The 144,179-nt window shown below is 39.6% G+C and overlaps 3 protein-coding genes across 3 annotated transcripts; 2 read left to right on the forward strand and 1 right to left on the reverse strand.

The window, feature by feature from the left end:
- Positions 1-49,714: 49,714 nt before the first annotated feature.
- Positions 49,715-66,419, reverse strand: LOC113834341 (serine protease inhibitor Kazal-type 10-like). The gene is made up of 6 exons (XM_027402847.1): positions 66,356-66,419; positions 65,507-65,544; positions 63,270-63,385; positions 52,736-52,812; positions 51,722-51,759; positions 49,715-49,834 (listed from the first exon to the last, which is right to left on the reverse strand). The coding sequence occupies exons 1-6, from the start codon at positions 66,417-66,419 to the stop codon at positions 49,715-49,717; spliced, it is 453 nt and encodes a 150-aa protein (XP_027258648.1).
- A 16,263-nt stretch (positions 66,420-82,682) lies between these two features.
- Spink13 (serine peptidase inhibitor Kazal type 13) lies at positions 82,683-89,520 on the forward strand. Its single transcript, XM_027402848.1, has 4 exons — positions 82,683-82,761; positions 88,368-88,405; positions 89,066-89,193; positions 89,472-89,520. The coding sequence occupies exons 1-4, from the start codon at positions 82,683-82,685 to the stop codon at positions 89,518-89,520; spliced, it is 294 nt and encodes a 97-aa protein (XP_027258649.1).
- Positions 89,521-107,350: 17,830 nt separating this feature from the next.
- On the forward strand, positions 107,351-110,291 carry Spink7 (serine peptidase inhibitor Kazal type 7). The gene is made up of 4 exons (XM_027402629.1): positions 107,351-107,411; positions 108,328-108,353; positions 108,815-108,939; positions 110,246-110,291. Exons 1-4 carry the CDS (start codon positions 107,351-107,353, stop codon positions 110,289-110,291), a joined length of 258 nt encoding a protein of 85 aa, XP_027258430.1.
- Positions 110,292-144,179: the final 33,888 nt, after the last annotated feature.

Genomic DNA, 144,179 nt, shown 5'->3' on the forward strand with positions numbered 1-144,179 from the left:
TTTAAGCATACAGAATATTTTAAAATATTTTATTATCGGTGCCTTCATTTTTTCATTATTGTTTGTGTTGTGACATTATCCCTACTGTTGAGCACCTATCCCAACCCACTGTGTGTAAAGATGGCAGACCCACTCCATATGCTACACACCTAACAGTGCTATTCATGGACCTCGACAAATTATTTGTCTCTCATAGTTGTTCATGCCTCACTTTCCTAGGTTCCTAGATGCAAGATTAAATTGAAATTAGTTAAGAAATTTCCACAATCCAGAGTCACAGGAGAATGGAGACATAAATTGCTTTGTTGTGACATGCCTTTTGCATTCATGTATTCTGCATCCTGCCTCCTGGCCTTGGGTGAGATCTATCAGGCTGGAGTGCCCCTGTAATAATCCATTTTCTGTTGTAACAGAGTAGCCATAAGCTTGGTACTTTATAAAGCCTACAGGTTTGTTTAGCTCTTAGTGTTGGAAACTGAAAGTCCATGCTCAAGTGCCCCTTCAGATCCACTTCCAGGAAGGAATCCCTGGCTGTGCCACAAATGGGAGAAAAGGAAACTGACTTACAGAAGGTGCCACACACTTAGAGGTGGCTTCATGTTATAACAATCCACTCTCAAAAGATCTCCATTCCAGGAGAAAAATATTAAACCTTTCTCATTCTGCACACGAAGCATGCTAGCCTTCCCCAGACTGCACAACTAAGTATGCTAACCTTCCCCAGACTGCACAACTAAATATGCTAACCTTCCCCAGACTGCACAATTAAGGATGCTAGCCTTCCCCATGTTGCACATCTAAGGATATTAGCCTTCCCTAGATTGCACATCTAAGAACACAAGCCTCCATCTCTTAAAGTCCCCCCTACTTTTAAAATGGCTACCAAACTTCCAGCACAGAAACTCTTGGGGGACACACTCAATCCTACCTAAACTATAGGCCCAAGGAGGCCATTCTGATATAGACTGGTTGCAGTCACCAGTGTGGATAAACTCTGGGGCAGGAGCTCTTGCTAGGCTTTTTGGAATTGCCATTCAGGGTTAAGCCTGGAGCTAAAGTTTTGGTCACGTTTCTGGGCTGTATTTTATAGGAAATTGAAGCTGTAGGGAAGAGAAAAGGCAGATCCCATCTTCTGAAGTAGCAGCTAAGGCACACAGCATGGAAGTACACGATTAGCAGCAAGAATGCGATTTGAATCTGCACACTCTCAACTCCCTTCTCTCCACAGAAAGAAGCAAATAGAAGCGCTGGCCAGGTTTTGTGAAATACAGCACGCACGCAGAGATGTCAGGGCGGATCTTACTGGAGATGAATATCTAAGCAACAGTTCAAACACGATTGACTTAACAGGAACCAACTGTGCCTTTTATGAACAAACCTAAATCAGAACAGAAACTTCAGGGCTGACTTTGAAAAGAGGCCCCCAGACCTCTCTCTGTGACTGAACCCCCACTCTCCTGCATGTACTGGGGCAGAAGTGCAGCCCGTCTGAGCAGTTCCTGTCTGTGGTGTCTGTTTGTCCCACAGCAACAGCATTAGGCTGCAAGTTTGATTCAGGGGAGTCCCAATGTGCATTGGTGACCCATTTTCCTCCTTGTTCCCACAGGGAAAACTTATCTTTACTTCTACAGTTACCTCCACTGGCTGGGTGGGGCTGAGCTTCAGGCACTGTCCACATTAGTGTTGATATGATGATGTGCCCTCCAACAGGCAAAGCCTGTGGGAGACCACACTCGTGTACTCTGATCCCCCAGAATCACTGTCTGGGTCCAGTAAAGCAAATGAAGATAGTGAACATAAGGGATGTGACCCTGGCATGGCTTTGGAGAATGACTACTTAGGATGGGGGCAGGGAGAGAGTGGCAAGGGAGCAGGTTCCTCTCAGAAAGTCCACAGCCCCAAGAGAGGATCTTATTACCTTTGGGATTGTCTGGAAGACCTGGGGAAAATTCGATTGCAGGGTCAGGCAGGAGGGAGCCTGGGTTTGAGACTATCCTGGAGTAAAGGAGAATACAAACCACACGCCCCAAGATGGCCTAGGAGACCAGGTCGACCAGGTCTCTGCTACCAGGTTCCCATGTGGTGCCAGGGCCCCAGGGCCCTACAGACTGGACCCAGCTCTGCCTGCTGTGGGGGCGGGGGAGTCTGCTTCTCACCAAACAATCTGACTGTTGCCAGATGTGGGCTCCTGGCCAGCTTTTACATAATTCAGGCTTTTCTTCTCTCCACACGGTCCAACTTAAAGGAGCCTTAGAAGCTGTGCTTTAATCTTCATTCCTAGCCCTCCTCCCCACCTCCTTTCATGCTCTTCCTTATTGTGGCCACAAACCCTCTCACCCAGATGCGCGGTGGATCTTTATTGTGTGTGGTGCGCATATGGCTGGAAACAAAAGCCACACATTTCCTTTATGTTTGCTACAACCTCAAATAAAAATAACCCCAAGCATCTGCCCTCAGCCCCTGGATACCAGAGACTTCTCTTCCAAGGATCCCATCTCTAAACACCCCCTTGGGAGCACCGGATGCGAGAAGGAGGGCGGTTGCCCAGCATGGGCGAAGCAGATCACATTTGGTCCTGTCAGCAAGAGTCTTTTTCTAATTTAAAGTTGTTCTTGTCTCATGAGGAGAGCCTAGTACGGCAGAGGTGCTGAAGGGGACTCTGATCAAGCATGTCCTAAATTCATTTCGTTTTTCTGTTCATGGGAACTGGTCGTGTTGCTTTTTTCATCAAGGCTCAAGCCAATCTTGCTTTGTCATCTGGATCTCATCCGAAAGGGCACAGAAGGAGCCTCTCTTGGCTTTGGGACGCTCATATTTGCAAAGCACAAATGCTGAGAGACCGCTATCGTCCCTCTCAAGTCCAGCCTTCTCATTGAGGAAAGTCTTTTATATGCACACACTGTTGGTCTCAGAACATGCTCCACCCACTTGGGGTGTATAAAAAAGGAGAAACTAAGTTCAGACTTAATCTAGATAAACTTCCACTGTGTTTTCTTTCACACATTGCATATACAACACACACAGGGACCTCTCACACTTGAGCAAACAGACAGGCATATTCAATCATGGGACTCCTCCCTGACCACTCTAATCCTAACCAGCCCCACTTCTACATGCCACACTTGGGTGCAGCCTTTGCCTTTTTGGTGTATCATAGCTGAGGTTGAGCTGCAATGTAAGTTTCAAGGGAACCAATTATATTTAAACTCCAGCATTCTCCACCACAGGTGTCTTAACTTGACTTCACAGACCAGTTCGTAGCTGGTATACATATTTATATCCAAAATGAATCCATCATTACCATCAATAAAACACAGAAAACAAAACTAAATGGAAAATGACTTTATGATTTTGTCCAGAGCCTATGCACAGGCCTCCATGCTGACATGATAATTCCTCAGCCACATTTGTGTAGGTGGAGTTTTTTGTCAAGACCGTGATCAGCTCTGTTCCTCCAGCTGCTTCCCAAATAACCACTCAAAAATATAAATGCTTGGCTGATAGCTCAGGCTTATTACTAACTAGCACTTACAACTTAAATTAGCCCATTTATATCAATCTACATTTTTCCACATAGCATTACCTCTCTTTTGTCTTGTACCTCCTGTTTCCTTCCCATGTCTGGTTTGCGATTCCTCTCTTTCCTCACTCTGCTTATTCCCAATGTCCTTAGTCTGGTTCTCCTACCTAACCTTATCTTTTCCAGCTTTTGGACAGTAGATTCTTTATTGAGCAATCACAGAAACATATATTCACACAGTATTCCATACATTTGAGCCGTTTACAGGTCCAAATGCAGCTCAGATAGAATAAATGGGGTGAACAAGCCCTATGGTAGACTATTTCCCATGCTTTCACTGAGTCATGGGGTAGCCCAAGGAGAAAGAAGCAGCTATTTCCTATCTATGGATGGATGAGAGAACGCTAGGGCCATGGTTAGTCCTTGTCATACTTGTCTCTTGTCCCTGTGACACTCTGACCTGCGTTTCTGAACCACAGAGACACAGCATCAGTCATTGAACATAACCAAACTCTTTCCCAACTTCAAAGTGGTTGAAAAAATGGTGACTTTTTAATCCTCTTGGAGGTAGAGGAATGTTATGACCCTAAATGAAACGAGGGTCATAATTAAGCTTGTTTTAGCCAGAAAACTAGTTATTTCTATCCACCATGTAAAAGATTTCCCTAAAACATGTGTGCATTTATTTTTCCTTCACAAAACAAAGCAGAGCAGATTAGTAGATCTGTGTGTGCATGAATGCATGCATGCCTGCGTGCGTGCATGTGTTGCCTGAAGCAGCCACACTGCAGTGAGGCTTCTCACAGCTTGCTGAGCACTGGGAAGCACATGTGAGAAGTTATGTAGAACCAAGGGCAGGCAGCTCCCCTTAAAAGTCCGTAGTTTTTAGAAAAATAAATCTGATATCAGAGTGCTTCGTTGGCACTTGACCATTGCCTGTCAGAGAGGACTGGAGGGGGTTGGCTGTGTTCCTGATTGAGGGCTAGTTCTGGGCCATTGGTGACATGTTTATTCCTCATGCATGGTGTATATTCATCCACTCAAGTGGAAGGAAAGATGCTAATGGCAGAATCCTAGTTCCTGCTGAATCTAAGACCAGGCTGGACCTTGATAACCAGGCTGAAACTGGAACTCCTGAGGGTCCTCGGTCACCTGAGATTTCTTATGACCCTGAGCCATTGATTTTTCTAAAGGAAAGAGGAGATGGTAGGAGATGGGAACAAGGGAAGCAGAGACTTGTGTGGTTTGCTCTGGGATGATTGCTTCTGGGTTTCGATAGCAGGAGAGGCAGCTTGTATGACTTTGGTTGGGCCAGCCCTGTGTGCCTCAAGCCTGTGGCACCTCCTCAGGTCCCCCAGAGCATCAGAAGCCTTCACTCATCAGTGCTTGAAGAATGACATGTGACTGAGTCAGACACAGAAGGTTTACATTTCCCTGAGAAAACAGGCCCTTGAGAAAGGACGGGACAAGGTACACAGGAAAACACGTTACAGATTCTGTCAAGGCTTGGGAGGGTTGAAGAACTCCAGCTACCGTATGTCATAAGAGTGCCTGACTGAAGTCAATGGGACAGACCTGTCAGTAATGAAGGTATGGGTTACTCCTCCAGGAAAAGAGCCAAGACCTGGTGAGGTTTGTGCCGAGGGTGGAGGACATATAGAATGGATAGCAGAGGAAGGTCATCATAAATACCAGATATGGCCATGTGAACAGTTACAGAAATGAGGATTATAGATGACATGAGTGTTTTTGTTGTATTTTGTTAAGAATGCATTTGTACAGATATTTATGTTTCCTTTCATTATTTTATCATGGGTTGTAACATTGATTAAAAGAATAACAATGGTTATCATATTTAAGTTTGAGATATTAAAGGAATGTGCCCCAAGGGACATTGACACCTATTCAAAATTTAAAATGTGGGTTGTACAAGGGCTAGCGATACCATGTTAGGCATAAGTATGACCTGGTTAAATATATAATGTGTTTTCAATTGCACATGGGATAGCTATATTATGTTTAGGCATTCTTATAACTTGGTATTGTTTTCATTTAGAAATAAGTCATGACGTAAGGAGGTATGATTGTGTGACAAGTGGATGGGCATGGACTTGTGATGACTATTCTTGGTTGTCAACTTGACTACACCTGGAATGAACTACAATCCAGAAACAGAGGCCACACCTGTGAGATTTTTGCTTGGTTTGAAGTGGGTGAATACACTTCTAGTCAGGACCCTTGAGATAGGAAGTCTTGTTTTTGATCTGGGTCTTGAAGAAAGAAGACACACTTTGAATCTGGGCTACACCTTCTGCTGGAAGCCCATATAAGGACACAAGGACAAGGAAGAAGGTCTTTTGCCTACCTGCTCTTGCCTTGATAGCAAGACCATTCCTTCACTGGCATTAAAACTTACTTCTTCAGGACTCCAGTGTATACTGAAGACTTCTAGATTCTTGGACTTCTGTTAGAAGCCAGGTGTTGCTAGATTATGTGGACCACAGCCTGTAAGTCATTCTAATATATGTATGTGTCAAATACTCGAAGTCAGGTATTCAGTGTGTAGGGCATAATTGAGCAAACCTGAAAATAGGAATCCTCCAAAATCAATGGCCATTGTGTATCTCTTAGGCCCTTATAATGGATTCTGCATAGGAAAAATGGAATTGAATGCAGTGTCCTTTGTAGTAAACTCATTCCCCCTCTGTTTCTCGTTTTTAACATTCAGAGTTTAAGAACATAAGAATACCAAATGAATCAAAATCACATTGCATAAATACATGAAATTTTCAAAGAATAAATAAAAATATGTAAAGAGAGAAACAGCAATGCAAAAGGATTTTTATGTGCTTAGGATGATTCAAACACACTTAAGGGACTTGGGAAATAGCTCAGTCAGTAAAGCATTTGCCTTGCAAGTGTGGAGTGAGTGCAGACATTTCCAATGCAATCAAAAAGCTGGGCGTATTGGAACAAGCTTGCAATCCTAGCATCTGAGAGAAGGGAGAGGGTGATAGGTGAATCCCTAGAGACTGCTGGTCAGCAGGCTCAGCTTGAGAAAGGTCCAAGCCAATGAAAGTCTCTGTCTCAAACAAAAGATGGAAAGCATTTGAGGAATGACAGCTGAAGTTGTTCTCTGAGCGCCACAGGCAGGTGCACACATATATGTACATAACAAACCTTTGCCTGCATACACAAGGTACTTAAAAATGCATGTCTATCTGCAGATTCTGGTTTAACTAAACCAAATGCTACCTAACTTACTAAAACGGTTGAAAAAAAACAAAAAAGAAAGGGAAAAACTCAAAAACTAAATTTGCTGAGGGTTGGAGCCACAGACTAACCAGGAGGTTTTTCTCTCCCCACTGGGTCTCTCCAGACCAGCTCCAGGGAGCAAGAATGTCTAGGCACAGGCTCCTGGTCACCATATAGACAGTGAAGTCCCTACTTGGAAGTTGGTAGAGCACTATGGGGAGACCCTGTAGGACAGCCTGGATATGCAGGCAAGCCACAGGACCCTTGGATTGCCTTTCTTAAGTACTTGAGGCTTCCTAGCTCAACAGAACATATTCACTTACAGTCATTATTGTGGCTCCGCAAAAGCCTAAAGTCTCTCTAGCTCTCTTGCTCTCCTTTGCAAGTCCCTCTGCTTCTCCACGTTTCCCATTTCTTGGAGTGTTTCTGCTCATGTGTCCCTGCTATCTCAATCTACCATATTTGTCTCCAGTACTTCCACCACCCCCTTTCTCCATCTTGGCTCCTCTGTTCGTGGGACATAAGGTCATGCTCTCATCCCTGGTCACAATAGGAGCTGGCAGCACCATCCACACATTTCTACCAGGTACCAGGGATGCTTCTTGGGCCCATGACACTTTCACCTTTAGCAAAGACCTCCATGAGGATAGCATCCACAGGAAAGGAGTAGCCTCAGAGAGTTCTTTAGGGATAGCCAGTGACTACTTATGCAATGACCCCAGTAGGGTCTCAGAATAGCTTGAGGTACCTGCAGAGCCCACTTTGTCTCTAGCACAGATCTTTCATCAGCATGTCTCACTTTTTATTTGGGGAAGAAAGTGAGTGGCCACAGGGTGGTTAAAAGGACTCTAGTCTTCACTCAAAATTCTCTACTCAAGGCCCTGCCCACAGGGCCTCCACTCAGATTTCCGGTTTCATAACCTCAAGTTTCTTCCCTTTCTCTACTGATTTCCAGTCCCCCTCCACTCTCAGTGTGGTGAAGATTTTGCTTCCTCACACATTGTCTGAGCCCATGTTCTGATGCCATAACAGAATGCCTGAAACTGACTAATTTATAAACAATGGAAGTTTTCTTGTCTCATGGCACTGGAATCTGATGAGACATCATCCCACAACAAAGATGGAAGAACACAGAAGCACAGGGATCCACCAAAGCTGGTCTTGCTTCCGTAACAAAGCAGTAATTAATCCACTTCCACAATAACAGTAGTCCTAATCACTGATTAGGTTGTTGCACTACCTGGGGAGACACTATTGCCCTGGGAATTAAGTTTCCAGTCCAGGAAGCTTGGAGAGTATATTAAAACCACAGCTGAATCTCTCGTTGTCTAATGAAATATGGGGTGGGGTGGGGGGCAATGCCAGTCACCTCTCAGTGAGAGATTTGGCCACAAGTACTGTACTCCCTCCCCATTTTTGTTATGTGAGTGTGTGTATGTGTGTGTGTGTGTCTATGCGAGTGTATGTCACATGTGTGCAGGTGCCTGTGGAAGACAGAGTGAGCCACAGTAGGCTCTTTGTCAACATAGCATGATCTAGCCTGTGCTGACTGATGTAGGCTCCTTATCTTGTCCCATACAATTCTAAATATCTGTGGCTTAATGTTGGTGACCTTTTTCATTACCATGAGTCAATTGCACACTAATGAGGTTCAATCAAATCCAGCCTCTGTTTGGCCAACCCCTCCATTGAACCCAAACTCTAGTATTTGCTATTTTATGTCCAGCTTACCCACCCCCTCTCTCTCTTACTCTCTCTCCCTCCTGATGTAAGAAAGATATTTTATGTACATCAGGGTGACGAATGGTTAATGCACACATATTTACAATTGGCCCACGGAAGGCAGAGGCAGGCAAATCTCTGTGAATTTGAGGCTAGCACCGTCTACATAATCATTTCTGAGATTTTGACTTTGTCAAAAAAAAAAAAACTTTAAAAAAAGTATTACAACCATAAAAACTGCCCAAAACAATTTGGATTCTCATCACCAAAAAGGATAACTATGTGAAATACTACATATGATTGATGTGGCCAATCCACAATGTATACATATTCCAGAACCTTGTGCTTAATAAAAAACATCCAAGTTTATCTGTGTTTATACAGATCATTGCTAGATATATCCATGCAGACAGATATACTTAAGTCAATATTTTAAAAACACTTCAAGTCTGGGATAAAGATAGGAGAAGAATGAGTTGTTTACTCATCTCAACATTCAGAATGAAAAGGTGGATTTCAAAGTCTGAAAGTGAAGGTAAGGACATGGCTCAGAGGCAGTCTTCACCCAGCTGTATGAAACCCTCTGCTCCATCATTACCCTCCCTAACACCCCACTTCCCAAAAAACCAATTCTCTGTGAAACAAGGGTTAGCAGAACCCTGGAAACATCAAACTACTTACAGCCTAAACACCTTGAGCCCCTTGATTTGCAAAAAAACGGGACTAAATCAATGTGTCATTTTGGAAGCCACTTCTTCCTGCTGAAGACATCACAGAGGCAGCAAGTAAGAAATTTCAGGAGGGGAAAAAATTCTCCTCCTTCCTCTCATTGCAATAACCTTAAATTCCCAGAAGGACATAAACCATATGCTGGTGTTATGAATAAATTGCGGAAAGCGTCTGAGGGTAAGTGTTTAATTACGCTTGGCGTGGCTACACCTTTTTGCTCTTAAGACAGGAAATCCCCAACTATTAACAGGATTCAACCTTGGCAGACCAAATACAGCCTTCCTGACGGCCTCTCCCAGACAGTTAGCGCCAATGGTCTCTCTGGGACAACAGTAGCATCCGAGGCCAGACTTATTGTTTAGGTCCCCCACAATTGGAGGACAAGTGGACACCCCCAGAGTCTCAATGAAGAAAAAAAGGAAGATCAAATGTGCTTTAAGGCAAGTCCCACAACATCCACCTAAGAGTGTCAGTCAGTTTTCTGTTTCTGTAACTCATACTTGAGATCATATATACAAAGAAAGTGTTTCTTATGACTCAAGGTTTTAGAGGATTATGTTGTGGTCAGGTGGCCCCATTGCTTTTGGGCTTAGGGTAAGGCAGCACCGTGAGAATACAGGGCAAGGGAAACCCATTCACCTCATCACCAGAACAAAAGAGAAGACAAGGAACAGACCACCTTCTCTGTAAACTCCATCAAGGGAATACTTCTATTACTGGACCTCATCTCAGAATGGATCTATAGCTTCCTAATGGTGCCACCACCTAGAGGCCAAGACTTCAACATCTGACCATCTTGGGGTCATGGTGGGTAAGTGGTGACATTGAACCCTGCCCCCAAAATGCATTCTTAGGTTTCGTTAGACACAAGTGTCTCTAAGCTTTCGCCTAGAGGTGGGTATCAGAGACAAAAAAACAACCCGAGGAAGGACAAGACGCCTGATAGCAATGGACGACAGAAACCACTGCATTGTTTAGTAAGTGAGGACATAGGTGTGGAAGGCCTGCTGAAATCACTATTTGAGAAAGCAGTCTCACCAGGCCATTCCTCCCATTAAATAAGCAGCAAGGACTGCTAAGGAGAGGAGACACTCCTATTTATTGAGCTGCCTTTAAGTCACACAGTGTGCTCTAGGTTTTCAGCTTTACATACATCTGCGTTTGAGATGCTCATTCTCCAATAAACTCAAGGGTGTACACACACACACACACACACACACACACACACACACACAGAAAAAGAAAGCAACCTAACGCATTTTATGGAGAAAAGAGAAGAAAAAAATAATCGCTTCTCTTATCTTCAGGAGACTAAACGTCTTTTGCTGTCTCATGTACATTTCCTGCAAGGGAGCCATGAGCTAATTCCTAAGGTGTGTTTATTTGAACAGACCCAAGAAATACCCTTGCACTGTAAACACTGGAGATTGGGCTCAGTCCCTAATGATCCATCTTTATTTCAAAGGTCATTAGGAGACCCAGACTCACCAGGAAAACACTCTAAAAGAGAGCGAAAGGAGAGAAAGTGATTTCCTTTACCCTCCCAGTGAATGCCTTGCTTTCTGCTTGGGGCTATTCCAAATAAAGCTTCTAAGAAACAATCACACCCAACAGTGTCTGGCTCCATGTATCTGTCTGTTGCTAAAATTCCTTCCCTGGGGTAAATCTAAAGCAAGGTCTACACCTACCCCTCCTCCTCCTCCACAAACTGAGGCAGGATTCCACCCAAGTTCACTCTGGTGAAACAGTGAGTTGATTGGGTTTCCTTACAGAGCACAGGTGAGGGGTCCCAGTGGTATGGGTACTCCTTCCCCAACTGGCCATACCTGAAAAGCCTTTACTCAGCAGAGCTGAGGGCTTCCTTATGGCCTGTGGATGGAGCCTCCCTCCCAGCCTTCCCAGCCTATATACTCTGCCCTCTCCCTAGGCCTTGTGCAAGTTAGGCAACATTGTGTACAACAGGTAGGGAGCAGCTAGATATGCAAGTGAGGTCTCATGGCCTTCTCACCCCTCTACAACGGAATACAAACAAAAAGCAACCCTTTAGATCAAGAGGTGCAGCTGAACTCCTCAAACAGCAGTTGCTTGGCTAGGAGGACAATCAATGGTGACACTCTTCCTGAAGACCTAAGAGAGGAAAGGTTGGGCTGAGTCACCAAGATACATGTTCAGTTCTAAAGAAATCACCAAAATGTTTTTCTCAGTGGCTTTGCCATGCTGCATTTCTACCATCGATTATGTATGGTGGTTGCGATTGCACCACACTCTTGCCAGCACAAGGCTTGCTCACTGGTTTATTTTGTTAAGGATCAAATTTAAGATCTTGTAAAGACTAAGCAACACTCTGTCACTGGGTTACACTCCACTTCTGGAAAAAGTACCCAATTTTGATGAAGTCCAACTAGTAAAAACTAAAACTGATCAGGCAACCCTGGGCTCTAGGCATAAAAGGAATGGATATGCTATTCCAAGCCACCAAACTTCATGTCAACATGTGATTTGGATACTCCTGTTTCCTTGGTCAAAGTAGTTCTTGCATTGGTGCATCAGGAGTTAGGCCAAGAACTGTGAGCTGAAATAAGCCCTTTTCTCCCTCAAGTTGCTTTTAGTCACAGTGTTTATCTCAGCAATGAAAAGCAAACTAGACAAGGATAAGCGTGATTTCTGGTAAGTTCCATGTGTTAGTGTGTTTTATGTGAGTCATGATCTCATAATGCAGTGCAGGTGACCTCAAGTTTGTGATCCTCCTGCCTCAGCCTCCCAAGTGGTGTGATTGATTACAGGCAACACATCACCATGCTCTGCTCTGTCATAGACACATAGTAGACAGCAGTTTTCTGGATCTAGTTTTGGCCCCAAGTTTCCAAATCATTTTAATTACTGTTTTAGGTTTCCACAATTACTTATTTTTAATATATATATATATATATATATATATATATATATATTATATCAGAGTCTCCTTATGTAGCACTGGCTGTCCTGGAACTTGATATGGAGACCAGGCTGGCCTTGAACTCACGAAATATGTTTGCCTCTGTCTTCCAAGTAACTTGAGAAGACTATTACTCTGGACTATGTCCTGGATTCTCTGAGGACCCTAAAGATGAAAAGGTATGCTTGAATGGACTCAGTGTGACAGCCCACATGTTTACATATGAAGACGGAGCCTGACTGTAGTCAGCCATGCATTAAATGATGTTGAACATTTCCAAATTGGCTTCCACAGGAAAACATCAAAACTGAGTTCTCAAAAGTGTGAAATTTAAGTTTTAATTGTACATTCTTATCCCTGCAGATGCTCTTATTTTATTAAATCACATTACATATATTACTTAGCTTCCTGTCACTGGATAAAACACCTAAGATAATCAAGAGAAGGTTTGCTTTTGGTTCATGGTTTCAGATATTCCAGTCCTAGGTTGCTTGGGGCCCCTGGTAGTACCAGTAATCATGGTGGGAGCCAATGTTAAAGGAAGCTGCTGGTCTCATGGCAGCCAAGAGGTAGAAAGAGAAGTAGAAAGGGGTCAGGGTCCCAGTGTCCTTTTAAAGGGCTGGACCCCAATGACCTAGGTTCATCCGTGAGGCTCTACCTCCCTAAGACTCCCCCAGTGCCCAATCACCTTGGACAGGCTTTATACTCCCTAACCACCAGAGCAATTTATTCTTTATAACCATAACATTAAGGCAGTATTCAAAGGGGTTTCTTTGTTTTCTTTTTAATGAAAATAAAAATTTTATGCAGTATATTTTGTTCACAGTTCCTTCTTCCCCTTCTCTTCCCAGATCCTCCCCAGTTTCCTAGTCATCCAACTCCATGTGACCAAGACCTGAGAAGAAAGCCACAGTCTTAGCCCCTGTGTTTAGGAAGATGAGATACCTGCTCCTTCCTCTCTTCACATTCAGTGTTTAGTTTTGTCTAGGTGCTTGGAAAATTCCAGGCTAATATGAACTCCACTACAAAATAACATAGAACTGAATGATATCCAAACTTCAGAATAAGCCCCAGGTTAGAAGATATTTGAAAATGTTTCATTGGCACCACAGAGTTGTTAAAGCTCAAGAGATGAACACAGGAGAAGACAGACAAGCAACACAGTGTGCTTCCATCTAGAAAGTTCCCACACCCTCCGCCTATTTAGCTTTCATATTGCTCAATTAATAACAATAATAATTAATGAAAATGTATTTTGTTCTTTGCTAAAAAAAAAAAAAAAAAAAGCAACATGACTGCTGACATACGACTGTAGAACCGGAAGGATTTTTCTCAGACTGGATCTTTCTAAACCAAATACATGTAAAAGGAAATCTGCTTTCTGTATCTGTTTGAAGTGTGTGCACACATGTACTTCCTACAGGATGCTGTTTATTTTGCTATAGCTGTTGTTTGATTGCTTGTTGTTCCAAAGCCTACTTGGAGCCCTGGATTGTAATTGTAATCTATGGCAATCAATGGATGAGTAAGGAAAATTCCAGAACAGTTGTACCTCACTGAAGCCTTGTCATGAACTGAGAGTTAGATTGTAGGCTAAAGTCTTTGTGGCTGTTCTTAATGGTTTATGGAAGCTTGAAATAACAGGGAAGACCCTGGAATGTCTATGTCATTTGGGGGGATGCTGTCCCATCTGCTACATTTTCTGTCCCTTCAGAATGTGTGCACAATGCAACTGGAATTCGAAGGGTTTGGAACTGTGATGGCTCAAATGTTGCTCACCTGACCCAACTCTCAGGTACCCTGTGCAGGCAACATTTATGCAAAGCCCAGTATAGTACTCAGGGAGTTTTTGTTTGTGAGTGATTGTAGTCCACAAAAATTTTCTAAGTATAGTTCATACTGTTCTAATTCTTTGAAAATTAGTCAAATTCTCCCTTTGCATGACACTGCTAAATAACTAAGAATTGGCACTGCTTTGATCTCTGCGATCTTATTTTAAGCAGATTGAACCGTTTGGCCGAGGACTCTTTTATTTCCCTGTAAAAACTAAGAACTTAGTCTCAGGGAGTATCTGCAGGTTTTTCTCCATCGGCAACCTACCTACTAACCTATCTACCTACCTATCACCAGTTGTGATCAGATTGCACAAAGCCAGGGAAACAGTTTTGGCCCTCCACAACAAGATTTGCTCAATCCTTTTGCCACGGTTAATTTTATGCAGCCCGCAAAGCATGCATCTGAGGCCAGAATCAGGAAGAAACAGTGCACACGTCCCTGCTAGTCTTTGATGTGCACTCTTGGCTCCGTCCCATCTCTACCCCAGGCAGGAGCCACAGCTGGCCACCATGTGCAAAAGGAGAGGTGGGGGAGGGAACTGCTCTTCTTCTGAGCCAAATGTGGATTCCACAGCTGAAGTGGAAAATCCACTTGCTTAGTGTGATGGGCTCACTGTCTACATCACTGCAGCAAGTCAAGTTACCCCCACCCCTAACTCTGGGGAAATTCTGATCTTAGATCCTGGCCTTCAGGTCCTTGATATTTCACCTACTGGCTGCTGTCCTCAGCCAACTTTCTCCAGAGGCCTGAAAATGGAGCTGCTTTTCTCTGCATTGGGTGCTGCTCTAAATCTATATAATGTGATCACATGGAAAGTCCCTGTAATACAGAAGTCACAGCAGGACCCTCGTGGGTGTTCCTATCATTTATGGCTTTTCCCTTTCAATAGAAATAATGGATGGAAAAATTGAACCAGTTAGCAAGGGCCTCTTTTACCCTAGCATGCCCAGCAAGAACATCCAGTCTTAGCCAATCCCATCTATGCCCTTGACCCTGAGAATGATAATGTGCTCCCTGGGGTGGGGAAAATGCCAAACTCTCCCCTCTGGTTTTTGCTAGTGATGAAGATTCCCTGTAAGAAAATCAGTCATGCAGGACGTTGGTGGCTCACATCCTTACTCCCAGTACTCTGGAGACAGAGGCAGGTGGATCTCTGTGAGTTCGAGGCCAGTCTGGTCTCCAGAGCAAGTGTCAGGGTAGGGTCCAAAGCTACACAGAGAAACCTTGTCCTGAAAAACAAAAAAGAAAAAGAAAGAAAGACAGCCATGACCTTCCCCTCATCTCCATTTTGCACATCTCATTCACATGTCCCAGGCAACGTGAGAGTTACAGGTCTTTTGACAAGTCCATATTTCATTCCCATGTACATGTGAAATGGCTTGCTCCAAACTTCAGCCAAGAGACAGGGAGCCCAAGGAATTCTCTATAAGCCAGCCTCCTGACATCTCAGCAACAAATGAGGAGAGAGACCCATCTCAGGACTTTGACCAGCTGACTTATTATGCCACCCTATCAAAGTTGAAGCCATGGAGAGCATGATGGCTGGTTCTCCCTGCTGGATTGTCTCCTCAGAATGAATTAAGAGCAAGGTGGTAGTTCTGAAAGAGAGCAGAACAAACAGAACAAACCAGAGCTGAAGGGTGGCTTCTCATTCCCCCTGGCTGGCTCTCAACAACAGGGACCTATAAGGCCTCCACTGCAGAAGTTTTGAAAGCACTGGTCCTTGTAAATGTTTAAGGTCTCAGGAGAGAGTAGAATCCAGGCCTTTCAACACAGGATACTCAAGTTAATCTCCCAGCCTAATCCACTTAGAGCCTTGCTTTTAACTCCCATTTGAAGTGGCAGAGAGTCTGTGCTAAGACAGATAAGCCCTTCCCACTTGGTAGGGGTTCAGCCACACTCACACCTAACAGTTGACCTTCCCAAACCTTGTACCAGCACATTGTACTGGGGGTTATACTTTAGCTTCAGGGGAGGACAAAATACAGAGCACTGTATTCCATCTATAAGTTTGGGCCCTTTAGCCTTCCCTCCATCACTGGCAACCAAGGTGGCACTCTCCCACTACCATATGCCCTTGTCCCAACAGTGCATCTCAGAGGCCCCAGGCCCAGCAAAACAACCACTGTTAGGCCTGTGCTAGATTACAGTCTATAGATGAGGAGATCCAACAGTCTCTCAGGTTGTTATTGACAGCACTGTCAGAAAAATAATGATCCATCTCAAAACATATAGAGGGATCCAGGGCTGTGGGTCTCTGTCAGATGTTCATTCATATGCAGAAAACAAACATGGCTCTTTCTCCCTGCCACAGCCCCTCCTAACAGTGTCTCCCCCTCTTCTTAGCCAAGCAGGAACAGCCTAAGGATAAATTGATAAATTGTGGTGGTATGGATGAGGATGGCCCCTGTAGGCTCATATGATTGACTGTCTGGTTTCCATTTGTGGAACTGTTTGAGAAGGATTAAGAGGTATAGCCTTATTGGAGGTGTGTCACTGGGGCCCCGCTTTGAGGTTTCAAAAAACCTGATCCAGCGTGTGTGTGTGTGTGTGTGTGTGTGTGTGTGTGTGTGTGTGTGTGTGCCTTGTAGCAGTGTTTCAGGACATAAGCTCTCAGCTACTGTTCAGCACCATGCCTGCTTCCATGTTCCCTGCCATGATGGTCATGGACTCTGACCTTCTGAAATTGTAAACCCAAAATTATATGCTTTCTTTTAGAAGTAGCCTTTGTCATAGTGTTTTATCACAGAAATAGAAAAGTAACTAAGTCACACTGACATGTGATGATTGCACTCATAAACTGCACATATGTGAACATGTGCATATGCACCAACATGTGACCACCTTCAGAACTTGCATGCGTGAACACATGCATATACACCAACATGTGACTTGCATTTGTACTGACAAGAGAGGCCTAGAAATTTTCATATGTGTGAACAAGTGTGATGTGCCAATACATGACCACAATCAGAATTTGCACACGTGTCAATTTGTACATATGTGCTGACATGTGACCAGACTTGGTACTTGCACAAGTATTAATTCAAAGATATGCAGTAACATGTTATACCTAGAAGTTGCACACATGTCAAAACGCATATATACTCCAATCTGTAATCAAGCTCAGAACTTGCGCATGTGTGAGCAAATACATCTGTGTCAAACTGTAACCCTGTAGCCAAGCTGGAACTTGACCATGTGTGAACACACGCATAAATGCTGACATGTGACTGTGCTCAGAACTTCACGCATGTAAATAAGTGCATTTGCAGACCTATAACCATGCTTAGGATTTCCTATGTGTGAATATATGCATGTGTGCCAATATGAGAATGTTGTTAAAATATGCAAATGCATCAAGATGCACATATGTAACAACATGTGACCTTGCCTAGAATTTTCACACATTTACACTACCATAAAAGTGAACATGTATGAACAAGTGCATTTTCATGAATATCTGATTATGTTCAGAATTGCATGAATATAAAAGCATACATATAACCCAATGTGGGACTACTAAGAGAACTTGTACATGTGTCGACATGTGCATAAGTGTTGAAATGTGACCATGCTCAGAATTTGCATGTGTGTTAACACATATGCATAGACAGGTGACCTTGTTTGGAACTTGCACCTTTGCCAATATGAGAATCTGTGCCAAAATATAACAACTCATGGTGTATACATGCTACATATGACAGCACTTGGAAACTGAAAGTGCATGAAGTTGTACATGAATATTGATGTGACAGTATTTGGAAATCCCATGTGTGAAATGTACCTGAACTCCTGCAATGGTCAGTGGTCAGAAATTGCATGGGTGGGAACAAGTGTGTACATATCTATGTATGGTAGTGCTCAGAAGTCGTATGCCTGTAAACATGCATGAAAACTACATGCATTTTAACCTGCACATCCATGCCTAGATGTCACAGTGCTCAAAAATCAATGTTCTATGAGGTTGGCAATTAAATTTGTGTTGTGACTCCGTTAACCAGGCTCGGGTTTGCTTTTCTACAGCTTGAGGTCTGTGGCGGCAGAAAAGAGGATTCCCTCCCAGTGCACACTCAGCAACCTCTAGACTGTTTATGTGCATCTGGAGCCAGTCAGTTTTATTACTGAGCTCTTGCTGTTCTGTGATGTTGTTTCAGAGATGCTAAAAGAAACCAACCATTGTTATTTTCCTAGCAATGTTCAAAGGTTTCAGAAAGTCACTGAATTCCTTATACAAAAGGGGAATCTGGATCATCAAATGTCTCTATCTTAGTAATCTCTTTAAACAGCACACAGGATGGATTTTCAGAGCTCTGCAGGCTATCTGAAGTATCTTTAATGACTATAGGTTCCATGCAGCCAAGGAACCGGTTCCAGATTCCACAGAGCCGGCTAGAGAATTGCTCCTTGCAACCTGTCTCTCCAGAGCCACTCCTAGTACCACAACTTGTTTTAGTCAGATTCTCTAGAGGAACAGAGGGAAAGGAGATTCAGTACATGAGCTTTAAAACAATGACAGCCCAAACACATCTGGGACACTGTGAACCTGGCATTCCATCTCTGAGGCTGGGTGGCTGCCTCTGCAGTTGGAGCAATCCCAGAATAGCTGAGCCTCACTGGATGTGTGGCCCATAGTCAGGAAAGCCTTCCAACAACTGTAAAGATAATCAGGACACTTCTTCAGGTGAGGCTCCCTACTCAGGTGACCCTAACTTGTAGCCAGTTGACATCCAAACCAACCGTAATAGTCACCTTCAGCTTCATAGCAACTTAGAAGCCAGGTTAAGCTACATGATCCAGATCACAAAAAGGGACAAATATTTGTTTTTGGAGACTTATTTTCACCAGGGAAAGAAGTTACTCAGTCTCCATGCCTTTTGTGTAAAGGTCCACCTAATACCTTTAAACTGGTCACCAGAACACAGAGCTGAATGGAACATCTCTTTCTTCCTCTTAGTCAGCAAATATCCATTGCCCAACTACAGCAGCAGCATCCTGTGGACTCCAGTGTATGCTCAGACAGGAAAATGATCCCCTTGGACAGGTCAGGATTGTTCATTGTTGTCCAGCTATGAGGGACTGGGGCATTTTAGAAGCTAAAGTGGCAGAAGTCTGTGGAGGCTGCTTGGTGACCAGTTCTGTGTCACTGCATAGATAGCAAAATATCTGTCCTTCCATGTACAGCTTGCCAGCAGGCTAAGAAAACAGACTTTCAGACTAAGCAACTAGTATGCAATACCCAAAGAACTCCAGTAAAGGTCTAAAATGAAATCCCAGCACTCAGAGAATTTGGTACGCATGCATAATGGAATTTTATTCATCCACAAACCAAATTGAGAGTATTTGCACAATAATGCATGGAAAGAGAAAATATATGAGATGACCCAGGCTCAGAAAGAAAATACAGCTCATTCTCTAGTAAGCCTAGTTGTCCCCTTTTGTATGTGTGTGTTTACACAATAGTAAGTGTGGTTTCTAAGTCGTGAAACTAGTAAAGGAACAGTAGGAGTGCTTTAAGAGAAGGGGAAAGGGAAGTAGAATGTGTATGACTTGAAAGTGGAAAGGAGAACAGAGAGCAGAAGGCTAACAGTGGGGAGAAGGGCAGGAAGATTGGAAGGGTTGGTGAGGGTTTGGAGAGGTGGATCAGTGGTAACAGAACTTTCTATGCTTGTGGAAGATCCAAGTTTGTTTACAGTGCCCAGATGGTGATTCACAATTGCCTGTAACTCCAGCTTCAGGGATCCCATGCCCTCTTCTGACCATGGAGAGCTCCTTCACACACACACACACACACACACACACACACACACACACACACACACACACACACAGTGAATATATTGGTTTTTGGTAATGCATGCTTTTAATCCCAGCACTCAGGAGGCAGAAGTGGGCAGATCTCTGTGATTTCAAGGCCAGATTGTTCTACAAAGTGAGTTCTAGGATGGCTAGGGCTGTTACACAGAGAAACACTGTCCAAAAGACCCAAATATATACATATACATATACATATACATCATATACATATATATATATTTGTGTGTGTATGTGTTTATACACACATATATTGTTTTTAGTGACTGGTATATATGTACATATTTCTATGTAGCTACTCACATTATTTTTTGTTTTATATTTTTATTTCTCTTTCCATTTTTCTGTTTGTTTTCCTTTAACAGTTCACTTAGTGCTTGGGATGGAGCCTTGAGTATCACATTACCACCACGGATTCCACACTACCAACCCATCCCATTCTTTTTCACTTTGTGAGTTAATTCTGGTGTCTTCTTTCTTTTTTCTCAAATATATGATTTTCCCATATCTCACTTTTCTTTTAAAAATAATTTTATTGTTATAGCTCTTGTAATTCTATACTGCCTTTTCTACCTTCTGTGAATGGTAGTATTGGTGTCACCTACTATTGGTTTTACAGAGTTCTTACTCTATGTGTTAGTGTCCTGTGCCATCCTCTTTTAAAGTGTCAGGCTCGACACTTCCAATTGGACACTCCATCGACAGGCTATACCACAAGCTAGCAGAAAGAAAGTGGATCTTGTTGGATCCACATGTATAATGCTCATGAAATCTTAGTGTAGACATTGTGGATGCAGGACAAAATGCGCACCTATGCTCAGTCTGGAAAGGTGATCTTAGACCCCACTCTTGCTTAGGAGAATAGCCTAGGGAATTGGAGCTGAGCCCATCTGTCTGGCAGGGGAAGCCACTCCCGGGCAGACTGCAGCGCTGTGCGCTGTGCGGGAAGGGTGTGCTTCCCATGGTTCTGGTTCCTCTTTCTCACAGCACTCTGCCTGCCCTACCCTGCAGTAGACTTTCTGCTGAGCCCTCACTGGGCTCTCATGTCTCTGAAAACAGGGTAAGTATCTCAGGGGCTGCAGGGAGGCCAAACCCTGGGCCGCCTTCATCAGAAACAGAAGAGACAGTGCCAGTGCTACTGCATCCCCTCCTCAGCTCTCACCTCCCCACTGGAATCTCTAAAGGAAGTGCCACAGCCCTGACTCATGGGCAGGGCTGGCTGCCTGGCCAGCTCTACTATACTGGCCATGTTGGCCACCATCTTGGAAACATTTTTTGTAGTTTTCCTTATGTAGAAAACTTCTTGCAGAAGCTAATGGATGTGGCATGGGGAGGATGAATATGGAAGATTGGGGAATTTAATATTTAATTACCTCTGCATGTGACTTTTTTTTTAGAAACTTGGCAACTTGATGAATACGATTCTGGCATCACTGTCAGTTGTGGCCAAGTAGACTCACAACTCCGAGTTGTGCCCACAGCCGCCTCTGTGGACTTGGACTCAGATCAAACCAGATCCTTGACTTTGGTACAAATCATTTCAGTAGGAGCCAGCAGGAAGCAGAGTTGGCATTTATCGGAGACTTGCCTGAGAGCATGGCTGTGGGCTTCTCGAAGAAGGGGCTCTCTTGCTTAGCATTCACCATGTGCTCCATTTCTATAGCTCTCAAGTTACTGTCTCTAAGGGCTGCTAAGAAATTTTCTCCCCTCTTCTTTTTTCTTCTGTTTTGGTAAGTGAGATCACAGGGTGGGTCTGGGAGTGCCTGGGATGAAAATACAATGATAGCAGCAGATAAAACCTGGAACCACCATGATTGCACAAGAGGTTGGTGACACCGAAACACAACTATCATCTCAAAGAGGATAACAGATAGTTCATTCTGGAGCCAAACATGAAGGACTGTAGTTCAAACCACAGATCTAGGGTAAATCAAATTCCATGTACCAATGGGAATGCAGTTTTCTGACGTTTTATGGTAATATGACAAAGAAAGCCACAAATCAAGACTTTTTCTAAAATATATTGGTGGCTACATTAGGTAGGCATTTATAGCAAAGCAGGGAAAACTTCTGTGGGCCTTAGACGCTACCAGCAACATGCTGAAGCCTTTGATGTGTGGAAACTAGGTATCTGTTAATACATTACAAAAGGTTTGTATCTGTTAGCCTATATGTGATGTATACATGTGCTGTGTGTGTACATGTGTGTAGTGTTTTGCGATTGTTTTCAAGTTTTTGTTGTATCTATTCAGTCCTTGATTACTCACTCACCGACATGATCTAATGCCAGCCTCATCACCTCTGGTACGCTACACAGTTTGAGACAGAATCCTAAAAAGCAGAGGATTGGACTTTTGAACTCATCTTTTGTTGACTCTTGTGGGTTAAGGGGGCAAACAGAAATAATGCTTTGCTTCCATAGGACCAAATTATACCCACAGTGGAAAATCTGCCCCAAGGGCAATGCAATAGATCCCCTTACTAAGCCAATAATGCTGCTTTTCCTTGGCCGCAGCTTTCTTTTGTAATTATTATTGTTGATGTTGATGATGAAGAGGTTTTACATGGTGTGTGTGTGTGTGTGTGTGTGTGTGTGTGTGTGTGTGTGTGTGTGAATATTCATGTGAATGCAGGTGCCTGAGGAGGTCAGAGGCTTTGGATCACATTGGAGCTTGAGTTACAGAGCTTGTTGTAAGTCATCTGACATGGGTGCTAGCAACCAAACTCAGGTTTCCTGCCAGAGAAGTAAGTGCTCTTACAGGCTTAGCCATCTCTACAGCTGCCACAGGTCCCCTTTTTTGCATGGTTCCTAAAGGAACAGGATTGACAGGCTGTATATTGGGGAGTATGGCTAAGAAATGAGAGGGAGTTGTGTTTGGAATCTGCTGTTTGGCCTGGAGTCGAAGCATCTAGTATCTTAGAGACTGGAATGAGAACTACTTGGTGTTCAGGGAGAATGGGCCCACTGCTCAGCCACTCTTTTGAAGGCAGAGATATTCTTGGAGCTTCCCACACAGAGCCTTTACCCACTCAGCCATGGCCTCATCACCTTTGAAATTCCTATATGATCATGTATCCAATGTATATTTCCCTTTCCCAGGCCCTGAAAAGATAAAAGATGTGATCTCTTTTCTTTTTTCAGGAAATGTTTTAAATTTTATTTACATATACTTTGCAATTAAAGATTGGATATAATTGAAAGGCAGGACTTCTTTCTTGTTTTCTTGCTTTGTATGTGTACAAGAGTATTTATGTTTGCTTGTGTTCATGTGGGAGTGGGTGCAACAGTCTTCACATACATCTTGAGGACAGAGGTCAACCCCTGGTGCCATGACTCAGTGCCTCTATTCTCTTATATGAGCTCAAGTCCATTATTGGCATGGGCTTGAATATTAGGCTAGGCCAGCTCACCAACCTGCTCCCCATGATCTGTCTGTCTCCACATCCCCAGAGATGACAAGGGCATGCCATCGTGCTATTATTCATGGGTTCTGGGAATTCTCAGGTCCTGGTACTTGCAGAGCAAACACCATACCAACTGAGCTATCTCCAGAGCCCTGACTTCTATTGTTTTCAAGGCTGTATATTCAAAATATACAATTGGATGATTCAATATACATACATTAGTATTGTTGTCTCCGATCAAAGTATCCGATGGCAAATTGATAGAGCAAAAGTCAACTTGGGCTCATAGTTTTGAAAATTCTGGTCCATTATCCTGTGCAGGGCACAGTGGGACAGAACAGAGAGAGCAGTTCAGACCAAAGGCAGAGAGGATCAGAGGGGGAGACAGGAAGCAGCAAAAAAAGGCAGACCCTCCAGGACTTTCCCTTCAACCTACTTCTCTACATCTCTCCTAGAACAATATGGAATACTTTTTAAAGTAGGGATCAAATTCCCATATTTTTATAGACCATATTCTCCTACTTACATGGTTCTGTTTTTTTAACTCACTTATACAAGTTGCTTGGAATAGATATGTAAATATTAAACTAAAGAACTAGCAATTTGATGTTGCTTAACTTAATTTTTGTTGTGGTCTCTGCCAGAACCACACTTTTTAAAAGTTCAATTTTCAGTCTAAACACTCTAATATGATACAGTAGTCATTGTTTTTAATAGGATTTCATGTAGCCTAGGGTGGGTTCTGGGGCTATTGGAGGAAAATGGAAATTGCAGGGGTTTATCTCAAATTCTTGATGCTGTGTTCCCACCTCCCAAATGCTTATTAATTTAAATTTTTTTCATTTATTACTGTGTATGTGCAAATGTGATGATTTTCAGTCCTTACTTTCCATCATAGGTCCTAAGGATTGAACCTAGGTCATCAGATTTGTGTAGCAAGTTCTTTTAGCTGATGAGTCACCTTGCTGATGCCCCACAAGTGTGTGTGTGTGTGTGTGTGTGTGTGTGTGTGTGTGTGTGTGTGTGTAAATATATGCGTGTGCATGTATAATTTCCATACAAACATGTACTGCTTCAGGAGAGCACCCAGACCACCCTGCAGACACGATGCTAAATATAGGCAACCCTAAAGGCTCTAAGCCTATGACCCTATCCTGAAATCTTTTTCCTTCTTTTCCCTCTCACTGATTCAGAGTGGCTGGTCTTATGCTGAGGTCTATGGTTTATTTTGAGGTGATTTTCAGGGAAAGCATTTAATTTGGAGCCCAAGTTTCCAGAGGGTTAGAGTCCATGATCATCATGACATGGAGCATGGCAGCAGGCAGACAAGTGTGCTGCTGGAGCAACGCCTGAGCACTTACACCTTGAGCCACAGATAGGAGGCAGAAAGAACTACCTGGAAATAGTATGTGCTTTTGAAACCTCAAAGCCCACCTTTAGTAATGCACCTCCTCCACCAAGTCCACACCTCATAATCCTTCCCCAAACATATCTACCAACTGGGGACCACTCAAACATTTGAGCCTCTGGGGCCTATTCTCATTAAAACTACCACATGCTGTATTTTTTTAATATGTGTTTTATCATCTTCATCAAAAATCAGATGATGGTAGCTAGATATATTTCTATTTGGTTATTCTATTCTAATCTCTGTTGATCTACATGTCCAAGCAGTGAATTCTTCTGACCATTTCTCATAAATGATTTCATGTACATTTGTCTCATTCAAAGTCATCAGTTTCCTTGGGAAATCCACTTTAACTTCAGTGTTTGTAAGGATTTGGTTACTTTGAGGTAATACACTATTCGTCATCATCATCTTTGACCATTTTAAAAAGAATATTTGGTGATTTTTCATCTACCTGAAATGCTTCTCACTTTGTCATTTCCACAGGTGCTCCAAGTGGTAGCTGGCAGGCATGGAACCAAGGGCTGTTTATAGCTGCCTCAAAGTCCATGCCAATGTACAGCACAGAGCCCTGCTGGCTGCTAGGATCAGAAGGAAAATTCCCCATGTCCAGTGTCATCAGGCTAAGACAGAAATGCACCCACCTCCTTCCTCTACAAGCAATCCTCCTCTGCCCTCTTGTGTCAAAGACCCACATCGCATGTACTGTCAAAGCAGTGGCAGCAAGTAAGGTTGAGACAGCATCAGTGACAAAACCAAGAGCAAAAGCAGTGACCATAGGGTGCTGTCATTTGTGGAGCAAGGTCGGGATGTATGTGGTTTCAGGTCTGCTTGGGTCTGTGGAATAATGGCAGGAGTACCCAGGAACAATCCAAAATAATCCACGGAGCAGGGAAGAAAAGAAGGCAAAGGAATGCTAAGAAAAAGAGAGTTCCAGAACATTTGGTATGTATGTATGTATGTATGTATGTATGTATGATTTACAATTAGACACAAAAATAAAAAAAAGCACGTGTTTCATGGGACACTGTCAAGCAAAGCAACTTGTCCACATGGAAGTAGATGGCTCACTGTACCCTCCCTGCAGAAGTGTTAGGGATGACAACTGGGAAGGACAGGGGTCTACACGCAGCAGGCAGTACACTTCAGGAACAAGATTACATGGCACTTGATGCGTTGGCACTTGTGTGTGTGTGCCACACAGACAGTAGTAACAAAAATGAATTTCAAGAATGAAACCACATGGAGCCCTTGTTTGATATTTGTTATGATGTCCCTTTGCTTTAACAAAAACAACAAAAGGAAACAAACAAACAAACAAAAACCTGTGTACCAACTAATATATAATAATGTCCAATCAGCTTGCAATCTTTACTGTTGATGGAGGCTTTTTCATTAATGGCTTTGTGTTTTTCAGACATGGTGTCATATACCTGCAGAAAGAAATAATTCACCCCTTTCCTTTCCATTTTTATGCCTCTATATCAGGGAATATTCGTTAAAACTTTCAATATAACATTGTGTGATGGAATAGGTGCCACCCCAACATTTAATTTATGCTAATTCACAAAGTTTTATAAAATACCACCTTCCTCCCTTCTGTCACAGCTCTGTGCCTTGTGTAAAGATGATCCTCACACAACAGGTGGGAGAGCTTAGGGTGATGTTTGTGCAGTCTCTCTTGGCAAAAGAGCTTCATGTGCACATTAGGATGTGCAAAGCAGGCCTGGATCGCCACCTTGTGGAAGTAAGAATGCATTGCATTGAGACGTGTCTTCTGCTGCAGTTGCTTTGGTCCATTCTAAACCTGAGAGTGGGGGTAGCCCTGGGTTACCCTCACTATAGACACATATCTCCTCTCACAGAGACCCAACCTTGGCAAATACGCAAAGGTACACTCACTCTCCAGTGAGATCTATGTTCATCCCTTAGCCTGACAAAAGCCCAAAGATAGGACTAGGGAGTCCCAGGGCACTGATGTCATTGGAGAATTTAGGACAGTCTCTTCTGTCAAGTCCAATGGAACACTGACCTCCAAATAGTCAACTTAACTTACTCACTTTTATAAGCCACTCCAGAAGTCACAGTGCAATCTAGTGCTGTCAGAAGCCAGCCTTGGCGACCCCCCATGCCTAGCTAGCCGCCAGCCAGTTTAGCATCCCACCCCTCAGGTTCCCGGACCTGGCCTGAGAAACAACTAACACCTATTCCTACCCCCACTTCCTTAACACAGGAGATTCCGGGTACCTGCCTGAGAGCAATTAACATTCACTCCTCCCCCCACCTCCCTTTTCTCTGCTTCCTCCTTTCTCTATAAAAACCCCTTGGAATAATCAATAAAGGTGCCTTGACAAGAAATCTGCTTGGTCCCGCTCTTTCTTTCCCGCCCATTATTTGCAGGCGTGATCCACCTCGGACTCACGAATTACTGGAACCCCTCGGGACGGGGAATAGTGCAAAGTCAGTTATCCCAAATCACACAAAAGGACAATGTACTTTATAACGAGTTACAGTGGAGGCATGTGAGTCTTCCATTCCTCAAATTTCACCATACACAGAAGACAGCAGTACATAAACACCACTTCACCTCAAAAGATATTTTCATAAATTTTACCTCAGTTTGGGTACAAGCCAATAGGAGCTTAATCATCTGTGATGGTGGAACACTAGGAAGAAACTGGTGCAAGCCTTTTTAGTTCCAGCACTTAGGGATGAGGGCTGGGCAGGCATATCTCTGGGAGTACAAGGCGGCCAGCCTGTTCTGCGTTTCAGGCAAGTCTCAAAAATGAACACAAACAAAAAGAAACTCCTTCTTTCCCAGGTTGTATTTTTCAGCAGGTGACAGATGAACTTGTCACTACAGATATGAAGAGATCTGTGTGCCTACGTAAGTAGAGAGACTGAACTTCATTTATGAAGTTAGAGAACATTCATGACAAATTCAGAAGCCTAGCAACCACTGTATTGTAAGCAGAAATAGAAACAGATCTCTTTTGATGTCAGTTCTATCCCCATCAACCAGAGGTGAACACACATTAATATAAAAGCGTAAAGCTTTGCAAGAACAACTTGCAGGCAGAGGCAGATGAATCTCTGTGAGTTCAAAGCCAACCAGGATTATGTGGTTGAGACTTTATCTCTATTTAAAAGAATTACAATCGTCCCTAAGCCACATTAACTAAATTTATAACAATGTAAGCAGAAATAAACAGACTAGAGAGTTTTCATATATCTCCCTAGAAATATAACCTATGAACATGTCAGTGCCCACTCATCTTCAAATAAGGAAACAGGGTTTCTAATTACTCTGAGAATGACATTAATTGTTCCCAATAATAAAGAGCACAGCACATAGGAAGGGCCAAAATGGTAATAAAAGAGCTACTTCCAGTGTGGCAGGTTCCATTGCCATTCATACAGGAAGAGTCCTCCGTAGGTTAGGTTCAGTCACTTTGCATTTAATTGTCCTGCAAGCAATTACAGCTATATAAATGAGGGCAATTCTGTGGTTTTGGGTTGCAAGCAATTCTTATTGGCTGCATAATTCCACCATTCTGTGCCTCCAGTTAGACAAATGGGAACACCCCACCTTGCCCCCTCCACACTCTCCAGCTTGTCTTCCTAGAGAATGTTTTTTGGATCTTAGTTGCAATTGAGACCTGTATTCTATCATGCTCTTTTTAAAAATTTTATGTTACATGGGGGAGTGTGAAGAGAGGAGGGAGGGGGAACTGGAATTGGAATGTAAAAATAAATTAATAAAAAAGAAAATAAATAAAATTATGTTACTATTTTATGTGCATGGATGTTTTACTTGCTTTTATTAAGGCGAACTCCGTTTGAGCCAGATACCCACGGAAACAGAAGAGGATGTATGTCTTAATTACTGTTCTATTGCTTTGAAGAGACACCATGACCAAGAAGACTCTTAAAAAAGAAAGTATTTAATTGGGGGCTGGCTTACAGTTTCAGAGGATCAGTCCATTATCATCATGCTGGGAAATAGGAGAGCAGTCAGGCAGGCATGGGGCTGGAGAAGTAGCTGAGAGCTTTATATCCTGATCCAAAGGCAGCAGCTGGGGGTGGTGGTGCTGAGCCTGGCATGGGCTTTTGAAACCTCAAAACCCACCCCCATTGGCATACCTCCTCCAACAGGGCTGCACCTCCTAATCCTTCCCTGTTGTGGACTATTACTTTAATTAAGCAAATATGTGTTACATTTGTTTACGCTGAGGGATATTACTTTTACTGTGTAAAGGAGCTTTACTTTTGTTTATGCTACATTTGTTTAATTGTGTAAAGCCCTGTTACATTTGTTTCACCTTGCCTGCCTAAGGCACCTGATTGGTCTAATAAGGAGCTGAATGGCAGGGATGGCCAGCAGAGAGAATAAATAGAAGGAGAGATCAAAAAGAGGGAAAGAAAGAAGAACGAGAGAAGGAGGAGAGAACAAGGGAGACGCCCAGGGCAAGAAGCAAGACATCCATAGAGAAGCAGTGAAAGTAAGATACATAGCAGTAAGAAAGATAAAAAGGCGGGAGGAAAAAGGTAAATAAAGAGATGTAGGCTAATTTAAATTAAAAGAGCTATCGAGAAATTAAGCTAAGGCCGAGCATTCAAAACTAATAATAAGTCTCTGTGTCATGCTTTGTAGCTGGTTGTAGCCTTAAAGAAAAAGCCTGAGACACAGCTCAGCAATGAGGGACTAGACATGAGCCTATGGGGGCATTACTCATTCAGACCACCATAATGTAGGATTCCCTGGAACTGCAGTTACTAGCTCATAGCTGCCATGTAGATGCTGGGAGTTAACCTAGGTCCTCGGGAAGAGCAGCCAGTGACTTTTGACTCATCTCTGGTCCCAGCTCCATCTCTCAGTCACAGTTTTCCCCTGTACACTGGGGTCTTTCTGTAACATTGACTCAACCTCGCTTCTATTGTTGGTGTTTCCAGTGCAGAAAAATGTTTGTAATGCACATGCAAACTAGATAGTCCAACAAAACGATCCCCATGGAAAAACCTACATCCATTAAAAACAGACAAACCAACATTTTGGTGGACTTCCTCCAGACATGTGGCTGCAAATAGACCCCATACCTCTTTCTCTGGTTTTTCTCACTGTCTGCTCATTCTGTAGAGGAAGTGGAAGCAGTGGGGCCATCTCACATTAGTGGACACTTAGATTTCATTCTAGTATTGTCTTACGTTTTATTTTATCTTTATTTTATTTGAGACAAGTGTAGTTCTAGCTGACATGGAACTCTCTTTCTAGGGCAGGCTGGCCTTGAACTCACAGAGATTCACCCGTCTCTGCCTCCTGAGTGGTAGGATTAAAGTTGTACTTCACCCTACCCAGTCATCTTACTTTTTAAAGTAACCAATGACATTAGAGAAAGAGAACACAGGGTGGGTGGACTATCAGGATTTCTTTTGTTCTTTAACTCAGGACAAGTGCACAAAGTGCATGTTTGCCAGAAGAGGTTACTCAAACACCACCTTGGGTTTCTTTTTTTTTTTCTTTGTTTTCATTATTTTTATTTATTTTTGCTATACAATGTAATTATTTTCTCCATTTTTTATTTAAGTCAGAACCAAGATTGTTTTACAAGTCAATCCGTCCCCTCCTCCCCTGCTACACCCTCCCCCCCAACTAACACCCTACCTGTCCCATACCTTTTCTGCTCGCCAGGGAGGGTGAGGCCTTCCATGGGGGGGTCTGAAGAGTCTGTCATATCCTTTGGGATAGGGCCTAGGCCCTCCCCTGTGTGTCTATGTTGGGGGAGAATGCCTCTATGTAAAATGAGCTCCCAAAGTCCATTCCTATGCTAGGGATAAGTACTGATCTACTACAAGAGGCCCCATGGATTTCCAAGGCCTCCACACCGACACCCACATTCATGGTGTCTGGATCAGTTCCATGCTGGTTTCCCAGTGATCAGTCTGAGGGCCAAGAGTTCCCCCTTGTTCAGGTCAGCTGTTTCTGTGGGTTTCACCAGCCTGGTCTTGACCCCTTTCTTCATCACTTCTTCAACCCTCTGCAACTGGATTCAAGTTCAGATCAGTGTTTAGCTGTGGCTGTCTGCTTCTTCTTCCATCAGCTACTGGATGAAGGCTCTAGGATGGCATATAAGTTAGTTATCAATATCATTATCAGGGGAGGGCATTTAAGGTAACCACTCCACTGTTGCTTAGATGGTTAGTTGGTGTCATCCTTGTAGATCTCTGGACATTTCCCTAGTACCTGATTTGTCTTTAAACCTATACTGGCTCCCTCTATTATGGTGTCTCTTATCTTGCTTTCCTCTATTTTTTCCTCTACACAAACTTTCTGCTCCCTTATGTCCTCCTCACCCCTCCTCTTCTCTTTCTCATTCTCCTAGCTCTTTCTCCCCTCCCCCATGCTCCCAATTTGCTCAGGAGATCTTGTCCCTTCCCCCTTCGACAAGGGACCATGTATGTCTCTCTTAGAGTCCTCCTTGTTGCCTAACTTCTCTAGTGGTGTGGATTGTAGGCTGGTAATCCTTTGGTCTATGTGTAAAATCCATATATGAGTGAGTGCATACCATGTTTGTCTTTTTGTGACTGCGTTACTTCGCTCAGGATGGTTTCTTCTAGTTCCATTCATTTGCCTGCAAATTTCAAGATTGCATTTTTTTTTCTGCTGAGTAGTACTCCATTGTGTAAATGTACCACATTTTCTGTATCCACTCTTCAGTTGAGGGGCATCTAGGTTGCTTCCAGGTTCTGACTATTACAAATAGTGCTGTTATAAACATAGTTGAACATATATCCTTGTTGTATGAACATGCATTATTTGGGTATATGCCCAAGAGAGGAATTGCTGGATCTTGAGTTAGACTGATTCCTATTTTTCCTGAGGAATCGCCATACTGATTTCCAAAGTGGCTGTACAAGTTGGCACTCCCACCAGCAGTGGAGGAGTGTTCCCCTTTCTCCACATCCTCTCCAGCATAAGTTATCATTGGTGTTTTTGATTTTAGCCATTCTGACAGGAGAAAGACAGTATCTCAGAGTTGTTTTGATTTGCATTTCCCTGATGGCTAAGGATGTTGAACACTTTCTTATGTGTCTTTCAGCCATTTTAGATTCCTCTATTGAGAATTCACTATTTAGTTCTGTACCCCACTTTTTAATTGGATTATTTGGTGTTTTGGAAACTAGCTTCTTGAGTTCTTTGTAAATTTTGGAGATCATCCCTCTGTCAGATATGGGGTTGGTGAATATCTTTTTCCAGTCTGTGGGCTGCTGTTTTGTCTTGCTGACTGTGTCCTTTACCTTACAGAAGCGTCTCAGTTTCAGGAGGTCTCATTTATTAATTGTCAATTTCAGTGTTTGTACTACAGGTGTAATGGTCAGGAAGCAGTTTCCTGTACCGATTAATTCAAGGGTATTTCCCACTTTCTCTTCTAAGAGGTTCAGTGTGGCTGGATTTATGTTGAGATCTTTGATCCATTTGGACTTAAGTTTTGTGCATGGCGATAGACTATACATGACTCTATCTGCAGTCTTCTACATGCCAGCATCCAGTTATGCCAGCACCATTTGTTAAAGATGCTTTCTTTATTCCATCATGCATCTTTAGCTTCTTTGTCAAAAATCAGGTATTCATAAGTATGTGGAATATCAGGGTTTTCAATTCGATCCCATTGGTCTACCTGTTTACTTTTGTGCCATTACCAAGCTGTTTTCAGGATGATAGCTCTATAATAGAGCTTGAAGTCAGGGATGGTGATGCCTCCAAAGTTCCTTTATTGTACAGGGTTGTTTTGGATATCCTGGGGCTTTTTTCTCCATATAAAGTTGATAATTGTTCTTTCAAAGTTGGTGAAGAATTGTGTCGGTATTTTGATGGGGATTGCACTGAATCTGTAAGTTGCTTTTGGCAAGATTGCCATTTTTACTATGTCGATCCTACCTATCCAAGAGCATGGGAGATCTTTCTGTCTTCTGGTATCATCTTTAATTTCTTTCTTTAAAGACTCAAAGTTCTTGATATTCAGGTCTTTCACTTGTTTGGTTAGTGTTACCCCAAGGTATTTTATGTTGTTCGTGGCTATTGTAAAGGGTGATGTTTCTCTTATTTCTTTCTCAGCCCTCTTATTGTCTGTATATAGTAGGGCTACAGATTTTTTTTTTAGTTAATCTTGTATCCTGCCACTTTGCTGAATGTCAGACCAATATCTCTCATGAACATTGATGCAAAAATACTCAATAAAATACTGGCAAATTGAATCCAAGAACATATCAGAAAAATCATCCACCATGATCAAGTATGCTTCATTCCGGGGATGCAGGCTTGGTTCAACATACAAAAATCCATCAGTGTAATCCACCATATAAACAAACTGAAAAAGAAAAACCACATGATCATCTCACTAGATGCTGAAAAAGCCTTTGACAAAATCCAACATCCCTTCATGATAAAGGTCCTGGAAAGATCAGGAATAACAGGAACATACCTGAACATAATAAAAACAATATACAGTAAACCAACAGCCAACATCAAACTAAATGGAGAGAAACTCAACACGATTCCTCTAAAATCGGGAACAAGACAAGGCTTTCCACTCTCTCCATATGTCTTCAATATTGTACTTTAAGTTCTAGCTAGAGCAATAAGACAACAAAAGGAGATCAAGGGAATGAATACAAATTGGAAAGGAAGAAGTCAAACTTTCACTGTTTGCAGGTGATCTGATAGTTTACTTAAGTGACCTGAAAAACTCTACCAGGGAGCTCCCACTTTGGGTTTCTAACCTGTTGAATGTGGACCTTCTGTATACTTGGCACAGAGATGTGGTCACCACAGTTCTGAGATGGAGCACAGCAATAGATTATAGATAGATAGATAGATAGATAGATAGATAGATAGATAGATAGATAGATAGATGGATTATAGATAGATGATAGAATTGTGTTAGGGGGAGAATGGAGGAGGACAGAGGCATTCACTGGCAAGTACCTTTACTTGCTGAGCCATTTCCCCAGCCAGAGGAGAGTGTTTGACATAGTTTGCTTATTTGGCCTTGACTGGCCCGGAACTCGTAGAGGTCCACATGCCTCTGCCTCCCTAGGGCTGGAATTAAAAGCGTGCATCACCATCACCAATACATTGTAAAGTACTGCCTCTGAACATATAATACTCAAGGAAACATTCCTGGATTGTCCATTCTAGGCTATCATGAAGAAGATGAGGCTGCCCACACACAGTGAGACCTGAGTTGCCTTGCAGGTCAATGACACCAACAGATGTCATCCTTGGATGTCACAGGCCAGTCATATTTGACAGAGGTGCTCAACAGACAATGCTTGTAGTTAAATAAGAAAATAAGTCTATTGTTACCTCTTTTTTTAAAGATTAGTAGTATTTTGTTTTACTTTAGGTCTCTGGTCTATCCAGTCTCTGGTTCTTGTCCATCCAAACAGTGTTAGGAATGGGTTCCCTCTCCTGGAATGGGTCTTAAATCCAACCAGATATTGTTGGTTACTTCGACATTTGTGCCACCATTGCACTAGCATATCCCGCAGACAGGACACCGTTGTAGATCAAAGGGTGTGTAGTTGGGTTGATGTTTACATTTCTGTTTTGGCAAAGTGCAGATTAACTTCCTGCATCAAAGATCTAGAATGTAGGAGTGAAGGCTCTATGTAGACACTAGCTCGACTTCTCCATGTCCAGTGAGTTGTCTAAGTGTTTCCAGCAACAGAGTCTTGCCATCAGTTAGTGGAGAGCAATGTATAGTTTTGGTAGCAGCCTAGGTTGTCTGAAGATTCCCATGGGATCCTTTTGGTAAAAACTCAATTAGATGTAACTCAATCCCGGGACTGGAAATTTCATTTGGTGTTAAGAGATGCCCATCTGAGGCTTTGACTCCTCATTATTTGGTGATTTCAGTTAGATTGCCCTTATATATGCATATATTTTAGGAAACATCTACTATATTACCTTTCCATATTACCCCCTAAATGGTCCTTAATTTTAGTTCTTTCCATATTCCATTTCTTGTGACTCTCTTTCTTCCCCCTCCCCCACTTAATCCTTCCATTCTAGCTACCACATCCATCCAAAATTGTTTGTCTATTTCCCTTTCCTAAGGGGATCTATATGCACCCCACCCTCACCACCCCCACCTCCCTAGTGCAGGAATTAAAGCCAAGACCCACCATGCTCAGCTTGTATTTTCTCTTACCACTCTTTCAACTTAGCTCACAGGGCTTGCTGGTGCTTCCTTGGGAGAATGAAAAATCGTTTTTAAATACCAAAAATTCCAACTCTTTCTGAAAAAGTCAAGAACAGCTTCCTTTTCCAAAAGAAAAAATCAAATCTCTTTCATTTGAAAAAAGGAAGTGGATTTACATGGTAAAAATATGTGTTGCACAAATCTGCAACTGTTTTATTTACACATGAGACCAATCTTGGCATCTGACCTTTTGTTCCTTTGCCACATGGAAGGTTTTCTCTAGTCCAGTATACCTGTCATATGATGAGCTAGGACTTACGTGAATGTATCTTTCAAGAGATTCTTTCATTTCAAATTATAATGAATATTTTAACTTACTGCTCCAGTTTCAGCTGCGCTCATCATAACAGTTTCAAAGCTGGAAGACATTAAAAAAGAATCCTGAAGCCAGCCATACTTGGTATTTTCTTGGAGGAAAATGGAAAGAAGGAATTCACAGTTACTGCAGCCCAAGCACCTGTTTCCAATTCAATATTTTCCTCTCACTTGCAAAATTATTTCTTTATAATTAAGCAAATGGAAAAGTGAGACCCATGCTAGTTACTGATTTTTTTTCTTCCTGGAGGAAAACTGCATCCTAAGAAGAAACTTTCTGATGGGCCAATCACATTTAGGCAAGGCCACAGGACTGTAGACCACGGAATGTCTTTTGCTTCTGCTGTGTCTTTACATGTTTGCTGCAGTTCTCTGTCTCTGGTATCTAGCACGGTGTGAGTGGATGTGATGAGATCTCCACTACCTGTAATAAAGTGTGTTTATCTCATGGAGAAATTTTTATCTGTGGACTATCAAGAAGATGACCCCTCCCTAAGTTGTACTGCCTAGGTTGATAATAATAATAATGATGGCTGATACAGCATTTTGATGAATAAATATAAATACAAGGGATATGTTTCACAGCCAGGGTCTGTGAATTTCACCTAAGGAGTTGCATATATTGTACCTCAACTTAATGATTAATAGTTGAGTGCCAGTAGCCTAGCTAGTTTAAATTCTTTTAACTTTAATGTTGAGAGATGTGTTTACAGGTTTCAGAGTGCATCACAGCTGAAAAAGAGCTTTGAAAATAACAAAGATGTTATTGTTAAATATCTGTGAGGTGAAAAATCCAAGAAGACAATCTAAAGTTTTAGAAAGGCACTTAGTTGAATTTGGAACTCATTAAGGTCAGGGAACAAGAACAAAGCAGCCCAATTATCATCAGCTGAGGTGACTTTCTTGTAAGACTGAATGATGACCAAAAGTAATGATTAATTCCTTATACCCATTTCTTCCAGCAATCTCCTGATATAAAAACCTATTAATGAATGGGTATTGCCGGGTGTTGGTGGTGCATGCCTTTAATCCCAGCACTCGGGAGGCAGAAGCAGGCAGATCTCTGTGAGTTCGAGACCACCCTGGTCTACAAGAGCTAGTTCCAGGACAGACTCCAAAGCCACAGAGAACCCTGTCTCGAAGAAAACCAATAAATAAATAAATAAATAAATAAATAAATAAATAAATGAGTGGGTATATACCCTAAAGTTTTAAAGTAGAAGTGACTGATCCTTCTTCTTCTCCTCCTCCTCCTCCTCCTCCTCCTCCTCCTTCTTCTTTTCTTTCTTTTTTTTTTTTGTTTTTGCAAGACAGGGTTTCTTGTGGCTTTGGAGGCTGTCCTGGAATTAGCTCTTGTAGACCAGGCTGGTCTCAAACTCACAGAGATCCACCTGCCTCTGCCTCCCAAGTGCTGGGATTAAAGACCTTCACCTCCACTGTCCAGCCTGATTATTTTTCTTATATAAAAGTTTAGGTTTGTGATTCCTTATAACATTACCTTTCAAGATAAGTATTAAAGTCATTGTCCCTTTCTTTGTAACTGCAAAATGTAGCCTGCCAGTAAAAGCCCTGACAAGAAAGCCTTGCTTATTATCCAGCTCACCACAGAGAAGAATCCTATTTTTCTCTGGGTTTAGCTATTGAGGAACATTCCTGAATATTTCCCATTCTATTTAAACACACACACACACACACACACACACACACACACACACACACACACAGAGAGAGAGAGAGAGAGAGAGAGAGAGAGAGAGAGAGAGAATGGGAGAGAAAAGTGTCACTATGTAGCCCTGGATGGTCTGGAAATTGTAACATAAACAAGGCAAGGCCCTAGCTCACAGAGATTTGCCATAAGCTAAATGCCAGAAGTACAGGTGTGTGCTACCATACCCATTCACTATGTTAAGATTTTAAACACCTTTCTGTTCACATTCAAGATTTTAGTTACTTTAACTACAGCTTCACTTGATGCATTGGTGGTGCTGATTCCAGCCAAAGTCACAAATCACCCTCCCATTTTCCTTGGTATTCTGGATTGAGGCAGTAACTTTATGAACATCTAAAATAATGTAGAAAAGAAAAGAATCAATATCCATGAAATGCACACAAGAAATTTTTATGCAGTTCAAACAAAAAAGTCATAGTAGTGCCTTGTTGTGCTCATGTAAGTTTTGAAGTTATAATGAATTTCAGTGTACACATTTCAGCTATTCGTACAACAAATTCCAGGGAAAGCTATTGCATTGCTCAGTCCTGTCTATCTAGCACAACTGACCCTTGTCAATTTGACTTGCAAGCACACCCATGTTAAACTATAAGCATTCATTTCTTGGTGTCCTTAACATGTCATATTAATAAATATCACAATATAAAACATATTACAAACTTCATAATCAATGGTCTTTACAAATTTAAACACCTTAAAAGTTCCATGTCTTTAAACTGTCCAAAGTCTCTTTAAAAATTCAAGTCTTGCTAAAAATGCAAAATCCCTTTATACATTCAAATGGTAATGTCTTTCCAGGCATTCCAACTCTGCTCAAAGTAAGACTACTTCTCTGGAGTTGGGGTTTCATTTACAAAAGTAGTCCTGGGGTTAGTGCTCTGGTAGATGGTCAAGTGCCACGCCATGAAATCCTGACCTATGAAGAACTGGGTGTGTATCTCCTGGTATACCCCAGAGAAAATAAAATTGGGGTTGTTCTTTGATTTCTACTTAGGCCTCCATCACCTTCTTCCACAACCATTTCCTCCAGGTCTTCTGCTTCTCATCCCACAAGCCATGATTTAGCAGTCAGTATTTCAGCCTTAAGAATTGATCTTGCATATCCCAGTAATTGGCATCATCTGCTAAGAAATACACAGAGCTATCTGTCTTTGGTGCTATGCCACTGGTCATGGCTTCAGTGAGGGTAGGGGTAGTTTTCAGTCACAGGTCTGGCCTTCTTAGTGACACTACACACAGTGATCAAATCATCAACCTCTACACAGAACAACAAAATGCTGATTTACATGATGCTATACCCAATGTTAGGTGCATCTATATGGTATTGCTTAGAGGTTAGTGAACATGGAGTTGGAATAATATTGTTTTAACAGAAGATAATGGGGCACTCAATGGTGGCAGCCAAGTTGAAGCCAAATCCTCATCAAATTAACAGATGATTGCATGGACTACCTGAGAGTTCTGCATGACCAGTGGGAAGAAGGTAGTGATGAAGTAGCACTCTTTGCATGGGCATTTGGGCACTTTCTTGCCTGGATCACTCATATTGCTGTACTACTCAACCACAAACTGTTCCAGGGAGACATCTCAATACATCTTGAAAGGAAGCTCATCAAGACACAGGATTTTCTTTTTTCCTTCTTCTCAATATTTTATTTTTATGTGTATGGGTATTTTGTTTGCATTTATGCCTGTATGCCATGTGGGTGTGCCTGGAACCATCAGAGGTCAGAAGAGAGCATCAGATCCCCAGAAACTGGAGGATAGGTGATTGCGAGCCACCGTGTGGGTCTGGAAATCAAAGCCAGGTGGCTTGGAAGAACAACCAGTGCCATAAACCACTGAGACATTTCTCCAGCCCCAAGACAAGGAATTTTCTAAGGCAAGGTGAAAACATTCCATCCTTTAGGGAAGCTTGCTAAGCTCAGAAAGCAAGCAACTCGATAGCTTCAGGAAGATACTGAAACAGACCCAGTTCACTACATCTCTTTCTCATCAAGTTTACATAACCAGTAAGGAGTGCTGAGCTCAGGGAAGCTCAGTTGCCTTGAAGAGGCAGAAACCAGCCAAGACAAATGGAAGAGCCTCAGGATTGTGCTGCCTTAAAAAGAGTCTCTAAGTCATGCAGTGAGCACCAGGTTTCCAGCATTCATGAGCTGTTGCCTATGCTGGGTTGGGCTTTGAATGATTCAAGCTATCTGTGAGTCATTCTTGTTCCTGTAAGTACCCCCAGCAAGACTTATTAGTTGACCAACTTTGACTTTGGTGGTATCTGTCATTTGGTTTATCATCAGTTTGCTATCTGGGATGAGTAGACACTTGGCTCCATCTCCCCAAGAGTAGTGTCATACAACACCAGCTTACTCTGAACTCTATCAAGGTCTCTGGGAATGGGGGCTTGTCACCCTGAGATGACACTCTGCCACTTCTGCTGCCTGTGTTGTTGCCAGAGATTCTTCCCACGGATTCCATTACCCTGACAGGTCTAGCCACACCCAGAGCTCCAATCCAGCAAAAGGGCAGATTAGCCCCAGCCTCTGCCTGGTCCCTACCAAAGCAAGAAATATTTTATTATATTTTATTTTTATTAGTTCAAATTAGGAACAAGCTTGCTTCACATGTCAATCCCTTCTCCCTCTCTCTCCCCTCCCTCTAACCCTCCCCCAACCTCCCACTTGCCCCCACCCCATTCACCCTCCACTCCCCAGGCAGGTAGGGCCCTTGATGGGGGCTCCCCAAAGTCTACCACATCATCCTGGGCCGGGCCTAGGCCCTACCCCATGTGTCCAGGCCGAGAGAGCATCCTTTCATGTGGGATGGGCTCTCAAAGTCTCTTCTAACACCCATTACCAGGGGCCACATAGAGTGCAGAGCCCTCCTCGTTGACATCCATGTTCAGGGGTCTGCTTCAGTCCCGTGATGGCCTCCCAGACAGCTGTCTGGGGCCCATGTGCTCCCCCTTGTTCAGGCCAGTTGTTTCTGTGGGTTCAACCAGCCCTTTGATCTTCATTCCTCCTTCTCTGCAACTGGGTTCAAAGCAAGAAATATTAAGGCAATCATTGGTCTATTGATAGAAGTACCTGGGTATAGCTGAGGACAAGGAGATAGCCAATATGTAGTCCAGCCCCAAATATAACCATAGGGACTTGAACCGAGCCACCATTTTGAATACATGTACCAAAGACATGTAGTAGACAAGCAGGGCCAGGATTCCCTGGAAATTCCTAGGCCAATTTGCTCACTGCCTTTTCATTGCTGCTGCTGACTGCCACTTGTCACAAGCATCTCTCTGGATTAAGTCAAGTTTCATCATTCAGTGCCCCAGGAACTCCAGACTCCTGTTACATCCCTGTACAGACTCCTCTGAGTAGCAGTCAACTTATACCCCTCCCATCAGCTTAAGTCCACAGCTATGACTTCAAATGACACCAAACCCATTTCCAGATTTTGGGACCCCATACATCTTCCCCAGGATCTCCCCATGTCATCATGGCACAAAGAGACAGAGGCTGCAACAGTCTTGGCAAGAGCAGCCATGGCTAGAGCAGACCATGGCAAAGATGTCAGGCTGGTTTGGAGGAATTCCTATTTCTTTTTTATTTTTTTTGAATTCCTACTTCTTAAAGAATTTATTTTTAATTCTGTGTATTTGTAAGTACTTCACTTTTATGTTTACAAAACCATTTATAAACTACCATTTGAGTTTTACTTGAATGCATTTGAAAATTAATTTCCAGACGTGGTTTTCCATAAAGCATGATCTTATAAACATCACATTGGTTTATATCTAAGAGGATAAGTGGGTTTGAGTTTTTATGTAATTTTAATCAATAATAAAATAATCCACAACTTTGTAACTGTTTAGACAATGATCACTTCAATAAAGCATAGAAGTCTCAAGAAACATGGATACTGTTTAAGCACAGAGCTTGCCTCTTGGTTCTTCCTTCCTTATCCAGTTACATTTAACATACAAATCTGTAAAAAGACTTGCTAAAATTTAAGCCTCTAACTGCCTTTAACTAGTTCAGATTTTAATCAGTTATTCAATACACTAAATAAATAAGGCAGGGAGAAAATCCAATTGTGGTTAGGCTAAGTGAGAAAGAGTGCCAGGACACAAATTTTGCTGTAATGGAAGTATTCTACATTCTGATGGTAATGGTGGTTAGAAGACTGTAGAAATAACCACTAGAAATAATGGGTTTCACTTTAAGTACATTATAATTCAATTCAATTAAAGGAAAAAATACTGAGCCCAATTAAAAGAAACTGCAACAATCTCAAAATCTGCTTTCATCCAGCTTGACACAAGTACTACATATTAGCACTTAAGACAATTTCAGCTTAAATAAAAAGAATGAAGTGTAACTCTAGTTTTTATAGTAGACAGATGTAAATCAAGCTATAACTGGTCAATAAGTTATCATATCTAACAGCATAGCGGGATGGCTAAAATATTTTTTTAATTAATCTCAAGTTCAAGTACAATAGTAAGGACTAAAACATCTGTTGAATTAGTAACATATCAGTGACAGCCAATTGCCTGTCACTGTAACCTTTGAATCATGTAGAAAATGTATTTCTATTAGTTATTTTAAGACAGGGAAGGAGGCGTGGAAACTAGAGAAAAGGGGCTGATTAGCTGCCCCAGACTAAACAAAATGGACAAAAATTCTAAATTTCAGTAATCATGAGTAGTTTTGCTCCTCACTGACGTTTGCTACACTTCCTACCCAAGATGACACTTTTGTAATGAACAATGAGATGAATCCTAACCTAAAACACTTTCCACAATTCTTACTGATGAGCCTTCTCACCTGAAAACGAAGGGACAAATGTCTTTTATCCTAATAAGTTTTAGTTTTATTTGCTTTTTCTCTCCAGAATGACAAAACAGTAATACTACATGGTAGGAAACACACCAGGAAAGTAAAGTCACCCCTTTCACCTGAGGTATTTCCTTTACATTGTCTATTCAAATCTCCTTCCCCAAGAACCTATGACTTATTTTCATGAATGTGGATGCTTTGATCACTTGGAGAAAAAGTCAATAGCCTTCTGTTAGACTTAGAGCCATAGCATAACCTGCAACAGAGCAATGTAAATACAACTAATTCAACACAGGATGTTTTTAGGAATATTTACACACACACACACACACACACACACACACACACACACACACACACACACACACAGTGATCTGCATCTATGACTTTCAGAGTCCTTAGTCAGTTAAACCAAGATCCTGGGCTCCTACTTGTAGGGAGACACCATAATCACGCCTCCTAAGGGCTGGCTACAGGTGTGCCTGACCACACCTGTCAGGGAGTGGTCAAGGTGAGGTCAGGATAACTCGTGATAGGTTTTTAAGAGGCTACAAGGCACATGGGAGCCCTTCTCTCTGGCCTGCCTGCCTTGTTGTCCCTGGCATGCTCTGCGTTTGGATGGTGTTTATCTGAATAAAGATATCTTAACCATACGGACTACGGATTGGCTCTCATTATACCTAGTCACCTCCTCTAGAAGAGCACTTCAGAATTTGAGTAAGGTCAATCTAGTTCTGGATATTTTCCAAGGTCTTGTATCTAAAGTCTCTCACAGACTCTACCAACAGTTTAGGGTTGTTATCGACCAGACTCTCAAAGATGCCAGGAGTAGTTCAGGAGTCAGAATTAGATGGAAGGGGAGTGAATGTGCACTCAGTAAGGAGAGGTAATGATAATGCCAAATAACTGGTGATTAATCGATTCTGGATAACTGACACCTTTTACAAATTAGTAGCCAAGAATCTACAGGATTTTAAAAGACCTCCACTTTGATAACATGGCATTTTACAACTTATCTTCACCCTGAAAAGCAGTGCTTCAAATTAAAGAATAGATGCCAACATGTTTAGAGTACTAGATTTCATCTAGTTTGAATTACTATTGTATATCTACAGCTTTCTATATGTGCACCCAAGTGAAAGGCATAGCTTTCCTAGTCAGACTGCTAAGACCAGTGATATTTTACAATAATTGAAAGTGGTCAAGTGACTAGAGAGCACCTAAAGAGAAAAGTCTCTTCAAGCTTAAAAGGCTAAATCACGAATGAAACTATGACTGTCAAAGCCGTAAGATCAAAATTCTATAAATCACTTATAAAAATTACAATTATATGTATTTCTTAGTAAGTATCTCCTTGTTTAAGGGACAAAAACATATTTTCACAAACTGGAACTGTGGCCATTCATATATAAAACAACTAAATAAATAAAACACAGAAGACCATTCAGAACTGAGAATATCAAAGTCTTTCATCTTACCATATTTTCATATTAAATACATTTTTCTAAAATGAAGAATGAAGAAATACACCAAGTTTGGAACATCAGGTTTTAATATTCTTTTTACCAAAGACAAAAGATTAAATATTTAAATAATGCTAGTTTATTACAGACTTCAGGAAAGTTGGTAATAAGAAACACCCATTATTTTATACACAGAAGAAAGGTAATTATTTAAAGTTGTATAAAAAGATAGGTAATGTTTTTGTTGTTTTGTCTTTTCAAGATAGGGTTTCTCTATGCAGCCCTGGCTGTTCTGGCACTCACTATGTAGACCAGGCTGGCCTAGAACTCACAGAGATCCACCTGCTTCTGTCTCCTGAGTGCTGGGATTAAAGGTGTGCACCACTATGTCTGGTAAGTAAAGTTTTAACAACCCTTCACATCATTAGTTCAAGAAATATTTTAATTGAATAAATCAATTATAGTAAAACGGACTGGTAATTTTATTAATTTAGTGTGGGGAAAATAAATTTACTTGCCTGTCTGAGCTTCCGCAGCAAAAACTTTGTCTGTGGGGTTCCTGCTCTCCAGGAGCTCTAGGTTTAAAACATCACACACACACACACACACACACACACGGGGACGGGTGGGGAGAGACACACAGAGACATTTAGTTATGCAAAGTTCTTTAAACACCAATGTGCATACTAAACACAGATTTCAAAAGCCTTCCTAGGACGGGGAGATACCGTTTGACCATTACCACGGTAAGTAGCCCACCACGATCCCTCCAGTTCTAACATTCAGTTTTCCACATACACAAAGTGTTGAGTATAAGTATAGAGTAAAATTGGACAGTGTGACTTAAAGACAGGCCAGTATAAGGCCTGTTACTGACTTCTGCCCCTTTTCCTGTCACTGACTTGTTTTTAATTTCAGTCCGTTTTCAGGTGATGCTGTGACTGAGACAAAACCTTGCCAGCAGATAGCGCTCTTCTACAAGGTCCACTGTGACCTGTCCCGTGGCAGGTCAGAGCCTCGTGGAAAATTCCCTTGAGAATATACTCCTAAGCTTCTACATACAAAGCATTTACAGTTAAAAGAAAAAAAAAATACAAGTATCTTTTTGTTGTTGTTTGTTTGTTTGTTTTTAAAGTTAATACATTCCGAGGTTTTTTCATCTGTTAGTCACAGGCTGGGTCTGACACACAAGCACACAGGTCGGCTATTTAGGGGGCTAAAGATGGCTGAAGGTAAACTGCAATTAGGTTTGCATCTGAAACCCCCCAAGCTCTCCACATCACTGCAACTCCAGTCGATCAATCTGCCTTTGCAGAATCTTTGCAGGAATTCTCAACAATAGATAGAACTCTTCCCCTTCTCCTGAAGATTATCGAGTAGTTTAGGATCCTAATATTTGAGATAACATAGACTAAAGTGACCTCCTGTCTCATGAACAGAGGACTGGGACCCTAGGGCATTTCAAATAGTACCCTGAACAAGTGATAGCCTGCCATCACTCTAGATGCAGTGCTACCTGAGAGGTTAGCTTTCTTGCTCTTTTATTCTGTCTCAATCTCTGGTATGATCCCACTCTGAGACAAGCCTTCCTCTCTTTCCCCTACCCAAATAAACCTTTTGCATTACATTTGCTACAAGTGGCTCATCCTGGCCAGCCCTCTAGAGACACTTTTTTATTTGCTTTGTCATTAATACAGGCAACTAAGAAACACTACCAGCAACAGAAATACTCTTACCCAGGGAAGAGTACAACAATTGGTTATCTAATGTAAGCCATGAAAACATGTATACAAAATAACATTATATGGACTGAGCTTTATATTTAATAATATATATGTATACACAACACATGACTATACATGAATATATATGCATTTAACAACAATTAGTGAAAAAAGAGGTCATGGTTGTGAAAGAGAGAAAGGAGGTGTGTATGTGAGGATTTGGAAGGAGGAAAGGGAAGGGGGGAAAGATGTAATTGTATTAAAATATGAAAAAGAATAAAGAAGAAGAAGGAGGAGGAGGAGGAGGAGGAGAGTACTTGATTCTTGGCCTGTATGTGAGGCTCCAGGGAAATGGAACAGGGAGAGGGTCTGATGTCTTAAGGTCTCCCTGATCTTGTGTCCATTCTCTTTCAGTATTGCAGAAAGGACAGAGAAAGGATAGGGTATACAGGAAGCATAAAAGAAACAAAAGGTTTGTCTGTTTTCAGGCTGAGAGTAACTTCTCAGGAGTCCTTAAAGAATGATGACCCAGTGCCATCTTAGGCAATGTGCTCTCCCACTCATTTTCTAAGAAAAGGAGCTGGTGTTGTTTGTTTTTTGTCCTTTTATTCCCTTTACACCATAGGCAATGTGCCTTCCCATCCATCCTACCTTTGGCCCAGCACCTTGGTCAGGTTTCACAGTGTGATTACGCCCTAGTGTGAGCCAGGATTTAGGTCTGTCTCTGTCACAAGTTTTTGGTAGGACTATCAAACTATATTAATAACGTTAAATAGTTAACTTCCTTCCTTCCTTTCTTCCCTTCTTTCTTTCTTTCTTTCTTTTTTTTTTTTTGGTTTTTCAAGACAGGGTTTCTCTGTGTAACAGTCCTGGCTGTCCTGGAATTTTCTCTGTAGACCAGGCTGGCCTTGAGCTCACAGAAATCTGCCTGCCTCTAATTCCCAGGTGCTGGGATTAAAGGTATGTGCCACCACCACCTGATGGGGGTATATGTTTGTCTTATTGGTTGATAAATAAAGCACTGTTGGCCAATAGGGGAGCAAGTTAGGTGGGACTAGGAGAGAAGGAAGATCCTGGGAAATGTACAAAAAGGACACAGTTGCCATGTGACCACCAGGAAGACAGGACACACCGGCGTCCTCTATAAGTCTTATAAATATATAGATTAATAGTTATGGTTGATAATTGAGACTGATCTTGCAGATAAGAAATCCTAGTCTTTGGTCAGCAGCATTGTCCCTAATATAAGTCTCTGTGTGTTATTTTGGCCGCCCACATGGCGGCGGGGGCTCAGGCAGATTGGCGTAAAGACATATCGTTAAAACCACCTGGCCATAGTTAACTTTCTTAAAGAACTTTTGCACATCCCTAACCTCCTTGTTAATAGTCCCTTTCATTTTGATTCAAACTAAGGTAAAAATAAAGAAGGAACATTAAAACAACCCAGAAAGATTATGTGTACTAGGATGAAATACTAAAACTCAGTCACCTTTGGTGTAAATTGATGTAGTGTTCCTGAAGCCAGAGTTCAGGGACTAGTGCTAGGAAGTCATGAATTTCAGCCAACAGGACTGGACAGTAAGAACTTTCAGTAAGTTCTTACAATAAGAATTTCAGCAAGAACTGTCTGGAAGAATTCTTTTGCTCTCCAGTACACAGGCATTGGAGTTAAGGTTGTGGGGAAGGGAAACATTTCCTTGCTAGCCTTTCAAAGAAAGGAGAAGAAACAAAAATATCAGCTTAGGGTTCAGCTATCACCACCTCCCTTCCCCTTATTACAAGATATTAGAGGGGCCCTGGAAGTTTACAAGGGCACTCTCCAAATCCTTTGTTGTTTATCTTGGCAAGAACTGACCTTGTATGCATCCAGAATAGGTTCCCAACTGACCCCATCATGGTGAGGTGAGTTAGAGGAACAGAGTAATTTTCTCCACTGATTTAAAGAATAAAGAGGCAGGAAAAGACAGGTCTCAGCACTTGACCAGAGTTTACTGAAAGCTGAAATACATCTGCATAGCAAAGAACACAGACACATACTCCCCCAGGTAGTGAGGGGACCTCATACAGTGTCCACAAAAAAACAAAAGTTTGTTTGATGATGCAATAGGTTCCCTAATCCCTCTGGATTGGATGACCTGGGCTATCAGAGGGGATTGGATAATCCAGACAAAGAAAGGGAAGCTGATTAGTTCTCACCACAAGAGCTACTCAGAGAAAGGTCTATCAAACAGGGGATAAATCTCACCAAGTCTTTGTCTTGGAAAGGGAGAAGAATCAGGAAGATGGCCATCTTAAATGTTTAAGTGAATAGTACATGAAGCCACACAAAGCCCCTTTTCCCTGTCTGTTTGGCTATCAGGAATCTGTCTGACTCCCAAGTTCTTACTATAACCAGGAGGCAGTTATTAGAGTTTACATTTCTGGATATCTCACTAGCATTCACATTAAGTATAAAGAAGATTCTAGATCTGCACTTTTGATGAATACTCACATATTGTTTAATTTATTCATCTTTGAAAGTGCTTTCTGAATTTGTAAATGATAATTCCTGCAAAGAAGCTGTGTCTGCAATACTGATTAACTGATTAAAAGCAGTGATGTGCAGAGGTTGGGATGTCATCTTCCAGAGGCGAATTACTTTGTATCAGGGTATTTTTAACCTTTGATACTAATTCCTTGCCCACCTCTGATCCAGAATTAACATCCTGTGACTAATAGATAAAACACCTTTAAAACTGCTAACTTAACCAACTACTAGCTTCCACCAACCCCAAAACTAAGAATGTCATCAGATACAATCTGAGGTTGTCTTAGTTACTCTTGTGCTGCTATGACAAAACACCATGTCCAAGGCAACTTGTAAAAGGAAGCATTTAATTTGGGGCCTTGCTTATAGTTTCAGAGGAAGAGTTCATGATCATTATGGTGGGAAGCAGGACACCAGGCAGGCATGCCAGTGAGCAATATCTGAGAGCTGAATCTGATACACAAGCATGAGGTAGAGAGAGAAGCAGGGAGGGAAAGGGAGAGAAAGCTAAGGTGAATGGTATGAGCCTTTGAAATCTCAAAGACCACCCCAAGTGACATACCTCCTAATCCTTCTTTAAATGTTCCACCAACTGTGGAACAACCATTCAAACATATGAACCTATGAGGCAATTTTCATTCAAACAACCACAGAAGCATATAGAAAAGTTTCTCTCATCTTGCTGTAGCCACCTCTCTGATGTACCTGTTAGTATATTTTAAACTTGCCTCAATTTGTGACTTTTTTTGATCTGTAAGACTGCAAATTTTGTAAAACTGCTTCTGTGTTGGAACATGGAATTTTGGGGAACCTAAATCTGTGTTCACAGTTATCCCAAATGGCTAAAAATATCTCTTATTGACTTCACGGTGAGAGCTGTAATTTTTCCATCAACAAATTATAAGCACTAAAAGCATTCATTTACCTTAACTATCTGCCCCCAAGATAAAAAATTCATAACAAAGATGAAATTTATTTAACATTTTATTGAATGAAACATTTATGATTACAATCACACTGAGTATTATCAAACACAAAATTAAGATAACAATTTTATCATTATCATTAAATAATTGAAATAAAATCCTTCAATCACAGGTTGGAGAAATTCTTCAATATCCAATATTGTACTTGATGAACCATGGGAGACATCATTTGTTGTCTAGGAACTTGAAGCATCAATTGAGAAATTTTACTTGATTGCAAGATCCACTATGAAAAAGGATGGGGTATGTGTAACCCGTACAAAATTCAGCAAGGACCATGATGCTGATAACAAAATTTTTCTTTAGTGGTTCTGCAAATAAAGAAGTCAGAAGGAAAACACAGATTTGAGCCACCATTTTCAATTAGCACTTGTAAATTGTACTGCATTAAATGCTTTATAATGAGGAGCACCTGGCATGGATTGATGCAGAAATTCTCTCTTCATCTACGAGAAGCTACATCCCACCAATTCTCCACCCTTGTGTGTGTCCTATCTCTCATGTTGGGATTCTTGACTTTTCCTAAAAGCCCAGACCTGACTCTGACTTGGGACCGTTTCAGATCCAAAAGACAAGAGGACTAGAAATTGTCTTAGTTGTCCTCTAGAAGCAGAATGGAAGGAAACACTTGAGAGAGAGAAAATGTAGAGTAAGGTAGGAATACAGCTGAATGTATGAATTTATTAGCATTCACTAAACATTTGCTTTACACACTCTTTATACAATAAAAGAATGTGACTCAGAATGCTATGGCAGGGAGGAGGGAGAGTGGAAATGCTCCCATATTGCCCTAGCCCTTAGGAATGTTAGAAAGCTGTCAATAAGTTCAGCAGACAAGATGGATCACCAGAGACTTCCCTTCTTAGTATTAGATTCAGTTGGGATGGATTTCAAAGTTCTGTACTTGAGTATTCTGCTCACACACCAGGGTCATTATTAGTCAGCATCTGCATTTGGAATTATGTTATCTTGTTTACCAGTATGCTGCTAGCAGTTAATTAATAATCATTTAAATTAACCAGTGAATATATTTGCAAAGTATTCATCAGAGTTCCACTGAAGGATCAAACAAAAAAGCAAGTTTTGCAAATGAGAAATTAAAGGAAAGGTGCAAGTGACTTCCTGTGGCCTCAGCAGTAACAAAGTTTACTGTCTGTGTATTTTATATCTGGGTTCTCAGAAACAGGGTTTTTAATTGTGTCATTATAGTTTCTTCATTACTAAGGAAAATCAAACATTTAATCATGTGTTCTTACATCATGGCACTGCAGAAAATACATTCATTGCTATAAGTACGTCCATCAGTTCCACAAACTGGATCCTTTTCCCTGGTACACCTATTTGGGAAATTTTTGTACACATCACAATTAGGCTGTCAGAGATAAAGAGACAATGCAAGGTTTATCATATAGTGATCTTTGTGGGAAAAGAAAACCATAATAGTTAAAATTATTAAAATTATTAAAATAGTTAAAAAGCAAAATAGTTAAATATTAAGGCTTAAATAAAAACATGGAGGTACCTAAACTCAAATGATATATATATATATATATATATATATATATATATATATATATATATATATATATATATTTGTGTGTGTGTGTGTGTGTGTGTTCATGCATGCATAACCACCTGCATACCACAACATTCATGTAGAGGTCAGAGGACAACTTCCCTGAGTCAGTCTCTCTTTCTAACACATAGGCCCTGGAGGTTGAACTCAGGTTATCTGGCTTCGTGGCAGGCACCGTTATTCACTGAGTGATCTTGCTAACCCAAATACATTATATATATTATATATATATATATATATATATATATGATTTTACAAAGCTGTGTATTGGATATCTGAATTTTATGAGTTCTCCTGTCTCTTCATCTATTCACATTCATGTCAAATCTCTCATTAATTTATACCATGAGAGATCATAAAACTTAATTATTTACCTTTTAGTCTCTTATCCTTCTGAATCATTCATGGCAGACATATATACTCATATATATGATCCTTTGTATATATGTGTAACATCTTATACAGATATAGATAACGAGAGTATTGGTGATTTACAGAAATAGGCAACAGTGTGTATTTTCTGTTGAATTTGCCTTTCAACTTCTTTGTAAGTTTTATTTATTCAGTTGTTGGGACTACAGTTCTTCTTCACATCTATATAACATTGTAGTGTGTTAATATTTGAAAAATTATTATTAATCCACCCTTAAATAGATTATTCAATTACTTTCAATATTCTTTTCTTGTTAGAATAAACAAGTCTACTTTAAATGCCTTTTAAAATATATTAGATACTTGTATACAACAAGGATTTGGTATTAATGGAATTTTTGAATAATGGGATATTTTATCTTGTCTATAATGCTAAACATTTGTATAGGGTTGGCAAGACTACTATTATTTATGTGCATGTATATGTGTATACGTATACATATGTGCCTGGGTGCATTATATGTTCACCACACATATCCAAGAGCCCATGGAGGTCAGAAGAAGAAGTTAATCCCTTGGAACCAGAGTTACAGGTAGTTTTGAGCTGCCACATGGGTGCTGGGCACCAAATGTTGTTCCTCTTCTAGAGCAGTAGATGCTTTTAACCTCTGAGTCATCTCTACAGCCTCTAGCAAGACTCATTCTTGACCCTCATGCAGTAATAATGATATAAGTATTTTGTTTGATTTTAATTTTTCCAGATCTATTCTATTTAAGATTTTGTTTGTTGGTACATATAAAACAACTAAAAGTTTACCTTTTATTTATTATTTACTTCATTTAAAAATTTTATTCGCAGTTTCTTCTCCCTCCACTCCTCCCAATCCTCTCCACCTCCTCTCCCCAGATCCACTCTTCCTCCATTTCCTTTCAGAAAAGAGCAGTCTTCCCAGGGATATCAACTGAACATGGCATGAACAAATTATAATAAGACTATACACGATCATCATATCAAGGTTGAACAAGAGAACTCAGTAGGAGGAAAAGGGTTCCAAAAGCGGGGGGGGGGGAAGAGTCAGAAACACCCCCATTTCCACTGTTAGGAATCCCACAAAATGCCAAGCTAATAACCATCATGTATATGCAGAGGATATAGAGCAAACCCATGAAGTGGCATGGTCCATGATTGCCCCTTAAGTCTCTGTGAGACCCCATGGGCTCTGCTTAGTTGATTCTATGGGACAGGTTCTCATGGTGTCCTCAACACCATTAGCTTCTACAAAATTGCCAAATTAAACAGTGTTAACTTACCTTGCTACGGACTTTTGTTGAAAATGCAAAAGTAGTTTCTGAAACCAGCAGATAAAAGAAAAGTTAAGAATAAGAAGAAGGGAAAATATAGTCTATGGTGTGAAGTTCCCACAGTACTTAGCAGAAGTAACCTGTGCAAACTGCTTATTCATGACCTCTGAAGTACAGTAAGAATTTGTGGTAGTAGCAAAATAATGTGTTTGTAGAATGATTTCAAATCTTGAAATATTTGTTATTATTTATCAGTTTCTTAAACTTTCCTTTTGAAGATACCATAATTTTCCTTTACATGTGAAATAGCCTAATCAGAGAAAAAAATGCCTTGTAATAAAGTCACTTAATTTGCCTTGCATAAAAGACATGTATTAAATTTGATTAATAATTATTAAGATTGAGTATCTTGGATCGAATCTTTCACAAATCTTTTGTTTATTCTAAAATTTATGACTTGTCACTGGAAGAATCATTGAGTTTTCTCTCTAAGCACAGACCTTGGCTTACAGGATAAAAGATGATGTCAAGCAACACCAGATCTGGATGACACCATACAGCTCATACAGTGCATTTAACAATGCTGGACTGTGTCCTACAAAAGGGGACAAGGGAAAAAACTCTAACCAAAGATCAATGACATCAACACAAAAATCCAAAGTATAAATTTTAAGATTACTTTTAAAAGAGATGAGCTCTAAACTCTCTTATGCAAGTGGGCCTTGACCTCCAGGACACAAGCAATTTACTTTCCTCCTGTCTTTGAGTAACTGGCTTATGGGCACACACTGATGTACTCTGCTTCTGCTACTTATTGTAATCCAGGTTCTGTGCTCCAGTTCTCTGAGACAGGACATGGATAAAAGCAATTTATTGGTGTAAGTTCTAAAGCAATTCGTAATATATTGCTTTTCACCAGTTTGATGTTTCTAATCCCAGTTTTAAAATTCATCTGTTCCTGAATTGCAATGGATGCTTCCAACATTATATGCCTGGGGGGGGAATAGTAAAAAATTCACTTACCATAATAAAGAGGAAACACCAAGGCCAGAATGAAAATTATTTTGATCGATAATAAAGAGGAAGACATTTTTTCAAGTCTGAGGAACAATCATTTAAGAGCATCTATAACACATTTCCAAATAAAAGTTTCTTACAGACCAAGAAACTGCCACACACCCCCTTCCCAGATTCCTAATTACAGCTAACACTAACTAGTCTTCTTTGGTTCTTTTAATAATCCTCAAGATCAATAAGACACAATCACCAGAAGTACAGAGATCTCCTGGAGACTTGAAAGGCCCTCATTGTATCTATTCTCCCAGCCCCTGGCTCAGCAAGGCAGGAGACTCTCTGCATTTCAAGACATACACATATCGGAATCTCAGATTTTCAGAAATAATTGTTTTAGAAATAAATACCTTTAGAAGTTGTTGTGGGAACTCTAGGCTCCTGGGCAGTCTCCAGCCGTCTCTGTATCTCTTATCAGGAACAGCAAAGATAGTGAAGGGACACCAACAGCTCTGGGAATTAATGTTTTGCTTACCTTCTCTTCTCAGTCACTTCCCTCTAGCTGCAGTTCATATTGGTTTTTTATTGAGTACTTGTTTCAGAGAAAGATCAAAAGCCCAGCACAGATCAATCACAGCAGTAGACTGTGTTCCCCCTGGAGGCTGCAAATTAGCTCACAAGATGCACCTCGCTTGTTCTTAGTAGTTCTTGCAGCAGAAAGTTAGGTACAATTTGACCTGATTTATACAGAGGTGTGGGAAAGAGAAGGCAATTAATACTGGAAGGGGGTGAGGTGGGGGAAGCATTCTAAACTATTGGGCAAGAAATAACAAGAGAATAAAGGGAAAAAGAAAAATAAATTTAAAGAATTGTGACTGGACAATTCTACCTCATGGTTTTGTCAGAAAAATTAGATTGAATACTAATATAAAATTAATATGCCTACACCTGGCAGACTCAACAGGAAATCTTATTTTTATTAGGTGTTTTGTTTTGAGGTGCATACCAGTGTCCCAGTGAGACATTTGTAAACCTGTAGCACAAATATACAGCCTGGAACAGACATCTGCTAGAGACTTTTTACCAGTGTCCATTTCCACAGCCAAAACTGCAAATCTGTTGCTTGTATAAGAAGCCTGGGCAGTGGTATGCTTGGAAAGATCCCAGAAGGGTCTCAAATCAGCCAGCACTGGAGGATGAAGATAGGATGAAATAGCAGAAATGGGAGAATAACAAGGGGGAACAGAGGCCACAGTGTACAGTAACTTAAGTTATTAAAGTTAATGATCTGGTAAATCCTAGAATTAAGTTGGAGGCGCAGTGGATCATGAAGTTGGGAATCCCTGGAGTTTTTTTTTTTTTTTTTTTTTTTTATTAAACTTTCTCAGAGCCTGACATTTAGGAACGCATTGGCAGTTGAAATCATTGAGTTCTAGCCTTGTCTCTGACCAAACGATCTCTACAACATATCCAAGCTTTACAGTCCTCAGTGGTCTCACTTTGTAGCACAGGCTGGACTGAATCCACAGTCCTTGCCTTATGACTCCTGGGGTCACTGGCTTACACCACCATGCCCAGCCTGGTCTTTACATAGGCTGGTTGATAGAGGTCACTACAAAAAGAAACCAACATGAGACCCATATGTGCACACACATGCAATGTTTAATTAAGATTTTCATCATGCACACTCACTGTACTTGGTCCTGGGTTGCACAGGGTATCTCTAGGAAAGTATATTTTATCTCATACATCTTGCCCTACCTCCCTTTCTCCTCTTTCATAAGTTACCATGGACAATTTCTCTTGTACTTTCTACATGTTTTCTTAATTTACCCTTAAATAAAAATATAAATAATTCAAATATAAAATGGTACAATATAATAGAATATGATGTTATGTGTAATTGTTATGTGTATTGAGTAATTTTTGTATACTTTGTTTTTAATTATTTTTTATTTTAGAGGCACTCATATTTACATATGCATCCCCCCATTCCCCCACCCTCCATCCTCCCATGTTCCCCACCAATCCCCCATCCCACCCCCCCACCCACACCCCAGGGATAGTGAGGCCTTCCACAGGGGACTGACAAAGTCCACCATATCATTTGGGAGAGGGCCTAGGCCCTCTTTCTTGTATCTGGGCTGCAATAGTATCCCTCCATAGGGAATGGGCTCCCAAAGTCCATTTGTGCTCTAGGGATAAAGACTGGCTCCACTGTTAGAGGTCCCATAGACTGTTTTGGCCTCCTAGTTGGTACCCACACTCAGAGGGCTTGGTTCAGTCCAATGCTGTCCCCTGCTTTATGACTAGGGTCTCATTGCTCTCAGTAGGTCAACTGTTTCTGTGAGTTTCTACAGCACAGTCTTGGCTCCTTTGCTCATCCCTCCTCCCTCTCTGCAACTGGATTCCAGGAGTACAGTTCAGTGCTTAGCTGTGGATGCCTGCTTCTGCTTCTAACAACTACTGGATGAAGGTTCTAGGAATGGTACCCAAGGTAGTCATCAATCTCAATATAAGAGAAGGGCATCAAAAGCAGCCTCTCCATCACTGCCTAAATTCTTAGATGGGGTCATCCCTGGGGATCCCCTAACATTTCCCCTGTGCTAGACCTCTCTCTAAACCTGTACTGTCTCCCTCTATCGAGGCATCTACTTTCCTACCCTCCTCTATTCCTCTCCTGTCTCAATCCTCTTGTTATCCTCCACTCCCCTCCCCTTCTCCCTTCCCCACTCCCTTCCTTTACCCCACCCATGCTCCCAATTTGCTTAGGGGTTCTTGTCCCCCTCCCCTTCTTCAGGGACTATTCAATCTTCTCTTGGGGTCCTCCTTGTTTCCTAGCTCCTCTGGCAGTGTGGATTGTAAACTGGTAGTCCTTTTCTCTATGTCTAAAAATCATGTATGAGTGAGTACATGGCATATTTGTTTGTTTGTGACTGAGTTACCTCATTTAGGATGGTTTCTTCTAGTTCCATCCATTTGCCTACAAATTTCAAGATTCCATTGTTTTTTTTTCTGCTGAGTAGTACTATATTGCATGAATGTACCACATTTTCTTTATCCATTTTTTAATTTCAGGGGCATCTAGGTTGCTTCCATGTTCTGGCTATTACAAATAATTCTGCTATTAACATAGTTGAACATACATCCTAATTGTATGAATGTGCATTCTTTGGGTATATGCCCAAGAGAGGAATTGCTGGATCTTGAGGTAGACTGATTCCCATTTTTCTGAGAAACCACCATACTGATTTCCAAAGTGGTTGTACAAGTTTGAACTCCCACCAGCAATAGAGGAGAGTTCCTCTTTCTCCACATCCTCTCCAACATAGACTGCCATTGGTGTTTTTTATTTCAGACATTCTGACAGGAGTAAAATGATATCTCAGAGTGGTTTTGATTTGCATTTCCCTGATGGCTAAGGATGTTGAGCACTTTCTTACGTGTCTTTCAGCCATTTCAGATTCCTCTGTTGAGAATTCTCTATTTAGTTCTGCACTCCACTTTTTAATTGGATTGATTGGTGTTTTGGTGGCTAGCTTCTTGAGTTCATTGTATATTTTGGTAATCAGCCCTCTGTCGGATATGGGATTGGTGAATATCTCTTACCATTCTGTCAGCTGCTGTTTTGTCTTGCTGACTGTGTCCTTTGCCTTAAAGAAGCTTCTCAGTTTCAGGAAGACCCATTTATTAATTGTTGACCTCAGTGTCTGTGCCACTGGTGTTATGTTCAGGAAGCAGTCTCCTGTACCAATTCGTTCGAGGATACCACCTACCTTCTAGCTGAATTCATGTTGAGGTCTTTGATCCATTTGGACTTAAGTTTTGTGCATGGCAATAGATATGGATCTATCTGCAATCTTACACATGACCAAATCCAGTTATGCCAACATCATTTGTTAAAGATGCTTTCTTTTTCCCATTGTATACCTTTAGCTTCTTTGTCAAAAATCAGGTGTTCATAGGTGTGTGGGTTAGTATCAGGTTTTTCAATTCAATTCCATTGGTCAACCTGTCTACTTTTGTGCCCATACCAAGCTGTTTTCAGGACTATGGTTCCATAATAGAGCTTGAAGTCAGGGATGGTGATACCTCCAGAAGTTCCTTTATTGTACAGGGTTGTTTTGGCTATCCTGGGTTTTTTTTGTTTTTCCATATGAAGTTGAGTATTGTTCTTTCAAGGTCTGTGAATAATTGTGCTGGAATTTTGATGGGAATTGCATTGAATCTGTAGGTAGCTTTTGGCAAGATCGCCATTTTTACTATGTTGATCCTTCCTACCCAAGAGCATGGGGGATCTTTCCATTTTCTGGTATCTTCTTTAATTTCTTTCTTTAGAGACTCAAAGTTCTTAAGATACAAGTCTTTCGTGTGTTTGGTTAGCGTTACCCCAAGATATTTTATGTTGTTTGTTGCTAATGTAAAGGGTGATGTTTCTCTGACTTCTTTATCAGTGCATTTATCAGCTGTATATAGTAGGGCTAGTGATTTTTTTAGTTAATCCTACTACTTTGCTGAAGGTGTTTATCAGCTGTAGGAGTTCCCCTGTAGAGTTTCTCAGGTTACTTATGTAAACTATCATATCATCTGCAAATAGTGAGAGTTTGACTTCTTCCTTTCCAATTTGTATCCCCTTGATCTCCTTTTATTGTCTTATTGCTCTAGCTAGAACTTCAAGTACAATATTGAAGAGATATGGAGAGAGTGGAAAGCCTTGTCTTGTTCCTGATTTTAGAGGAATTGCATTGAGTTTCTCTCCATTTAGCTTGATATTGATTGTTGGTTTGCTACATATTGCTTTTATCATGTTTAGGTATGTTCCTGTTATTCCTGATCTCTCCAAGACTTTTATCATGAAGGGGTGTTGGATTTTGTCAAAGGCTTTTTCAGCATCTAGTGAGATGATCATGTGGTCTTTTTCAGTTTGTTTATATGGTGGATTACATTGATGGATTTTCATATGTTGAACTATCCCTGCATTTCTAGGATGAAGCCCACTTGATCATAGTGAATGATTTCTCTAATGTGTTCTTGGATTCAATTTGCCAGCATTTTGTTTAGTATTTTTGCATCAATGTTCGTGAGGGATATTGGTCTGCAATTGGTCACAAATTCTCTTTGTGTGGCTTGGGTACCAAGGTAATTGTAGCCTCTTAAAAAGAGTTTGGCGATGTCCCTTCTGCTGCTATTGTGTGGAACAATTTGAGGAGTATTGGTATTAGATCTTGTTTGAATTTCTGGTAGAATTCTGCACTGAAACCATCTGGCCCTGGGCTTTTTTTTTTGGTTGTTAGAATTTTGATGACTGCTTCTATTTCATTAGGGATTATAGGTCTGTTTAAATTGCTTATCTGTTCTTGATTTAATTTAGTAAGTGATATCTAGCTAGAAAATTGCCCATTTCCTTTACATTTTCCAATTTTGTGGAGTACAGGTTTTTAAAGTAAGACCTGATGATTCTCTGGATTTCCTCAGTGTCTGTTGTTATGTTCCCCCTTTCATTTCTGATTTTGTTAATTTGCATGTTGTCTCTCTGCCTTTTGGTTAGTCTGGATAGAGGTCTGCCTATCTTGTTGATTTTCTCTAGGAACCAACTCTTTGTTTCATTGAGTATTTGTAATGTTTTACTAGTTTCTACTGTATTGATTTCAGCCCTCAGTTTGATTACTTCCTTTTGTTCTAGAGCTTTCTGTTGTGCTGTTAATTCTCTAGTGTGATTATTCTCCTGTTTTTTCATGTGGGTATTTAGTGCTATGAATTTTCCTCTTAGCACTGCTTTCAGAGTGTCCCATAAGTTTGGGTATGTTATGTCATCATTCTCATTACATTCTAGGACATCTTTAATTTCTTTTTTATTTCTTCCTTGACCCAGGAGTGATGCAATTGCACATTATCCAATTTCCATGAGTGTGTAGGGTTTCTGCAATTTGTGTTGTTGTTGAATTCTAACTTTAAAGCAGGGTGGTCTGATAAAATACAGGGGGTTATTCCAATTTTTTTGTATCTGTGTAGGTTTACTATGTTGTCAAGTATGTGGTCGATTTTAGAAAAGGGTCCATGTGGCCCTGAGAAGAAGTTATATTCTTTTGTGTTTCAATGGAATGTTCTACAGATGTCTGTTAATCCCAATTAGGCCATAACTTCTGTTAGTTCTTTTGTTTCTTTGTTAAGTTTTTGTCTTATGGTTCTGTCTAATGGTAAAAGTGGGGTTTTGAAGTTTCCTGCTATAAATGTGTGAGGTTTTATGTGTGATTTGAGCTTCAGTAACATTTTTTTTATGAATGTGGGTGCCTATGTATTGGGGGAATAGATGTTCAGGATTGAGACTTTATCTTGATGGACTTTTCCTGTGATGAGTATGAAATGCCCTTCATCTCTTTTGATTGATTTTAGTTTGAAGTCTAATTTGTAAGATATTAGGATTGTTACACCAGCTTGTTTCTTGGGTCCCTTTGATTGGAAAGTCTTTTTTCAACCCCTTACTCTGTGGAAACATCTGTCTTTGACGTTTTGCATTTCTTATATACAGCAGAAGGATGGATTCTGTCTTTGTATCCATTCTGTTAGCCTGTATCTTTTTATAGGCAAGTTAAGACCATTGACATTGAAGAATATTAGTGACCATTTATTGCTGATTCTTGTTTGTTTTGGATTTGTTTGTGGTGTTGTTGTTTATGTGTCAATTTCCCCCTTTTTTTCTTTTGGCGTTTGGTAAAGTGTGATTATCTATTGTCTATGGGTTTTTTGAGTGTAGTTATCTTCATTGGGTTGGAGTTTTCCTTCCAATAATTCCTGTAGGGCTGAATTTGTGGATATGTATTGCTTAAATCTGTTTTTTTTTTTCAGGAAATATCTTGTTTTCTCCATCTATAGTGATTGAAAGCTTTGCTAGATACAGTAGTCTGGGCTGGCATCCATGTTCCCTTAGTATTTGTAGAACATGTCTTCAGGATCTTATGACTTTCAAAGTTTCCATTGAGAAGTTGGATGTAATTTGGATAGGTCTGCCTTTCTATGTTACCTGGCCTTTTTCTTTTGCTGCTCTTAATATTTTTTCTTTTTCTATAAGTTTGGTGTTTTGATTATTATGTGGTGTGGGAACTTTTTTTGTGTTCCAATCTATTTGGTGTTCTGTAAGCTTCTTGTACTTTCATAGGCACATCCTTCTTTAGGGTGGGGAAGTTTTCTTCTATGATTTTGTTGAATGTGTTTTCTGTACTTTGAGCTGAATTTCTTTACCTTCTTTGATACCTGTTATTCTTAGGTTTGGTCTTTTCACGGTGTCCCTTATTTCCTATCCTACTCTATCTTTGTATTAGGGATTTGTTGGACTTGAGATTTTCTTTGGTCGATGACTGTATATCCTCCAGTGAGTCTTCAAGACACCTGAGATTCTGTCTTCCATCTCTTGTATTCTATTGGTTATACTTACATCTGTGGTTCCTGATTGTTTACCCAGCTTTTCTATTTCCAGCATCCCCTCATTCTGTGTTTTCTCTATTGTTTCTATTTCTGCTTTCAAGCCTTGAACTGTTTGAATTGTTTCCTTTACTTGTTTGGTTGTTTTTTCTTGGCTTTCTTTAGATTCTTTAAGAAATTTATTTCTTGAATTTTTTGGTTTGTCTTTTCCTCCATTTCATGTAGTTTTTGTTTGTTTTTTCTTGTATTTCTTTAAGGGATTTTCTCATTTCCTCTTTAAGATTCTCTATCATCTTCATAAGATAGTTTTTAAGGTCCATCTCTTCTTCCTTTACATTGAGCTTTTCAGGTCTTGTTGGTGTGGAGTCCCTAGGTTCTGGTGGTGTCATATTGGTTTTTCTGTTGTTGAGTGTGTTCTTATTCTGTCGTCTTCCCATCCCTTCTTCCAGTGGCTGCAGATGGGGTCTTTCCCTCTACCCTAGTCTCCTGAAGCAAAGGGCTCAAGCAGCAGGCAGTGGGTTGAGGGGAACCAAAAGTGACGTATGGCCAGACTCAGAGTGGGCCTTACTGTCTGGGTGGGTCCTCTCAATGGGAGGAGCAGGCCCAGGAAGATTCAAGGAGGGGATGATGGGGGAGTTGGGGTTAGAGCAGCGTCCAGACTCACCTCAGGTGGCAGGCGAAGGGCCAAGAACCCATATTGAGTAATTTTAAAATCAGTTAAACATATATTGCCTTATTTATAATGACTTTATCGTGAAAGCCTTCCAAGTGCCTCTAGATTTTTGAAAGACACAGTACCCAGATATTGTTTTCAAAGTTTCCCAACTTACAATAATACAACAGCCCTCTCATTCCTCACCAGCACTGAGCATACTTGATTGGATCCTTATTCCACCTTCAAATTTTCATTTTAATTTATGGTAACTGCATACATTGGGGGATAGACATATCCCCCAAGGCTTAGTGGCTAAGCCAGTGGTTTAGACAGAAACCATCACAGGGACAAGGTACAGATAGAATTTTCAGACACATATCCACTCTTCTATCACCTATAAAAGAGCAATAACTAGGAGATGGTAGTAGAGTTACTAATGATGCAACTCACTAACCAATTTTGTTACCAGTCTATGAAATGCACTTCTCTTTATTCCCAACTCTGAAACCCAAGGAAGAAACCAACCAGAACATGGGGGTGCCATCATGTCTCTAGGACAAACAGGTCCTGATACTTATGTTATTCAAGGAAGAGCTCTCTTAAATATGAGGAACTGTTTTTTTATTAATATTAAAACATTATACTGGTGACGAGTGGAAAATTATCAGATCCCAGGCAACATAAATTATCAAATAAAGGACCTATTTCTGTTCCTTTTAGTTGGCAGCCCAAGTCTCTTCAAATTGGTATTGTCCCATTTTTCTCAACCTAAACCTCCATTTCTCTCTAATTAAAAGCATTTTGCCCATGAGTTCGTGCTATTTGCCTCTTCCTTTTCTATCTTGACTAAGATGAAGTGATGTCTGATAACATCATGATTCTCTAAGGTTCATGAGAGGCTAACCTGATAGGCCTCTTGACTTTCAATAGCTCAAAAGCCTCCTCTGGATGTTCTGAAACTTTAGAATGAAGAGAATCTAAGGTATCTTATTTATTTAAAAATCTCTCAAGTAATATGTTATTTGGGAATATCTCTTAGATCATGGGTACTGTAATATGTCTTAAGCCATTATGCACTCAAATTAAAAAGAACACTCTAATATGTTTAGCAACACTTTATTTTAAGGTGTTTAATATATTATTGAGCAAAAATATTTAGATATGTAGAACTTTAAATTTAATTGGGATTTACATGATTGAAAATCACATTAGGGTAAGGGTTTTGTTGTTTGTGATCAACTTTCTCTGTAGCCCAAGCTCATACTCACATCAATGAGTCTTGCCTCACCTTCCCAAATTTTAGGGTTGTAAGTGTAAGTATCACACTTAGATTTTAAACTGTCATTTTATTAATGAACATTGAAAAGGGAAATCCTGAAACTGTAAATTCCTCTTGTTGAGAGCAACCTTGAATGCACAGGTTTTAATCCTCTGCCACACAGTATGATTCATATGGTCTTCTATGAGTGGAAGACTTTCACCAAGAAATTCTAATTTTAAAATTCACTGTAGAAAGGTATCATAACTCTAGCCATTGGGATGTTTAGCTCCAGAATGCGTCAGCATTTACCATAATGAGCAAATGAGAAAGTTGTATCACTTTTGCTGAAGAACCAAACGGAAAAAAGAAAAGAAATCATTAAAAATTATACCTTTTGAATAATTTACATGCTTATATACTTATAAGTGAGGATTTGAACTTGGGACATGTTGGAGAGACTGTGTGTGTCTGTTTGCTTCTTGGCTCCTTTCCATGCCCTTTCTCTACTGTGGAGATCCTTGACAACGCACAGTCAAAAGTCACACCAGATCCATGAAAGAAGAGCCACAGGGAATTCTAGGTCTGCCAAGAGGCATATATAACTTGGGAAGCAAATGGGCAAATATTTTAATAAAAGGAGAAACACACACAAGGAAATGAGGAGTAAAGAATGCAGACAACAAACACTTTCAGAATGAAGAACAAAGTGACAAGATTTCAGCTGAGAGTGTCCTGTGCTCTCAGGAGGGTTTTGAGGGGTGACAGTACACCTTCAAGAGACAAAGTTGACATCACACTTTTTAGTGTTAATTGGCTCATTATCCATGGTGAATTTTAAAGCTCAGAATTCAATCTGATTCTTAATTGATTATGTTGCCGGTAGCTAGAATTTTGCAAGGCAGATTCTCGTAGCATCACAGAGATACACTGGTTAATATTGTAGTTTCCAAATTACATCATTGTACTTAAGAATTCACCAAATTAAGCTAAATTAATCAATCCACACGTTTGCAGAATACCGCATGGATATGTTAACAGTTCCTGAGTAATACTCTTGAGAGAAGTTAGAAGTACATTTCTTTGGCTTTTATAAAATATAGTTATCCTTGATCCATTGGTATGCCTATATTACAAACAATATGAATCTTTATATCATTGTGTAATGCCTTATTCAAGACTGGAAGAACAAATATTTACTGTTGCATTCTTACCTCAGTGAAGTACAGAAAATGCATTTATTGCAATAAGTTTTTCCATTAGTTGCGCAGATTGGATAATACTCTTTAGTACACCTGTCACCATAATCTGCATATGGCGTACAGTCTATCTGTAAGAGACAGGCAATAAAAATTATTTAATAGTGAACATTTGATTACAATATTCTTGAAATATGATATATCATAATTCAACAAGAGATACCATAATATATATTTAGGATAAAAAACAAACACCTACACACCCACAATCCAGTAACTAAGGAAGTAATTTCAATACTTTTGTAAAAGTCATCCATTCTATCTTCTTGGCAATATTAACAAATTTTAGAGAACACAGACTACTCAATTTCTAAAAATGAACTAGAACATAAAACTTAAAAATTAATGTCAGCTAAATGAACATAAATTTATTAAGATGTATAAAGCCAAACATTAAGTTGTTGTTCTTTATTTTGTTTTGAATTATATTTACTTATGGTCATATACTGTAGATATTGAGATGAACCATATGTATTTATTATCTGAGCCATAGAGCTGCTAAGTGAACGGTTCTGTAAAGGGCCAGGTAGGAAAAACAGCCTTTGGGAACTGGTGGCCTTTGGTGCAGCTTTCTACTCTACCATCATGCAGGAAAGCATCCAGATATTATGCAACAAAGGGGTGTGGCTCTGTCCTTTGCTTTTGGACTCTGAAATTTGTATATCCTATAAGGTTCACATACAAAGAAAACCTTTTGTATTCTTTCTATCTACAAATATTTAAATTCCTCCTATCATAGGGATAGGGACCACACATTTTGGACATTGCCCAGCTATGGAACTTAGTAAAGACTTCTCAAATTTGTGACTACAAATACATATTTATAAAGAAGGATTGTAAAAATCTGCATACCATTCGTTCTCATCATAAGAAAGCATGGAAGAGAAGCCAGAAGGTACAGTGTGGTTGTTCTACAACATTGACACCTAATTACATCACATCATATATATATATATATATATATATTACACTATTATCAGGAGTCCTTCAGTTGTGCTAATATTATTCTTTCTCAAGACTCCAAGAACAATAGTATCAACTGATTTTTCCCCTACAATCTGACAAGTTTTCAAATGGCCAGCTAAGTTTCACTAAAACTGAAGTTAGATGTTATTAAATCCCTGAAAAATGAAGCTCACTAGTGTTCTTTAAGTCATAATCTCTGCCATTGTAGAATTGCCACTTAAATAAAGAACTTTCCTGTAGATGGTATTTTGTGAACTGGTTCTCTCGTCTATATTTATTAAAACACTTGCTTTCAGCGCTTGTTCTCTGTTTCCACTTCTTTCGTGAAGTGTTGTTACCAGTGTTCAGAAGATGGCAGCTTCTCTACGGGTTTTGATAATGTAGTGGCCACTCCCTTCACCAATGGCCTTCCCTTCTCAGGTCAGACCTTCACCACTCCCACATGTTAACAAAAGAATGAAGCCGAATGTGCTGTTTACTATTCCATCTCTCTTCAAGTTTTTGCTGATTAATATACACACACTAACTACATTCACATATTTTGTATAGCTTTAGAAATCTTGACAATTTGTATGGTAAATGCTATATGTGTTTTTATATTATTTGTTTTCACATAGCCTTGTGACTTTTATATATGCTGACAATATAAAGATATAGTTTATTTTCTACCATACTATGATATAGTACAATATATAATATATACATATACATTTTCTACCATGATATGATATAGTATGTATATAAGATAGACAGACAGACAGACAGATAGATAGATAGATACGTGAACACACACATATATACATGCACACACATACACACACACACACACACACACACACATATATATGAAATAGGGGTTATTACTATTTACTCTCCTAAAAATTGATAATTGTATGCTACTTTATTTCTCTTTGTTAGGAAGGATAATATTACTCTTAAGTATACTTTTGTATCTCAATATTGTAAAATGCAGCTAATACTTGCCAATGGTTGTCCTAGATACATTTATATATACATTGCCACTTCAGTCATACCTAGATCATACCAATGTGGTTTTATGCTGTTTGCTTGATTATGTTGCTTGACTTTGGTATAATAATACATGCATAAATACACATTTTTAACTTTTTTAATTTATTATCTTTGGGCAGTCTTACTGAGATTCTAAAACTTGACAAACTTTTAAAATTATGTTTCAAATTGCAAATGATCCACCAGTAACTTACTTCCATTCTGCTCCTTGAATATTTTGTGAAGGCAGTTTCTACAACAACAAAAACAGTTTTTAAAATAAGCAATTCACAGATACAATGGTAGCAGAAATGTGTTTCAGTGATTTACTCAAGAAGCTCCCACTAATGAGATGAGATGTTTATTCGAGTAACAAAGATAAAAATTCTCAAACATATCTACATATTTAAAAAAGTTAGTAGCCAAGCCAATGTATCTCCAAGAAAAATTATATATGTTTCTAATAGCTCCTAATGAAGTCTTCAATAATCATGAAGATGCCAACTTTTAAAAAGATTTACAGCAGAGAAACTTAATTAGGATAGAAGAAGATGCTGTACAAAAGTGACTTTAGAGCTCTGTTTTCTAGTATCAGGATATTTGTCAATATTTCATTATGAAATATTAACGATAGAGATGGTAGTATCACCTGAGGTTTCAAGAGTGCTTTCCTTATACATATCTTTGGAGTCAGGGTTGGGAGCTAAAAGTAACAATTCAGTGTTGAAGCATGCCAAACGTAGGAAAGAGTATTCCTTCCCTGAGCTTTGCATTTAACAACCAGACTATTAAATATCAAAATATTAACTGTAAAAATTAGTCAAAAGTTCCTGAATTCAGCAAAGTGCAAAGTATTAAACTCTACTGTACAGAACAAATTAGCATTCTGTTTCTTTCTTTACTGTAGGAAATAAGAAAGGTATCATTTGACAAGATATTTAGAAGAAATTTATAATGTCCTTTTTTATTTTACCAATTTAAGAACCAAAAAGGCAATACAACCATTTGGCTCCTATCTTACTACAGCAGCACATCAGGCATTCTATCCAAGACTGAAAACTTACCAGAATAAAGAGCAAAGGTCAAGTTGATGAAAACAACTTTGGTCCATAGTGAAAATAACTTCATTTGAGCAAATCTGCCAGAGAAATCATTCAGAATGTTTGTTACAAGGAGGGTGGCTGCATTAAAAGTAGACATGATCATTTGAAACTGGGTTTTGTTTGGACACTTAGAACAGTGACTGCAGAAAAGAGTATTTGAAACAATGCTGACACCAAGGCTGCACACTGAGCCTATTTCCCTCTGAAGCAATATTGTGAGTGATGTGCACTGTGGTCTCCTTCTGACAGTTCTCACAGCAATGCTGGGTACCAGGGTTGTCTTTCTTTGAAGTCATAGTGTCAGCAGTGTTGGATACTAGGGATGACTTCCTCTACTTCCTCTACAACAGCACTGACAACAATGCTTGTATTGTGGCCATCTTCCTGTTGCCACCCCTCACCTACCTTATGCAGAAAGATGATAGGTTCAAGGGCAAACCTCTGGAGACTAGCTCTCTTGTTCACTCTTCTTCAACTATAACCTTCAAGCTAACTCTTGCTTCTTGATCCTTGAGTGAGGAACTTGATAAGGGTAACACAAGTATGCTGTTTGTTCCCTAGAGGCTGTAAAATCGGTCATGAGAGGCTCTTACCAAGTGCTTCTAAATACTGATAATAGATCAGTATCTGTATAGATTATCCTCAGCAGGAGGTGCGGGAACAATTTGATCTCCTTTACCTGGGAATATGGAGAGAAGTCAGTGAGCACAGTTATTGATTATAACATAGATAAAGGATGTGAATACTTTTGTTCATGCTAGAGAATGAGAAAAGGGAGATAGTTTTAATATACAGATATTATATTTATTATATTTATGAGTTTTTCTAAGGAAATGTTAAAGCCTATGGATGCAACACTCCGCAAACATTACTGTGAACTGATCGTTAGTGCATGTGTTCTGGTGGTCCAGGCATTTCTAAAGTGCAAATGAGGTACAGTCAGGTATGGAATTTCTGGAAAACAGTAATTCATGATTATGACTATTATTTTATTATTTTCTAAATAATGAACTTAAGAATAATCTGAATTAAATCATAAAATAATGTGAGATGAATGAGAAAACATAACATCTCTCAACATGCAGCTAAAACACACTCTCCCAAGGAGATTTAGAGCTAGACAGGTCCAGAGTGACAAAGAATAAAGTTCTGGAATCAACGAGCTGACCTTCCATATGAGGTACTAAAATATGAGAAAATTAAACGTAAATCATGGAGGAAGGAAGCAATAATGATGCAAATACAAACTAATGAAACAGAATAGAAACACACACAAACTTAATAATGCCAAAAGCTTGTTGTTTGTAAAGAGAGACAAGTTTACAAACGTTAGCAAATTTGACAATGAAAAAAGAGCAATGACTGGAATTACTTCACTCAGAAAGAAAACAGGCTTTGTCACAAACCCCACATGAAAGAGGAAGAATGCCACAGGGGTGGGCTGTGACAGTTCAAAGACTCCTCCTACCAGGCCCAGCTTGTTTTCACTGTTTTGTGCTTGCTGTGTGAGATGCGAGCTCTCACTTCCTATATGGCAGTTCCAGCTGCCATATCGGCTGTCCTCTTCCATGCTGTCTCTGTTATTATGGCTCCCAGCTCTTTGAAACCATAAATCCAAACAGACCCTTTCTACTGTAAGCTGCCTTGGTCATGGTGTTTATCACAGCAATAGAAAAGGAACTAATAAAACTGGTTTAATCTCTGATTTCAACAAGAACAAAATTTATATAATGTGCAATGATAATAATTAAAGAAGAAATTGTGAATATAGGAGGTAGAGGTGGTGATACAGTAGAATTAGGGTAGGGGAGAAGAGAAGGGAGCTATAGAGATATATCTTCTCAAAAACAAAATCATTTAAAAATAAATAGAGCTTAAAGATAAATGATGGCATATTTATCAAACTATTCTAAGATCAGTATTACCTGATGCTAAGCCAAAAAGATAGAAAACAAGAAAATTAACCATCAGTATCACTTATGAATATGAATGAAAACCCTCTGCAGAGAGACTAAACAGGAGGAGGAATCTAGACCTTGTTCTCTTCATTCTTCTCTCTAGTCTAGATTCCTCCTCCTGTTTAGCCTCTCTGCCAGCCAGCCTCACCTACCCTTTCTCTGCCTACTTTTTTGGCCATTCAGCTCTTTATTAGACCTTTCAGGTGGCTTATGTAGGCAAGGTGAAACAGATGCAATGCATCTTTACATAATTAAACACACATCCTTCATCATTAAATGCAGCATAAACAAATGTAACACTCCTTTAGAGAATTAAAGTAATATTCTGGAGCATAAACAAATGTAACACATCATTACAGAGTTAAAATAGTATTCTACAACAGGTCCATGTTCTAAGACCATCATATTGGGATTGATCCATCTTGAAGGCATCCAGTAACAACCTTTCCTCTTACACTCTGAATAGAATCCACAACCACTGACTTCTTGTTAATCTATCCAAAGTTGCATGTCTCTCACCTTGTTCCACAAAGCTGCTGCCATTCCTGTAGTGCAAGATCTCTTGCTGGCGAATTTTGATGTACTTTTCTAGCATACATAATTGCAGTACTACAAACAGTTCTCAAACGGATCTTATCCACTGATAGGAGAGTGATGAACTTAAAGTGGAAGACACCTGAAGCTTGACTTTGGTGTTGTGTATAAAGACAGTACAATGTTTACTCATTCTCTTTTCTGTCATTCCATAGCCTCCCCTTTGATCTAATGGAGTTGTTACATTATGGAGACATATGCTGTAATAGGCTGACCCAAATTAAACATTTCAATCTCTTGTGCAAGGTCACATATAGTAGCAACTGCTCTCAGACTGAGTGGTCACCCAATCACTTTGGTCTAACCAACTTGAAAATTATGCCACTGAGATTTTGTAAAATTGAGGTAAACCACAATTTTAAAGAAAGAATACTAAGTTTTATGGCTGTTTTTCATAGCATTAGGTTAAAAGGGTCATCCAAGTTTGTTAAATCCAAAGGTGGTTTTTTAAGCCTGCTCTAATCTTAGTAGTATCAAAAGTCTGCTGACACTTGGTCATTTAGCCCATATGTTCCCAGTCTGCTTATTTTAGAGCCTAGTGCAGAAGGCTTAGATATGAGACAAAAATATTTTTTACAGATATAATAGAACCCTGACATTTCACCAAGCATCTATAATTTTCACTGAGAGTAGGTGCTGTTAGGTGAATAATAGCCCTTTTATCCATCTGGTAGAATTTCTTCTCGTACTTTTGAAATAGTAAATATTTTTATTTTTTTCTCTTTTTATTAATTTATTTTTACTTTCCAATCCCAGTTCCCCATCCCTCTTTCCCTCCCACCCCCTCCACTCTTCCTCTCATCTGCTCCACGAAGAGGTAAGGCCTTCCATAGGAAGTCTTTCCCATCATCTAGTTGAGGCAGGACAAAGGCACTTCTCCACCCTCACACCCCTATGACTAGGCTGAGCATGGTATCTCTCCATATAGAATGGGCTCCACTAAGTCAGTTTGAACATTAGTGTTAGGTCTTGGACCCACTGCCAGTCAAATAGGAAATCTTATATATAGTCTGCTGCTTATAATTTTGAGCTCTTTTCTCTGATACTATAGGTTTACTCTCTTCTACATGATTCAGTACCTTAATGATTATTAGTAATACACAATTTATATGTGATATTAGCAATCAATTAGTCAGCCACATATTGCAATATTAACCCTTTTGCTAACTTAAGGCAAAACAAGTTTGTAGCCAGAGTTTTTATAGATAGAATGGGGTTAATTTTTAAGTCCACATGGGAGCATAATCTAATGAAATTGTTGTATGATACAATGTCAAGGGATTTCCATTCAGAAACAAATAAAAGTGGAAGCTGTTCTTCCAACAGCAAACAGAAGAGGAAATCCTTTGGAGGGAGAAACAAGAATTATTAATATGATTCTAGGATATTTGCTAGCAAAGTATTAGAGCTTAATACCACTAGTGGAGATTCTGAACAATTTTATTAATGATTTGTAGGTATTAACCAAATCAAAATTAATCATGTTAAGGCCTTCTAGCTAGAAGAATTCATATATTCTATGGATGATAGCAGATGTTAATCAAATAGCATTCAAAACTCATTTAAAAATGATTCAGAGACCATCGAAATATTCTTTTGGGCTTCCTGCTTTAGCAGATATCAATTCAGGTTAAGAGCAGAGTCCCCTGTTGTCCCTTCAATGTAATCTTGATAAATGTACATTCTTTATTTGGCCCAGAGTACAGGCTGCCTTGTTTTTTCATAGACTTGGGTAGAAGCATCTATGAAATTTATTTTCTTTTACCTTCCAAGAAGGACATCTATATCTTCAGAGAATGTTCCAGAATAGCCTGCATTTCTAGTTGTAGGGAGAGAAGTTACTATTACCTAGGCATTTAATTTGCAAAATCTGCTCAGTCAAAGAAGGAGAATCAGATACCTTGGCACCTGAAGAAAACTGTGTTAAAATCATATCCACCCACCCCCCAAAAAATCGTATCCCCAATTGATATTTAAGCATCTGAAGAAAAACAAATCTTTTTTTACCCCCAACACTCCCATAATTGAGGTCATGATAAGTATCTTGTCTCCCAGTTTGCCATTTAAATCAAGTGAATAGCATTGAGGTATAGGATCCTATTTTCCATTGTCAGTTGTACCTGGGGTTCCCACAGGGAAGTACAAGTAGGTATTTGAAGTCCAAGGAAGCCTTCAGGCCCCTACAGTCCTTATGAGCATCTATCCCTCCTCACAACTGGGAGAGCCTGCTTCCTGGTGTCCTTTTAACATTGCAGGAAATTTCTTTTCAGAGTGGCTCTCCTCCTTACTGAAGAGATATTCTGGGTTTTCTTGTTTGTTTGTTTGTTGATTTTCTGTGAGTGCTGCCTTCTGGGTAATTTATTCTTTTCAGTGACATGTTTAACTTACAGCACCACAACCAAGAAGGAGAGCTGTGTTCCACATCATGTCTGTGTTTCTTGCTGCTAAAAGTCTAGAAAACAATATTCAAAAACTTAAAAGGTTCACGCTAAATGTCTATTCTAGATTTTTGTAATGATTTTCACATGTCTTAAGCATTGGGTTTTATAAAAGTCAGGTTAACCACATGAAGGTGTCCTGTGTCTCTGTGGTCCAAGTCTGTATCTCCTAGAGAAGCATAACACATGATTCTGATAAATAAGAAGAATCCTTAGTAGGCATCTTTTGTATTTCCTGTATCTTATAAAGTCTCTTTTTAAAGACTCTTCATCTTAAATTTGTTGAAATGCTTCTGTAATAATGTCCTAAACTACACGAGTTATCGCCTCATTCATTCATAGGGTGTAGCTAGGATTTCCTAAATGAAGCCTGAACAATTCTCCCCTTGCTTTGTTAATGACCCTTCTCTTTTCTTCCCATGAATATGTGATAATATAGAAATGTCAGTCTAGGACAGATGATGAATAGTGGAAATAGATCGGAACAACCTGTTCGTGTGTGGGATTCTTTTCATGGGGAATTAGAATTCTTCTGATTGTACTCTGATATAAACAGTTAGTTGTCTCTGAGCATTTGCCCCTAAGGGATTCTGGCATATTAAAAATTCTCTACTTGGGTTGGCACAGTGTCTGAATTCTGTTCTCTGCCAGATCTGATGAGGAGAAAAGCCATGAAAGCAATGACAGAGTGGGCTGACAGATAGTATGCCTGAATACAAAGTAGAAAATGGAGTCAGAAATCTAGACTACAGACAGATTCTGGATAGAGGTCCTTCAATTACTCTAATTCCATGTGAACAGCCATTCAGTTGCCTTCACCCTTCTCTCCCAAGATGACAAAGGAGAGCCCAGGAAACATGGGATGCTCCTCAGCATAAGGTCATCTTCTTGCTTGGAAGGCAACCAAATGACTTGCACAGAAGTTAGTCCTTAACAACAGCAAGAATGGTGGAACAAGGTCTCTTGCACTGGGATGGAAAAAATACAGGCCATTACTAGGAAAGATAGCTCTGGAGGCTACAAGGGACTTAACTGCATGTCCCTCAATCCCAGGCCACTCTGCCATGAAGGACTGGACACCTAATGTCTCATCAAAATCTTAACTATGAAAAGCCTGGTTCTTCTGACTGAAGGAAAGTGAAAGGGAAGAAGAAGATTCATTGACAACAAGCTGGAAAATTGAAACACTGGGCTTAGCATCCTAAAAAGAAAAGTTATCTATGTTAACATTTGTAAGTAAATTGCTATGCAGGGAGTTTTGAAGAGACACATAGATAGGCAAGTGTATTAGACATTTTCTGTTACTGGAAAAAAACACCATGGATAAATCATCTTACTTGAGTATATGGCTCCAGAGGAGGAAAGTGTCCCTTATGGCAGGAAACTGCAGGTATGGTTGCAGAAACAAAAGCTGAGAGCTCACATCTTCAAATGTAAGAGTGAAGCAGAGAGAGTAACCTGGAAATGGCAGTAGGTTTCTAGCCTTGAAAACTCACCCCTAATAAATACTCCATCATGGCTGCATGCACCTCTTAACCCACCCCAAGCATCACCACAAACCTTGCCAAAGAGCATACTATCAAGAGTTTTAATTTCTGTAGCTACTGTGTAGAGACTTTATTTATGTTTTAATAATTATAAAGTTAGCATCATTTCATGTATTTCAAAGTCATTTTCAATATTATGTGGGAAAGGTTTTGTCTTTAGTTTGGGGGATTATAATTACAAAATTACTCTTCCCTTTTCTTCCTCCAAACCCTCCCATAAACCAATTTCTCCTTGCTCTTATTCAAAATCACTGCATTATTATTAGAAGATAAAGTGGGAAATACCCTTAAATTAATTGGTACGGGAGAGTGCTTCCTGAACATTACACCTGTAGCACAGACACTGAAATGGACAATTAATAAATGGGACCGCCTGAAACTGAGAAGCTATAAGGCAAAGGACACAGTCAATAAGACAAAACTATAGCCCACAGAATGGGAAAACGTCTTTATCAACCCACATCTGACAGAGGGATGATTACCAAAATACACAATGAACTCAAGAAGCTAGTCACCAAAGCACCAAACAATCCAATTAAAAAGTGGGGTACAGAACTAAATAGAGAATTATCAACAGAGGAATCTAAAATGGCTGAAAGACACGTAAGAAAGTGCTCAACATCCTTAGCCATCAGGGAAATGCAAATCAAAACCACTCTGAGATATCATCTTATTCCTGTCAGAATGGCTAAAATCAAAAACACCAATGACAGTATATGCTGGAGAGGATGTGGAGAAAGAGGAACACTCCTCCATTGCTGGTGGGAATGCAAACTTGTAAGACCACTTTGGAAATCAGTATTGCAGTTTCTCATTTTTTCATTGATATATTCACATAAATTTATATTCCTAAATATCAAGGCAGTTTACAGCAAGGCCATAGCCAACATAATTTTACATGGAGAGAAACTCAAATGAATTCCACTAAAAGCAGAAACAAGACAAGGTTGTCCACTCTCTCCATACCTATTCAACATAGCACTTGAAGTTCTAGCTAGAGAAATAAGACAACTGAAGGAAATCAAGGGGATACAAATTGAAAATGAAGAAGTCAAAGTATAGTTATTTTCAGATGGTAAGATACTATATATAAGTGGGTAACTCTAACCAAGCAAGTTTAATTTTTAAAACTTGAAGTCTTTGAAGAAAGAGATTGAAGAAGATATCAGACTATGGAAAGGTCTCCCGTGCTCATGGATCAGTAGAATTAACATAATAAAAATGACAAAAGTGACCCTACAGATTTGATGCTATCCTCATCCAAATTCCAACACAATCCTCCACAAATCTTGAAAGGACAATTTTCATCTTCATAACAAGAAACTAGCAATTCAGAATAGCTAGAACAACCATGAGCCATAAAAGAACTGGAGGAGGTCTAACCACTCCTGATTTCAGGTTGTACTGAAAAGTTATAATAATATAAACAGCATGATATTGGCATAAAAATGGACATGTTGATCAATGGAATCAAACTGAAGATTCAGATATAAATCCACACCTAATTTTAGATAAAGAAGCCAGAATTACATACTGGAATGCTGGGGAATATTTTGAACACTGTGACACTCTATACTGTCAATAAAGTTTACCTTGAATAAGGGGGGGGGGCAGAACCAGTGACTAGTTGACTGGAATTAGCCATAAGGAAATCAGCAATTTGAATAGAGTAGACATACAGGAAGAATATGGCAGGGATTTGAGTTTGAGTTCCTTTCATTTCTGGGATAAGGGAAGAGATGTGTCTTTTGCAATGTCTCCAGCCAAAAACCAAGGTCAGCTAGTTGCTACTCAGCTTCTCTGAGCTGATAGGTTTTCACCTCAGCCTTTGACTCCTGAGTCTTATCTATAAATAGGACAGTAGAGATTTAATTTAAACATCCATATCATGGCTGCAGCAGAGCAGGGCTCACAGGACCAGAAGCCCTGCCAAACTAGGACCTGAATTGCCTGCAAGGCCTGGCCATGGGGATAATTAAACTCTTCCTAGGATTTAATGAGAATGAAGACATACCCAAACCTATGGGACACTTTGAAAACAGTGCTAAGTGGAAAGTTCATAGCACTAAATGCCCACATGAAGAAACTGGAGAATAGTCACACTGGAGAATTGACAGAACAACTGAAAGCTCTAGAAAAAAAGAAAGCAAATACTCCCCGGAGGAGTAGATGCCAGGAAATAATCAAACTGAGGGCTGAAATCAATAAAGTAGAAACTAGGAAAACATTACAAAGACTCAATGAAACAAAGAGTTGGTTTTTTGAGAAGATCAACAAGATAGACAAACCTTTATCCAAACTAACCAAAAGGCAGAGAGAGAACATGCAAATTAACAAAATCAGAAATGAATAGCAGGTCATAACAACAGACTGAGGAAATCCAAAGAATCATCAGATCATACTTTGAAAACCTGTACTCCACAAAATTGGAAAATTTAAAGGTAATGGACAATTTTCTGGATAGATCTCATTTACCAAAATTAAACCAAGAACAGATAAGCAATTTAAATAGACCTATAACCCCTAATGAAATAGAAGCAACTATCAAAAGTCTCCCAACCAGAAAAAGCCCATGGCCAAATGGATTCAGTGCAGAATTCTACCAGAAATTCAAAGAAAAGCTAATACCAATACTCCTCAAATGGTTCAACACAATAGAAGTAGAAGATTCATTGTCAAAGTCTTTTTACGAGGCTACAATTACCTTTGTACCCAAACCACACAATGACACAACTAAGAAAGAGAACTACAGATGAATCTCCCTCATGAACACTGATGCAAAAATTCTCAAGAAGAAAAACTTTTAAAAAGGTTTATCATCCTTAGCCATCAAGGAAATGAAAATTAAAAATACTTTGAGATTCCTTTTTATCCCAGTAATAAAGGTGAAGCCCAAACGACATATAATACCAAATGCTGGAATGAATGTGACAAAGAGGAACATGCATTCACTGTTGACTGGAAAGCAAATTGGTGCATCAATTATGGAAACCAGTGTAGAGTTTGCTCAAAAAGATAAAATGATGTATATCCAACACCCCTTCATGATAAAGGTCTTGGAGAAATCAGGGATAACAGGAACATACCTCAACATAATAAAAGGAATATACTGCAAGCCAACAGCCAACATCAAATTAAATGGAGAGAAACTCGATCCAACTCCTCTAAAATCAGGGACAAGACAAAGCTGTTCACTCTCTCCATATCTCTTCAATATTGTCCTTGAAGTTCTAGCTAGAGCAATAAGACAACAAAAGGAGATCAAGGGAGTGCAAATCAGAAAGGAAGAAGTCAAACTCTCACTATTTGCAGAAGACATGATAGTCTACATTAGTGACCCGAAAAACTCCTACAGCTGATAAACACCTTCAGCAAAGTGGCAGGATACAAGATTAACTCAAAACAATCTGTAGACCTACTATATACCAATGACACATTGGTGGAGAAAGAAATCAGAGAAACATCACCCTTTACAATTGCCACAAACAACATAAAATACCTTGGGGTAACGCTAACCAAACAAGTGAAAGACCTGAATATCAAGAACTTTGAGTCTTTAAAGAAGGAAATTAAAGAAGATACCAGAAGACGGAAAGATCTCCCAGGCTCTTGGATAGGTAGGATCAACATATTAAAAATGGCAATCTTGCCAAAAGCAACCTACAGATTCAATGAAATCCCCATCAAAATCCCAACACAATTTTTCACAGACCTTGAAAGAACAATTCTCAACTATATATGGGGAAACAAAAGACACAGGCTAGCCAAAACATCCATGTACAATAAAGGAACTCTGGAAGCATCACCATCCCTGACTTCAAGCTCTATTACAGAGCTATAGGCCTTAAGACAGCTTGGTATTGGCACAAAAATAGACCCGTAGACCAATGGAATAGAGTTGAAAACCCTGATATTAACCCACACACCTAAGAACACCTGATTTTGACAAACAATCCAAATTTATACGATGGAACAAAGAGAACATCTTCAATAAATGGTGCTGGCATAACTGGCTGCAGACATGTAGAAGACTGCAGTTAGACCCAAGCCTATCATCTTGCACAAAACTTAAGTCAAAATGGATGAAAGATCTCAACATAAATCCAGTTACACTGAACATATTAGAAGACAAAGTGGGAAATACCTTTGAACTAATTGGTACAGAAGACCATTTCCTGAACATTACACAAGTAGCACAGACAATGAGATCAACAATTGATAAATGGGACCTCCTGAAACTGAGAAGCTTCTATAAAGCAAAGGAGACAGTCAGCAAGACAAAATGGCAGCCCACAGACTGGGAAAAGATATTCACCAACCCCACATCTGACAGAGGGATGATCTCCAAAATATACAAAGAACTCAAGAATCTAGTCCCCCGAACACCAAACAACCCAATTAAAAAGTGGGGTACAGAACTAATTAGACAATTCTCAATAGAGGAATCAAAAATGGCTGAAAGACACATAAGAAAGTGTTCAACATCCTTAACCATCAGGGTAATGCAAATCAAAACAACTCTGAGATACCATCTTATTCTTGTCAGAATGGCCAAAATAAAAAACATCAATGACAGTTCATGTTGGAGAGGATGTGGAGAAAGGAGAACAGTTCTCCACTGCTGGTGGGAGTGCCAACTTGTACAGCCACTTTGGAAATCAGTATGGCGACTCCTCAAAAAAATGGGAATCAGTCTACCACAAGATCCAGCAATTCTACTCTTAGGCATATACCCAAAAGAAGCACATTCATACAACAAGGACATATGTTCAACGATGTTCATAGCAGCACTATTTGTAATAGCCAGAAATTGGAAGCAGCCTAGATGCCCTTCAACTGAAGAATGGATAGAGAAAATGTGGTACATTTACACAATGGAGTACTACTCAGTGGAAAAAAAAAAAAACAATGGAATCTTGAAATTTGCAGGAAAATAGATAGATCTAGAAGAAACCATTCTGAGTGAGGTAACCCAATTGCAAAAAGACAAACATCGCATGTACTCACTCATATGCAGATTTTAGACATAGAGTAAGGATTACCAGCCTACAATCCACACAGCCAAAGAAGCTAATAAACAAGGAGGTTCCTAAGAGAGACATACAGGGTCCCCTGGAGAAGGGAAGAGGTTCAAGATCTGCTGAGCAAATTGGGAGCACGGGAAGAGGGGGGAGGGAGCTAGGAGAATGAGAAGGGGAGAAGAAGAGGGATGCTAAAGACATGAGGGAGCAGAAAGTATGAGTCAGGGGAAGAATACATGATAACAAGAATGGAGATATCATAATAGAGGGAGACTTTTTTGGTTTACAGAGAAATCAAGTACTAGAGAAATGTCTGGAGATCTATAAAGATGACACCAGCTAACTATCTCAGCAACGGAGGAGAGGCTGCCTTAAATGCTCTCCCCTGATTATGAGATTGATGACTGACTTATATGCCATCCTAGAGCCTTCATCCAGCAGCTGGTGGAAGTAGAAGCAGACACCCACAACTAATCACCGAACTGAGCTGGAACCTAGATGCAGAGAAGGACCAGTAAAGAGCACTGAGGTCCAGACCAGGCTGGTGAAACCCACAGAAACATCTGACCTGAACATCCGGGAACTCTCGTTCCCCAGTCTGATAGCTGGAATACCAGCATGGGACTGATCCAGACCCCAGGAACATGGGTTTCTTTGAGGAAACCTCAGAAATCTATGTGACCTCCTATAGAAGCCCAGTATTTATCCCTAGCATAGGTGTGGACTTTGGGAGCCCATTCCATATAGAGGAATACTCCCTGAGCCAAGACACATGGGTGTGGGCCTAGGCCCTATCCCAATGGATACAAAAGACTCTAATGACACCCTATGGAAGGCCTCACCATCCAGGGAGAGCAGAAAAGATATGTGACAGATAAGGTTTTAGTTGGGGGTGGTAGGAGAGGACAGGTAGGAGAAAGGAACTGGGATTGTCATGCAAAACAATCTTGTTTCTAATTCAAATAAAAAGTTGGAAAAAATGATATCTATCAAATTATCTAGCTATACTACTATTGGGTATATACACAAAGAACTCCATATTCTACTATAGAGATACCTGTTCTTCCATATTCATTATTTCTCTATGCATAATAGCCAGGAAATGAAAACAATCTTGATGTCCATTAACTGATGAATGGGTAATGAGAATGTAATATATTTATAGAGTGGGATATTATTCAAGTTTAAAAATGGATTATGAAATTTGTAGGTAAGTGGATGGATCTGTAAGCAATCTTTCTGAGTGAGGTAACCCAGACCCAGGAAAACAAGCATGCCATATTTTCTCTCATTTGAGGATTCTGTATTGAATCTTCAGATATGTTTGCTTGATTTGGAATACCCACAGAGGTCAAGGAGTTACTAAGGGTCCATGGGAGGGACTTTCAAGGTAGAAGAGTTAGAGATTTGCTGTGGAATAATCTTTTGTATGCTGTGAAGATTTGTCACTTGGATTTATTTAATAAAAAGTTTACTGGTTGGTAGCCAGGCATGAAGTATAGGCAGGACAACCAAACAAAGGACACTGGGGAAAAGGAGGGTAGAGTGAGAGGAGATGCCAGCAGATGCAAAGGAAGCAGAACATGTAAAAAAAAATGAGGTAACCAGTCATAAGCCATGTGGCAGAGGCTAGATAAGAAATATGGGTTAATTTAAAACGTAAGAGTTAGCTAGTAACAAGCCTGAGCTATCGGCCAAGCATTTACAATTAAGTCTCCATGTTGGTTATATGGGAACTAGCAAGTGGGAAAGACAAATCTGCCAACAGAGATCACTGATATAAAAGGTAAAAAATGAAGTAATGCAATAAGGATACTTAGGAATACTCAGAGCAGGGAGTAGGATGAAGGAGGGAGTATGGTGAGGGATAAATAACACTAAGATCTTTTTAAAAATGACACATGGAAGCCTACAACACCTGAAGCTAACACCAGAAGCTAACATTTAAAAAGCCTACTTCCAGGAATGGGTTACTTCTTTTGGAGTTGTTGATCAAGAAGCTCCTATAGACCACCCCCACCCGAAAAAAAGAGAACATTTCAGGCTATTGCAATTGCTCTTGGTTACCCTTCAGAATGTGACAGTAAGACCTTATTGTTGAAGATACCACCTACTTGTCATGAGCTCATGGTAAAATAATGCTGGTACAGATCTGGAAGCTTCATCCATATGAGATGTTTTTAATAGTGTTGGAAGGTGCTATAGCAGCTACCAGAATAGAGAAATAATCATTACTCATACCCTGCTGTAATCCCTGTTAGCTACAACAGTGAATAAGGTTTGGCAAAATATGACCACTGATGCAATAGTGGCAGGAGAATTATTATGGAGTAACCAACCATTTTCTAATTGGATTTACGTCACACTCCACAAAATAAAACCCACACATGGCACAAATATTGGACCAAGAACCTATGATTAGAAAGGTTATAGGCCTTAAGGGAGAGCCTGATACTACTATACTGCTAAATGGGGATAGTATTAAACTTACTCTTAATGACATATTATTATACCGATATAGCAGTGAATCTCTTAGTACTTATCTGAGAAACTTCTGCTTGCAGTAGATGATATTAACACAGAGACACCCAAGGCCAACATGGAAAGAATAGAGAATAAGAGGCCACACAATTCTCAGCCCTAAAGCACATAGATACTCCACATCTTCTTCTTCTAATGCTCAGGTAACATATCAGAAGAGGGGATAGAAAGAGGTGATGGATGAGTAAAGGAAACACTTTTGGACATAGCAAGGCAGCTACGCTTGTAAACTCAGCAATTTAACAGCCTGCACAAAATCTGTGAAAGCCCAAGCCAAACCAAATACCAGCATGGAGAGTTGTGAACACAATCCAACCCTTAGCCATGGAGCAAATGGCAATTGTTAACTGGTGGGAAAGGGAGAAGTAGTTTTTTTTCTTCTAAGGGGGTACCCCTGGTAAGTCAAACATATTTTGGGGGGGACCACATATCCAGGAATATTTGGATGGTGCGACTTTGTAGTGAAGGTTTATAAATGGACATAAAGTTATGTGGGGAGGGAAAAAGGTAGACTTGGAAAGAGTGGTAAAGGATGGCGAATATGATCAAAACGTGTTGTATGGGGCACAAAACTCTTAAAAAAAAACTTATAGAAAGAATGGAAGAAAGATGAGGAGCAGAGCCCCATGCTAACCAGTGTAAGGTGAAGGATGGAAACAGAAGGAAAATAATTGATGACATGATGGGGGAGGAGTAGAACTGTAGATCATGGGTCCTTATGTTTGTTCGTTCATTCAGTAATAAAAAAAGGTGACATTTTCTTCTCAGAGCAGTGCAGATGGGATGGAGAAAAGAAAGAAAATGAGATGTGTTAGGTAGCATAACAGCAATATGGCATTAAATGAGAGGCTTCCTAGGGAATCTCTAACAAAGTGGGATTGTCAAGTTCAGTGTGTAGATTAAGTTCTATCTATTATAACTAATGTCTGATAAAAATCAGAGTTGAATTTACACCAACTTAGAAGAACAGAAAAAATATAGCAAGATGTCAAAAGATTGATGGAACCATCAAGGGACTATCTATATCAGGCCCTGGAACATTGACACATCCACGATGCAAAACAACAGAAAGTGCCAACAATGCTAGAAAAGCTTAAAGTATGAGGAATTTTTTTTCAGATAAAGATCAGTTGTCTGGATTGCCTATCTATTGAAGTATTGTCAAGAGCAAAAATTACAGAAATTGGAAGAGTAACACTGGACGTGTTATTGATTATAAAAATAGTAGGGTTTCTTGGGTTATGAGAGAAAGAACAAAAACCAAAGCTTGAATATAAAATAGGTAAGACTTTTAAGAAGCAAAGACAATAATGTGGGAAGACTGGGAACAGTCTGTGATTTGGCAAGAACATTTATCAAATATCATGGAATGCAACAGTACATTGATCTACTTGGAAAACATTAGATACTTAAGATGCTTTTATTTCTTATGTTTCATAACCATAAAGCACAGCACAGATCCTCCAGGTCTGGCCTTGCCTGCTGAAGCATGAAACATCCGAGGGGGCGGCTTGAAAGGATCAAAATCAGAAACAGCCTTGAGAGCAAAAGCATGCCAAGTTAATCGTCAAATTCAAATGAGCAGGGAGCCCACCCCTATGGCTTCACAGCCCCCTAGCCAGTTCTGTCTGACGCTAGCAGTAACTTCAAGTTAACAACAGAAAGTTCATTCAGGTAACTTCTTTTCATTTCCTCTATCCTTAGTCAAACAAAGTCAAGGGAGATACTTCTAGTTTCCCCATATCTCAGATCCCTCCTTTTCCATCTATGATTGTCATTGTTTGTTAGATTTATTTTATTTTCCTCCAACATCTTCCTTTTGTTTTCTCTCCATGTGAAAATAGAAAATTTCACTTATTATGAATCTCAGTTCTTTGTGTACCATTGGCTACAATTTTTAGACGAAATAGAATGAATGATGGCTTAAGCTGATGACATAGATTTGGAAAGTCTTGAGCCTAATTTCTATTCTAGACAGGATGTCATTTAATACACACAGTAGGTGGAGGGAAGAGGAGGTGTGAATTGTTGGTATAGTTTTCCTGCCCTTTAGAGCAGAGACTGGAGCCTATGTGAGACAACTGTGGTCAACTTGGTATTGATACAGCATCCCCAAAGGAATTGCGTTTTCTCATGTTGAAAAGTTATCTGTACAGTTGACTGGCATTTTCTTCATCTTCACAGAAGACATGAGAAGAAGCATCTGTGTGCACCACGTGACCACACTTTCTCTGATGCTCTCTGCTTTGACACATGTTACCTTTTCAGGTGAGCAATCTTGAAGGTAAAATTTGATTTTCTTAAAGCTGTAGAGAAAACAAAAAGAGTCATTTTTTTTCACTTTATATCAGAGTGTTTTTCTGAAATACAAAATGTTGAGCTTGGTAGTCCAACTGTGTACCATTAAAATGTATTTTCCTAAGAGGAAAATTCAATTTTGTTTTCTCTATTGAAGATTCTTCTCAGCTCTATGTTTGGAAACAAACCACGTCTTCTAGTTCAAAGAACACTGTAATGTTCTCATTGTAAGTAATGCATTGTGAGAACATGATATCTTTTCCTAGAATAGATTGCACAGTTCCACTCGAAATTAAAAATTTCTTTGAAATATAACATTGGGGGACACGCCAATGAAGAGCAGGAGCATTTTGTGTGAATGCTGTTGGTGTGTGTCTGAGTAATTGTACAGCAAAAAAAACAGTGATTTATCACAGCCTAGATCATAAGTCCTCTGTCAGGCATCTCTTGGAAATGTTTATCAGTATATGGCTAGGCTTTAGCGCTTTCTTAAGTGACTTTCAAAGACCACTGAAATTCGATGAAGTCCAGCTTTTCTTTTCATGTACTATGCTTGTGATGTATTATTTAGGTGATCTTTGCTTCCTCTAAGATTACTGATGTTTGGCATTTATTGTTTCTTTCAAGAGTTTTTATGTATTGAACGTTGTTTATGCTTGTAATCTACATGGAGTTATTCTATATGCTGTAATATATAGTTCACAGTTCTATTTTTTTCCACATAGGGTACCTAATTGTCTAAGTATCACTTGTTGAAAAGATAGCCCTTTCTTTTCCACAGGATTTCCCTGTTACTCTTTTATTAAACTAATTTCTCCATAGTTTTGTATATCTTTGGGTTTTGAATTCTGTTTCATTATTTATCTAGTCCTATGCCAGAAAACTGCTATGCCAATTTCTACAGTCTTTCTTTTTGGATCTATGTTATATCTCACATACAAAGAAGTTAACTAATGGTGGCTATGGTAGGGGATAGAGATTTCTCATTAGATAAAGATTTTTGATTTCATGGCTGATGATCCAAGTTCAATACCCATGACTCACATGGTAGAAGAACTGACTCATGAAAGTTGTCCTCTGGCCTTCACATGTGTGCTGTTGCAGTACTAAGTAATAAATAAGTAGAACCAGCCTGATGGATGTTCAGATGGTGTATGGGTAAAGATGCTTATCATCAAGTCAGATGACCTAAGTTTGATTTCCAGGACTCATGATAGAAGGAGAGAATTAACTCCTGTAAATTGCTCTCTGGTCTCCACATACAAACTGTGTCATACTTGTACCTACAAATGTGCATACGCATGCACACAGACACACAGATACATTTGTAATTTTTAAATAAACATGTAAATAAATATATTTTTTAAAATTTCTTAAAAGGAAATCAAGGAAACACCACAGAGGTGAAAACAAATAGAAACAGTAAGAAAAAAACATATTTCAAGAGAAACATTTTCCCCACTAAAACAGACATAATTAAACTAACCCAAATCATCCTTGATATATCAGAATAGGCATCAAATAATAACAGAACGTGAGGGAAGACTGTGACAAGTTGCTGTTGAAAGCTCTCCCCATGTGGAGGTAGAGTTGATCTACTGCTCTCTGCAAAAGAATCTGTTGCCCTGATTGCTACAGGAGAGATCATAATGCCAAATCTTAAATATTTGGGGAAGGAGATGGCTTTCACTTGCTACCATGCATTTTGTATACGTAAGACATGATTAGAATAGGATGCCTATACTGCCTTTGTGACCAATGAGAAGACTTTGGCTTCCAATACAGGTAAGTTTTAGGAAAGGGTCTTTCTAAAAGTGAAGAGTTCAGTGATAATAATTCATTCTAAAGAAAATTAAATATATATTTGTGAATTATTTTAATGAATACAGGCAAAGAACATGTTTGTCATTTCCCTTACATCAACACCCACAAGTAGACAAAGCTACACAACTGTCACATTTATAGAGAAGGCTTAGGTTGGTCCCATAAGGCCCTCTGGTTGTTGGTTCAGGCTCTGTGAGTTTCTATTACCCAGGTTAGTTGTTTCTGTGGGTGTACTGGTCAGTCTTAAGTCTTAACTTGACACAGAATCACCTGGAAAGGCAGGCTTAATGAGGAACTATCTGCATCAGGTTTGCAAGTGTGTGTCTTGATTGCTAATTGATGTAAGGAGACCCAGCCCACTGTGAGTGGCACCATTCTCTAAGTAAGGCACCCTGAAAAGTATAAGAGAAAGACTACTGAGAGCAAGGTAAGCAAGCATAGATGGTGATTTTGGTTGTTTATGTAGTGTGGCTGTATTGTGTGATTTCTTGCCTTGATGTCTTGGAAATGATCAACTAAACTTAGAATTGTGATCCAAATAAAGCCTTTCTTCCCAAAGTTTGGGTTTTTTTTTGGGGGGGGAGGTCAGAATATTTGTTACAGCAACAGACATGAAACTTGAACAATATTGAATTCTAATTTGTGGAGTTCTTTTCCATAGAAGATAAAAATGTGAGTTATATGAGCTGTTTTGTGCAAATTTTAAGTTCGAGCAAATGAGTAAATATATAATGGATCATAAAGACAAAAAGTTACTCTAAAAAGTCCTCTGATAGTTGAAAACTAAATAGTATGCTTCCACATAATACATGGGTCAGGAAAAAACAGAAAAAATTAAAAGTTGTTTACTTTGTTTTTAATGGTTTTTTTTTTACATCTTTATTAGCGTTGTTAGATGGATATTGAATAAGATAGGATTCCACAGACCTTTAACCCTAGCACTCCAAAGGAAGAGGCAGGGGAATCTCTGTGATTTTGAGGTCAGCCTAGTCTACATAGTGAGTTCCAGGGCAGTAGGCACCACATAGAGAGACTGTCTCAAACACACCAAAATTAATTGTGGGATCAATCTCTACAGAGGTAGATTGTCCTTTATTAGAACAACGAAGGGCAGACATCTCTCCATGGGAAAAGAAACCGTGCACCAAGGTGCAGAAGGCTTCAGGGTCTTACAGGGCAGAGAAGGGAACTTTTGAGGTGGGAAATGCCAGCTTCAGGTCTGTTTTCTGCATTCCCGAGCTGTAAATTCTCAGTGAAGTTCTTGCCTGTATGTTGAGTTCCTTGTCCAGAGCTTCCCAGCTTCCGCTGCCTGCGGATGTCATCAGGGTGTGAATTGTCCTGTCAGGAGTTTCTCTGCTCACCTGGAGGTTTTAGGTCATTAACCCTTCCGTTTTTTTCTTTTTTCTTGTGTGAGTGTTTGTATATGGTGTGTGTGTGTGTGTGTGTGTGTGTGTGTGTGTGTGTGTGTGTGTGTGTACACATATGTGTGGAAGCCAGAGAGCTACCTTCAGCAATCAGCTCAGTCCCTCCCTTCACTCTGTACTCTGGGATTGAACTCAAGTCCTCAGGTTTTCATGGCAGGTGCTGGAACTTCCTAGGGCATTTTGCCAGCTCCAATCTGAAATTAATTTTAATGAAAGCAATATGAACAAAATGTTACATTCAAAGAGCTAACATTGCACCATTCCAATATCGTTTCTGCTCTAATCTCATGTTATCCTTTTTGCATTCAATTTCAGTACTCTGGGCTTCCTGTGTTGACTTTTATCCTAATAAAAATATTTACACACTCTTACCTTATAGCTGCCTATGTAAAGATGGCATATTATAGATGTCTGTTTACAATTTACTTTTTCCAACTTGTGTTGACTCTTGCAAGTCCCAGGGATCATAGTTCACAGGGGACTTCCTTTCTATTGTCCAGTTATATACAATTTCACTAAGTAGACACAGCAAGCCATTTGGCAACTGTTCTACTGGAGTATTTCATTTTAGTGTGTAACAACAAATAGTTCTTCAATAAATACTCTTATGCTTATGAGTTTTTGTATTGTTGGATGTTGAAGCCTGCTCCAATCAACTAAGATACCTGAGCAGGGGTGTGAGGATTGAGAAACGGGAGAAAAAGAAAAAGAGACAGAAATACAGGATAGATTTGGGAGGACTTCCAGTCCCTGCCTTTCAGCACACCAGACAGTGTCTAGTTTAATTTAGAACCTGCTTATTTAGAAGCCAAGCAGAACAAAGAGAAACATAGTAAGTCATCCCTCTGCTGTCCTTGAATCAGAGCAGACAGGCTTGCTATCTATCATGTGAGTCCCGCTAGCAGCAAGCAGCTTCATTCCCTATCTTTATGTGTCTTTCCTCCTGGCCTTCACCAGCCTGCATCTTAAGATAATGTGCTCTTTCCCATGGGCTTAATCAGAACTTTCTCACAGCTCTCAAGGAGACTGAAACAAGCAAGATTGAACTCAAATGACTTATAAGTCAGAATAGACTCCAAATCGAAACTGAGTCACTTGTGGGCTCCCGCAGTTGAAGTTATATCGTCAGAAGAAATTCATTGAATTGGGAGTGATGCATTATAATGAAAATTTAAATGTAACTTTGTTCCATATTAACAGCTTCCTTTTCATAAATAATGCTTTTGTATTCTCATCATTAAAGAATGAAAATACCTCTTTCACAGAGCTGGCATAATAGGTGATAAGCGTTTTTTAGTATAATTTTAAATAACTTATCATGAATTAAGTTGAATATCTCTTACAGATTTCACTTCTGTATCTCTGTTGTGTGTGTGCACATGTGTGTGTGTGCGCGCACGCATGAGTTATATATGCATGCATATTGCCTATTCTGAAATTGGCTTTTTCAATATTTTATTCCATTATTTTTAATTACTTTTGTAGTATTTTATTTTCTGTGAGGGCAAACAGTGAGCTCAGGGCATTTTACATGTTGTGCAAATACTCTATTATTGAGCTATACTTCTAGTCCTAAATTCTGAGGCACACTTTGTAATTTAGGAATATTCTTTCCTAGTTAAAAATACTCTATAGTATTTTTAAACCACCTGAAATAGAAGCAAAACTGTGGTAGGCCCCATCTTCATTCATTCTCCTACAGCTGTTCTTTATCTGTAGGCACCAAGAACAACCAACAAAACCTGCTCTCCTAGCCACTCTCCTGAAAGCAGGGTACTTGTTCTACTTGCTTGTCATCAATCAATGTACCCATATTAACTTAGCATCTTAGCAGGACCTGCAGTAATACACTACTTATATATCATATGTAATGTAATGTAATAGAATTCTGAAAATGCATATAATTATCCTAATTTTTTGAAAAGGGAAGCTTACTAGAAATAACATGATAATTCATGCAACTCCAAATTGTTTTTATTTAACTGATTAATGCATTTATTACAATGTTGGAGTTGGATCACGGGATTCACACACTCCAGACAAGCTTTCTGTAGCCTAACACTCAGGCCAGTACTCTTCCCTCAGTGAGGGAGCAAATTTGCAAATGATGTATGAGCTGTAAAAATTATATGCAGGATAGACAGACAGACAGACAGACAGACAGATAGATAGATAGACAGATAGAGCACTACACAAATGAATATCACCTATAAACTCTGTTGCTATAAATTGTTTTATTTAGCTTTATGAGAGTGAGTAACTAGTGGGTGAGATCATATCCCACCATGACTATTCTTTTAACTCACTGTGTTTGTACTTTATTTGCAGCACTTATCAAATCACGCAACCTTTTTACCTGGCCTAAGGTAAACAAATTCCTTAGTTTTAGATTCTACTTCTAATCTGATCACTGTTCTCAAAGGTATCTAAACCTTCACAGAGGTAAAGTGCATTGACAGATTTTCACATGGCCTTGGCTGGACATACATCATAGTCTCTCCAGGCTGGCCTTCCTCCTATGTAGAATAATCCTTATAACCCTTATAACATACTAACATGTTTTAGTAAAAGTGATAGTAACACACACACACACACACACACACACACACACACACACACACACACACACACACCCCTATTAGATATAGCTCAGCATTTAGTGAAATAACAACAATTACTTGCTCAGTCACAAATGTCACTTTTCTCCAATCTCCATAGACATTACTCATTCTTACTAACTACATGAAAACCTTGTCCACAAACACATAATAAGTAAAGATCTTTACTCATTAACAAGGTCGAAGGAAAACTTCTCACTTAGGGTTTAGCAGTGATTCTAATATGATTATCATTCAAGTGATTATGGGATACATGAGGTCATTACAGTAAGAAGAAACAAAAACTCACCTGATGGAAGTCCAGAAGACAGTAAATCCTTAAACATTCATCTAGTAGGGTTAGAAGTGAAAGGTATTCTATAAATGGGAAAAAATAAACTCTTATTCCTGTCATGTTTATGTTTCCAGCCCCCATGCAAAATGTATTACCCAATAGATCCTGCGTATGAAGCAAACTGTCCAGATGTGGTAGCACTGGTTTGTGCTACAAATGGCTTAACCTACAAGAATGAATGTTTCTTTTGTATTGATCGGTGGTAAGTTCAAAACAAAATATAGTGTATTTGTTTTACTCTGTTATGTGTCAAGATACAAAACAATAATGTTGAAAATTTTCATGACACATTTTATGTAATCAACACACAGATCAAGCACATATAAAATATGACATGGCAACAAGACTGGAGAAGATGGGCACACATGGAATTGTAGAAACATCCCCCACTTTAGAACTTCATTTAGAAAGTAGTGAAAACACATATAAGTGCAATGTCCACTTTCTTTAAGGAACTAACTTTCTGTCTCTTTTCTTTAGGGAATTTGGTCCTCATATTGGGTTTGTCAAATATGGAAAGTGTCCCTAGCAGCTAATGGAACACCTTCACATGTTTGTTCTTTTTATTACTTCATTCTGGAAATTATTTCTTTGCAAATTTGAGGCTTTTAACTTGCAAAGTATATGCATGTTTGTGCCCTATCCAGATGCCAAGCTAAATGGACAACAAAGGAACTCAAATAATGAAAAAGAATGTCATACTTGTTGCAAATAAACACCTTAATAAATGAAATGATTGCTATTCTTTTCTGTAACCTGATAGTTTAAAGTCGGCTTCTGTGTGGAGAGATGTATATTCTGTCAGTCCAGTGAGATTGCTACTTTGAATTAAACTCGCCAGGTCTCTCTGTCAAGCAAGCTTTGTGCCACTAGCTTCACTTAAAGCCAAAGAAAGTGAAAACATCCTTCCCATGAAAGCTAGACTGCAGAGCAGGAGGTCATTGGCTACCCAGACTTAGTGGTAGCCCTTCCAATCTCTAAATCTCTCTTCCCTCTCTTCGACTGGACTCTGGGAGCTTGGCCCATAGAGATAATATAAGCAAAGGAGTCAAGACCATGGTGGGAAAACACACAGAAACAGCTGACCTGAGCTAGTGGGAACTCACTGACTCTGGAGCAGCAGCTGAGGTCCTGCAGAGAACCCAAGTAGGCCCTCTGAATGTGGGTGACAGTTGTGTGGCTTGGGCAGTTTATGGGGCCACTGGCATGGGACCAGGATTTATCCCCAGTCCATGAAATGGCTTTTTGGAGCCTATTCCTATGGAGGGATACCTTGCTCAGACTATATACAGAGGGGAGGCCCTTGGTCCTGCCTCAACATGATGTGACAGACTTTGTTTACTCCCCATGGGAGACCTCACCCTCTCTGAGGAGTAGATTGGGGTAGGGGGAAAGACGGGGGAAGCAGGAGGAGAGGGAGGGGAAACTGGGATTGATATATAAAATTTAAAAAGGTGTTTAAAAATGTTACAGTTCCTGTGTTGGAAGAGTAATGTTTCTTACTCAGAGAAAGAAGGAATAAGAGTATGGACATGAGATCAGAATTCTTTCCTCAGTTTTGTTACTGACTGTTTAATTTAGGGTCATATCACTGTCAGGTCACTGCCCTTGACCCTACAGAAGGACGATCTGTTCAGCTTAACTAACTCTCGCCTTAAACACGATGTATGTCCTGATCAAAACCAATTGCTCTTACATTTGGTCATTTGGTAGTAATTAAGATGAAGGCTGTTAAAGAGTGGTTCTCAGCTTTCCTAATGCTATGGCCCTTTAGTACAAATCCTTATGTCGTAGTGACTCCCCAGCCATAAAATTATTTCATTGTTACTTTATGATTGCAATTTTGTTACTGTTATGCATCATAATGTAAACACCTGATATGCAACCCCTGTGAAAGGGTCGTTTTGCGACTCACAGGTTGTGAGCCATTGCTGTGAGCTTCTGACTTACAGCAGAAATATCCCACCACCTAGCAATGAGTGTTGCTAGTAGTTGACTTAGGACCTAATGATTCAAGCATATAATTGACAGGGCATCTTTTACTTCTGTCTAAATATCCACTCATCCAGAATCTTAAGCTGGGTGTTGGTGATTTGAATGAGAAATGCGCCCCCCCCCCCCACACACACACATAGTCTCAGGCATTTGAATACCTGGTCTGCAGATTTTTGTTTAAGAGTTTAAGAGGTGTGCAAAGTTTAAGAGGTGTGGCCTTCTTGAAGGAAATGTATCACTAGGGATGGGCTTTAAGAGATGAAGGCCTCACCCTACTGTTAACATGTTCTCTCTGCTTTGTGCTTGTGGTTTAAGATGGGAGTGCTCAACTTGATGCTGCAGCTGCCATGACAGCTACCATTCTTGCTGCCTCTCCATGATGTCCCGCTGGAACCAAAAGCCCACATAAACTGTTTCTTCTATGAGTTGCCTTGGTCATCATGTTTTATCACAGCAAGAGGAAAATAAACAATACACTGAGCATGGTGGCACACACCTTTAATCCCAGCACTCAGGACGCAGAGGCAGAAGGTTATCTGTGAGATTGAAGCTAGGCTCCTCCACATAATGAGTTAATGCTCAGCCAGGAATACACAGCAAGACATTCTTTTTAAAAACGAACAACAACAACAACAAAAAAAAAGAAAAACCACAGCAGCAATAAAAAAGTCAATAAAACTATTACCCTTTTTACCTTTTACTTTTTTGGTGGACTAATTCAACCCTCAATCTTATGTCTTCAGTCTGTTGGCTTCATGATTAGAAGTAGAACATACAACCTGGCAACCTATACATGGAAATCACCTGACAACAGGTATCAGAGTTGGAAGCAGCATCCACTTCAATAGAGCCATTGGCATTTTATGTTTTACCTAAAAAGGCTGAGGGAAAGAGAACTGCTTTCTTCTGGACATACAGATAAATACTCCCTCAGAACCACAGTCATCTTGTGAGAACAAAAGATACTCCTCAATGAAACAAAACTAGAGGAAACAGAGAGGATTAGGAAGAAAAGAAATTACACCTTCCATTTGCATACATTTTTTAAACCAATCTTCAACCAGATCTGATGATTTTGCCATTTACATGTAATAGTTATTTCCCTTTGTTTTACACAAATGGCATTACATTTTCTCGTCCCCAAGACAACACAAATGATGTGTTGAGGAGCAAAAGATCTAAAGAAAAAGTTGAATTCCTGAACTCTTCACTTTTAGAAAGACCCTTTCCCAAAACTTACCTGTATTGGAAGCCAAAGTCTTCTCATTGGTCACAAAGGCAGTATAGGCATCCTATTCTAATCATGTCTTATGTATACAAAATGCATGGTAGCAAGTGAAAGCCATCTCCTTCCCCAAATATTTATGATTTGGCATTATGATCTCTCCTGTAGCAATCAGGGCAACAGATTCTTTTCCAGAGAGCAGTAGATCAGCTCCACATGGGGAGAGCTTTTAACAGCAACTTGTCACAGTCTTCCCTCACATTCTGTTATTATTTGATGCCTATTCTGATATATCTCCTTTCCTATGGCTATCTCCACTCACAAATGTATATACTATGTCTCCTTATTACATAGATTCCAACCCTGGTAAATATGATTTGTCTTCCTAAAAATGATTGAAAAACTGCTATTATCCTTCCAGACTCTAGCTTGTGTGATTTGGCTTGCTAAGTCTAGAACTTCAGCAAGTGTGGAGATGTGTAATGTTGCAGGTCTAGAGCCTAGATACAACTCATCTTGGGCTACCTACATTTACCTACCTTAATAGCCAGCCCTTGGCCACTTCTGTGTTGGTACTAATATTCTACTACTTAAAAAATAGTAGCTAAAAAAATCTTTAGACAAAACCCTTATTTCCACCATCTTCAAGAATAAGAATACCATCAGAGAGCGTGTGAGGTCTCCAGAACACTTTTCTCTACCTTGATTCAACCCACCTACTCAGTGTTTCCACCAACGTGTTTTCAAAGTGCCTTCATTTATGATCTGCTTTGCTATATTATTATAAAAACCTCATCAAATTGTTACCACATTGGAACATGGATTTGGAGGTAACTAAATCTGTTCCTAAGCCTTGGTCACTAAGATTTAACTCCAGAATGAACTCTCTCTTACCCTTTGAGCTGTCAAGTTTCCTTACATAACTTTGATTGTGGGATGATTGATTAATTACCCACACTGTTGAACTTGCTCTCCAGCTAGATTGATATCGAGAGTCACCCAAAGCTCCCACCCTGAATCACATGGTCTGACCTGCCCTATTCTCATCCCTCGTGTGACCAGCACCGCCCTGTAATCTGGTGCACCCAGTTCCTATTGTAAACAAAACACACCCGTATGGTGTACCATAACTTATATCTGAGAAGCAAAAAGCAAAGAGCTGACCCATTTGGGAAACTAGGCCAGATTCTTTCCCTACATAATCCCATATTCTCTGATCCCACTATGCTCTGCTCAGTTTGGAGCTCAGTTTCCTTTCAAGCATGTCAATAGCTCCTTATTTTCCATGATTGTCTTCCCAAATCATTAGGTTTTTGTTTTTGTTTTTATGATTCCACTTTTTTCATTTGTCCAAATCATCACATAATCCCATTTCTTTTCCATAACTCCCACTAAAGCACACTTTAGTACTTCCAACTTCGTCCTCACATTGGAACTGCAGTTTCTAAGGATTCACATTTCAGTTTTAAAGGCTACCACCTACTTTGTTAATGCGTTTCTAATTCTCTGGCACTCCTAAACATGCAAAACCTGCCTGTTGTCTTTCACAAATATTCCTGTCCCTACTCTCCACTCTTTTCATACTTTCTCGTTTTTCAGACAAGTTCTCTCTTGTAGCACTGCTTAAGCTCTGGTCTGTCTCATTTTCCATTACCAATGTTAGGGCAGAAAAACTGAAGGATGATTTCCATACTCAAAAATTTCAGTCAAATTATCAAATACCCACTAAGTAACAACATCACTAATAGCAAAGAACCAGCTAAGATGGGCATTCCATTACAAATCTGAACATTTACAAGATATCTCACCTGTAATACATTTGGGTACAAGGCATTTTTATTGAAGAATTCTTCCTAATTATATTAATTTATTATTGCATGCATTATTTAATAGTTAAAATATTAAACAGTCTTTGAAGATTTCCCCATGGAAGGCCTCACCCTCCCTGGGGAGCAGAAAGGGGATGAGATATGGGGTTGGTAGGATTCAGGAGAGAAGGGGAGGGAGAGGGAGCTGAGATTGACATGTAAAACAAGTTTGTTTCTAATTTAAATAAAAAAAGAAAAAATAGTTAAAATATTACATTGATTATATCAAGAAAAATTAAATAGTATGACTAAATTTTAATAATGTTTCTCTAAGATAATTTTTATTATCTTCAGTATCAAATAGGAAACATTTCAGAAAAATATATTTATTTATTAAATCGTCAAGGTATTTCTATTTAATTAGTGATTTTGGTTCACTTAAAAACAAAAACTGTCTTTAAATTATCAGAGAAATTAGTACATACATACATAATGCATACATTTTAGTCTATGCATTATACATATATTTATTGTATCATTTATGTATAGTCATTTACATGACTATAAAATATCTGTCCTTACATTTTCAAGCTATAAACATCCCTTAAATTAAATATAAAGATATATGACTAACATTTGTAAAATAAACTACTGATGATAATCCTATGACAATAGTGGTACTTTTTATATTAGTGTAATAAACTTTTCTTTTACTGAAATGTGTAAGTATTGAGCATGCAAAAAAATTTTAGGTAGTTTATTTCTTAATTAATTGAACAAAATTTTCACAACTCTTAAACACAGATATATATATATATATATATATATATATATATATATATATTATTGTTATATTATATTGTTCTTATTTCTCATTTGTTATTTACTTTAACCAGAAACATCAGTAGGGAAGAAGCTTAGAGTTGAGTACCAGAATGTTTTATCCTTGTCCTGTGACTCAAGTGTGTGTGTGTGTGTGTGTGTGTGTGTGTGTGTGTGTGTGTGTTGTCTTCAGCAATAGAAACATCTCACTTTTGAATTGAATTACATTTTTCTTATATTTTGTTAGTTTTCAGAGAATGTCATGCAATGTATTTTGTTCATATTATCCTCTCTTCCTACTCTTCACAGAACCACCCCATGACTTCCCAAACTATCCTTTTGTACTATTCAAGTTCAATTTGTGTTGTCCATATACTCTTGGCCTTCCCCTAGAGGGTGGTCAACCCAACAGGAATGACAGTCTTAAGGAAAACTGACTCCCTCTACCAGCAAGTATCAGTTGCCAATAGCTTCTTAGTTGGGAGTGGAACTTGCTGCCCGCCTCCCCTCTCCATGTTGACTTTTGTCTGACTTGAACTTGTTCATGTCTTGTGTGTGCTGTTTCAACTGCTGTGAATTTACATGTACAAATGCCCTAGATGTCTCCAGAAAACACTGGGTTTTTTTGTAGTCCTCATTTACCTCTGTCTTTTAAATCTTTGGCTCCTTTTTTTAAATGATCTGTGAGCCTTGGGGAAAGGGGATATGGTAATGAGGTCTGGGTTAGGGCTGAACATGTCACAATTTCTTATTCCCTGCATGTTGACCAGCTGTAGTTCTCTGTGCTAATTGTCATACACTCCAAATAGAAGCTTCTCTGATGAAGGCTGACAATACACTGATCTGTGAGTATAATGATGTCTTTAGGAATTGGTTTAATACTATGTCCATTTATCAGAATAATAGTATTGGGTTCTCTCCTAGAACCTATGACCTGTTTACCCACAGGTCATAAAGGTACCAAGAATGGGTTTTTATTTGTGGAGTAGCCTTAAATGAAATCAGAAAGTGATTGTTTATATCCACAATATTCATGCCACTATTGGAATGCTGAGTATGACTTGCCAGGCCAGTTATTACTGTAGCCAGGAGAGTTCACAGTTGGGTAACACTGGTGATTCCTTTTCCCCCCTCTGATAGTTTTCAACACCTTCCATTACTTTGAATACTAGCCAGTAGGGAAGAAGCTTAGAGTTGAGTACCAGAATGTTTTATCCTTGTCCTGTGACTCAAGTGTGTGTGTGTGTGTGTGTGTGTGTGTGTGTGTGTGTTGTCTTCAGCAATAGGGTCTTACCCTCAAGTTATGTGTGGGAGCCAAGAGAATTGGCAATAAGCTCTAGTATTTGACATCTATGGCACCTTACTTGCTATCAACTCAAAAAGGGATGATCTACTTAATGATTACTGTTACTGTAGTGAAACACCATGACCAAAACAACGTCGGAAGAAAAGGGTTTATTTGACTTATGCTTCTACATCACTGTTCATCACTAAAGGAAGTTAGGACAGGAACTTAAACAAGGCAGGAACCTGGAGGCAGGAGCTGATGCAGAGACCATGGAAGAATACTAGTTATTGGCATTCATTCTCTCTCTCTCTCTCTCTCTCTCTCTCTCTCTCTCTCTCTCTCTCTCTCTCTCTCTCTCTCTCTCTCTGCTTTTTTATAGAACCCAGCACCACCAGTCTGGGGATAGCACCACCACCCATGATGGAGTTGGCCCTCCCCCATCAATCACTAATTTTTAAAATGCCCTATAGGCTTGCCTACAGCTCAATCTTATGGAGGCATTTTCCTAACTAAGGTTTTCTTCTCTCAGATGACTTTAGCTTGTGTCAAGCTGACATAAAATTACCCAGCACAAGAGATAACCCAGTACAGGCACTAGGTTTTGTTTTTATCCTGTGGTGTCTAATAGAAACATTGTTACACCATTATAGGGGTGTAACATTTAGATTAGTTTTATATATGTTTGTTATGTACTTTAGGAAGCTTCTACAGTAGGTTTTCTTTTTTTTTCTTTTAGAGACACTCATATTTACATATCCATCCCCCCATTCCCTTTCCCTCCCATCCTCCCATGTTTCCCACCAAGACTCCCCCCAACCCACCCCCACCTCCTCCCCAGGGATAGTGAGGCCCTCCGCAGGGGACCATCAAAGTCTGTCATATCTTTTGAGGGAGGGTCTAGGCCCTCCTTGCTGTATCTGGGCTGCAATAGTATCCCCCCATAGGGAATGGGCTCCCAAAGTCCACTTGTGCTCTAGGGATAAACACTGGGTCCACTGTTAGAAGTCCTGTAGACTGTCTTGGCCTCCTAGCTGGCACCCACATTCAGAGGACTTAGTTCGGTCCAATGCTGGTTCCCCAGCTTTACGACTAGGGTACTCTCACTAGGTCAGATCAACTGTTTCTACGGGTTTCTCCAGCACCTTCTTGGCTCCTTTGCTCATCCCTCCTCCCTCTCTGCAACTGGATTCCAGGTGTATGGTTCAGTGCTTAGCTGTGGGTGCCTGTATCTGCTTCAATCAACCACTGATGAAGGCTCTCAGGCAGACAGTGGAGAGGGGCCAAGGGTGAGGTGTTTCAGGACTCAGGGTAGGTCTTCCTGTCTCAAGCATAGGGCAGATGGCAGAGGGGGAACCAAGAGTGGGGTGTTTCAGGACTCAGGGTGGTCCTCTTTGCCTGGGCGGATCTACTGTATGGGCTACAGTAGGTTTTCAAATAACTATTTTGAAATGTCATTAGGTTATTAGCTGTTCCTTCCTGTATCCTCTCCTCCACCCTGACTAACCCATCCCATCCTCATTCAACTCTTCCTGTCCCATTATTCCTCTTTAGTCCTTTATGCCACAGTTTTCTATCTCCCTTTCCTTGAAATAATTCCCTGCATCATGCCTTACTAATTACCCGACCTCTATGGCTTTTCAAAATGGGATGGACATATCAGAAGACTCACAGCTAACATACAAAATGGGAAGAAACATACTATGTGTGTCTGAGTCTTACCTCATTCGAGTGATTGTTTACAGCCTCACCCATTTATCTGTGAATTTCATAATTTCATTTCTCTTAACAAATGTACACACACATATATGTATATGAAAGAGATTATAAATGTCATTTGTAATTTTAGGCAAACAAAAATAGTATGATTTCTTATGGCTTTTACAAATATCCTCAGTTATTATTACCCCCCCTCTTTCTATGTTGGCATCCCTTCCACATCCTCAGTTAAAGCTCCCATAGTTTTCTTATTTTCCTCTTCACATATGTTGCATCCTGCTATTCCTCCCCACCATACACACATATGGAAACCCTTTTGACTTCCTGATTCCTGTGGTTACTCCAGGTTATATGTTCACACTTGAAGATTTGGAACTAATAGCCACAGAAGAGAGAATTTGTGGTGTTTGTCTTTCTGGGTCTGGGTTTTGATGGTCAGCATAATAATTTTTAGTTTCATCCATTTACCTACCGATATTATGATTTAATTTATCATGTTTTTATTATTTATTCCTCAATTGAAGGGCATTCATTTTGTTTCAGTTTCCTAGCTGTTGTGAATAGATCAACAACGTGGAAAACTGTATGTTAATTTCTGTCATTTTGTCACTTTTGATTAAAGGAATTGTTTGCATATGTATTTTCCATGCCTCCTTACTTGTGTTTAAACCCCTTCCCCCCTCCCTCTGTTTTTTTCCTGAGATATGGTTTCTCCTTATAACAGTCCTAGTCCTGGAAGTAGCTCTATAGATCAGGCTAGCCTAGCTCTATAGATCAGGCTAGCCTTGAACTCACAGGGATATGCCTGCCTGTTCCTCCCAAGTGCTGGGTTAAAGATCTGGGCCACACCTCCCAGCTATTTAACCCTCTCTTAAATCCTAAGTATCTCTTCTAGTATCCTCTGTAGAGCTGGCCTACTGTTTATAAATTCCTTGCATCTGTTTCATCATGAAAATCTTCTCTTTTGATTATGAGTGATAGTTTTCTGTGTATAATAGTCTGGACTGGCATCTGCAGCCTTCCATAACTTGTGGAACGCTGTCTCAAGCCATTCTGACATTCAAAGTCCCCATTGATAGAATCAGCTGCTATTCTGATGGGTGTGACTGTCTTTTCTGCTGCCCTCAATGTTCTTTCCTTTGGTGTTTTGCCTTTTCCATTCATGTCTTGAGGAGTGTCTTTTCTGGTCCTGTCTATTTGGTGTTCTGTATGCTTCTTGTATCTTGATAGGCACCTCTTTCCTTAGTTGAGAGAAGTTGTGCTTTGTGATTTTGTTAAAAATATTGTTTCTGTCTTTAGCCTAGGTTTCTCCTCATTCTTCCATATTTGACATTTTTTCATTGAATGATCCAGTTCTTCTCCTTGTCTCTTGGTGAGGCTTCCTCTGAGCTTATTTTTTGATTTTCTGAAGTTTTTATTTTGAGTTTTAAGTTTGTCTTTTCTTCATGGATTCTCTCTTCATCAAATTCTATTTTCTCATCTTGAATTGTCAATTTTACATTCACCTTTTTATTTGTGCTTTCATGGTCTTCATTCTAGAATTTATTCATATCCCCCTTGAGTTCCTTAAATTACCTATTATTGCTATTTTAAAGTCACTGTCTAGGACATAATTCAAGTTGCTTTTCTCTGGGAGTAATAATTTTTGGAGGAGACATACTGTCTTGGTTATTCTTATTGTGTGTGCTTTTGCTGTGGGACTGAGGCATGTGAAACTAAGTCATTGGTAGTGGTATGGGTCTTTTCTTGGTATGGGTATCTGGTCTTTACTTTGTTTAATGGACATTTAAGTCTGTTGTTTCCCCCAACTTGTCAGGATGAATGGTATTTAGGGTCCAGACTTGGGGAACTCAATGTTGATGTTGAAATAGGCCATTAGCTAGGACTAAGTGAAACTTCTGGGCCAGGAGCACAATTTCTGTAGAGTTACAAGATGTTCACAGCAGATCTTCAGAACTCTAGGAGAGCTGCAAAGGACTCACTGTCTGGTGGTTGGCATGGGTGGAGTTGTTATGGGAGTCTGGGGTCTGTATTTGGAGAGCAGGAGCATGTGGCCAGGTGGAACCCACTATTCTCAGGCAGGCTGCTGGGGGTGATGGTGTTGACAGTTGGATTTGTGGTTCTTTATCTGGAAAAGACGAGTGAGCAGACAAGGAATCCATGATCATTAAGCAGGAGAAAGTGGTGAGTGGAGATGGCACTAGAAATCTAAGATCCCTACCTATAGAAATTGGGCGTGCAAGTGGGCAGGAGGACACAGGGTCAGCTGACAGGCAGTGGAGGAGGGTGGGGTTTGAACCAAGAGTCTGAGATCCCTACTTGAAGAGGAAGGGGAGTGGATATGTAGTATCACAGGTTGAGAACTGTTGAGGGTTTCTACCCAGAGATAAGGAGTGGGTAGACTCAGGCCATGTGATACTCTGGCAGAAGGCAAGGGTATGAGGACTCCCATGGAAGTATGGGATTCCTATCTAGAGAGGAGAGACCTATGGTCCCTTTTTATCCACAGTTTACTTTTCTAGGGTTTAAGTGTCCCTAGATACTGTGCTGTAAAAATGTTACACAACTTAAAAAACTATTCATAATTTTAAATTTCATGCTATTCTAAGTAGAGTGATAAAACATCACACCACTATGCTCCAACTCAACCAGGATATGAATCATACCTTTCTCTAGTATAGCCACACTATTCAGACCCTTATGGCATTAGTCATTCTGGGTTGTCAGATGTGCTGTTGCATGTCATATTGTTCTTGTCCAAGGAATCACTCTGTAGCAATGTGGTATAACATCATGATATCTATATCATTCACTTTATCTCATCTAAACCTATCATCACACATCATCTTGTATAATAACATCCATTATTTTATATTTTATAATTGTTCAGTTGCATTACCAGCTATTGTTGTTTATCTCTCATGCCTAATTCATAAAACTTTATCATAGGTATGCACACATAGAGAAAACATAGGAATTTGTAGACACAGAAACTCACAAGGGCCGTAGAAAGAGGGGTACATTGTACAGAGCTAGAAATGAAGTAAAACTCAAGAATGGCACTTCTCCCACTTTCAGTCTCCAAGATTTTCTGTTTCTTGGAGGAATGAGTCAAAATATAAACCCAAGAAGAAATTAATTTGCTGGCATTTTCAGGAAAAGAGACCAATCTGGCTAAAACATGTAATCACTATGGGCAGGAGATACATACGGGGAAAGGAGGCAGTAACAGAGGTATAGTCGTATTCTGGAAGTTGTGAAAGGTTAGACTAGAAGAATGGGAGACTGAAGTCATAGCTGAGAAAGGAGAAATGAAGGCTAAGGAGGATCTTAATGGTGGGGCTTGAACCTAGTAGGATTGGTGTTTTGACAGAAAGAACAGGTGTATATGCTTAAAGAATAAGCCATGTGAAGACCAGCGCGAAGCATAGCTGTCTGGAAGCCAGGGGAGAGGCTGCAGGAGAGAGCAGTCAAACCCACACTAGGATGAGAGAAAAGAAATTTCTAATGTTTAGGCTCCTTGGTTTTTGGTATTTTGTTACAACAGCCTTAAGTAATACTTTATCTCATGTTGGCTGACTTTAAAGTTATAGGTATCCTTTCAGCTCTGAGCACAGTAGATGTGATTTTTATCAGTTACTGCTGACAGCTGTGTATGTGTCAGTCAATATCCAGATATGTGACGTGAACCAGAAGGAAAATTGTTACTGTCTATTCTCATCCTCTTATCTCATAACTGGAACTGTTTATTGACACGGACCAGAAGGTCATTCTTTAGTGATCGGGTTTCAAGGGATGAGACAGAAAAGAAAGAGGATAAAGAAGATAAAAGCTGGGGTCTGGAGGTCTTGCACAAGCTATGTCTTATGTCAAGAAAGCATATTAAAAGGCACAGCATGATCCCATGTGAAGAGATGCTGTCTCGGTCTGGACACATGGGGGAGGGCCTAGGCCTGGTCCAGGATGATGTGGTGGACTTTGGGGAGCCCCCATCGAGGGCCCTACCCTGCCTGGGGAGTGATGGGGGATGGGGTGGGGGGCAGGTAGGGGGTTGGTGAAGAGGACTGGGGAGAGGAGAGGGAGAGGGAGAAGGGATTGACATGTGAAGCAAGCTTGTTCCTATTTTGAACTAATAATAATAAAAAAGGCATGGCATGTTATAAACCATTTTCAGGGGGTGTAAATGGGACAAAGTCAGCAGAAACTATCATGGATGGAACTAAGTGAGCTAATTAAATAATGTTTCACAAGAGGAACTCAGGGTATATCAAGAATGTTCCTAACCAAGCACACAGCAGCCTTGGGACTGATAACCACAGCCCCTATGATGGGAAAAGTTAGGTTCTCAGGATATGAAGCCACAGTTCCACCAATGTCTGGCCACAGGCCATTATGGCTCTGCCAAGCATATTCTTGGTTTTGAGAAGGAGTTTTGTTTCCTCTCCTTACACCAGGGCCTCAAGGAAGGCCTAGATTGTCTAGTCAATCCCTCAACAATGTATCCCCAGTGACTCAAAAGAAATTGAATTTAGGCAGTACACAAGATCCTTGGTTATGCAAACTCCCTATTCCCATAAGCAATTGGAAACAGCCCTGACACACACAAGACCAGAATACAAATGTCCGGCTCTCTAAGACCTTGATTCCCCAACACACAAAGACATGATGGAAACTGTATCAAGTCAAGACAAGGAAGGGGAAAGAAAGAAAAGAGAGCCAAAGTAGGAGGTGGACATTTGATGAAAGAAGCAGGAAAAAAAAATGTGGACCATAGATGGCTCAGCTGAATGCATGACCATGATTCAATATTATACTAGGAAGACCTTAAGGTTTTAGCTGGTATGCTTTTTGGGTGTCAAAGGGAAGGAGCTCTGGGGACTGGGGGCAGGTGCTGATACAGCAATAAGAAGGGGGAATATAATAAATAGTACAGTACCAGCATCTCCTTCCTTGCTTTGCTCCTTAGCCCCAGGCTTCAATTTACACGTTAGTTTTCTGGGGTAGGATTTTCTTCTGTGTAGTGCTAGGCGTGGAACCCAGAACTTCATGTGTAATAGGCAACTGCTTTACCCTTGAGCTACATCTACAGCCCCCAAGGATGTATTTTAATGTTAATCTCAGGAGAAGTGGAGGAAACAGAAAGCTCAAGGAAGTAAGACACTTTATTTTGTAATTTACATATGTAGGGGTATAGGACAGGGCAGAAACCATTGATTCTCTGACTGTTTCTCACAGTGGGACCCTTCCTCTTTCAGATGACCATCACATGTGAAGGATTGCACACACTCTGCTGCTCATTTGCAATACCAGCTCTCCTCACTGATTACTTAGGCTCTGTTTGTTTTGCTTCTGTTATTTCACTGTTCAGTGTAGCTCCCAATCTACCTCCTTGCTATACACTTAAAAATCACTACATTAGAAGAATTATAATGTATCATTCTTTGGTTTAAACTGCTACCATTTAAGCCTTGGTATTTATCTCAGCTGAAACTAAGTGACTATTTGTACCTATCTCATAGGTTTTAAGTGACCTATTTCACAGAACACAGGTTGAGAACTAATTACTTCATATATGTTAATTTTCTTATAACAGTTTTCTGCTATGGATACTGTTCTTTTGTCCCTGGATTATACCCATCTGTGATGCAGTTTCTCTTATGTTCCTCCAAACAGCTGATCCAGGAACATCTCACTCAACTCTTATTCCATCCTTTAATGAGCCATCCTGTTCTTTCTTGGGGTACCCCAAATGTAGCTGGGAAAATATGTAAGACTCCAAAGCTTTTGACTTTGTTTTTATGTTTTCTGCATTGACTTTTACACTTCCTCCCACTGTATGGACCCACAGTAGTGGTCCTCTTACAGAATTCAAGGTCCCTGCTTTGAAGGAACATATGGATGAATGAACAAACTGCCCTTGGCCTGAAATAGGCTGCTTTCCAACCCCAGAACTGTGTCCCCCTGAATGTGTGGTTCACTGTTCAGCTTGAAAATTCCCATTCCTCAGAAGTAGTTTCCAAAACCCAAACCAATCCCACACCTGATCCCTTGACCTCACTCCTCCTCAAACTTAATCTCCACCCATCCTCCTTTGCTTTGTTTTTGTAAACACCCAGAGTATCACGAATTTAGCCCCACCCTTGAGAAATTAATTTTGACATTTGCCTTCTAGCCATAGCCTGAACAAACAATTATTTATGTTCTCAACAATTACTAAATCCATATTTTGTTTAAAACTTGACCTTTCAGAAGAAACCATCAGGCATTTCTAGAACACATAACTCTTCTGAACCTTGGTACTCCCTAACACAGAGATATGCTTGTCAGAAGTCACAGGTGTACTCATTCAACATTCACAAAATCACTCAGTGTCATATGGATTTTGAGAAAAATGTGCAGCAAGGTACTAATTGTGATGGAGCTTTGCTTAATGGCCATCAGTTTTTATATCCATTTCGGATGATCTGACATATTCTCATCTACGTTGGTGCCAAACCTCAAGCTACTGCACGACTTAATTCTTCTGTTGCCAATAGGAAATTACGGTGGCTCCACTCCTGATCCCTCCAAATAGCATGCTGCACATTTAGCTACCTACCTAGTCACCTGTCTTCTGTGACAGAGGGAATGGCTTCATGTGTGCACTCACCTTAAGTCTTCCCTTTTTAGTTAGCCACATAGTTAGCCTCTAATTATCCATATAGGCCTCTAGTCAGCTACCCTCTACTGTGTCTTTGCCTTTGGATTCAAGATACTCAGTAAATACAAGACTTTACTGAATGAAGCCAAAGTTTCTGCCATTTCATTCTTTCCCCTGATGCTCAGATATCCAAAATAACACTTTGTGAGCCTGTAGTTCCTCAGCATCCTGATCTCCCCGATCTCATCTGCACTCCTTTTTTTTTTTTTTTTTTTGCTAAAACACAAACAAAGGAAACAAATCAAAACTGTGCTTTAAAACTTAAAAAAATACACCTCATCTTGAAACATTATGGCTTTAGGCTGGTATTCATTATCTATAAACTTCCAAAGCAAACAATAAAGCTTACAACTGTAAGAACCACCACTTCTTGCCTGTGACTCAGCTCTGCATATTCTTCTCCAGTAATTAGTGTCATGATCTTAGGAAAATTATATGAATCTTCAAAGCTTCAAATTGCAAGCCAATTAAGTTGGGGCAACAATTGTTGTCATGAAAATTGCATTCCACAACAGGAGTATCAATACCTAGCACTTGATACAGCACACACACACACACACACACACACACACACACACACACACACACACACACACGCAAAAGAATTATGTAGACAGTCATCTTTTAGATACTGATGGTTTAGTCAACAACATGCTGCACATAGAATGATAGTCCCAGAAGATTCTAGTGAGGTTGAAACAAAATCCCCATCACGTTTTTAGCCATTGTAACTAATATGTACCCACTGGGGAGCATATAGGTTGTATTTCATAGTGGTGAGACTATTTGTAATGACAAAATGCATTCAGCTCAACTGCACTGCTGGTCTTATAAAAGTACATTGCATAAAATACACATACACAATACCCAATAATAAATGGTGCTAAATAATTAGCATATGTTCTATTATATACTTTATATTATTTTAGTACCTATTCCTACTTACATGAGAAGAAAGTTTACTATAAAACAGTATATTACTGCGTTATTTCAGGTACAGCTTTATATACCTCAGGTTTACTATGGATCCTACTTGTATTATATATTCTATGCTTTATTTAATCTCATGCTATCTTATTCAAATGGTCCTAGAAGAAATTAACTATAATATACACGCACTTTGATTATATGTCTACATGTACATATACATACATATAGATGGTGTGTACATATATATGTTATCTTGAGTGTGTATATAATTATATTTTGTGATTTTTATACAATAAAATTGTCATGACATGCTACCTGCACCTCCCTCTTCCTTCATGTGTGCATATGTGTTCATTTAACATTCCAAAACATCCCATGGAGTAAACATTAGTTGTGTTTCAGAGATGAAGAATTACTGTCTCTTGATTTTAACTAACATATTCAGTGGCTTTTAGATGAATAATACAAATGAGATCCATGTTGTACAATGGTGGTTTTTTAACAAGGCTATATTGGCCCCCACAAATATGTAAAAGTCTAAATTTTAAGGTGATGCAATGTTATTTTAAGTTGTTTAATATCATTTGCATATGAGGTGTTTCAGAACATATAAAATTATGCTTATTAAGCAATGAGCTCTATATCCTGCAGTCTTCCAGGTTTTCATTCATGTCCTTGCATTTTGCAAACAAATAGCAGGCACTTGGAAAACTGTTGTTGAACAACACAGTTTACAGTTTAATTACCAGCAATCCAAGTACTGACTCCTGTCTCCTCATATTAACAATCTCAAGTATGTATTCAAACACACTCAGCTTTTGAGCACACTTTCATGTTAATGGCATTTAGCTCGGTTGTGACTAATGGGACTGGGATGGCACTCAGGCTCTGAGGGAGTCCACTCTGCTGTTTGTCAACTACTTGTAGTCATTCTCATGTTGACCTTCAGGGGACAAGCTAAGAGTGACCATAATAATTCCATATACTCTACAGCTGGAAAAGATCATGAGACCAATAGCTATGTGACAGAAAAGGGTTATCGCTTCTGGGATCGAATATTTATTTCATTGATGGAAAGGGATGTCCTTCAGGATATTACTTCACCTCACTTGACAACCCTATACTAAACAGTGACTACTCTGCCCATTTGGTAGCTGGAGTGATAGCCTTGCAGCAGCATCACCTGACCACACATTCATACAGGTACCAGATTTAAGTTATAGAAATCTTAAAATTACAACTATCACATGACTGTGCTTTCCTGACTGGTAAAAGTTCACAGCTTCATCAATGACTTGTCCAAGGTTTCATAGCTAGGAAAGACCAACAACTTTCTCCAAGTCTCATAAATGTCAAAGCTGTTGCCATGTTTGCCAGACCCTACCATGCTTAATGGCTTCACTGCTTTCAAAAGAAAACTATTTTCTCAGGAACCTAACCAAACCTGAATGTAGGTATCCCATGGCTTGCCTGTGTTTAATACCTTCCATTCAAGTAAAATAAACTGAGCTGGTAATTTCTTTTTGTTTCATAGCTAAGACAGGAAACTTGTGCTTAATCTCTTCTTCGAGAAGCTTAGTGTAAGTTAACAGTCCTCACTTATGCAACAGACAGAAAAAAAATACTCTTCACCTCAAATCACCTCCCTGTTAGTGAGAAGGGAAGCAGTAATTAACTGACAGGTGCTACAGCACCACTCAGGGTGTGACGTGCTTTGAGAGCTTCTTGGGCCCAACACTGACTTTGGATGATCTCACAGGAGAGGTGGAGAAACCAAAGCTTTCCATATAAATATGACCCCTCTCCTAGTGCACAGAACATTCAGCTTCAAGCCATTCTCACAACACTAACATCCTCATCTCATCCCTCTGCACCATGAAGCTCATTGGGGGCCTCCTTCTGCTCTTCACAGCAACCTATTTCTGCAACAGCTCAGGTAAGTTGGGTTACACAGGTCACATGTAGTCATGAAGGATTTTTCTTTTTTACAAACATTTTCTCCTAGATTCTAGGACATAAATATCTGATCAAGTGGATTTAAAGTGAGGAAGAGTTCTGGCTGGGGAGAAGGATCATGATTCTAGCTTTACTTTGAGGGAGTGGGATTTAGTGCCTTCCCTTGAGTGGATTCTTACTTGACACTCATGAACAAAAGGGTCCTAATTCCTTTACAAAGTCTGTTACATAAGGATATTTGCCCCTGGACCAGTTGATGGCTACTCCCCAGTGCAGAGATAGAGAGTCCTTAGGTGTCTTCATAGATCCATATAGGAGGATGGAAATAAACCATACTCCTCCAGAAGGCTCAAATTACTAATTCAGCTTTTAAATTGTGAAAAGAGGTTTAGTTAAAATACGTTTCTAACATGTTAAAGACATTCATTCACTTTTCTGTTTGCTGATTTGAGACAGGATTTTACTATGTGGTCCTAGCTGGACTGGAACTTGCTATGGAGACCAGGCTGTTCTTGGACGTGCAGAGATCTGCCTGCTTTTGCCTCCAGTGTACTTTGATTAAATGTGTGCACCCCCACATGTGGCCCTTTACATTTGTTTATGTTGATTAATAAAGAAAGTGTATCAGTGATAAGGATTCAGCAGCAATTGACTTTATTAAGTACACATAAGCTTCAGAAAGAACAAATAAATTTGCCTTCCTGATTCAAGAGCTTACCTATTGGCCATTCAAGTTCCTAAACAAACACCTGTGATTTTCCATAATGATGGAGTATACACTGAGATTCAATGCCAAAAGAAATGAAAAGTCTTTGGCTGAAAGATAAGACAACATTGATTAATGAAAGTTCCAGGTTTGCTTTATTTTTAATATTTCCATTGTATTTGTCTTCCAGAAGTTACCACTCACCCTTCACCAACAGTAAGTATGCTAAACAAAATTTTAATTTCAATTTATATTGGCTATTACTTAGTCAACAAATATACATAGCTCATGTCAAATGTTTAGAGAAATCAACAGAGGAGATAAACACAGATGGAGAAATGTTTTCCCCATTTGTAAATAGGCATGATAGTAGATCTTCTCTTATTCAAGTGTCCTAAATATTAAATAGTGGGAAATCATGTCACACTAAAGTTAATTGTCTGGTACAGAAATGCTCAGCGATTGCTCATCAAGTGTGGCATTTGAAAGAAGGAAGGGTTCTGGGACTACTGGTATTTATCATGATGGTGGAGTCACAATTTATAAAATATTGCTTCAACAGCATCAGAATACTTGAGATGAGAGCAACTTCACCTCTTGTAGCCTTTCTAGTTGATCCAAGATAGTTATACTTGAGGTATTTGAGAAAACCAGGACATTTTCTTGTGTCTAACCAGGTGGACTGTGACATATACAAGAAGTACCCAGTGGTAGCTATCCCCTGCCCCATTGAAAACACACCAGTTTGTGGTTCAGACTATATCACCTATGGGAATAAATGCAAGTTGTGTACAGAGATCTTGTGAGTATCAAATACAAAGAGTTTATCTGGGATGCTCCCTACTCAAATCCTTTCCCTTCCCAAGATCCCTCTTAACTCTTTATAGTCTACACATTTCCTTGCAGAATAGAGGGCAAGAAGAAAAAGCCAATTGTAGCTGAATCAGACTATGGGTGGGCCAGCTATTCTGCCAACTTGAACTGCTCCTATCCCACCACATATCTCTAATTATTGTAACTCTAGGAAGTCATGAGTTTTCAAACTCATATTTTGTAACCTAGAGTCAAGTCAGGAGTCACCAAATGGGTGAAAGTGGCCATTTGGAGTGGGCCCCAAACCAAAGTTGAAGTTTCACCATTTTAAAAAGTCAGTACATTTTGCCATAGTTCCTATTTGAAGAAAGGTTCCTAAATAATTGGAGAGCTGGAATCTATTATTGTACATGGTTTCTAAGGTACTAAATAACTTTAATGCATCTGGGCTTTATTCTCAAATCGCTATAGGCTCTAAGTAAGTATTAGTAGTTTTAAAGGATAATAGGCAATGAAAAGGATTGGTTTGCCTTTTTTCTAAAATAAAGGATACAGGCTGTTATTACTGAATCAAAAGTCCATGAACATGCTTTCTTTAGGTATTTTGTTTGGCCTGCACAGTATTTGGAAGAATAGTAATTAGGTAGATATCACCCTTTTAAAGTATAAGATGAAACTTAATTTACTATCTTATATCTAATTCACTTTTTATCATTGCTAATTATCTTATAGCCACCAGCATTGGGACACTTACGTCCTGTGTTCTCACCTTTGCTGTTATCTTAGCAAGTTAGAATAACAAGTTGAGCCTGAACCCATAGAATATGTGCACACACACATTTCTGTTTGGGAAGTTTCCTTTCATGGAAGGAAGTATTCTTTAGCACAGATGCATATGCAGCCCTAGACCAAGAAACTAGGCATAATCAAGGCCAGGAGCCCCTGAGAGAGAGAAATGATGGAAGTTTTCCTCAGTATTGCAGTATCCAGCTCCATCATTGTCCTCCTGACCAAGAAAAACAGAGACAGGCTACCTCAACTCCATTTGTGGAGTCTAATTTATTCTTCCAATAGAAGTAGAAGATTGGGATAGTTATCATTGAAGCAGTGAACCTCTCCTCTCTTGAAACAGCATGATGTTCTGGAACTCAGTCTTCCTTTCTGGAAATAGGTTCTACTCCACAGTCTTGTTCTTATCCACAAAATAGGTTCCACTGCTATTTCATAGTTTTTAAACTTCCTTTCAACTTTTATGTTCCTGATTTTGTTGAGTCTTGTTAATCATCTTTCCTCAGGAGGAGTAATGGGAAAATTCAATTTCTTCATGAAGGCCATTGCTAACTTCTCCATGGACAAAGAAAGAACAATAATGTCTTCATTGTGTGCATCATGTGTGGGCTCTGACAGACTTCCCTTCTTTGCTGATGTTCTAGTGGGGTCGGATCTAGATTCAGCCATCCTCACTGATTGTGCAGTCTTGGTGCTCATCCCTACTGATTCATGTCTCTTGTCAAATAGCCTTCTTTTCCCATCTGAATAATAAAAAAATCTTTCCAGAAAGTTTAGTTTACTTCTATTTGCATTTGATTCATAGGTAAGGTATAGTGTATCTCAATGACAAGGTAAACTGAGAAATAGAAAAAGCCTTAATGTTCAGATGAACTTCTGAACAATGACCCCACCCTGACCACATTCAAGATGGCTTCATACAGATACAGAAGTGCCAGGTAACTCTTCTGTGTCTCTCCGTCTGTAACTACTGTCTATGGATGATACCAGTGTTCCAGTCTGTAACTACTATCTATGTATTATATTGGTTTTTATTTTCTCCAAATATCTGGGGAGATAGTTCAGTTGGTAAAGTACTTGCCATGTAAGCCTGGGGACATGAGTTTGATCCCCTGCATCAATGTTGAAAGCCAGGAGTGATGGTATGCACACATTATCCCAGTGCTGGGGAGGTAGGCACAGGTGGGCACCTGAGGCCTGAAGGTCAGACAATGTAGACAAATCAGAGAGCCCCCAGATCCTAGCAAGAGGCTCTGGGGAATGGAAACCATGGATAACCATTGTCTTTTGCTCATATATGATTGCATATCCATGTATACTCACACACGTGCCAAGACAAAACATGCAGACATACTATGTAACATGTATAAATAATAAATTAAGTAAAAATTTTACAAGATAAAACTATTTAATTTCCCTATAGACAGAACAGTGCAGAAGTGAGCATTATCCTGTGTGTGTGTGTGTGTGTGTGTGTGTGTGTGTGTGTGTGTGTGCACTTTCATGTGTGCTTAATACAAAAGAAAAAGAAGAATGTTTTTCATAGGGTTTTGAAAATAAATCCACAACCTTTAGAGACCAGGAAATACTATCTAGTCCCCTACCATTACATTCTGTTGCCCCTCTTGAGAACCCTCTACATGAAGCAGTTGAACTGTCTCCATCCCCTGCCTCATGTTGCAGCAGCACCCAGACTTATGTATCACATGTTTAATCCATTTGGTGCACATAGGTAGTGACCAGGTCCCCCTGGCTTTCACTTTCTGTGTCTGAAGCCATGGGACCCCTACTAAGGTGAAAAACACCACCACCCACTGGCTGGTCTTCTCCATGTTTCTTCTGGTCTAGTGATTCGGGAAGAATGGCACTATGTTGATTGCAGAAAGAAGTCAAAGAACAGTCATTTGAAGTGTGGGAATTGAAAGAAGATAGCTGGGCGTTGTACTTTGTTCCACCTCTGCCAGAGATGGCTTTGTAGGTGACTCAGATGTTTGCTGCTCTGCACATGTCTATAAAATGTAACTGGAACCAATTAATCTAAGACAGGTACAGGAAATGGCAGCCACTGGCCTTTGGTTACATTTCTCTTGATGAACTTGCAAGACTATCCATTTACTGTTACAAAGACAGCCCAATGATGCCAAGTATCACATCTGGGTCAGATTAGGTGTACCCCAAGTATGAGAAATCAGATTTAGTTTAAAAAAATTTTAAAGTATTTAATTTTTAATATGGGTGAGTATTTTGCCTGCATGTATGTATAGGTACCATATGCATACCTTGTATCTAAGGACTTCATAAGAGACTATGGGATCCCCAGTGGCTGGAGTTCTGCATGACTGTGAGCTACCACGTGGGTGCTAGGAACGGAACCTGGATCTTCTGCTAGAACAACAAGTTCTAACTTAACTGCTAAGCCATTTCTCCAGCCCAGGATTTCAGATTTCTACTCATGTCACTGACTGTCTCTCTTGTGATCTCTCTTGTGACACTTGTCCAACAGTGTCACATGCATCTATGCCATTCAGAAGATTGGGAAAAGGTCTTACAAACAAGAATACTGATTTCAATGATGACATGTATCGCATATGACTGTCCTTTTCCTTATGTTACTCTATTTTGATATTCATCTCCTAACATAAAACCGCTGAAGGTTTTGCAAGGCTTTCCTTCTCCTCATTGGAAAATGGAGAATTAAATGGCGTCAAGACACTTTGTCAGAACCCTAAAACTGAGTTGTTCACAGCAAGCAACAAACAAGATTTCAGTGTGACACACAACTGTAGCTTTGACCTCTAAGTAGCAAAAACCAAAGCAAAACTCTACTAGCAGCCACTATTCCAGTATGTGTGGTGGTCCCTGTAATAATCAGATGCCATCTACCCTGCAACTCAGCAGTAGGCAGAAAGAGAAGGAATGAGGTAAGAATGGACAGGGCATCCCACATGTATATGGGATCTGCAGAATCATTATGCTAACCTGGAGGTACCATGTACGTTTGTTACTTTCCTCTCACATATCAGATAAATTGGTATCTTTCGTACCTCAAAACAAGGGTCAAGCTGAGGAAAGGTTCACATGTTCCTAATCAACTGGTTCAAATCAGACAGGTAAACTCTTTTAATGGATTTATGTTAGTTTGATATCATTTATGGAATATTTATGAGAAATTTCTAATTTCAAATGGGATTAAGCAGTGACTCAACTGAAGCTGGAGTAATGAGATATTCTCAACTTAAGATGTGTAGTTGGATACAAAGAGATGACCAGGGGGGTTTTGTTTTTTTCAGTGTGGCTGGATGTTTAATTTTCGTAGCTCTTATAGGGCTAGATCCATCCTGTCATATAGCCTAAGAAACACAGGCCAGTTTTTTTAGGGGAATTCTCAGAACCAAGTCACTATAGAAATTAAAAGCAATGGGTTAACAACAACAGCTGGTGAAGATAAGGTTTGATGCAGCAGGTCTGTGGCTATTCCCTAGAGTCTCGTGGGAAGCAGGAACTGCGTCTGGCCTCTGCTTTTCTTAGAGATTGACTGATAACAACAGCACTCACCGTGCACATACACATCACGGTAGGTAGCCTCCTCTGCCAGAACACCCACTCACCACTGAACCTGTGGTAAAGAAACAAAGGATACAGTGATGGTCACACATTGTTCCTCGCTCCTCACCTGGTGGTTTCACTCTTCCTTTCTTTATTGAAAATGTCTCTTGCTAGTCATGAGCAAAACCCATGAATACCAAGTCACCCAACACAATGGGAAAATTTTTAAAAGTTCTTGTCATCTACTACAACTAAAAATAAAAAAAAAACTCTTGTCTACAAATCTCTCTGTCTCTCTCTCTCTCTCTCTGTCTGTCTCTCTGTCTGTCTCTCTCTCTGTCTCTCTCTCTGTCTCTCTCTCTCTCTCTCTCTCTCTCTCTCTCTCTCTCTCTGTGTGTGTGTGTGTGTGGGTGTGTGTGGGTGTGGGTGTGTGTGTGGGTGTGGGTGTGGGTGTGTGGGTGTGGGTGTGGGTGTACATAATTGCAGGTACCCAAAGAGGCCAGAAGATGGAGCTGAAACTGCTGGAGCTGGAGTTACAAGTGGTAGTGAGCTTCCTGACATGTGTGCTGGGAACTGAATTTGCTTCCTGTGGAGGAAAATGCTCTCTATGACTCGGCCATCTTCCCAGCATCATGCAAATAAAGAAGAATGTTTTGTCTTTACCTTTTTCATTGTCTTATTTTTGTTGCTAACAAACTAGGTCAATGTGGTTATATTCATTATCTCCAAAGTGTTTTTTATTAGCCCCTTAGTTATATAAAATTATACATTTCATATTTACATTTTTATAAATGCACACAAATGCGTGTGTTAAAGTTGTTTTGAAGTTTACCACATTCACTTAAATCTGACTGACAAATAAGTTATCGAAGGAAGACAGAAGGAAGAGAGGTTTGAGCTGGATTGGGCAAAGTGATCATGGGATTAATACATAAGAAACACACACACATGCACACACTTGCACACACACACTTGCTACTAGAGTCCACAAAAGGGAACCAGTATGTCAAGCTTTGCTTTTTTGTGTGTCTGGTTTATTTTACTTGACATAGTTCTCAAATTTTCCTGTGAATTCCATGACTTTATTTTTCTTTACAGCTGAATAAACTTCTATGTGTATATGCAAAAAGTAAAAAGGAAATGAGGAGCATGATAAAGAGACACAGGGAGACAGGAACACACAAAAAATTGTTTACAGGGTCACATATTTCAGCCTCTCTCTTCCTCTCCATTCTCCCTACCTCTCACTCCTCTAGTACTCCATTTTACAATCATCTCATTCATCACTAACAGAATGTTTTGGTGGGCCTCACTCTCTCCTACCCTCCAGTACCAGCGGCTCACTCCCCAAAGACATGCCCTCTAGTCTATACTTTCTTCCTGTCTGGTTAACACTCTCAGAGACTCCTGTGCGCTCTTCAAGTTAGCATGTGTTTTATACCTCTTTCCAGCTTTCTGATTTCAATACCACCTTTCAGCCCCTTTGCTATCATCTCTAAAAGGCTTGCCATCTGTGTTTGTTTCTCCTAGATTAGCACCTATGATATTATACTCCCATCAATTCTATCACTGTCTGCCTTCTATGCTATATTGAACTTACACCTTGAAAGCCATGTGTTCAAAATTTAAATGGATTGAATTTGCCAACAAATAAGAAAGCCTCAAAACAATGGTGCCTTCCTTATTCTAATATCAATTCCTGATCTAGCTACATGAGTTTGTTTTCTGTACCAACCCACATTATGAATGCTTCATCAAACTTCCTAAAAAGAATTTGCAAATGCACAAACAATGGAGAGCAATTAAGATTGCCCTGGACATTCTGAGGGAGTAACCAACAGGCTGTGAACTCATACATGCCACAGCCTAAGACTCCTTATTACATTTTTTTGCCGTCTCTTACAACACCACTTTGGAATTCTCATTTGTAACTTGAAAGGAAAGTTGCTGTTAAGAGTTTAAAGACACACAAATAAAGTAACATAAAGTAAATCTGTTACATAGCCAAAATCTGTTTCTAGGACTGAAGTTGACACAAATTCTAAGACACCTCACCCTGCTTCATTTTTAAGTAGATTGTCCACATATTTAAGGAAAGCAGACATTACTTCACCCAATAATCCAGTCTTTTCAGAGACAAGTAATAAAGAGTATAATGTTGAAGTAATAAGTTTGCAATGTTCTTAACAGCAATAATACAGATCAAGACTATAGAAGCTAGAGTCATAAAGACATTCCTTAATTAAGCACACAGTCATGCATGCATCCTGAAAACTCATGGGGCAATAGAAAATTGAGCTTTTGAAGAAGCCTGTGTGAGCAAAGAAGGATTCTGTACAAATGCTTCTGGAGACTCCGGTCACTTGCAGTTGTTGAATTCTGTCTAGAACACGAGGCATTTATATTCATAAGCAGGCTCAGAAGGCTAAACAACTTAAGCTTAAGTTGTTGAGCTGGCCATGCCCCGGGGCTCTTCAAAGAATAAGCCTGGCTTTGGGGTGTGATTCTGTTCTTACAACCATTATCAAATTATCCATGGTTTACTTTGCCTATGTGTGAGCACCCTGCTCGTAGGATGGCCACAATGAACTTGAGCCCTGTCCTCTGTGAGACCTTCTGGCACCCAAACCTTCGTTATGTTCCTCTAGGATGCATTCCCTTCCTTCTCCACATCACTCCTTCTAGAAACGAAGCCTAACATCAAAAACCACCACAAATGAGATTTCACTGTGCTTTCTGCTCACCCTGCCTCTGCTTTGCCTGTCGGTTTGGGCTTCACTTCCTTATTTATCTGTAAGTCCCACAGATTACGTCAAACTTTTGTCATTGCATCCAATAGGTAGTAACTTGTCCTCTCTATCATATGAATTATATGTAAAGTTTGTATGATACAATGGTTAAGCTTGGGGAGACTGCAAAGGTAGAAATCGCTAATGTCAAAGATAGGATAGCCATTTCTGTGTAACCTCAGGCGAATGTTTTGCCTTTTGACTTTTAGTGTCCAGTGGTCAAAACAGGTAGCTCATGGAAACTCATGAACTCTAGACCTATAACTGTGAAGATTCCAGGGTACCAGACTAGGCCCTCTGTATGTGGGAGACAGTTGAGAAACTTGGACTATCAGAAGGGTCCCTGGTAGTAGGACCACGGTACAAACCTAATACCTGAGCTAGCTTGTTGGAACCCATTCCCTATGGTGGGATGCCATGCTGAGTCTTAATGCATGGGAGAGGGGCCTGGCCCTGCCCCAACCTATTGTTCCAGACTATGTTGACTCCTCATGGGAGTCCTTACCTGTGAGGAGTAGACTGGGGGTGGACTGGGGAGGTGAGGGAAGTGGGAGGAGGCAATCGGGGGATGGGAGGAGTGGTTGGAGAGAGAACTGTGGTTGGAATGTAAAATGAAATAAAAAAATATAAATCACAGGTATCTGTTTCTTATAGATTGCCTTCAGCTAATGAATATAGAGTATGTAATAATGTGCCTGATAGATAATTAACCTATAAATGGTGGGTTTAAAATCAATAACAAAAATCTGTGATTGTCATAGTTTGTTTACTAACTATGTAGGTGATTTTGAACCTATATGTTTTATTCCCAACTCTGTCCTAACTGCCATCCTTGCCTGTTCTTGTCCTGTGGTACAACACAGTCAACAACCTTTCATAGCAGAAGTCAGCCAAATGGCTTGACTGCAACAAGATGAAAATATGCAGCCATCACATCAGACTCTGGAAGAGCTATGCCATTTTCTGATTTGGGAGGCAAAAGCTACAGTGTATCTTTTCTGACTTTGGGATTCATTATACTGGGGTTTTGGTTTTGATCATCTTGTGCCTGCACTAGACATTTGGTTATTTTCTTACTACCAGTTCTGTAGTTAATGATGCCTTACATGAAATACCCAATTTTTAAACTTTCAGAGGAAAATAAAAATTAAAACAAATATTATCTTGGATGTATTTGAAGCTATATATTAACTATTCTAATGTCTTAGATTCCCACCCCACTTGAATTCTATATTGCCCGAAAGTAACACATGGGACAGCTATTATTTAGCAGGTGCAGAAAGCAGGAAAGCTACTTCACTGCCTTCACATATGAAGCAATGTCCCCTAAGTAGATGGTTGATGAGTGTTTTTAACCTAAGAAAATGAAGTGGAGGGGAACCAGGTGACAGCTGGTGTCCAGAGTAGCAGTAAAGAACAGGTGTCAGGGAATCAGCTTATACAACACTTTGAATAAATGGTTCATGGATCTGGTTGATGGACACTGGAATATTTGTGATATTATTAAACCACATTTGTGCCATATGCATCCTGATATTACTCATGACATGATTAAATAAGGCAGAGACAAGGAGGAGAAGGACAAAAGAAGTAGACATATAAATACAAAGTATAAATATAAAATATCCTAAGTATAAATTTGCTCCGAGTTTGGGGTTTGCTAAGAGCATCAATACCCTTAATATGAGGAAAATATGCTTCTTTCTTAAATAACTACAGGCTTCTTTGGCCACAGGGACATTGTGCTTCAAAGCAATTACTAGTTTGCTAAAATAGTTCCAGTGTGACCACAAAAGCAGCCTTAATGGACCAAATTGACAGAGAAAGAACAAGATGTAGCAGGGTGTGCATTACTCCTGTTGCCCAGGTTTTCCTCTTTCTCTACAAAAGCTTCCACAAAGAACAAAGAAAAGAGTTCAGAACATCTCATAAGTGAAATTTTTGGTAAAAGAACTCTGGAAATTGAGTCAGTTTAAGAAGGAAATAATTTTGTAATTCAACAGGGTTTGGGGTTTCACAATGCAGTTGTAGCACCTTCCTTTAAAAATTGTTTATTTATAAATAAAATATGAGTCACAATAGAAATTAGGTCACTAGATACAATGGGGAGGGGCTAGGCCTTGCTCCAAATGATATGACAGACTTTGAAGATTTCCCCCAAGGAAGGCCTCACTCTCCCTGGGGAGCAGAAAGGGATTGGGATAGGCTGGGGGGGGGAACTGAAATTGACATGCAAAAGAAACTTGTTTCTAATTTTAATAAAAAACAGAAAAAAGAAATTGGGTTACAATATTTTTTGAATATTTTATTTTATTCAAAAGATACTTCACTTTTTGGTTTTCTGTGTATGTTCACTACACAAAATGATATTTCATTACAACACTTCTATGTATGTATGTCATATACTTTGCCCATTATCTTCTCTTGTTCTCTTTTTTGTCTTTTGATTGTTTCCTTCCTGTTGTTAAATAGTCCACCTTCTGCTTTTGTTTCATGAAGAAATATTTTATTTGTATGTATATCTATATTAAAATATATAGATTCCATATATGAATGGAAAAGATGTCATATCTGCCTTTCTGGATGTGACTTATTTCGCTTATTATAGAGGTCCCCAGTTTTTTCCATTTTTTAAAAAATGTCATAGCTTTATTTTTCTTATGACTGAATAAAATTGTATACATGTAGGACACATTTTCTTTATATATTCACCTTACTCAGGAAATCACAGTCTTAAAGAAGCCTCCTAGCTCTTTAGTTTTTACATGTACATACAATTTTTACACACCGACTTTCTTATCATAGATATAATTTTATGTTTTTATTTTATTTGTTAAAGCATTAAAATATCTGTTTTTCTCTGCTCCTTTTTCTTCTGCACACCATATAGTGACTTCCTAAGATGATTGGGACAGACAATAGCACTAAAAATATAACTATCAGAATAGTAATATAAGGTTTTCAAGGGCCAGCGAGAGCTCACCAGACGCCGGAACCTCAATAAGGTTTTCTATTCTTTTTTTTTTTTTCTAGATTTTGCTTAATTTGAATTAGAAACAAGATTGTTTTACATGACAATCCCAGTTCCCTTCTCCCTCCCGCCTTCCCCTACCACCCCCACCCCAACTAAAACCCTACCTATCACATATCCTTTCTGCTCCCCCTGGATGGTGAGGCCTTCCACAGGGTGTCATCAGAGTCTATCATATCCTTTGGGATAGGGCCTAGGCCCAAATCCATGTGTCTTGACTCACAGAGTATTCATCTATGTGAAATGGGCTCCCAAAGTCCACACCTATGCTAGGGATAAGTACTGAACTACTACAGGAGGTCCTGTAGATTTCTGAGGTTTCCTCACTGAAACCCATGTTCCTGGGTTCTGGATCAGTCCCGTGCTGGTATCAGTCTGGGGAGCAAGAGTTCCTTGATGTTCAGGTCAGATGTTTCTGTGGGTTTCGACAGCCTGGCCTGGAGCCCTTTGCTCTTCACTCGTCCTTCTCTGCATCTGGATTCCAGTTCAGTTCAGTGATTAGATATGGGTGTCTGCTTCTACTTCCACCAGCTGCTGGAATCGGGCTATCGGGTAGCATATAAATCAGTCATCAATCTCATTATCAGGGGAGGGCATTTAAGGTAACCTCTCCTCTGTTGCTTAGATTGTTAGCTGGTGTCATCTTTGTAGATCTCCAGACATTTCCCTAGGGATAGCTCAGCCATTAAAGGCTAGGCTCACAACCAATAATATAAGGTTTTAAATTCTTGTATAAGTTTATTAATAAAACTAACATTTACTTTAATAATTATTTCGCGGCATGAAATAAAAGCTAGAATATCTTTTATGTGATTACACATTTTGGTTTGGGGGGCATTCCTCCATTTTTTTTCTCTCAAGATAGCATCTGCCTCATGAACTGACATTTAAGAACTCATGAAGACCAGTGGTCCCCAAACAGCAGTCTGAAGAGTTCTAGTAGATCCTATAATCACAGTAGCAGCAGCAGAATAGACAGAAAGTGGCCCAAACCAGGCACCCTGTTCTTCTGTTGTGTTTCAGAAATACTTCTCTTCACCACTGTCAATAAGTTTTTAAATCAGTTTGGCTCAACCTCCTTCATCTGCAGTTACGTTTGTATTGTTTGTATTCTTTTTGACCCACTTCATAAGATTTGGATGAATTTTAAACAAGCTGATGATGAGAAGTGTGTAGACTATTCATGAGCATCGTAAGAACTCAGTGAGATCATCAATCAGTGTTGGCAAACACAAGATGCAGGGGGCTATGGTCCTCACACAAGGCAACAATCACATCCTGTGATTCCTGTCAGATACTGATGTGGCTCCTTTTGGGGTCCTGAGACTAAGTAGCATCTCACTCCCTGAAGCAGTCAGAAGCTCTATTAAAAAGCTCTTAGTTTATCAAGGTCAATATACATTATTTGCCCTTGAATTCAAAAAATAAAACCAATTGAGATACTTCTTGATGTCTCTAAGATATTTCTTGCATTCCTCCTGAGTTTAAAAACACTAGTTGACTATGGTATGTACTCACTCATAAATGGACTTTAGACATAGAGCAAAAGATTACCAGCCTACAATCTACACCACCAGAGAAGCTAGGAAACAAGGAGAACTCTAAGAGAGACATACATGGTCTCCTTGTATGGGGAAAGGGACAAGATCTCCTGAGCAAATTGGGAGCTTGGGAGGAGGGGAGAGGGAGCTAGGAGAATAAGAGGAGAAGAGGAGGGGTGAGGAGAACATGAGGGAGCAGGAAGGTTGAGTCGGGGGAAGAATAGAGGAGATCAAGATAAGAGAACCATAATAGAGGGAGCCATTATAGGATTAAAGAGAAATCAGGCACTAGGGAAATGTCTGGAGATCTACAAAGATGACACCAACTAACAATCTAAGCAACAGAGAAGAGGTTACCTTAAATGCTCTCCCCTAATAATGAGATTGACCAACTTATATGCCATCCTAGAGCCTTCATCCAGTAGCTGATGGAAGAAGAAGCAGACAGCCACAGCTAAACACTGAACTGAACTGGAATCCAGATGCAGAGAAGGAGGAGTGATGAGCAAAGGGGTTCAGATAAGGCTGGTGAAACCCACAGAAACAGCTGACCTAAACAAGAGGGGGTGCTCTTGGTGCCCGGCTGATAGCTGGGAAACCAGCATGGGACTGATCCAGACCCCATGAACGTGGGTGTCAGTAAGGAGACCTTGGAAATTTATGGGGCCCCTTATCGTAGATCAGTATTTATCCCTAGCATAGGAATGGGCTTTGGGAGCCCATGCCACATAGAAGGATACTCCCTGAGCCTAGACACACGGGATGGGCATAGGCGCTATCCCAAGATAATATGACAGGCTCTGAAGACCCCCTATGGAAGGTCTCACCCTCCCTGGGGAGCAGAAAGGTTATGGGATAGGTAGGGTACTAGTGGGGGGCAGGGTAGGAGGGGAGGAAGAAGGAACTGAGATTGACATGTAAAACCATCTTGTTTCTAATTTAAATTTTAAAAAAAAACGGAAAAAAACCACTAGTTGAAACTTTTGTATCAGGTTCTGTACAAAATGCTTGACATCATGATCTCATTGAAATAAAAAATAGAAAGCACAGCTCAATGACTACAGGCTTTTTCTTATGTCTAGATTACAAAATTCCTGACACTATCCATAACATTCAGCATGGTATATCTAACACCTACTTTTGTTATAAAACATAATATATAAGGGGTCCAGATCAGGCTGGTGAAACCTACATAAACAGCTGACATGAACAACAGGGAACTCTTGCTCCCCAGACTGATAGCTGGGACACCAGCACGGGACTGATCCAAACCCCAGGAACATGGGTTTCAGTGAGGAAACCTCAGAAATCTACGGGTCCTCCTGTACTTATCCGTAGTACTTATCCCTAGTATAGGTGTAGACTTTGGGAGCCCATTCCACATAGACGAATACTCCCTGAGCCAAGACACATGGGTTTGGGCCTAGGCCCTATCCCAAAGGATATGATAGACTCTGATGACACCCTATGGAAGGCCTCACCATCCAGGGGAGCAGAAGGGATATGTGATAGGTAGGGTTTTAGTTGGGGGGGGGGAGTTGTAGGGAAGGATAGGAGGGAGAAGGGAACTGGGATTGTCATGTAAAACAATCTTGTTTCTAATTCAAATAAAAAATCTGGGAAAAAAAAGACTTGGAAACAAAAACCAAACAAGAACAACAAGTTAATGACTAGTGTGTTTTTTCCCTTACTTAGGAATATGAGATTTAATGACCAATATGTTCAACACAGATAGGAGATGGTGGAGCTTTGATTGAGAGCAGTGTTATTTGGCTTTAGAATTAAGCTCTTAAACAATCTTACATTCTACTTCCCAGGAGCATCATGATTGCCATTATCATAGCAGCACTTTGGGACAAATTTCTAGATGTCATTTTTTATTGACAGGAAAATAATCTGAACCCTGTCACTCAGACTTCTCAGGCCATGATCACTATGTCCATTTACTGTTACTAACCATTACTTTTGGCCTATGAACAACAAACGTAAGAGAAAGTGCCAGTGTCCTGTGTAATATTAGTTGAAGATGTGTGATGGGGGAAGTCCTTCTGTGCATATGTCCTCTTATTGGTTAATGAATAAAACACTGTTGGCCAATAGGGAAGCAAGATAGGTGGACTAGGAGAGAAGGAGGATTCTGGGAACTGTAGTAAAGTGGAGTTGCCATGTGATCCCGGGAAGAGAGGACACATAAGGCCATCGTCCTTGGTAAGATAAGTCGTTATAAAAATATATAGATTAGTAATTATGGTTGATAATTAAGACTGAGCTAGCAAATAAGAAATCCTAGTCATTGACCAGCAGCATTGTAACTAAATTAAAATTCTGGGTGCTATTTGGGGCCCTAAAGAGGAAACAGAACCCAGGCAACTAGAAGAGTTATCGTTATAGATGTGTTACAATAATTTATGCTGTGGGATATTTGTTTAATGATGCAAAGATGTGTTTGCATTTACTTAAAGATGCATTTGTTTAACTCTTTGAAGTTGTGTTACTTTGCCTGCCTGAAAGACCTGATTAGTCTAATAAAGAGCTGAAAGACCAATAGCTAGGCAGAAATTGTTAGCCAGGGCTGACAAGCAGAGAGAATAAATAGAAGGAGAAAAAGATGAGAGGAGGATACCACAGGCCAGCCACCCAGCCACACAACTAGACATGGAATAAGAAAGAAAGAAAGAAAGAAAGAAAGAAAGAAAGAAAGAAAGAAAGAAAAGAAAAGATATACAGAAATAGAGAAAGGTGAAAGCCCAGAGGCAAAAGGTAGATGGGGTAATATAAGAAAAGCTGGCTAAAAATCAAGCCAAGCCAAGGCTGGGCAATTTTAATAAAAAGTCTCTATGAATTTATTAGGTGTCAGGCCCCAAAGAGCAAAGAGTACGAGAAAAAAACGCCACAACTACACCAGTAGTTTTTCATAGAGCCATGGGTGACTCTTTAAGGTTTAATTTAATTTTAATGTTTTAATTGATATAGAATTACATCATTTGACCCCTTTTCTCTTTCCAACATCCCTCAAATAACCTCCCTTAAACCTCTCTTATGTCCCACAACTCTCAAATTAGTAGCCTCTTTTCTTTAACATTGTTACATACGTGTGTGCAAGCTTGCATGTGTGTGTGTGTGTGTACAATCTGCTGAGTCTATTTTTGTTCATATATATACATATGGTTTCAAGACTGACCACTCTGCATTGGATAACCAATAGAGTTTCATTCCTGAGAGAGGCTACTTCTCCTTCTCCCTGCAGTCTTTGGTTGCTTGTAGTTCTTTGTCTAAGGGTGGAGATTGGCAAAAATTTTACTCCTTCCACATTAACTCAACCCTTGATATTGCCATTGCTGCAGTCTTATTTGTGCAGATTTCTAGGAGAGATTGTTCCACCACAGACTTCCTGGTATTCTGGTATTCTGGTTCTTGCATTTGTCCCACCTCCTCTTCCTCCGTGTTCCCTGAAACATAGATGAGAGGACTGGGATGAAGATGTAACCACTGGGGCTGTGTTCCCCACATTTGTCCATATCTGTATAGAGCCCACTTGCAGTTTTCTATGATGGTCTCCATTTGCTGTAAATGGAGCTTCTGTGATGAGGGATGGTGGCTACATTTATCTGTGGTGTAAGAATAAGATTTAAGATACTAAGGAACTGTGCTTGTCTAGCAAAGTAACAGAAGCAATTCTTTCCTAAGATCTATAACCTCTCTAACCTTGCATAGTTGGCTAGATTTACAGTACCAGGGTATTATTTCCCTCCTGTTTGGTGGGTCTTCAGTGCAATTAGACAGCTGTTGGTTGCCACCAACAAGAGCCACTTACTGCACTTTTATACATATTTTTGCCATGCTGGTAATGGCTATGATTCATAGGTATTGTCTTACCTGAGTAGGACTGGTTAATTGCTTCCTTTCTTTGGATGATTGCATAGTATTTTCTGAAACCATGGAAACTAGACAGATCCAGTTCAAACCATCTGAGTCCTATGTCCTGAATATGTTAGCTTCGGCAACAGGGACCTCTCCTCAACCCCTGAGAAGCAAGCAAGGGCTACATCAATAATCTATAATGCTTTAGGAGTCACTTGGACTACATTGATCAACCATTTACAAAGAGGGTTTATTATGCCTGGTACTGGGGTTTTGTTTTTGATAGTCTATAGTACTTGTGGGGAACATTGTCAGTTGGAGCATCTTGACTTCCTTTACACGTGTGTGTGTGTGTGTGTGTGTGTGTGTGTGTGTGTGTGTGTATGAATGTATATATGTATATGTGTGTATGTATACATACATCTATGGGCATATACATATATACATATGTATTGTGTATAATTTTAGGTAAATGTAAAATAAATCAGAATAATGTGATTCTTGGAGGTTTTATCAAATAACTTTGGTGCTATTTGTCCCTCACTCCTTCTCCTTCTGTATTGACCTCCCTGTCTCCTACCCAGCTGGAACTTCCTCCCTGTTATTTTTTTCTTACCCCATATCACCTGTATCCTGCTATGCTTCTTCTAGGACCCTTCACCACATATGTTCCCTTTATACTTTTGTGATTTCTGTCATTTCTCCATGTTGTATACTCTCAGATGAGGGTTTGGAGATAGGAATCTCTGGTGAGATGGAACATGAGGTGTTTGTTTTTCTGGCTCTGGTTTATATTAATCAACAGAACCTTTTCTGAGTCCATTCATTTACCTGAAACAAACAGAACAAAAAGAAGACCCAAACATACGTGAGTACTCATAACAATAGTAATCTGATATTTGACAAAGAGGTGTGTTATGTTTATGTGTGTGTGTGTCTGAGAGAGAGAGAGAGAGAGAGAGAGAGAGAGAGAGAGAGACAGAGACAGAGACAGAGAGACAGAGAGAGAGAGAGACACGGAGAAGGCAGCATCTTCTACAAATGGTGATGGAAAAACTTGGATGTTCGCATGCAGAAAATGACATTTTGTATATCATGTCAAGAATATCTTGTAAAAGTTTGATACAGGATAAGTTGCTTCTTATTGGGCATAATGAGAAGTGTTTTCCTTTCTTTTAACAATGGCAATGCCATTGATAGTTACTAAGTATGACCTTCGAGACTGTGCATAGATGTTTCTAGTTCTTTAAAAAATACTTTTGGAGATGGTTGTGGAATAGAATATTATTTTAACTATGTAAATATGTGTCACAATTGTTTATGCTGCAGAATATTGCTTCATCTATATAAAGATGTGTTACATTTGTTTATGCTGTATTTGTTTAATTATGTAAATGCATAATTTGTTTAATTATGGTTTTGTTTATGCTTCATGTTTAAACATGTAAAGATGTGTTGCTGTTTCATCTTACCTGCCTAAGGCACCTGAATGGTCTAATAAAAATCTGAATAGTCAATAGCTAGGCAGTAGATGAATAGGCAGGGCTGGTGGCAGAGAGAATAAATAGGAGAAGGAATCCAGGCTCAGGAGGAGAAGAGAGAAAGAGGGAGCAAAAAGGGGGACTCCTAGGGTTAGTGAAGCAGGCAGCCACCAGACAGACAGACAGAGTAGAATGCACAGAATGAAAGAAAAGTAAAAAGCACTGTAGCAAAACCTATATGAAGAGAAACAGGTTAAATTAAGTTATAAGAGCTACTGTGATAAGAATAAGGTTGAGCATTTATAACTAATGAGAGTCTCTGTGTCAGAGAGAAAGGAGTGATGAGCAAAGGGTCAAGACCAGGCTGGAGAAACCCACAGAAACAGCTGACCTGAACAAGGGGGAGCTCATGGACCCCAGACTGATAGCTGGGAAACCATCATAGGACTGACCCAGAACCCCTGAACGTGGGCGCCAGTTAGGAGGCCTGGGCAGTCTATGGGGCCTCTGGTAGCGGATCAGTATCTATCCCTAGTGTACAAATGGACTTTGGGAGCCCATTGCCCATGGAGGGATACTCTCTCAACCTAGACACATGAGGGAGGGACTTGGCCCTGCTCCAAATGATAGGACAGACTTTGAAGATCCCCCATGGAAGGCCTCACCCTCCCTGAGAAGCAGAAAGAGGATGGGATAGGGGGCTAGTGGGGGGCAGGGGTGGAGGGGAGAAAGAGGGAACTGGGACTGACATGTAAACAAGCTTGCTTCTAATTTAAATTTAAAAAATAGGAAAAAAAGAGTCTGTATCCTGATTTGGGGGCTGGTGGTCAAAGAAAGTCTACTACAGGAGATTTTGTATATATATATATATCTTGCATATATGTCTGTCCAGCATGTGTGTGAAGTGTTCCAGATGCCAGAAGAGGGTACTGAATCATTGAAACTGTATTTAAAGATGTTTCTGAACCACTGTTTGTGTGCTGGGAATCAAACCTGGTCCAACTTGGTCCTAAACCACTGAGCAACCTCTTCAGACTAAATTTTTTTTTTTAAAGATTTATTTATTTATTTATTTACTTATTTATATTTATTTACTATGTCTTCTGCCTGCATGCCAACAGAGGGCACCAGATCTCATTCAAGGTGGTTGTGAGCTACCATGTGGTTCCTGGGAACTGAACTCAGGACCTCTGGAAGAATAGTCAGTGCTCTTAACTGGTGAGCCATTTCTTCAGCCCTTCAGACTAAATTTCTAGTTCTTGCTGCATTCTTTTAGTCAGCCCTATTTGGAAACAATCAGTGTCAAAGAATCAGGGACCACTCAGTCCGAACACCAGCAGCTTTTTAACATATTCACATAAATTATAATTCTAGTGCTTCAAGGATGCAAGGTAAACACAGAAAAGAGGTAGATTCCCAGGTGTTTGGACAGTCCTCTGATTAGTGCCATTCATTGCACCACCATATTTAACAGTTTACTTCCTACTGGAGAGTGTGTATCACTGTTCAAACTATGACAACTAGGTTCAGCAAATGTACATATAAGCTTAGGGCCATTGCTATAACATGTCCTGAAAGCCTTCCAGTTGAAGAGGAATCTAAATAAAGGAACAAAATAGCTAATGATAGCAGCCATCCTGATCATTGCACCAAACCCATATGAAGATGAAATTATTGAATGGAATGAGTACTGAACTCAAGGTCCTGTCTCTAAAGCTTTGTTCTACCATCATTCAGTAGTTCTGAAGTCTTGGACAACTTAACTTCTCTAAAGCCTGGTCTCTGTCTTTATAAAATGAGGAGATGACACTACACACCTCAAGCTTCTATGTTAGTCAACTGACTCAGATGATGTAGACACAATAAGTAATACCGATATGCCAGCCAAATGTAAACTAGCATTAATTTAGGTCATATTATGTAATGGCCTTTCAAAGGATTTTTTTTTCTCAATGACTCACTAATGCTTTTTAAACCTGTTTAGGGTTCTGTTCATGGAAATAGCCATTTCTTAATAGAGATGACACATCTGGTCAGGATGTAACACAGAACTTAAGCAGTCTCAGGCAAGTCATAGCAGCTCACTTCTCTTGCCTCCATACTACTGCCTATTACCACTTCCAGGACTTTGAGAACAATAATCCCTAGTACTTCCATTTGTCTTCTCAACTGAGAACCTATGACCAGAAATCCTGGAGTTATTTCAGGGCACCAATAAACTGGTTTACATTTTTATTTATTTGTCTTTTTGACAATAAGTCCCTAATCACATGATCTCAGGATTGGAGTCAACCATCCACCCCAACTCTTTGCTGTATAATGAAGTTTCCTAAGTGGCCCCCTGGAAGGTGACTGACCTTCAACTAATATCTGATGTTCTCCTACCAGAAATAATGAGTATGCCCATGACAAGTTTGTGTCAGTTGGATATTCTTACTTTACTTAGAAATCATCGATTGACTCAACATTTATGACCAACACCAGATTTAACAATTTTAAACCATATCATGAACTTACCCATTTAATATTTATTGAGGACTGAAACATTTTGTAGTCATTTAGTAAACTTACCTTCCATTTGAAAATAAATACAAGGCCCCTGTTCTATACTCCACCTTCCCAAGAAGGACAATTATGATAATCCCATTTTTGCTGTGGGAGTTGAATCTGGCATTTTTTTTTATTCAAAGCTTTGAAGAAAGGCCCATATCATCTGGCACAGATTAAGAGCTGGAATTTAAAAAAATAACAAATCCAAATCAGCCATTTTTATTTCTTTCTATATGAAAACCTATTTTGGAAAAAAGTGTTTATTCTTACAAAATATTGTATATAACTAATAAACTTACATAATCTAAAGTTAAGACAAAATGTGTGCTAATTTTCTCATTATTAGGACAAAATGCCAAAAAAAGTCACCAAAGAGAGACAGTGTTTATTGTGGTTCATAGTTGGACAAGACATAGTCCCTCTGGTGGCAGGAGCTTGAGATACAATGTCACATTGTGTCCAGTCAGAAAAATGAATCCTGGTGTTCAGCTGTTGTTTCTCTCTCTCTCTCTCTCTCTCTCTCTCTCTCTCTCTCTCTCTCTCTCTCTCCTGTCTCCCTCTCTCTGTGTCTCCCAGGAACATGCTATTCAAACTCCAGTTCATGAAATGGTGCAACCCACATTCATGGTGGGTGCTGCACCTCAATTTAAGCCTCTTTGGAAATTCTCTCACAGATTCATCTAGAAGCATGTCTATAAGGTGGTTCTTATCCCAGTAAAACTGACAGTCAAGATTAATCACCATAGAGGCATTCTTCTATCTACAACAAAAGCTCTTCTTTATAGCCCATATTGTGTAGAAGATATAACCTAGGATCATACACAGACATCCAAACTAAATGTGTTCTGCCATATAATGTTGTGTTTTACAAAGAATTAACATTTCTCTATCAAGGTTGGTTTTATGGAAGTTATTTTGGGTTCAAATGATTTTTAATTCCAAAATAGGTTTTCATATAGAATGAAATAAAAATGACTGATTTGGATTTGTTATTTTTTTTAAATTCCAGCTCTTAATCTGTGCCAGATGATATGGGGCTTTCTTCAAATTTGCCAATAGAGTAGAGGTCAGGATTCTGTTGGCCTCCAATATCATCATAATATGTAACTGGACAAGCCACTTCATTGTTTTGTGCCTCAAATATCTCATATTTACAAAAGGAAATAATGAACAATCACTGCATTATGGATGAATACAAATACTATAATTCTTATGATGAACTCAATGCAGCCACTGGCTTTTGGTTATAAAATGGCTGGCTGTTATTACTATAAAATGATTATATGAGGACTTACTCATCAAGAACATGATTTAATCATTTTATTCTGATTCAGTAACATATTTCATTTCATTTACATATTCCAGAGAATTTTCTATACAGTAATAAAGTCTTTCAAGCAATGTGCAAGCAATTTAAGCAACAACCCTGGCTCTCTTTGAAGCTGTGTCTCATAAGTAAAGGAACAGTAAGTCAACATGGAAGTTAAGAATATGAACTTTGAAGTCATGAACTTGGACTCAAGTAATAATATATTATCAGTTACTAGCAATTATCATGGGCTATGCTTGAGAAGGGGAGTGAGAAACAGTCTCATTTTGTAGTCCATGTGGTGAGTGGTGGATTGGGAAACCAGATATTCAAACTGATGTGACCCAGGAAACAGCTTTATTGTGCAGGGTTGAAACTTGCAGGCTCAACAGACATCTGCCCCGAAGCTGAACCCCAAGCTCATCCAGTCATCATTTTCTGCATCCCATTTGTCCCTTTGTCCCCATACATAATACCAGTAACCCATAGTAATTTATAACTTTATCAGTTCTTCTAAACCTGTTAACAAAGTTTGTGAAAAGTAAGATGAACTTTTCCACCAGTTCCAGATTCTACCATAAGTGCAGCGATGAGAAAGAGCCACCCAGACACAGCTCAGGGAAAAGAAGATGGTGTGATCCAGAGCCAGACTGAGGCTCCTAGGAAGCCCTAGCAGTGAGGTAGACTGGGGTTGACTGAGGTTTGTGTATGGTCCTAGAGCTCAAGAGAGTTGACCAGGGTCTAAAGCATCCCACTAGGGTAGCCTATCTTGCCACATTCCCCCCCCCCTTTGATGCTCATATGCATCAGTTTAGTCCACGTATTTGTATTTCCAGAGCTTCATAAAATGAGCTGTGTTAGGAGCCAAATCTCAGGGCTTGGCATGAGATCCTAGGCCATGCTTGGCAGGCCACATAGTTTGACTTTACATAGCAGCTCCTTAGAACCTCAGCTCAAGAAAAGAAACAACTTGACCCAGTCCTCCACCCACAGGCTCAGTAATCTCGTCAACCCCTTCCTGGACCTCTTACTCATGAACTCTTTACCCTGCCAAACATCCTCTTTGTGGCTTCCTAATATCCTGCCTATACCAACACCTGGTGCACAAACAACCCATTCTGCCCCTCCCCATATCCTGACTATATAAGCTAGCCTGAGAAAAGTAAAGTTTGCCACTTGATCAGAATCCTGTCTTGTGGTCGTTCTTTCTGTGTCTCTTGTCCCCATTCTCTATCCCTGACTCTCTTGCCCCAGGTTGATGTCCTGCAGGATGGGACAACTGGCACCTAACATGTGGCTGGATAGAATTGGGGATCTGGGAACTTCAGTGCTCATTAGAGGGACGGGCCCATCCATGCAGTGAGGCGTCCATGACAAGGTCGATTGTGAGCCTCAAAGACTGAAAGCCATGCTCTGCACAAGTCACCCACATTCCAGCCCTTCCTTGCCTTTAAAGAAGATGTAGTTAAGTAGGATCCAGGAGACCCTTTGACCTTTTCAGGTCTTTCACAGGCAAGAATTGCAAGATGGTTCTGGGCTTATTTATAATAGATAAATGCAATATACTCTGTGTAAGAGAGCTAAAAGGGTACTACTAATAGATGCTTTCTGCCATATTTTCAGTCAGCTAGAACAGGGGCAGTCAGACCCATTGCAAAGACTGGGCCAAACAATCATATCAAGGGATATCAGTGCAGAAGGAAAATAAGCATGTGTATCGCCTCTTTTATTTATATTTATTTATTTATTTATTTATTTATTTTGGTTTTTCGAGACAGGGTTTCTCTGTGTAGCTTTGGAGCCTATCCTTGCACTTGCTCTGGAGACTAGGGTGGTCTCGAATTCACAGAAATCTGCCTGCCTCTGCCTCCCAAGTGTTGGGATTAAAGGCGTGTGCCACCAATGCCTGGCTGCCTCTTTTATTTATTTTTTTAATTAGTTTTGTCTTAGTTAACCCTTAGTTAACCTTAGTTAACCCTGGAAAACCTTGTATTTGTCCTGTCTGAAACAATATTATGGGGAATAAAGTGTATCATTCACCAAGCATAGAAATATCTCCTTTTTGTTGCTGTTAATATCCTTTTGTTTGTTTGTTTTTTCAAAACATGGTTTTTCTGTGGCTTTGGCGGCTGTCCTGGAACTAGCTCTTGTAGACCAGGCTGGTCTCAAACTCATAGAGATCTGCCTGCCTCTGTCCCCCCAACCCCTCCAGTGGTGGGATTAAAGGTGTGTGCTACCACATCTTATCAAGTGGGGTTTCCATTCTATCTATCTGTTTAGCTAGTGGCATCTAGCTAGCTCAATACCCCTTTAATGGCATCTGATATAGTTAATACATTTTGTTGATTATTTATATTTTTTATTAATATTGACCATTAACATATGGTTTGTATGAATCTTGAAACTATTTAGCTTGTGACCTTAGATTCATTTGGAATTCCCCTAAGAATGTCCATAGTCTCAATGTAGGGCATCAAAGAATACAGGTTCGACCTCTCAGTCCTGGAACTGGCTTTCTAAAAAGATGATAAAAGGAAGAAAGTGTGTCTTTTTCTTCAGTGGCATACCCACCAATAAGTTGTACTTTATCTAGTAGATTATTTTCTACCCAGGCTGAGGTGAGAACATCTAATATTAGTTTGTCTTATGCAAAATGAAAAAGACAAATCAGAGGGGGGACTTGTGGGCTCCAGCAGAAGGGGGGGGATAAGAGAAGGAAATGGATGAAAGTATTGAATAATAAGAAATTTAATTCTTTTAAAAATTAAGTAGCTAAATCCCTATAATCAAGGTAGATTATAATCATTGATAAATATTATAAAATATAAATTATTTATTCATAATTAGAAGCAACTGGGAGAAGAATAGTTACATATCAAAGATTTTGCACCTATCAGAAAAATCTAGCTCAATAATTCGGTCTTTTCCAAGATAAAAATATGAGTTTCTTCTTTTTTATATTTAAGTTGTATAAATAAACTGCACGTGGATTTAATGTGTTACACACTTGTTCTCGGGAGCGGCATCCTGCAAAGATACAGGATTTTCAGATGAATGGTGTTTCTCTTTGCAAAGCATAAGCTGGTTGCAGTTATTCATCTTCATCCCTGCAGCTTCACTTCCCCCCTCAGGAAGCCTGTCAAGTTGTCTGCTGTACCACAGCGAATAGCTGTAGCCTCAGGGAGCCCACTTCTGTTCAGTTGGCATAGCATCCTCCCTAACAGACTCAGCAGCTGGAAACAGGTCTGATTTTTTTGTTCTGTATGTTAAATATTGGCAGATGACTTAAATGCAGAACCTAACACAGTTTGCTGTGCTGGAGGGCCCCACCAGAGGGTTTGGATACTTATCCAAACTGAGATAGTCTGTCCCAAAGAAGCCATCTTAAAGGATATGGCAGTACCATACCAAGAAACAGAACACAACTAAAACCAAATCTTCAAATGCACATAACCACATTCTATTTTAATGTAACATATGTGATAGGCAGCATGTATGCGGTATCTTTGACATTTTATTCACCTTCTACCAGCCTTTACTTGCCCCAAAACTATAACCTAGAATAAAAGAAGCCTTTAAGTTGTCCTGATTCTATGGAGAATGAAGTAAAATTGTAACTTTAAGGGATTTGAATTGGATGTGGCAGATTGAAAGTTATTTTTTCTTTAGTATATTACATCAGCAAGCATGAGAGTCTTCACTTGTTATTGCTCCCTCTGGATTCACTGGCAAGTAGAGACAAGCTTCCTGAATCATAATAGTGAAGCATGAAGCTGAGAAAATGCCTATAGACTTAGTAATTGTCATTTGTCTTTAATTTCTTCTTCTGAGGCCAATGTTAATTTAAATGTTTACCCCTGGGGAGGTAAAGTGCTTCTGAATACACATGAAAGATGATTATTTCTCAGAAGAAGAATGCCTTTTATTATTTAATTATTTTTAAAAAAAAAAATAAAATGAACCTAAAGGAAATTCTGAGACTACAGAATGAAATTTGGCTGTGTATTTTAGTGGCCAATCAAACATTAGATGTTACATTTGCTAGAAGTTTCTCTGTTCACTGAAAGTAATTAGCTCAAAGAGCCTAAACCTAAACAAAAACCTAGTTTTTGTTCTAGACTAGGCTAGGGAAATAAACTCTGTGACTTGTTGGTCATATAGGCTCATTATTGAAACCTGAAAAAAATTAAGATAAGCTTTGACATATAAGACAGAAGTCTGTAGTTCTTTCTGGTAACTAGAAAATGTGGGTGATTTTTTTCCCCCAGAATCATCTGCCATCCCTGAAGTGCTCTTAATTAGGACTCCCTATTTCTACTCTCCACCAAGTGGGTTAGTCTGGAGTACCTAGGAAAAGAAGCAAAACATTGCTGTACAAATCCCAACAGATCAAATTTTGTATCTCTGTTGTTTTGAAATAGTTGATCCCTAATATCAGAATTCAGTCTTGTCCTTATGCTACTGCTTCAGTTTATTATTTTTGATATTCTCTGATCATTCCCAAAACTCTTGAATATATCATCCATCAAATAAAAACTTACCAATCTTCTAAACTTACAGTACTGTGATGTGCTCCCATAGTACAGCAGTAAGCAAATTTGAGTGCCCTGCTCTCCACGGGCTCTCTCTGTGGTTGTGAAGTTGCCATGCACTAGGAAAGGCATCACAAGAGCACTGTGTATTAACATTTAACAGCCATCTAATTTCCCTCTTGAACATCTCTAGGGGACATACTTTGAGAATTTTCTTTTAATATGAGAACTATGAGAAGTGGTTCCAGGCTGTACGTGTTAGGGTTTGGATGGTTTGGATGATGGGTGACTGGATCTTAAAAATCAACTCTCTTGCTTGAAAGAATAAAAATACAGGTGTGGAGTAGGGTGACACTTCTCTGACACTTCTTGGTCACTTTCACCTCAGAGCACTCACTGCCCTTGATCAAATCAGCTCCTTGTGCCACTCTTATTTTTAGTTTTACTTTCCTTTGTCTTCAGTGTATAAATCGCATCTGCTGCTGTCTTTACCAGACAACAGCAGTCCATTGACTTCCTGACACCTAAGGAACACTGAGACACTGTCATCTCAGATGGTGGATATACTTTTCAAGTGGAGAGCAATTTAAAAATGCATTTTATGGCTGTCAATAAAGCATGTTTAAAAAATTTCCAGGTGAGGTCATGCATTCCAGTGATCACAACACTCAGAAGAGTAGGCAGGGGGTTATGGGCTTACGGGTCAAGGCTATCCTGAATGGTATAGCTAGTTAGATTCTATGGGAAGAAAGGAAGAAAGAAGAAAGAAGGGGGAAGGAAAGAAGAATAAGAGAGAGAAAAGGAAGAGAAGGAAAGTGGGAGGGAAAGGAAGGAAAATGAAGAGAGGAAAGGAGGGAGGGCAGAAATCATAAAATCACAAGAGTACAGCATTAGACATAGAAATTTGTCCTTCAGCCTACAATTCAAAGAGAAGGCTGAGTCAATACTTCTAAGAAGTTTTGATTAAACTTTTGATTTTTATCTCAATTTCTTTTAATATAAGGAATTCAGGTCCCCACAATTCAGCCCACTTATTGTTAGGCATCTTGAGTAGTCAGAAAAGTATTTGTTCAGATAATCTTTTGAGCAATATGAACTGATGTACAAAATGCCAGGCTTGGGGCTAGAAGCAATAGAGGAGGATGCTCCCTGACCCCTCTGTACTTTCTATGTTCATTCCAAGGGCTAGACACTGGAATGGCTACATCTGTGAGGCCTGGATATGAATATGGCTGCTGCTAACTTCTGTCAGGAACCTGGAGGGAATTCCTTGTTTTTTGGCACTGATTTTCTCTGTTGTAGAATGAAGACACTACCAGTTATTATAAGACCTAATGGGAATGAAAACAGAAGAAGGGCTGACATTCTGTCTTCACCCCCAAACAAACAAACAAAAAATGAACATGGTATTCTATTCAAAAGCCCCAAGGCATTCAAAGATCCTCTAGTGTCTTTCTCATTCGCCCAGTTCTTTGACTAGTCATAAGACTTGGTATCCAGATTTTTGACCATATCGGCAGCCCACAAAGCCCTACTCTAAGTGGAGAATCCAGAACTTACCATGGTGTCCCAGATATGGTCTGGAGGGATTTCTCCTAATGTGTGTCCAAAGTGATTTGTACATTGTGCATCAGAATCTGGAGATGATTTTCAAAGTCCACAGACTGGCAGCTTATTTCACAAGTGGGGAGCTGAGGCTCTGAAAGGAGGCAGATCTTAATCTATTAAAACTGTTTGGCAAAGAGTGAATCGATAAGCTGCTTGACCTCATTTTACCTTTTACTCTATTGTTCTGTAGAAAGAACCATCTGCTCCAAGACAGTTCACTTTGGCCAAGCAGGCCATAGTACTCATGTCTTCATGTTCCTAGGAAATCTGAGAACAGATCTTAGGTTTTTAAAACCTTACTTTCTTAAAAGGCAGGCTTGATTTTCTCACAGGGTCATTTTCGTAAAAATCCAAGCTACACTTCATTGTATCTGCTGTTACACCCTTGACTGTAGATCACGTACGTGTGTGTGTGTGTGTGTGTGTGTGTGTGTGTGTGTGTGTGTGTGTGTGATCTTCAAATCCAGACACAATAGAAATAGTACATAATGCTCTTGAGTTTCCATGGCCAGGGCTCTGTTTAACTAAATGTTTTCTGTTAAATATGGATATGTCCAGAAAGGTAAGGGATAATAAAATAGCAATTGCCTCTAAGGAATAAGGAAAAAGGGATGGAAGATAACCATCTAGTTTAAAATTGCCAGACCCCATTCTATTAGCTCTTGGCCCTGGACACACAATCAGAATCTTAAGGTTGAGAGAAGAGGGACTAGAAGGCAAACTGTAACCCTTACCAAAAAATTAAAATAAAAAGAATCCCCAGAACTACTCATTCTCTCTTACCTTTTTATGCCTTAGTTTAATCCTTATAAGAAAAAGCAGAATGCACTTCTGTGCAACCAAATGACAATCAAGAAATTAATCAGAAGAAATGGCATCACTCTATAGTCCCTTAACAAGAAATGTTTTCTCTTTAGAAATCTTGATGCTTGATAACATAGTGACTTTTGCTTTGGTGTCACACTGATATAGAACAATTGCAGAGTGACATCATAATAAGGTCTGAGGTTCTTACAATGGGGCCATCACCGCTGATTTCTCAGAAGAACTTAATCTTGAGGGACTTGCTAAGGAACTCTGAGCTGAAGGAATCCAGGCAGAGGAACCGCATTGCTTCCCATGGAAAAGTTAATAGTATTCCTTCTGGTTTTCTTGGCTACTGACTGTTTCTCATGTAAGAATCTGTCAAAGAACTCCAGGGAAGGAAAGAGGTTTTAATATCCCATGGTGGGGGAGCAAATAAATAAGTACTCCTATTTAGATGTAGAAAAAATTGGAAACCTGAGTCTTTTATCAGAGATGAAGAATTTAATATCTTAACCAGAATGTGTATGAGTGGTTGACACAGTTTTTGTTTTTTAATATTTTAAGGAATCTACCACAGTTTTAGACTTGGGTTTTAAAGCAACTGTCTATGAGGACTGCAATCAATATATGAGAGCTAATTTGGCCTGTGTTGACTATCAGTGTTTGTTTCACTCTTTTTCTTATTTCTAGTTCTTTCCTCTTGACTCTCTTTTTCTGTCTCTCTCTCTCTCTGTGTGTGCATGCACGTGTGTGTGTGCGTGCGTGTGTGTGTGTGTGTGTGTGTGTGTGTGTGTGTGTGTGTGTGTGCAACTGGTGTGCATACACAACACATTTTGAACAAAGTAACACAGCTTTGGAAATAGCTTACTCGTAAAGGACTATGGCTATCAAACCTCTGGATGTCTCAGCATGCACCGCTAACAATTGAAGCAGATAGTGTAATTTGCCACATCAATGGTAGAGTAGAGGGAAGGGTGAAGGGATGTCCAGAAGCAGTGCTTGAAAGAAAGAAAGGTTGTGAAATAGAATGTAAAATACAGAGGTAAAAGAAGTGTTAATAATTTGGGTGACTATTGACATAGGATCTCCTCACAAAGAAGTTTCTTAACCAACAGGTAGAAAATAAGAAAGGAAGATTTTATTAGAGACCAGAAATAACCAACAAACGTGGCATCTTTGGTGTCTGTTAACAAACAGCTGGGATGATATGAAGAATTAGTTCTTTCTTGTAAATAAATCTACTCAATACTTGTGGGTCCCAGTAGTGTATGACATTGTTGAATGCCCAATGATAAAACTTGGGGTTATGTCCTGCTTAAGGTCAGCAGTAAATCTAGGAAAAGATCAAGGTTGAGTTTTCAGACAAAATATCAAGGCTCTTTTAAAAGATCTATTATTTTATATGTTTGGATGTTTTGTCTGCATGTATGTCTATGCCCGGTGACCATGAAGGGCAGAAGAGGGCATCAGATCCCCTGTAACTGGAGTTACAGATTATTGTGTGTTGCCATGTAGATGCTGGAAATCAAACCTGTGTCCTCTGTGAGAGCATCAAATGTTCTTAACTTGGAAACCATTTCTCCAGCCTGAGGAGTATCTTGAACAAGAAGAGAGAAAGGAAACAAATTTGGGGATCAGACGTGTTTCAGAACTTTGTGTTAAGGAGACAGCTTTCTCAGTTAATATGGTCAATATTTATATGACTGACTTGATGTGCTACACTTTTCAACACCTCATTGTTTTATTGGATACTTTTTAACATTCTTATTACAGATATTATTGGTGACACATCATCTAAGGTAAGTTCACCTTTGTATAAGAATAATTTGCCAATTTGTAATTTGTTTTATTTTAAACCATATGGTAATGGCATATGGTTAACCATGTGGTTAGCATCTGGTCATTTTCAATCTTTATGGTGTCAGTTTTGTATGATTCAGACTCAGGAATGCTGTCAAAATCAGTGCTGGGGATCAATCAGACACTCTGACCCTTTTTGTCACTGGCAAATAAAGCTCCTAACCATTCCCTCTTTAATATCTCTTCCTCTTTCTATCTGCCCTGACTCTCTTACCATTAACCTTCTCCAAGCACTGGCACACCATGGTCACCTGTTTGAGAAAATAGAGTTCTCTTGGAACCAAAGTGTACTCCTTCCTACTGTTCCCTTTGTCACTATGGTGCTTTTTAGGTCACTACAGAGTTAGGTAGTTACATCAGAAGTCAAATAGCTGAAAAATCACGAAGTATTTACCACCTAGCTCTGAAGAGAAGATGTTGGCCATCCTCAGCTTTAATCTTGGGAATGGAGTCTTTACAATATAAACCTAAGTAAAATGTCTTCCTGCTTACAGAAGTGACTCCTAATGTCACTAAGATGTTGTCCTGCATGCTTCACAGTGCTATTCTTCTCCCAGAGAGACACCTCACCTACCTTTTCTAGATTCTAGTTAATAGTGTATGGGGGAAGCATGCTATTTCAATTTGTGCTAATGAGTATATAATTTTATCTAATTTTTAAATTTTGGGGAATTTGCATACATTAGTAATGTATTCGTATCATCCCACTCCCCCAAAGCCACAGGAAAACATAATTTTATAAGTTTACTTAAAAATACATATACTTGTCTCTAATTAAATATACTTGTGGAGGCCAAAGAGATGGCTCAGTGACTAAGAGCACTGGCTGCTCTTCCAGAGGACCAGGTTCAGTTCGAAGCACCCATATGGTGGTTCACAGCCATTCTTAACTCCAACTTGGAGTTAAGTTAACTCTTAACTTGGAGATTAACTACACCTTTCTGGCTTCCAAGGGCACTAAACATGCACACAGTGCACATATATACATATAAGCAAAACACTCATGTGCACAGAACAAAAATAAATCTTTAAAAAAATTAATATTTTTCTTATGCCCATATCCAACTTTAGATGTCACCTTTGCATATTTGAATGTCCCACTAAAGCATCAATTCTTGGTAGAACCTATCAAACATATCATTTTGACTTTATCACTGAAAAAGAAGATAGAAACGATATTTCCCTCAAAGACGTTGCCTAGTGTCAGTATTTCAATTAACATGATAATGAGTCTCTTATTTCAAAAATTACTGCTCTTTTGCAATGTTTTAGAAAATGTAACTGTAATTTCAATGTATTATTGACAATATGCTTACGACAAATTTATAGTGTTCACAAAGTTCACAAATTGTCAGTATATTTTAAAGAAACATATCACACAAACGTGAAAGGAATCATAATTGCAGTGACTGAAGTTTGGAAAAAGCTCTGAATTGGGAGGAACCAGAGGCTTCCAGAGCACAGAAAAGCCTGGTGTACTGTGTACTGCATTCGACCTTCCTGTTATCTGCCCTGCTAGAGTAAGACAGTGCAGCAGCACCTGCTCCATCAGTGTGCTACACAATGCTCTGACTTCCCAGTCTCCCTTCTTTCTGTAGATATTCTAATATTCACAATACCCCAGAGAAAGCTTATACCATTGCATGCTGCTGAGGAAAACAAAATGGTGGGCAAATATTAGAACTATTTGACCATCACAACTCCTTCCCTTTCTATTCTAGAAACCCAATTCCCAGAGGTCTGAACTACAGCCAGTGTTTGGGATAGGAACACGTACTGTGTTCTGTTCCAGACACCACAGCTAAAATATGGCTCTGAAGAAATAAAACCATTGCCACAGCAACCGTAAAATGCTGAGCTCTTCTTATTGCTTCTCCAAATGGTTCTCGTCCCTTTTAACACATTTCCAGTACAGCCAAGTGTCTGGGCTACACAGCCTCAGTTACCTTACAAAATGCTAATCACAAAGGCCCTACTTGTTGAAATTATCAAAGTATAGTGTAGGGAGACACAGTAGCCCCGCCCCCAGGTAACCCAGACAGGTGTGCTGGAACACGCCCGTGAGGGCAGGGTGAGGGGAAGTCTAAGGTGACGTCAGGAAGGTCCACGTGTCCGCGGTCCCTTAAGAAGCCTTCCTGAGGTCACCTTAGACTTCCCCTCACCCCGCCCTCACAGGCATGGTATAGTTTTGTTATTTGAGGTTTAAATGGGAGACATTTTACCATTGCTCTCCTTTGCATAAGAGAATATCCCCAAACACTCTATGTTAGAAGCAGTTAACAGATCAACAGAGGGTTTAATCTGTGAGTTTTGTTTTAGGTCATAACATGCAGTCATTATCAAAAGAAGTTTGTGCAGAAGAAACACATATGCTCCATAAGAGTCAGCCAATTGTGTGCTTCTAATAATGTTACGTATCCTAATTCCTGCGTGTACTGCTTCGCCAACATGTAAGTTGACATGACACCCAAACCAGAACCCCTTGGAGAGTCTAATGTGTACCTGATGCGCAACTGCTAATTGGTATTTCTATTTGAAAAAAAGTGTTTATCAATTACTTGAGATATGAGTCTCTAAACTAAAAATTGGCAGGTCACTGGCTGAACTCAAGGGTTGTGGGTGATGGAGAGAAGAGGGACAATGAGTCCCACCTCCACACTCACAAGAGAAGCTTTTCTGAGTATGCTTTGAACATTATTTTTATTGGGAGAATGGATGTTGAGAATTATCTTTGAAAATGTTTGAAAAAAATCACCCTTAAAAAAAAAATCAGTCCAAAGCAAGAAGTCTCAGTATTCAAGGTAAGAAGGCTTTAGGTGGAGTCCTGCCCCTGTGGTGAGAGAGATTGAAAAGTCTCATAATTCCTCAACCCTCATGTTCTTACCTCCAGATTGATCTCTTTTTTAGTGGTAAATCTACACTCTCAGAGGGAAAGAGTCTTCCCTGAACACAGGCACAATTGACCTCTAGTGTTTTCCATGTTAAATCTTGCCTTTCTTTCATAATACATGTAGACCCCAATATTTTAATTTTCTGTTTCTTATTTCTAATCTGTTGCCTTACATAAGTTGCATAAAGTAAAAAAATGATATCTATTGCTGGACTTTATACAGTGCCCGTGTCAACAATACCACTAATAAGTGTTTATTTAACAAACAAACTAGATGCTTCTCAAGAGTGATTATAACAATGGGTGTAAAATTCACTTCAAAAATTTGCAGCATCTTTTCAGCATTAAAAATGTTATCACTTGATATTTTGCTTCAGTGTCTCAAAACACATTGTTAGAAGTAAAGACTCTAATATGAGTGACATGGGTTGTGATCTCAACTTATGTTTATATGGTTTAAGATATCTTAATCAAATAATTACCCCAGAGACTGGCATTGCTAATTGAAAAGATAATGCCTAAATGAGGCTTAGCATAATGGGCATTGGTAAATAATAGCTATGTCACTTGTGGTTGATACCAAATAGAGACACAATCATTCCAATTTTCCTGGGACTTAGAGTTTCCCTGGGATATGATGTTTTGACAAAGGAAGGTGATGAAACATCCAGAATGGGGGATAGGTTACCATCAATTTGTCTTCACAGTCAGTGCTGCTATTTTTCTTTCCATATTTACTGACTCATTCAGGCCAGTTAACCTGTTCTACAGTTTTCCCTAACAGTACAAAAGTATCTACTGGATATCACAAGACCTCATTTAGTAGGTTTTCAGGATAATTCTGTAACATGGTTAAGAATCCCTTTGAAGAAACTAAGCACATGACTGTTCTTCTTCTAAACTTAGTATTGACCCTCCACTTCCATCCTATGTTGAGATTTACTTCTAACCCTTTTCCCTGAAGCTCAAGGTCTGGGGCAAAGAAAATCCTCTCAGGCTTAAGAACTTATCACTACACTTTACATTTTAATACAATTGTAAATAATAAATCCCATTTCTTAATGACTACTACTATTCGATCTCAGGGCAATTATTTAATCTATCTACCTTATCTATATCTATATCTATCTATCTATCTATAGATCTATTCATCATTATCTATTTTCCTTTTATTGAAAATAGATTCTTGCACGACAGGCTCTAAAAGGTACACAGAGAAATCCTGTCTCGAAAACCTAAAAACAAACAAAAAAAGATTCTTTCCTCATACAATATATCCTGATTATACTTTCCCCTCCCTCTACTCCTCCCAATTTCACCTCCCCTCCAGATCCACTCCCTTTATAGCTCTCAATAGAAAAGAACAGGCTTCTAAGAGGCAACAAAAAATGACAAAATAAAATGCAAAAAGATGAAACAAAAATTATCACATTGAAGTTGAACACAGCAACCCAACAATAGGAAGAGTCCCAAGAGAAGGCACACGAGTCAGAGATCCACTTGTTCTCACAGTCAGAAGTCCTATAAAAATACTAAGCTAATAGCTATTATATATACACAGAGGACCTCGTGTAGACCCCTGTAGGCCCTGTGCTTGCTGCTTCAGTCTCTGTGAGTTCATGTGCACCTTCCTTACTTGATTTAGTGGACAATGATCTCCTGATGTCCTCCATCCCCTCTGGCTCTTAAAATCTCCATGGAATTCCCTGAGTTCTGAGGGGAGAGATTGATGGGGACCACTCATTTAGGTTCTTTTTCTGCACAGAGTCATGCTGTGGGTCTCCACATTTGTTCCCATCTACTGCCGGACGAAGCCTCTCTGATGGTGGCTGGATAAGGCAATGATCTATGAGTATATCAGAATATCATTAGGAGTAATTTTGTTGATACTTTTTTTCTGGTTTTACCCTAGGTCTCTGGGCTATTTAGTTTCTGGTTCTTGGTTACCCTAGCAGTGTCAGGTATTGGTTACATCTGGAGGAATTGGACTCGAATTTTCATAAAAAAGAAATCAACCCCTCTAACTCTTGGTGGCTAGCACCTGGAAACTTCTAGCTTACTTCCTGCCTTTACGTTTTTACCTATTTTAGAAAATTTCCATAAATGAAACTATATGAAGCCTTTCATTTCTGGCTTTTGGTTACTTGGCTGAGATTTCATTACTCATCTATGCTGTAGGGAACATTAATTCTTTGTGTCTTATTATGGCTGAATAATATGACAGTTGTATTACTCTTTCATCCATTAATGAACAATAAGTTGTCATTTGGGGCCAATGTGAATAATGCTGCTATGACTTTCACATACAAACATGTACTTAGACATATACTGCCAATTATTCTTTGAGTATAATGTTTAACTGGGGGGGGGTGAAGATCGACTAGTATGTTTTAATCCAATAAAAGAGTGATGTGTTCTACTTGGAAGTTATTGGAGGTTTACTATGAGATTTTGTTTTGTTTTTGTTTACAGTAACGAGGATTGAATATGCTAGGCATTATGAGATTTGGGCTTTTAAAGCTTTTGCACACACATATATATTGATTATGAGCCTATTCTTCATCACACTCTCCACTTCCCTTTTCTGGTCCTTTGTCCCCTAGGTGTTTCACTTATATTTCCATGTCATATGTTT

The sequence above is a fragment of the Cricetulus griseus genome, chromosome 2 (assembly GCF_003668045.3).
Source record: "Cricetulus griseus strain 17A/GY chromosome 2, alternate assembly CriGri-PICRH-1.0, whole genome shotgun sequence".
In the NCBI taxonomy this organism is placed as follows: Eukaryota; Metazoa; Chordata; class Mammalia; order Rodentia; family Cricetidae; genus Cricetulus; species Cricetulus griseus.

What these genes read in the sequence shown, in the direction of transcription:
- LOC113834341 (XM_027402847.1), bottom strand. Translation starts at nt 66,419, where the DNA reads ATGAAGTTATTTTCACTATGGACCAAAGTTGTTTTCATCAACTTGACC. An exon ending in ATTCAAGGAGCAGAATGGAA is followed by an intron (nt 63,386 to 65,506) that starts GTAAGTTACTGG and finishes TGTCTCTTACAG; the next exon opens with ATAGACTGTACGCCATATGC. An exon ending in GGTGTTTCCTCTTTATTATG is followed by an intron (nt 51,760 to 52,735) that starts GTAAGTGAATTT and finishes TGCTGGTTTCAG; the next exon opens with AAACTACTTTTGCATTTTCA.
- Spink13 (XM_027402848.1), top strand. Translation starts at nt 82,683, where the DNA reads ATGAGAAGAAGCATCTGTGTGCACCACGTGACCACACTTTCTCTGATG. An exon ending in ACCTTTTTACCTGGCCTAAG is followed by an intron (nt 88,406 to 89,065) that starts GTAAACAAATTC and finishes TTATGTTTCCAG; the next exon opens with CCCCCATGCAAAATGTATTA. An exon ending in TTCTTTTGTATTGATCGGTG is followed by an intron (nt 89,194 to 89,471) that starts GTAAGTTCAAAA and finishes TCTTTTCTTTAG; the next exon opens with GGAATTTGGTCCTCATATTG.
- Spink7 (XM_027402629.1), top strand. Translation starts at nt 107,351, where the DNA reads ATGAAGCTCATTGGGGGCCTCCTTCTGCTCTTCACAGCAACCTATTTC. An exon ending in CTATTTCTGCAACAGCTCAG is followed by an intron (nt 107,412 to 108,327) that starts GTAAGTTGGGTT and finishes TTTGTCTTCCAG; the next exon opens with AAGTTACCACTCACCCTTCA. An exon ending in AAGTTGTGTACAGAGATCTT is followed by an intron (nt 108,940 to 110,245) that starts GTGAGTATCAAA and finishes ATCTTTCCTCAG; the next exon opens with GAGGAGTAATGGGAAAATTC.